A 144,179-nucleotide genomic window follows, 5' to 3' on the forward strand; every position below is an offset into this window, starting at 1 on the left:
TGTTTGGTGCATTTAAAAGACACTTTCTGAAGTGTGTAAATATATGTGGCTCATTCCTTCAGTTGAAAAAACAATACTGCATATTTTAGCTGCATAAAATGTTAATTAATTTTCATGCCACATGGTTTTCCATCAATAGACCATGTTAACTAACAAACAAATAGATTATAATGATTAGTACTTAATGATAACACTATTTAAAACAGACTTTGATTATCAGTTTCCCTTGTCCTCAGTCATGTTTCCTCAGCTTCACTTTAAAATAAAGGTTATAGGCTATATAATATACAACATATAAATCAGATCTTGAGTGTTTGTCTGTGGAGGTTTGGAGCGGTCACAATTCTATGACTGTGATAAATTATTATAACCCCTGTCATCCTTTGGTATTGTCATATCTTGATGAGATAATGGAGAAGGTAAGATGGTGGTAGTGGGGTATGGCGTTATTTTCCTGTCAAATGTCGAGAGCGCATTATTGTAGCTCGAAAGTACATGAATATAATGCGCGAGCGCGAATCTCTCTGCTCGCGCGCGGAATATAATGTGCCGAGTGTGAATCTCTCTGCTCGCACGCGGGAACTGGGCACGCGCTCTCAGATACACGCTGCTCTTGTAAGAATTTTCTCTGGGCTCGCTGAGAGAATATGTCTGCACTTAAAACGTGTTCAGTGCAATCGCGAATCTCTCCTCTTCGCTTGAAGTAAGCGTGTATGTGCTTAGACTGTGTCCCGCGTTCACGCATGCCTAGTACTCTTCTCTTCTCTTCTCTTCAATTTCTTTTTCTTTTTTTATTAATGCCAAGGTATCAAAAATATAACTTGTATAGCAAAAATGTACAAATTACATACAACGGAATAAAGAAAGCAAAGCATCATATACATACATAGATATAGCCTGTACATATGCTCATAAAAAATAAAATAAAATAAAAAACAGAACAGAAAGCTTTAATGAAATAAATTAAAAAGTTGAAACAAGTTTATTGTTTTAAGAGCTTTAAGATTCTTAGATAACAAAATGCTTTGGATGTATTGTTGGACCTCTCTTCTAAAAACAATGAATAAGGGATTCTGCTGAGTGAATTTACTACGGTGAATGTGAAATTTTGCAAGGAACAATAAAAGATTAATAATAAAAAACTCATTAAATGTAGCTTTTGAAAAGGTTTAAATCATAAACACAAGTTGTTCTTGTTGTGGGGCCCCTGATGAAACTGCTCTTCATATCTTCTGGGATTGTCCTCACACACAGTTATTTTGGGTTGAATTTTCTGCTTCCGGATTTCTCTTTGCTTTTTAAGGATGTACTGTTTGGTTTCTTTAATATACAAAAAGTATTTTATTATTAATCTTGCAAAATGTCACATTCACCGTAGTAAATTTACTCAGCAGAATCCTTTATTCATTGTTTTTAGAAGAGAGGTCCAACAATACATCCAAAGCATTTCGTTATCTAAGAATCTTAAAGCTCTTAAGACAATAAACTTGTTTCAACTTTTTAATTTATTTCATTACAGCTTTCTGTTCTGTTTTTTATTTTTATTTTTTATGAGCATATGTAGGCTACAGGCTATATATATATATATATGCTGCTTTGCTTTCTTTATTCCGTTGTATGTAATTTGTACGAGTACTTATGCATGCGTGAACGCACGGGACACAGTCTAAGCACATACACGCTTACTTTAAGCAAAGAGGAGAGATTCGCGATTGCACTGAACACGTTTTAAATGCAGACATATTCTCTGAGCGAGCCCGTGTATCTGAGAGCGCGCGCTCAGTTCTCGCGCGCGAGCAGAGAGATTCGCGCATTATATTAATGTACTTTCGAGCTACAATAATGCGCTCTCGACATTTGACAGGAAAATAACGCCATAGTCGATTTCTCTACTGCAAATGTTATCAAGAATAATCTTGCATAGCCTGTTCCACAGACAGAAATAATAAAGTTTGTGGTGTTTTATGTGCATGCGCAAATGTGTTTGTTATCGTGGGTGTAATAGTCTTGTATATACCTATTAATACCCTACACTCCGGATTTTACGCGAGACAGCCTACTGCGCTCCCAATGTGTGTGTGTGTGTGTGTCTCTCCCATAGACTGTCTCCCGTTCTTTCTGAACACGGTGTAAATATCCGTATGACACGCAGCACGCTGGCAGGCGCCCGCGCCTCTTTATTATGTCTATTGGCGCCACTATTTAAAATAACATGATCATACAGTATTTTTTATTTTTTTGCATTTTGGGAAGGAGCGCAGAAGAAGGCATTTGAACCTGCAACGAACACGGAGATCCATGTCGGAAGATCGCAGTGGAGATATCGACCAAAATCACAATAATCCGGTGAGATTAAAGAGTTTCTTGAAAGTCATGCATAGTTTTAACATCTATCAGTGATGTTTATACTAAACGCCACGGACTTACACCACATGAAATGAAGTAACTTAGCTAGCTAGCTGCTAATGAGCCAAGGTGATTCAAGCTAGTAACATTTAGATAGTTTGTCCATTCATTTTAGAAACAATGCGCTTATTTTATTGTCCATTTATGTATACGATCTAAATCTATAAACAATAGGCTAACGTTAGGCCTATAACGTTTAAGTAGCATTCCCGTGGTCAAGTTTGTGTGGCATTCTTGCCATGTGCACGTCTGGTTAAAGCAGATTCATCCAGAAAATCAAATGGCTAACATAAATCTATTTACTGATAGCTGTTTATGATGCTAGATAGTTGGTTATGGAATGATATTCCGGACATTATTCAAAAGGAATTGCAAATTGTATTTACAATTGCGTTTTCAAATTGTGGACGCATAAAATGTGACATAATCCAAACGCAAATGCAAATCGCGCATTACCGTTTGCATTTTCGTTTAAGCGAACGCACAGTGACTGCCAAATTTAAAATGCAAATGCAAAGTCCGTTTGCAACTGTGTTTCCGATATCTAACGAGTCTTGACCCTGTCATATTTAAATAGCAATATCAATGACCACGTCTGCTTTTTCACTTTCTCAGCGTCGCGTATGTAGCCAGCCAAAACTCAAATGAAATCGCAATTCCTAGTATTTCCATTTCCGATGCCTCACACGGAAACCTGTCAATCAGTGTCAAGGGTGGGATTATGCTATGGGGCGTGTTCGTGTTGGGACGTGACGTCACTCTCAGTCGACGGTCAAGAGGTGATGCCCTGGCCTGAACAGACGCCGATTTATTTTAAACAATGGAGGTAGTTGGTAAAATTGTGGATGACCTTTTGATGCGCGCGCAGCAAGTTGACTCTTACTCAGAAGCCATTTCGTTTTGGATAAGTTAAATGAGTTCGTGGCCTTGACCAACAGCAACATCAGTAATGGTGTCAATTTAAAGTAAATTTGCCAACCTCAGTGAAGTAACGTTAGCTAACAGGCTTTTTGTGAAGGGCAGGACAACTAAAGGACCTGGACGTCCTTTACTGGACATACCACAAGAGATGAGTGTCGGTGCTGGCTCTCACCCCTTCAAATAAGTGCTCTCAATTTGTGAAATTCAATAAAAATGCTGTCATTGCTGTGTGTGTGAGAATGTTTGTTCCACTTTACATTTCATTAATTTATATGAAATAAACTAAACCCAATACAAAATATTGTGGACAGGCGAAGGAGGGGTGGAAAGAATCTGCTGTACCTGCACCCCTCCTTAAAAAAAGTGATTTTTATTATTTTTGTTGTTTATATTGTTATTGTGTATTTAATTCATTGGGCCTACATTTGAATAACAATTTAATGTGTTTGACGTGTCCCAGTTTGCCAATAAAGGTGTCCCAGTTTGACAGTAGCACCTGGAAAAATGAGGTTTGGGGTCCATGTGTGTTTGAGTCATCCATCCTGTGTTTAATGTTTCTTTCTTTTTTATTCTGTATAGTAGAGTAGAGCACTTAAGCTATTTAGAATAGTATCATATGAGGGGCTAAGACATTTGGATCATAATAAAACATTATGCAGAAGGTAAATTATCAGAAAGTGTCCCACTTTACCAGTATTCACCCTACATAGGCTACTTTCAGAACAATTAAATCAAACCCAGGTTTTTTTGTGTTTAGACAAATAATGTAACAAAAGTCACAAAATTCCATGACACTGAGATAAAGGGAGCAATGTTTTTTTTTTTAATGGGAGGAAAATATCAAATGAGGTCCAAATAGAACTAAAATACAATGACTGTAATGCAGTGGGATTTTAAGTGCATTACAGTCATTATGAAGAATTCAGCGCTGATCTAAATGCAGCTGTGTCCAGCAACAGCTTTTGTTTTTGTTTAGTTTAAAATGAATATTTCTTAAACCATCATGTTGTCTTTGGGTTCTGTTTGGACCTCATTTGATATTTTCCCCCCATTCAAAAAAAACATTGCTCCCTTATCTCAGTGTAATGGAATTTTGTGACTTTTGTTACAATATTTGTCTAAACACACAAAAAAAACCTGGGTTTGATTTAATTGTTCTGAAAGTAGCCTATGTATAATTATGTTTTTGTCCATTTCACAGTTGAGATTAATTTTTCAATAAAATGATTAAATCCCACATAAATCTAAACAAATTGACAAATGAAAGCCTGATACTACACCACAAATGTAAAGTGGAACAAACATTCTCTCACACACACACACACACACACACACACACACACACACAGCAACAGACAGCAATTCAATTTTTATTGAATTTCACAAATTGAGAGCACTTATTTGAAGGGGTGAGAGCCAGCACCGACACTCATCTCTTGTGGTATGTCCAGTAAAGGACGTCCAGGTCCTTTAGTTGTCCTGCCCTTCACAAAAAGCCTGTTAGCTAACGTTACTTCACTGAGGTTGGCAAATTTACTTTAAATTGACACCATTACTGATGTTGCTGTTGGTCAAGGCCACGAACTCATTTAACATCCAAAACGAAATGGCTTCTGAGTAAGAGTCAACTTGCTGATCGCGCATCAAAAGGTCCTCCACAATTTTACCAACTACCTCCATTGTTTAAAATAAATCGGCGTCTGTTCAGGCCAGGGCATCACCTCTTGACCGTCGACTGAGAGTGACGTCACGTCCCAACACGAACACGCCCCATAGCATAATCCCACCCTTGACACTAGCTGCGTTTACATGGACACTTATAATCGGATTGACGGCTCAATCGGACTAAAAAACCTTCATGTAAACACCTTAATCGATCCGATTGAGCTCGATCCGAATGAAATTTCGATCGGATTGAAAGGGGTGGTTTATCCCTTTTGTAATCCGATCGAGAGAACATGTAAACACTTGATCGGATTGAAAACCGAAACTGAAAGGACTGCGCATGTGCGATGACGTTAAATAGCGTAATGACGTATGACGCGCGGAACGAGCTGTTCTTCCTGTTGAATAAAGTGTCATTTTAATAAGTTTCCCGTCATTCTAAAATTCTCATTTCACTCGCGCGTCTGTGAAGTGAAGCAGGACAACGTCCCACCAGTCCTTGTTTTGGATTCTCATCCACAGACGACTGGTTTTGGCCGTGGGGAGGGGCATTTTTACTGCGTGATCAATAAGCAGCACGGCAAAACGGTTAATATGCTCTAAATTATGACCAGAGACGAATTAATATTACGTCTGCTGTTTAAAACAAATAAAGAACCAATAGATGAGAATATTTATGCGCGAACAGCGGTAAACTCTGTATATTCGTGCAGTGTGCGCATGTCAAAACATCAGATCCGATTTGAAACTTGTGACATATAAACGCGCACATCAACTCGATTACTTTATTTATCATTCATGTAAACACCTTGTTCGGATTCATCAATCGGATTGATTTCATTCCGATTGTGTCCATGTAAACGTAGCTACTGATTGACAGGTTTCCGTGTGAGGCATCGGAAATGGAAATACTAAGGGAATTGTGATTTCATTTGAGTTTTGGCTGGCTACATACGCGACGCTGAGAAAGTGAAAAAGCAGACGTGGTCATTGATATTGCTATTTAAATATGACAGGGTCAAGACTCGTTAGATATCGGAAACACAGTTGCAAACGGACTTTGCATTTGCATTTTAAATTTGGCAGTCACTGTGCGTTCGCTTAAACGAAAATGCAAACGGTAATGCGCGATTTGCATTTGCGTTTGGATTATGTCACATTTTATGCGTCCACAATTTGAAAACGCAATTGTAAATACAATTTGCAATTCCTTTTGAAAAATGTCCGGAATATCATTCCATAGTTGGTCGTCTTTGATGGATTAGGCCTAGCTGTTTGGGCATGCTGGAGTGACTATTTTATGTGCAGGTTTTAGCCTATCAATGAGGTAAATCCAGCAAAAACAGCTACTACTGATCGGGCTAGTGCAATATCTAGCTATGTGAACAGCTATTCTCTTTTAATTGCATTGGCATAGTGCACCCTATTTTGTGGGGGTTTTTTTTTTTTTGCTGTTTTGAATATCGAGTTGTAGATCAATGTTTACATTTGTTTTTTAATTTATTTTATTATTACAGATGCAGATGCAGGGTACCATGACAGCACAGAACCAGGTGGAATGAATGGTTTTGAATGAATTTGAATGGTTTCTTTACTTGCTTTAATCTAGCAATTTACTGCTAATCTATCAATAAGTCTAATTGGCTTGCATAATGTTTTCTTGCCAAACTTGTGGACAACAGATGATGCCGAGCTGTCCTATCAGGTCATCCATCTTCTTCTGTCTCACTTTTCTGAAGATGTCTCAGGGCTCATTATTCTTGCAGATGTAAGTTCCCCTACACACAAACACACACACCTCTCCCTGCCTCTCTTTCTCACACACACACTCCTCTCTGACCATCTATCTCTCCCTCACTTTGCCTCTATCTCTATCTATTCCTCTATCTCTTTTATCTATCTCACTTTATCTATCTATCCATCACTATCTCTCTCTGTATCTTTCTCTATCTCTCTATCTATATCCCCCATCTCTCTTTATCTATCTCTTCCTGTCTCTCCATCTTTCATTATATCTATATGTCTATCTCACTCAGTGGTAGTCTTATGTCATTAATATTGTGTTTAATTTGTTCTGTGTTCTGGGATATGCCACTGCAGCTGACCTTGAGAGTTCACTCTCTATACCTGCAGCTCCTCGTCTGATGCTTCTTGGTAAGTTGGCTTTAGTGTTGTATGTAGTGAATTCAATGGTATCAAACTAAACTGTATTCAAAATGAAAACTAAAACAGAAATTTGACAGTTAAAACATTTCTGTTTCAGGAGAAACGGGAAGCCGCTTCCAGCGCTGGATGCTCAGCCTTGAGGGCCAAATCGTTTGCGAATGGATCCAGTCCACCTTTGTGACAGGGCTGGCGTCTTTTTTTTTCTGTTTTTACATCTTCAACCTACAGTACCAAGCCTATGTGTAACATTTTTATGTGACCAGGAGTCACAGTGTATATCCTTGGTTTGAGTCTTTTTAGCTGAATTTTAGCAGTTCAGGGAACATTAAATGTTGAGGTTTCGGGCCCTATCTTGCACCGACGCAGCGCAAAGCCAAACGCAAGTGTCTTTGCTAGTTTAAGACAGACGCAGTTGTTATTTTCCATCCAGCGACCACAGATGTCAGCAATGAACATGATATACAGTATATTTCTGTGATTGGTCCGATCCATGTGTATTTGTATTACAATAAGAAAAAGTTTATTTCAACACGGAACTATTAGTTTTCTTTCACTTAAGTGTTATCTGATGGATTATGCCTATTCTTGTATTAACTCAAGCTAGAATATGTCTATCACAATTCAATTAACATTTAATGGAAACAAAATAAATGGTGATTTAACAGGAAAATAATGGTAACACTGCTGCCAGTTGTTTCCTGTTTTTCTGTGATTCACAGTAAATTCCTGTTAAAAAACATTACGGGGAGTGCACTGTAAAAAAACATTAACAGGAATAAACTGTTAAAATAACAGGAAAATAATGGTAACCCTGCTGCCAGTAATTTCCAGTTATTTAACAGGGAAATAATTAACAGTGTACCATAAGACCTGATGAGACAGTAATAAGAGGGGGGAGGAGAGTTGACTGGTCCAAATGTGTGTATGACTCCTCTCTATATTTACACTGGGGGTCTCAAAGCAGGCATAAAAGGTGTTTAAGTCATCCGGCAGGCTGTGTGAGGAGGTGGAGGTGCTCGTGATGGTCCTGAAGTCTGTGATGTGCTGCAGGCCTTGCCACATCCGCCCGGTGTCAGCAGTAGAGTAGAAACTGGCCAGCTTCTCTCTATACTGTTTCTTAGCCGCTGTTATGGCTCTTCTCAGTCTATACTTTGCAGCTTTGTATTCTCTGTCATTGCCAGATGTAAATGCAAAAGATCCAGCATGTGGTGTACATGACTGTTTACCCAGGGCTTCTGATTGGGGAACTTCCTGACTTGTATGGTGGGTAGGATGTTATCAACACAAGTGCTAAGATACCTAGTCAGATACACATCCCACTGGGATACACATCCCAGTCTGTCAGAGCAAAACAGTCTTGCAAAATAACCTCAGTCTGGGGGGTCTAATGCTTAACCTGTTTGATGACAGGGTTTGTTTGAGTCTTTGTCTGTATGCCGGGTACAGAAACAAAGAGATGTGGTCTGAGAGTCCAAAATAGGGGTGGGGTGCAGCCCTGTATGCATCACGTATGTTGCTGTAAACATTGTCTAGTGTGTTTTTATCGCGGGTGGGAATGTTCACATATTGGTAGTATTTGGTAAGCACAGTCCGTAAATTGCACTGATTAAAGTCGCCAGCGGCAATAATAACAGCATCGGGGGTGAGCCGTCTCTAGTGCGCTAAAAACGTCATGAAGCTTGCCGAGTGCTACCGCGGAATTGGCTCGCGGAGGGTCGCCTTACTGATATGTTGTTACAGCATGTCATTTAGCATAATTTATAGTTATTACTTTAGTAACTACATGTAAAAAATGTGAAAACTCACATGTGGTGACGTTTCGAGCACCCAATTTGAGCAACATATTGCTTTGGATGTGCATGCTTTTGATTTGATAACAGGGACACTGTAAAATAAAGTGTTACCATACCTAGAATGTCAGGGGTATATAAAAGAAGATCGATACCAGTGTTACAGAAGGGTGTAATAGGGTAGCAGTTTCCAATTAGGAAAAAGCAGACATCTGTGTGGAGAGTTTTCAAGCAGTGCATAGATCAGAGAGAATGGGGGTTGAGAGGTGTAGGAAGAGGGCTGAACTGATGAAAGTTAATCAGTGGAAGCTGGAGAGGTGTTTAGAAAATGCAAATCCTATTAATCTGTTTTTTACTATACAAGAGTTGAATGATGCGATTGTGTCTGGGGCAAATACTACCCCGGGGAGAGAGAGGCTGTCCTATGAGTTATTTAAACATCTGGATGATATTGTACTTGAATAAATATTAGCTTTGTTTAATACTGTGTGGGCAGAGGGTTATTTGCCCAAGGAGTGCAAACATGCAGTTGTGGTCCCTGTCTTAAAGCCAGGCATCTGACCCAAGCTTATACTGTGCTATAGCACTCGAGAGGATGGTAACTAACAGACTAGTATATATTTTAGAAACCAGAGAGGACTCTTTGCTGATGTCCAGAATGGCTTTAGGAATAGAAGGTCTACAATGGAGTCAGTTGCAGTTTAGGATCATAATATTAAAAGGGCATTTAGCAATAAGGAAATAGTAGTGAGTGTATATTGCCTGTATTTTGAGAAGGCTTATGATTCTTTGTGAAAGGATGGATTAATGATTCAGATGTTTGACTTGGGAGTTGTTGGGAGGACGAATGTTTAGTTGGATTAAAGATTTTTGACTGAAAAGAACAATTCAAGTAAAGGTTGGTAGTGTCAGTTCAAAGACTGTGGAAGTAGATACATCCCCACAGGGAAGTTTTATCAGTCCATTTATTCAATATAATGACTAACAATATCTTTGGTAAGAGAGAGGATTTGGCTATCTTTATTTGCAGATGGTAGGGGCCATTTGGAAAAGAGGGTGTAATGTAGAGTTTGTTTTAAAACAGATTGAAAGAGTGTTAGTGTCTAAAGAGGAATGGGGGAATACATGGTGCTTCAAAATCTCTGCCTCAAAGACTAAATATTTGGTTTTTGATTTGAAGATAAAGTTACGTAATCTAGGGCTACATATGTATGGGTCTCCGCTGGAGAAGATAAAGATTTTTAAGTGTTTGGGTGTTTGGTTTGAAGAGCGTATGACTTGGGCTGTGCATGTAGGTAAAGCTCTGTTGAAGTGTGAAAAAGTTGTGAATGTTATGAGAAGTCTGGCTGGGTGGAGTGGGGGGCACTGTTGCCAGTAATTTACTGTTAATTGTACAGTTCTTTACTGTAATCTACTGTATGTTACTGTAAAAATGCCCTAAATTGAAACTCAAGTTAACTCATTTCACTTGCAGAAACTGACTGTCTTAAATGGACCAACTATCGTTTAAATGTATTAACTAAAATTGATAATGCACTAATAATGTGAGCAAAGTATTACTGTGAACTTAAAAACAATGCAATGAAAATATGTTTCTTAACCTTTTGTCCAGTAGGGACCAAGCTAAACTGAGTAGATTGAGGTTGTGGCACTGTGGGTTAAATTACTCTGTGCATTTGTGGCAAAGTGGGGAGGGACCAAACTCTAATGGAGACGCCAATAATGGCAAAACGATCGACTACACCACCGTGGAATACCAGGGAATAACAGCCCAAAGGGCGCAGGTTCTTATCAAAGAATGGGTGAGGAGACATGGGTCTTATATAGAATTTTTTTTTTTTATTATTTTAGCAGTATTCTCAAGTTGGCTATGCAATAATGTGCACCAATCTGCATCAGACACATACACAAAACAAACAAAACTATATTAAAATAAGTTAACAGTAGCAGAGGTACCTGGAGGTACGGGCTAGCTGCCAAATTAGAAAACACACACACACACACACGATAGCAGCTATCCTTCCCTCTCCAGAAAACCCTAGCTCCTGCAACGATACTCAAAGAAAAAACACAATAATATTATCAACAAACTTGTAAAACAAAATATGGGTATGACACAGAGAAAAGACAATCTCAAAGAAAACTAAATATAAAGAAACCTATATACACACATATATACACATGTTTTTGCCCCCATTTTTTCATGAGCTGAACTCAAAGATCTAAGACTTTTTCTATGTACACAAAAGGCCTATTTCTCTCAAATATTGTTCACAAATCTGTCTAAATCTGTGTTAGTGAGCACTTCTCCAGACGGCATCGAATATGAGGGACGCAGGTGGCGGCCAGTGGAGAAGGACCGGCCAACAACGCTGCACAAGCGCACACCCCCAATAGAGGCGCGAGACGATATCACAACAAACGCTTGCTATAGTGATAGACGTAGAGGCAAAACTGCGACAAAGTCAGTGAGACCCTCAGATATGCAGGTAAACCTGCCGAGCATGGAAGAAAAATGCATTAAAGAAAGAAACAAATTACCGAAACAACAGAGCTATGATCCTACATTCTGTGGGATGGTCACTGTAAACAAAACATTTATTGTGGTGCACCATACAGCAGCTCAATCAGGAGCATACAGGTGTAGGTGACATGCTATGAATGCCACTAAGAATAGAACAGATTGTGAGTAGCTAAACACGGTCAACAATCTTTTAATCGTTTTATGAAAACAACATACCTGTGAGGAGTAGGCAGCCAGCACACAGCGGACGGGAAGACAAGAACTTAAAGTCTAAACCTGGCAGTAATAGGTAAACTCAAGTTAGACAACGCCTGCACAACACAAGGAGCACGGAGTTATCCCAGCAACATGTGACGTCACTCAAGGGCGATACCAAGACGCATCCCCAGGTAGCCAAAACCATCGCTTTTATAGTTGGAGGGGCAGTTAATAGGCTAAGAGCATTCATATGATCAACCAATTGGTGGATTTAACCCATTCTGCTACACATTGTAGGAAAGCATGTTTCTGGCTTGTGTGAATGTGGGAGTCTTGAGACAGTAGGGCATGTTTTCCAGGAATGGAGAAAGTTGAGGCAGAAATAAATATGTTCTTTGTTAAACTGGCAGGAGTTAAGGCTTCTTCAGTTTTTTCTTTGTTTGGACACAGTGACGAGCATAAACTGATCTCCAAGGCAGTTCTTCAGTTCTTGCATGACACAGAATTGTATGTAAGAATTTAGTGCAAACTTTGACCTGTGGAGGGCAGTAATATGTATCTCTGCAAGAAAACGGAAAGCAAATATATGCATTAATTTATGCATGTACCCATATGTGTGTGTATAAGTAGAATGAAGCAAAAATGCTCATGCCAGCCACCACAATATCAGCAGTTAGACAAATTCCACGAATTGCATGAGCACGGGATGGCACATGTACTGGCTAAAGCTAACCAAGAAATGATAAACTTGAGATACCTAGAGACAGGATCCAAACCATAGTTGAAGGGCTCTCAAGGGAAATGTGTTGAAGATGTACAAGGTCAGATCAAACTCGGAAGACTTTTTAAGAGGAATTTCTTTCATGTTGAGCCTACTCAGATTTATCTAGCCATTAATGCCGTGTCAGAGATACACTTAAAGCCTTTTTAAGTCACCCATCAGTTAGACAACAGTACAGCACCACTAAAATGCAGCAAGCTGTAGAATCAGATATATTGAAGATGTCCAGGATGGTAAGAATTGGAGAAAAACACTCTTGTTCAGCAGTTTCCATCTTCTTTCTCCATAATTCTGTACCAGGATGCATTAGAGGTTGCAAATCCCCTTGGATCATAAACTTCTGTCTGCATACCTTACCTTGGCTGACATTCTGCCATATAATAGGTCCTCTATAGATCCGATGCAGTTAGTGATGCTTTGCAGGGAACAGTTGTTTTTGGCCAAGACTTGGCATTATCTGGCCTTGTGAATGATTTAAGGGATATTGAGGAATCTGGAATTATTTTGGATGATGGTGAGAAACTGCAAGGGGCTGTCATAGCAATTGTAGGTGACAACTTGTGATCCCATTTTGTGGGAGGATTTACTGAAAGCTTCAGCAAAAGGAAGAACTTCTCTCGGTACTGTATGACATAGAGACGACTTTGAAAGGGAGCCTACAATAATTGGTCCTCTGAAGACTCAAGAAGCCTATCAGAACAGCGTGAGAAGGTTGTCACTGGGTCAGAGTGTTATAGATGGTGTTAAATTTGATTTATTTTGAGGGGATTGTGTCGAACAGTCTTGCTTTGTATTTGTAAAGCTCAGGGAAATTGTAGAGCTTGTTTGTGCACCCAAGATTCACACCAATCGGGAAGCCTATCTCGAGGTTCTCGTATCTTCAGATGGAAGTGGATATTTTCCCAGATACCCCTGTCAAACCAAAACACCACTTCTCTCTCCACTATCCAGACCTGATTCTTAGATTCGGTCCTCTCATTCATCTGTGGACAATGCGGTTTGAGAGTAAGCACACATATTTAAAGATATTTTAACACAACTTCAAAAACCTCTCCAGTACTCCGGCAGAAAGGCACCAGTTCAATCGGCCAGCATTTAACACCAACTCGTGCTTTTCAAAGCGTTCTTCTACTGTAACACCCTTTGTCTCCCTGTGATCACTCCACTATATTGGATGATGTGCATTAAAATCTCCAACAGGACATCTTACCTTCTCCATTATCTCATCAAGATATGACAATACCAAAGGATGACAGGGGTTATAATAATTTATCACAAAGAATTGTGACCGCTCCAAACCTCCACAGCCAAACACTCAAGATCTGATTTATATGTTGTATATTATATAGCCTATGCAACCTTTATTTTAAAGTGAAGCTGAGGAAACATGACTGAGGACAAGGGAAACTGATAATCAAAGTCTGTTTTAAATAGTGTTATCATTAAGTACTAATCATTATAATCTATTTGTTTGTTAGTTAACATGGTCTATTGATGGAAAACCATGTGGCATGAAAATTAATTAACATTTTATGCAGCTAAAATATGCAGTATTGTTTTTTCAACTGAAGGAATGAGCCACATATATTTACACACTTCAGAAAGTGTCTTTTAAATGCACCAAACATGATGAAAAGCATAGAAATGTATTTACTGGGAAAAGGCCAGGGAGGTTTTTCACTGAAATGAGAGTAATTTCATTAAATTGAAATGAAAGTTATGACACAATGGCACATATGAGCAATTACTGTACAATATTCTGCTAATCTAAAGCAGTTCTAATGATTGGATTAGAAAACAGACATCAGTGTCCTCAGTAAAATATTTAATAAATATTGAACAAATACAGAGCATATTCATATTTCTATTTGTTTTCAGTTCAGTAATCTAGGCAGGTAGAAATTAAACTTTAATGATATACATAGTCTATGTTTATATTTCTGCACAAATTAATTATTATTGTCTGTTTAATAACCAGTTGTATAATGGAAGTAAACCACACCTGATTATGAGAAGTTAATGCATCAAACTCTCAGAGAATCTCAGGAAGCTGCAATATTATTTTTCTGGTTTCATTTACTTTTCTCTGGAAATTTAGAACAGCGCTTCTCATCAGTGCCGACAAACCCAAATAAACAGATTAACGCGAGTCTTGTCATAACCCAAAGGCTCTTTGTAGATCCGCCATTTTATCTGACAGAGAACGCTTCTCTCACGAACACCATAAACGCAGTTGGAGAAAGCGACCGTTACATGTAAGGCGCGCGCGCGCGTGTGTGTGTGATGAACACATGATGAAACCCAAAAGTTCCGCAATCGTATGTGACGGTCACTACAATTGAGCGTTTTTAGTTTATTTTAGTATTTACAAATACCATAGCTTCTTCATCTAGCATAATCAGCTCTTTTCCAGGAGTGTGTGTGTGGCTCTTAAAAGAGCCTTTGTGTGTGTGAGCGCCTCCTCGGCTCTACTTGGAGCTGGTGTACTTGGTGACGGCCTTGGTGCCCTCAGACACGGCGTGCTTGGCCAGCTCTCCGGGCAGCAGCAGACGCACGGCGGTCTGGATCTCTCTCGACGTGATGGTGGAGCGCTTGTTGTAGTGAGCGAGACGAGACGCCTCACCGGCGATGCGCTCGAAGATGTCGTTGACGAAAGAGTTCATGATGCCCATCGCCTTAGAGGAGATGCCGGTGTCAGGGTGAACCTGCTTCAGCACTTTGTAGACGTAGATGGCGTAGCTCTCCTTCCTGGACTTTCTGCGCTTCTTTCCGCCCTTCCCGGCGGTCTTAGCGACGGCCTTCTTGGAGCCCTTCTTAGGCGCGGACTTGGCTGGTTCAGGCATGATGAGGAATGATCTCAGAGCTGACGAGTCAGTGTGAACTCAGGAGCGACTCTGAGGCTTTTATCCGCGGCACTATGCTAATTTACAAGGAGACACTCAAACCTTCGGATTGCCTGTTGTCATTGGCCGAACCCATAAACTCGTGTTTCGTTGGACAACTCAAAGCGGAACGAGGGCCAATCACAGGCGCTTAAATAATAGCCCCGCCCACCGCCCCATATTTGAACGACACCGTTTCCTTTGTTTCATTTCCCGCACTTTTAATTTATTCATAGATTTTAGTGATATTTTGAAAAAATAAGCGGTTCTAGACACACATTCTGCACAATCGTGTAATTAAAACCACAATGAAGGAGTTTTGGAGGAAAGAGAGCAATAACAGTCAGACCTTTAAAAACAGATTTTCCTCATAACTTCATTGATTCAGTCCACTGTTTAAACCAGTAGCAAATAGTTTATAAATAGTAGCAAATAAAAGCCCAATTGAGTTAAAAATAATAATCTAGTTTTATTTTCAGCATTTTCATTTCTGCATACTTTGGTACCATTTCTGATCTAATTGTCTTTGTCCATTTTGTAAAACATTTTAGCATCAGTAAGTGGATAAACATTGTTTTATTATAATATTTGTGATATTAACTGTAGAGAAAATGGAAATATACTGTTAGTATCAATACATTAGTGTATCATTTTTATTAACTTCAGTGATAGAACACAAAGTCTTTTATGATGACTTGTATGGCCTGCCATTGCTAAATCATCTTTAAGCGCGGGAGTGTGGCTCTTTAAGCGCGGGAGTGTGTGGCTCTGAAAAGAACCGTTGGGTTCGTCGGTTTCTCGTGTTTCAGGCGTTTATCCCCCGAAGCCGTACAAGGTGCGCCCCTGCCGCTTCAGCGCGTACACGACATCCATGGCGGTGACGGTCTTCCTCTTGGCGTGCTCGGTGTAGGTGACGGCATCGCGGATCACGTTCTCCAGGAACACCTTCAACACTCCGCGGGTCTCCTCGTAGATCAGCCCAGAGATGCGCTTGACGCCGCCGCGGCGCGCCAGACGCCGAATGGCGGGTTTGGTGATTCCCTGGATGTTATCGCGCAGAACTTTACGGTGCCGCTTCGCGCCTCCTTTCCCGAGCCCTTTCCCGCCTTTGCCTCTTCCAGACATGACGCTTTACAGGATTGATGCGATATTCAAACGATGACGAAGAATAGATGCGAGCGTTGCAGGGAGGCCTTTTATACTCGCTAACAGGACCTGAGAGAAACCAGCGCAGCGTCACATGGTCACGTGGAATGTAACCGCCACCCCGATCTGATGGAGCCTCTCCTTTGTTTTATATGAAGTATTAATAATGTTTCAGATCATGTAATTTACAGTAGTACTGGTTGATAATGAACAGTGATGTTCTACAAGCACAGCAAAGTAAACAAATAGGGACACAAGACATCATATCACAATATTGATTAAAATTAAGAATAGTGGCATCTGTTATATTATTCTGTTTATGCGCGCGCGCGCGTGTGTGTGTGTGTGTGTGTGTGTGTGTGTGTCCTGGTAAACCCTACATATGGGGAATATCTGAAATCCAGTTCCGATGCACTCTCACATGTTCAGGCATTTACTGGTTTAGTTGAAGTGATGAATGTGGTTAAAGCGCTCTATAATCTGCTGAATAACAGGCGCTCATCATTCATCATGTTCATCACCGGCTGTCGGATCCATATAAACTCTGATCATATATAAAACAGAAATTGGCAGTTGTGGGCCATTCCTTTATTTTTTTTAGAAATCAAATGAAACTAGTTTGGCCCCTTCCCTTGCGATGACCGTGAGTGTTTCTGCTCCTGCTAGTGAGAGTTCTCTCTTTCTTCTGCAATATAAGACACAGATAAAGCGTTTAAGTCTCTTTGTGGTGGACTGTGGTGGTGGACGTCACAACTTTTGAATAAGAAACAATATCAAGACCATAAAACTCGTCAAAAAACGCGCACACACTCAAACCACCTGACTGCACATCACATTTTTGACTTTATTGATTCTGCTTTTATTTGTAATGCAATTATGGACCGGTCAACGGGACATAAATTAATCCTTAAAGGATGAGACTTCATGGGACATTTGCACAAAAAGAATAAATAACTTACCGTAGCCTATGTTAAGTCGCTCCAGAGTCGCATATCGGTCAAAAAATGCGCCACGAGGAAGGAAAAAACCTATATATAGCCTAAGTCGCACTGGACTAAGTGGCTTTTTTCTTTCTTTTTTTTAAATTTGTTTCACAAAAAAAAAGTTACAGACAGTTCTCCACTACAGACATGAGCGCTCTAAAGCGGCACTAAAAGAATGTTTTAAAACTTTCACAGAGACTGAAAGCACAAAGCCTGTCTTTAAATTTAATTTCGTTTTGTATTAATTGTATCTTAATTTTAATCGATGTTTCATCAACCAATTGTCTGGATTTAATAAATAAGAAGTAAATAGGCTAATAGAAAATAGATAATCAGGACACGGAGGCGCTGGCGAAGCTGGAGCTCGTCTCATAAATGAACCGAAACTCAGCGTAGGCCTATAAGGTAGCCTATTGCCTCACAGACCTGAGACATATAGATAGCTTGAAATGTCTACTTTTAAGCAGAACAATTCAAAACGAAAGAAAACAGACTGTGCTGCTTATGCAATTCGTATGAAATGTGCATTTCTCTCTGATGGCGCTGCGAAGATCGCGAGTCGTCAACTTCATCTGTCTAGCTGACACTGACATAAAAATAACTGTTTTATTAGTAAACAATTAAAATGTCTCCTGCTATATTTTACATATTTGCCTGTTCCTTAAAAACACTGACAGTGGGGGTTTTGACTGGGTTTTTTTTTTTTTTTTTTTTTGAGCAGCTGCGGACAAATTCTTTCGACACAATATTAGGCTACATAACACTCTGCGCTTATGTTTTTAAAAAGATAGTTTAACATATAAATAACAATTTTTAAATAGCCCACTTAAAGTGTTTATTACAAATAAATGACTAAATGCTAAAAATTAATACATTTTAATGAACAAACATATGCGTTGCATTTACAATTCTGTGAAAGCATGGGGTGCTGCAGCCCCACTTCCCGCGGCCCTGGGATATAGAGTGATACAACACTGCCAAAAGAAGAAAATAAATTATATATATATATATATATATATATATATATATATATATCACTACTGGTCAAAAGTTTTAGATCGGTAAGATTTTTGTGTTTTTAAAAGAAGTCTCTTCTGCTCACCAAGGCTGCATTTATTTGATAAAAAAACAGGAATATTGTGAAATATTATGACAATTTAAAATGACTGTTTTCTATTTTAATATATTTTAAACTGTAATTTATTCCTGTGATCAAAGCTGAATTTTCAGCATCATTACTCCAGTCTTCAGTGTCACATGATCCTTCAGAAATCACTCTAATATGAGGATTTGATGCTCAAAAAACATTCATTATTATCAATGTTGAAAACAGTTGTGTACAATTTTTTTTCTTCAGAATTCTTTGATGAATAGAAAGTTCAAAAGAACAGCATTTATTTAAAATAGAATATTTTCTTACATTATAAATGTCTTTACTGTAACTTTTGATCAGTTTAACTCATCCTTGATGAAGAAAAGTATTGATTGATAAAATTCTTACTGACCCCAAACTTTTGATGTTACAAAAGCTTTAGATTTCAGATAAATGCTGTTCTTTTGAACTTTCTTTTCATCATAGCATCATGAAATAAAAATTTTAAAAACTGTTTTCAACATTGATAATAATCATAAATGTTTCTTGATAATCAAATCATCATATTAGAGTGATTTCTGAAGGATCATGTGACACTGAAGAGATGGAGTAATGATGCTGAAAATTCAGCTTTGATCACAGGAATAAATTACACTTTACTGTATATTCACATAGAAAACAGATGTTTTAAATTGTAATAATATTTCACAATATTACTGAGTTTGTTTGTATTTTTAATCAAATAAATGTAGCCTTGGTGAGCAGAAGAGACTTCTTTTAAAAACATTAAAAATCTTACCGATCTAAAACTTTTGACCGGTAGTGTATATACAATACATATATGTATACAGTCGTGGTCAAAATTGATGGCACCCCTGATAAATATGATAAAAAATGGCTGTAAAAAATAAATCTGCATTGTTTATCCTTTTGATCTTTCCTTCAAAAAATTCGCAAAAATCAAAGCTTTCATTGAAGTAAAAGAAATGAAAGTGGGGGGTAAATCACATTATGAAATAAATGTTTTTCTCCAAAACACGTCGGCCATAATTGTTGGCACCCCTAGAATTTTTTATGAGAAAAATATCTCTGAAGTATATTCCCATTAATATTTACCTTTATTAGCACAGCAGGGTGACTAGGAACATGAAATTGTCCAGCCATGACTTCTTGTTTCACAGGAGTTTAAATATGAGGAAACACAAAGGCCAAATTCCCTGAATCATCACAAGAGTAAAACCAAATAATACAGTTCTGATGTGCAGCAAAAGATTGTTGAGCTTCACAAAATATCTAAAGAATTGAAAATCCCCATTTTGACCATCAGGGCAATAATTAAGAAGTTATAATCAACTAAAGATGTTACGAATCTGCCAGGAAGAGGACGTGTGTCTGTATTGCCTTAATGGACGGTGAGGAGAATGGTTTGAGTGGCCAAAGACTCTTCAAGGATCACAGATGGAGAATTGCAGAGATTAGTGAGTCTTGGGGTCAGAAAGCCTAAAAAACTAAATCAAACAAACCCTACATCACCACATGTTGTTTGGGAGGGTTTCAAGAAAAATGCTCCTCGCTCCTCCAAGACCAAACTCCAGCATATTCAGTGGTCAGACACGACTGGATCTTCAAAAGGGACCGGATTCTGTGGTCAGATGAAACTAAAAAAAGAGATTTTTTGGCAGCAAACCCAGCAGATGTGTTTGGGTCACACAGGGATGAAGAGTCCCCCATGCCTTCGGTTAAATACACTGCTGGATCTTATATGTTGTGGGCCTATTTATTTGCTGGAGGTCCTGGACATCTTGTTCAGATACACTAGATTCTAGCAAATACCAACAGATAAAAAATCAAAACCGGCGCCTTCTGCTAGAAATCTTATAATGGGCCGTGGCTGGATCTTCCATCAGGACAACGGTCCAAAACAACCATCAGAATCAACACAAAAATGGGTGACTGAGCACAAAATGAAGCTTCTGCCATGACCGTCCCAGTTCCCTGACCTGATGAGTGGGGTGAACTGTAAGGAGGAATGGTCTCTGATCTCTTGTCAGGTGTTCTCCAAACTCATCAGGCATTATAGGAGAAGACTCAGATCTGTTATCTTGGCAAAAGGAGATTGCAAAAAAGTATTTAATAACAGGGTGCCAATAATTATGGCCAGCGTGTTTTGGAGAAAAACATTTATTTCATAATGTGATTTCCCCCCCCCCACTTTCAATTCTTTTACTTCAATGAAAGGTTAGATTTTTGTCAAAAGGATAGACAATGCAGATTTATTTTTTACAGCCATTTTTTATCATATTTATCAGGGGTGCCATCAATTTTGACCACCACTGTGTATATATATATATAGATAGAAATAGAGTGGGGACATGCAACAAATGTTTAGTTTTGCTTTCTATGTAGTTATTTATCTATATACCAGTTTTAATGTATAGTTTGCTTAATGTGAGTGACACTGCTTAATAATAAAATGTATTTTAGAGTTAATTTTGATTCGGTGGAATGACTCTTGTATATTTTAGGAAACAGTGTAAGGCTTTCCCCCTCATAGCTGCTCAGATCTGGCATTACCGAGACCGAACCCTGCACTGCTGTCCGACCCGGTTACTTTATACTCGGCGCTACACTGGAAAGAAGACTCGTTTACAGGAAGTGATGTGGCTCTTAAAAGAGCCGTTGGGTTTGGCGCGCGTGCACAGCAGCGGCGGGTTTAAGCGCGCTCTCCGCGGATGCGGCGCGCCAGCTGGATGTCCTTGGGCATGATGGTGACTCTCTTGGCGTGGATGGCGCACAGGTTGGTGTCCTCGAACAGACCCACCAGATAAGCCTCGCTGGCCTCCTGCAGGGCCATGACAGCGGAGCTCTGGAAGCGCAGGTCCGTCTTGAAGTCCTGGGCGATTTCTCTCACCAGCCGCTGGAAAGGCAGTTTGCGGATCAGCAGCTCGGTGGACTTCTGATAGCGGCGGATCTCCCGCAGAGCCACGGTCCCGGGCCGGTACCGATGGGGCTTCTTGACGCCGCCGGTGGCGGGCGCGCTCTTCCGCGCTGCTTTAGTCGCGAGCTGCTTCCTCGGGGCTTTGCCACCGGTGGATTTACGAGCGGTCTGCTTGGTTCTTGCCATCGCTGCAGCTTCTTCTCTCTCTCGCTCCTGCTGGCGCGGGAATAAATGCTGCTTTCTGCTACACGCCTGCTTTTATAGCGTTGGACCGTCGCGAGCTCATAGTGTCACAGCGATGATGCAGAGGCTTGTGATTGGCTAGTATGTGACGTGTGCTATGACTGCTAGCCAATGACTGCGCGTTTCCTCTTTTCAAACAAGAGGAGGGTTTCCCGCTCAACACGCTTTTGTTCAGTTACTACTTCCCTCATTCATTCCTACATTTCCTTCCTCAAATTCAAATATTGTAGCATTTATGGATACATTTGACACACATAGTTGACATCTGCAGAGAAAAGTATCCGGATGTAATACAGCACACCTGGAGTAACAAAGACCGTTCAAGACAATCCAGAATAGATTATTGGTTGATTTGTAAAACATGAATCATATAATATTAGCAACAGCCTAATATTAGGGACTGACCATAATGACATTTATATTTCAGTTATTTTGTCGCAAAATATGGCAATTACTGCCTCTAAACCGTCGCTCTGGAAATGAAACCGCTCCTTAAATATGGAAAGGCCAAGCAACAGATTATTGAGCTAATCCACATTTACTGGGAAAGGGCTGAATCACAGAAAGCTTATGGACGGAACGGGGAGCTTTTAAAATATGAATTAGGGAAGTTCTTCAGAAAATGTGGATGTAATATAGCAAAATAGATTAATAGAGGATGAATCTGCTATATCATTTAAGGAACCATTGACAGATATAAGCACTGAATATCCCAAACTACAAACTACATGAGATGAGCTGCAGATCCACAGCTGGAGAAGCCGGTGTTAGAGCCAGAGCAAATGCTGGAAGAAGGAGAGCAATTCAGCCTAGTTTTGTTTTTAAATAGATTTTATATTTATATTTATTTTATTTTTCTGAATGGATCCACAGCCAAAGATGGTTGGACAAGATCCAATGCTGAATATTTCTATTGCTCCTGTCCACAAATTATAAAGTTCTCAATAATCCTAGGGAAATAGCTTATTTTTATTTATTATTAATAATAATAGTGATATTTATACATCAAGATATTGTGATAATTGTTTTGTTTTTCTCCCATTGCCCTGGCAACTTATTTGTGTCTGTGTATCTTTTCTTATTTGTTTCGTTGCTTTCATGTTTATCTGTATTGCTTTAAAGCTCTGTAATGTTTAATAAAAATATAATGAAAACAAAACAATAATCAGTGTAACGGCTTTATTCTCACTGCTGGATTCATTTGTTCTGAAATACTCACCTTAATTCCCAGTGTCCCTCATAACAATTTAATAACTACCCATCAAATATGATAATTCGCACATTTTTATGAGGCAGAAGTTTAAAATAGACTATTTGTTTGTCTGGTCTTTATTTAACCCTTTCATGCATGAATTATGATAACCTCAGTCAGGATTTTTTTCCTATGTGTTTTTATTGCTCTTAGGGCATGAAAAACAAGAATTTATTTTTATTTTATTTTTTTACAAATTTTTCAAAGAGATCTTCAGATGTCCACTTGAGTGGACAGCATGCGGTTGGTTTAAACTTAAGATATAATATATTAAATATAAGACAATAATCAAACACATAAAGTATGTGAATTTAACAAACTAATCAATACAATTATATCAAATCATGTGAAAACTAAAAAAAATATATACAAAAAATATAAATGCAAAATATTGCAAAGGCTTCATACAACTTCATACAAGTTGCACTTCGCGTATCTTTGATATCAGAACATGAGGACGTGATTCCATCAGAATTTTCTCAGATGCTCCCTCCAGTGCACCAGAGTATGGAGATTTACCCTTATTAGCTGATTATTCTGATTATGTTCAAGATGGACATGCACATTTCTATCATAGCCCTCCTCTGAGAAAATCTAGCGATACGTTTTTTCAATCTCATCTGAAATGATCAGTGTTGGGGGTAAAGCATTACAAGTAACATGCATAACACATTCAGATGACTTTTTTGATGTTACAAGTAAAGTAATGTGTTACAAGTAACATGCATTACCTAATCAGATTACTTTTTGATCTAACAAATAATTAACTACAAGTAATGTGCATTACCTAATCAGATTACTTTTTGATGTAACGAGTAAAGAAACGCATTACAAGTGTCATACATTATGTAATCACATGACTTTTTTCGATGTCAATGAAAATTACATTCTAATAATACAAATACATTTATTTACAGTAGAAAAAGTCAATGCATATTAAGTTTTTAAGTTTTAAATTTCAAAAACAATATTCATATTATAATTATGAATTGTAGCTGAAATATAGCAATTGCATGCATGACGTCCACTACAGTGGACATGTGATTAATCAGAGTTTTCTCTCAATCTAAAATCAAAACTTGGAAATTTTTACTGTGATATGACTCATTAGATATTGCTTGATGCTGCAATATTTTTTTTACCTACAAGAGTCTCATAGGATAGAAGGAATGGGTGGATATTTCAGAGCAACTTGGCATGTCTGACTGACCCTTGGTCATCTTGGTTTGGAGGGGGAAAAAATCGAAACACAAAGGCTTGACACTTGATTGCAATTTATAGGATGATGCACCAGGGTCCAATGAAGAGGCTGATGTGCAACTTTGCCATTAAAACGTGCAAATTCAAGAAAATGCTTTTTTAATAGCTGTCCACTGTAGTGACCACTATGCGTGAAAGGGCTAATATTTTAAAATTAATGTTTTTAATTTAGATGTTATGATAAAACATGAGGCGTCTATAAGCATGAACACAGAAGAGCTCTCTCTGAGATGAAGTGAGTGGCTCTTAAAAGAGCCTTTGGGGGTCAGAGAGCCAGGCTGGAGCCTCACTTGGCCTTGGCGGGCTTCTCGGTCTTCTTGGGCAGCAGCACGGCCTGGATGTTGGGCAACACGCCGCCCTGAGCGATGGTCACTCCGCCCAGAAGCTTGTTCAGCTCCTCGTCGTTGCGCACCGCCAGCTGCAGGTGCCGGGGGATGATGCGGGTCTTCTTGTTGTCCCGAGCGGCGTTTCCAGCCAACTCCAGGATCTCCGCGGTCAGATACTCGAGCACAGCCGCCAGATACACAGGAGCTCCGGCGCCGACGCGCTCGGCGTAGTTGCCTTTGCGGAGGAGCCTGTGGACACGGCCGACGGGGAACTGCAGCCCTGCCCTGGACGAGCGAGTCTTGGCCTTCGCTCGAGCTTTGCCGCCGGTTTTGCCTCTGCCGCTCATTTTAACAGTGACTTTCCAGAACCTTCAGTCGAAGAGAACAGAATGAAGAGCAGCACCTCCACACACTGCCTTTAACCGAGAGAGCCAGTCGCCCATTGGCTGAGAGGCTGAGAAGATTTCAACCAATCACTGAACTTCCCTCCGAAGCCCAACCTCCCTAATTACGCTGACAGAAGAGATGAAACTGATTTAATATTTGTACAACATTGTAAAAGTACAAAAATGTATATTATTCGCTGTTCCCAACAAAAGTGCTTCACCTTTCACACACACTGTATTCTGCGCACATTAACCGTCTGATACTCTACAGAATTATGTTCCTAGTGTAATATTGGAGTTAAATCACTGCCTTTTGTTGTTTGTATTGTCATAATTCTGTTGTGTATATAAATAAATATATTATAAATAAATACCCTCATAACCTTTTTGGCCATTTTTAACTGTAATCAATTTCTTTTGGATTATTTTGACTCGTTTTAGATATAAAGTGTTTTATAGTAACACTGTACAATAAGTTTCGTTAGTTAGCATTAGTTAATGTATTAACTAACACAATCTAACAACGAGCAATACATATTTATTAATCCTTGTTAATGTTAATGTTAATGTTTATCAAAGTGCATTAACTAATGTTAACAAATACAACCTTTAATTTTAATCAAGTATTAGTAAATGTTGAAATTAATATTAACTAAGATTAATAAATGCAGTATTTCTGCCATCTCTCTCTCTGATCGGATGATGATCCGCAGGCTTTCACACACGGTTTCGGCGATCAATGACCAGCGCTCGCTGTCTGTGCGCGTCCACGAGCCGCGGACTCGTGTGTTTTCTTCTCGTACATTTGGGCCGAAACTGGAGCGATACAATAGTTTGTCGCGGTCAAAACAAAGTGAACAGCAAGCAGAGGTTCTGGGCTTTCATTAGAGACTAAAATACGCGAAGAGGAAATGTTTCTGTTTTCAGATCAAACCCAAGGCGAGCATCAGCCGCGGGGAAAAGCTGCGGGGAAATGTGACGGATAGTTTTACTGTAAAAGAGTGTAAAGTGTGAAGGCGTCCTCTGTGTGTTCAGCAAATAGTCTGAAAGAGACTTTAATGAGATCAGCCTCAGTGAGGGTCGAGGGGAGGCTTTGACACAGATGCTGTTTTGGGCCGCTTGAAGCACAAGAACATCATCCAGAGTCTGTCTGTGACTCTCATCTCTGGCCTTATAATCATCATCATCATCATCATCATCAATACTGATCACACATAATTAATGTTTTACTTGTGTTCATAAGCGGATGTACATCATATCACCTATATGTAAAGAAATGTAAATCATCATTTGTTTCTCAGGTTTCGGCTTGTGAATGATGATTGTGTTAAAGCTCTGAATGAGTTTCTCATATAAAGCAAGTGACTTAAAAACAACTTATTGTTCCTCCTTGTTCTAGCTTGCACTTCTCTAATCTCTAGCTTCTGGACAATGTTTCGTATTGTATTTCTTCTATCATTGCCTCCTTAAGACTGTATTCCTCCATAAGTCTCTGGATAAAATCATCTGCTAAATGAGTGAATGTAAATAATAAAGCGCAGGTCACTCATTGTAATTTTGGTATATTTTGATTTAACCACTATTAAAAACTGATTAATGAAATATTCATATATTTACAGTATGTTGGATATATCTGCATGGATGTTGGGGTTTTAGTCAGGCTATATTTAGTTTTCTGACCCAGGAATATATTTGTCTTACTCTTGTTCTTGTGGAAAGAAATGGGTCTCATGACACACAGTAATTATATTAATGATAATTTTCCTAATGTTTCCTCATTAGTGAGGATATTTTGTGATTCACATGTAAAACCAAACAAACTCCATATCTCTTTAACTCTGAACCAAAACTGAGAAACTTCTCCACCTAAAACATTTTAATATAATGTTTAATATAATGTTGCTCTTGGAGTATCAGTGTTTCCAGCTTTGTTCGGCTGGTTGGACTGAGATTCTGACAACATCAATGACACAAGGTTTTAAAGGAGTAGTTCACTTTAAAATGAAAATTGGCCCATGCTTTACTCACCCTCAAGCTGTCCTACATATATATATATATATATATATGACATTCTTCTTGCAGACGAATACAATCGGAGTTATATAATATATTTATATACACTCACCTAAAGGATTATTAGGAACACCATACTAATACTGTGTTTGAACCCCTTTCGCCTTCAGAACTGCCTTAATTCTACGTGGCATTGATTCAACAAGGTGCTGAAAGCATTCTTTAGAAATGTTGGCCCATATTGATAGGATAGCATCTTGCAGTTGATGGAGATTTGTGGGATGCACATCCAGGGCACGAAGCTCCCGTTCCACCACATCCCAAAGATGCTCTATTGGGTTGAGATCTGGTGACTGTGGCCATGTCCACACTAATACGTTTTCGTTTGAAAACGCATCTTTTTCTCTCCGTTTTGGCCTTCCGTCCACACTGAGACGGCGTTTTTATTAAGGAAAACAAAGCTTTTTGAAAACGCACTCCAAAGCGTATACATTTGAAAACGCCGTTTTTGCGTTGTAGTGTGGACTGTGAAGCCGGAGGGATTTAAAAACGATGACGTAAATTTAGTCATGTGACGCATATTGTACCAATAGATATTCATGTTTATACCAGTATTGTGCCTGTTATGTGCTATTCACTTTCACACAGTTGCTAAAAATATTCTACATTGCACACTCTTCATATCACAGTCCTGCAAAGATGACAGAATTTACTCACATTTGCTGTCCTGCGGTAATACATGAGAGCAGTCGCGTTTTAGACCAAACATATGGTGTCTGCGTGCGACCTGGACGCATCAGTGAATGGTGAGATATTTTACTAAATAAAATTATCCTGTCAGAAGAATTGCGCGATAACTTCATTATTTATTTTTCCATCTGAATCATATCAGTGAGCTTTTGTGGGGTTTTACACATGCGCAGTAAAGGTGAATTTAGCGTTTTTCAGGCGTTTTTCAAAAGTTTCACACTGAAACGTCCGAAAACGCTTGAAAACGCTAGTGTGGACGGAGAGCGTTTATAAACGAAAACGCCGTTTTCAAATGTATCCGGATTAATGTAGACGTAGCCTGTGGGGGCCATTTTAGTACAGTGAACTCATTGTCATGTTCAAGAAACCAATTTGAAATGATTCGAGCTTTGTGACATGGTGCATTATCCTGCTGGAAGTAGCCATCAGAGGATGGGTACATGGTGGTCATAAAGGGATGGACATGGTCAGAAACAATGCTCAGGTAGGCCGTGGCATTTAAACGATGCCCAATTGGCACTAAGGGGCCTAAAGTGTGCCAAGAAAACATCCCCCACACCATTACACCACCACCACCAGCCTGCACAGTGGTAACAAGGCATGATGGATCCATGTTCTCATTCTGTTTACGCCAAATTCTGACTCTACCATCTGAATGTCTCAACAGAAATCGAGACTCATCAGACCAGGCAACATTTTTCCAGTCTTCAACTGTCCAATTTTGGTGAGCTCGTGCAAATTGTAGCCTCTTTTTCCTATTTGTAGTGGAGATGAGTGGTACCCGGTGGGGTCTTCTGCTGTTGTAGCCCATCCGCCTCAAGGTTGTGTGTGTTGTGGCTTCACAAATGCTTTGCTGCATACCTCGGTTGTAACGAGTGGTTATTTCAGTCAAAGTTGCTCTTCTATCAGCTTGAATCAGTCGGCCCATTCTCCTCTGACCTCTAGCATCAACAAGGCATGTTCGCCCACAGGACTGCCGCATACTGGATGTTTTTCCCTTTTCACACCATTCTTTGTAAACCCTAGAAATGGTTGTGCGTGAAAACGTAACTCAGTAACTGAGTAACCCAGTAATATATAATGTAATATATATATATATAATGGCAGTGGATTTCATCCAACAGACTGAAGCCCAAAAAAGTGCATCATGAAGTGCTCCAAGGGGTCCAGACTGTGTAAATAAAGGCTTTCTGAAGCGAATCCATGCGTTTGTGCATGTTCCTTATTGTAACCCATGGTAAAAGAGATGCTGAAACACTTTCCCTTTTAGTTTTTATTTAAACCACATTTGAATTCTTGTTCACAAAAATACCACACTCCAGTGTAAAAAACAGGCTAAAATCAGTAAAACAGCTGCAGTTAAGCAGACGTCAGCTTTCAACGATCTCTAGGCTTCACTCTATTCTGATGGTCCCTGTAACTCCTTCTGCTGACTGTAGTAGCGCGTACACTAGCGCTCACTAGTGTGTGTCAGTGCACTGGTCCAGGATGAGCTGGCGTGTAGTCGCTGCGCTAGCTTGCTCAGTCAGCAGAAGGCTCACAACGGACCATCAAAACAGTGTTACCGATCTCTTTCCTTATTTCAAAATTCAAGTGTTGTAGGCATTTATACTCTGAAATTATCCAAGCGTGACACATTCAATGAATCATGGAAACAAAAATATGTAAAAAATTTAATTATATTAAACTCTTTCACGCAGCCGTCACCAAACACACACTCTTTCAATCGAGCAACCATCCAATCTTATATGGAATAACTGTTTCGAATACGGCAGAGACTCGCTCACTTTATCAGGCACTCGTATACGGTAACAAGAACACATCAGCAAATAAATCAAAATAAGGCAACTCAATATAGAGCGTTTGCTCACATGCTCAAACAAAAGCAAAGTGCAACCTGGAAGTCCGAACAGAAGAAGTGGAGACTGGGAGACAGAAGAGATGGAGACTGGGAGACAGAAGAGATGGAGACTGGGAGACAGAAGAGATGGAGACTGGGAGACAGAAGAGATGGAGACTGGGAGACAGAAGAGATGGAGACTGGGAGACAGAAGAGATGGAGACTGGGAGACAGAAGAGATGGAGACTGGGAGACTGGGAGACAGAAGAGATGTAGACTGGGAGACAGAAGAGATGGAGACTGGGAGACAGAAGAGATGGAGACTGGGAGACTGGGAGACAGAAGAGATGTAGACTGGGAGACAGAAGAGATGTAGACTGGGAGACAGAAGAGATGGAGACTGGGAGACAGAAGAGATGTAGACTGGGAGACAGAAGAGATGTAGACTGGGAGACAGAAGAGATGGAGACTGGGAGACAGAAGAGATGGAGACTGGGAGACAGAAGAGATGGAGACTGGGAGACAGAAGAGATGGAGACTGGGAGACAGAAGAGATGGAGACTGGGAGACAGAAGAGATGTAGACTGGGAGACAGAAGAGATGGAGACTGGGAGACAGAAGAGATGGAGACTGGGAGACAGAAGAGATGGAGACTGGGAGACAGAAGAGATGGAGACTGGGAGACAGAAGAGATGGAGACTGGGAGGCAGAAGAGATGTAGATGGAGACTGGGAGACAGAAGAGATGGAGACTGGGAGACAGAAGAGATGGAGACTGGGAGACTGGGAGACAGAAGAGATGTAGACTGGGAGACAGAAGAGATGGAGACTGGGAGACAGAAGAGATGGAGACTGGGAGACTGGGAGACAGAAGAGATGTAGACTGGGAGACAGAAGAGATGGAGACTGGGAGACAGAAGAGATGGAGACTGGGAGACAGAAGAGATGGAGACTGGGAGACTGGGAGACAGAAGAGATGTAGACTGGGAGACAGAAGAGATGTAGACTGGGAGACAGAAGAGATGGAGACTGGGAGACAGAAGAGATGTAGACTGGGAGACAGAAGAGATGGAGACTGGGAGACAGAAGAGATGGAGACTGGGAGACAGAAGAGATGGAGACTGGGAGACAGAAGAGATGGAGACTGGGAGACAGAAGAGATGTAGACTGGGAGACAGAAGAGATGGAGACTGGGAGACAGAAGAGATGTAGACTGGGAGACAGAAGAGATGGAGACTGGGAGACAGAAGAGATGGAGACTGGGAGACAGAAGAGATGGAGACTGGGAGACAGAAGAGATGGAGACTGGTAGACTGGGAGACAGAAAGAGATGTAGACTGGTAGACTGGGAGACAGAAGAGATGGAGACTGGGAGACAGAAGAGATGGAGACTGGTAGACTGGGAGACAGAAGAGATGGAGACTGGGAGACAGAAGAGATGGAGACTGGTAGACTGGGAGACAGAAGAGATGTAGACTGGGAGACAGAAGAGATGTAGACTGGGAGACAGAAGAGATGGAGACTGGGAGACAGAAGCGAGGTGTGGGTTTCCTGAGTGCTACGTGTTCTCCTCCGCAGAGATGAGCGGGACCTTGGCCTCGCCGTCCGCCTCGGGCTGGATCTCCACCACCTGACTGTCCTCCAGGCCTATGGAGCCGCCGTCTCTCGCCCTCACGCCGCACCCGCGCCAGTCCCAGTGCGTGAGGGTCACCTCCAGGGTGTAGTACAGCGACCAGAAGAGGGCGAAGCAGCCCAGCAGCAGCAGAGACTGCAGAACACACAACACTGCTCATGCTCATGTACACACAGAGGGTATAGCATGTGCTCTTGCCTGTGTAGCTCCACACACACACCTTCAGGCTGCTGGAGGTGAAGGGGCTCACGACCTCAGGAGGGACATCTATCCCCGGCGGGCAGGGCAGGGCGAAGCTGCTGTGGAGGTACTGGCCCCCCATCGCGTCCTCAACCACTCTGCACATGCAAACACACTTTCATGCAAATGCATCGCCTACATACACATGCGCTAATACTGAAACTGTAAACCGTAAAATCAGAGGTTGGTCATCTCTAGTGTTGTCCCTCTCACCTCTGCCTCTCCTTCACCTGCTGCGGAGACAGAGACGAGCCGTACAGCGTGAGCTTCCAGTACTTCAGGACGCCCAGAGCCAGAGTCGAGTCTCCTGAAGACAGAGATCTGTGCTGTGAAGGGCTGTTTAGATGAACGATACACACATCTACACAGCGCTGTGATCAGAGGCTTTCTTAACCGCTGTTTTCTGCCCGCCGCCACTTCTGCTGTTGTGTTTATTTGTTATTAAGAGGAAAGAAGGCGATGTCTTACTGTGGTCGGTGACCTGTAGACTGTACTGCCCCTCCGCGCTCTCTCCCCAGCACCGCACCGTGGAGAACGTCCAGTCTGTCAATCCAGTCGTGTCTCTGTAACACACAAACAGGGTCACGTCACACACTCGCACGGGCGGCCTACAGAACACACACATGAGCAGTGAGGAGTGTGTGGACACTCACACATCCAGCGCTCGCCGGGCTCCGATCAGCGAGGTCATGCCGCTGGGACACACGAGCGAGACCTCCACGTCCCCGCGCCGGGGGTGGACGATGGTCAGGGTGACGGACACGTGCTCCAGCGTCCACATGCCCGAGCGCCGCAGGTCAGACCGCGACACTACAGGGAGAGACAGAGCTCTTTAGCTTTATTGTTCTGCATTATAGACATTATAGATTGATATGAAGCAATTACAAAGAGAGAAGAAATCCTTGACGCATTCACAACGTCCATCTCGTGACGCAGATTATAGCGTTCACACAGCGCAAGTACGCAGCAGGGTTTACATACGAAGAGTACTTCATGCAGACTCAGAAGTGAGGCATTAAATTGATTAAATAATCAGGTTTTAGTCAGACATGCTTTGTGTGTGTGTGTGTGTGTGTGTGTGTGTGTGTGTGTGTGTGTGTGTGTGTGTGTGTGTGTGCGCCTGTCACTCGCATCGGGCCAAACAAATGTCGTCGCAATTCAGCTCGATTATTTAGTGTTGGCGGGACGTCTAATTCCAGAAGGCTAATCCATCACGGCTCCCTCCGGATGTTCCTATGACTTTCATAATGGGGGTTTCTCTATTTATATATAAGGTCTGTGGTCCACATGACTTGATGATCCTCGGATGTTTTCTCTACACACACACACACACACACACACACACACACCCCCCGAACAGGCTCATCTAGTAACTTATTAGAAACATTAGTTTAAAAAAAATAAATAATAATAAACATAACAGCGTACATGTACAGGTAAATGTGACATTATAACGGGTTTATGTGAAGATCGTTTTAAGTTCACTTAAATGAAAAGTTGTTATATTATGTAAAGCCTGATAAATGTTCAAATTGATAGCTTTTAATTATACTGTAATTCCCAATGCTTATAATGGCTAAAATTGACAAAAATTAATTTCATAGAGACATCAGTAGCGGTATTGGTATAAAAAGATGCCATTAAACAAGTATTTAAAATGTAGGCTACTGTCTTTATATCGTTTCTACATTAATTTGGAGATTAAATGTCAAATTATTACAAAATGAAAATATATTTTATTAATGACGATTAACCGCGATTAATCACAGAACAAAAATGTGTGATTGATTAGTTATTTTTTTAATTGATTAACAGCACTACATGTTTTTTTTTTTTTACGTTAAATCTCCAAAATAATGTAAAGCAACATGAAGACAGTATATTTTAAATATGTGTTTAATGTCATCTTTTAAGCGCTATGAATGAAGGCCAGCATCACTGATACTGATGGCTCTCGATTTCCCCTTGATTTTAACCATTAATTATATCAACATCACAGTCAGGGGCGTCAGACAGGGGGTAATAGTGGAACTGAGTAGGGGCCCTTGGCGAAGAGGGGGCCCACAAAGATATATTGATATATATATTGGTGTTGTGAGGGGCCCACCCCTTGGTTCTGTGACCGGGGCCCAACATTTGGTGCTACGCCCCTGATTACAGTATAATGGAAAGCTATCAATTTGAACGTTTAATAGGCTTTAAAAATATATAACTCCTTTTAATTTAATGAACTTAAAACAATCTTCACATAAACCCACTGTAATAAATGTCAGATTTAGCCGTTTCTATCATCAGCGCTAGTGTTCTCTACAGGCCCGGGTGTGCCGGCCCAGACTGTTCTCCTGCCCTGCTGAAGTGAACTAAACACCAGGTACTTGTAAGGTATTGTGTAACCTTGTAAACAGTGCTCTTCACTGCATAAATTATACACTGAATATAGTTTAATCGTTATTAAAGCTAAAGCAGTTATTCAGTCAAGAGCGAGCGATCTCCTCTGTTATTCTGTGATTAACGATGACAGACATCAGCAGGAATATTAGGCTGCGGTCACTTTAGCCCTTACACACACAGATTCAGGAGAATACTCTGGTAATGTGTCCCAGGATCGCCTGATTTTGGTTCATTCACACTGCCAGAGATTTTCTGCGTTCACACACATCCCGTAAACACACATGTCAAATCCATGGTCTTTCCATGTCAAATCCACCATATCTCATGTTGTAGAGGGGGTCAAAATGACCATTTCCACCTGAGATTTGAAGCTAATTTACAGGGGGGGGGGGGGGGGGGGGGGTATTGGAAATATGGCAGCATCATTATTTTATTTTATTAGGTGGTTTGTAGGTCTTTTAGTCAAATCTATTGACTTAAGCAATCTTTGTTGCATATTTATGCCAACAGTGACTGTTGGAAGTGAAGAAGAAAAAACACATTTGCCCCAAGTTTGCATGCCTGTAACTCAAGTATTAAAGATATTTTAATATCCTTTTAGACTTTGGTTCTCAATAAACATTTATTTTGGCATCTTCATTTTAAAGGCACTATATGGGGTCCAATGCCAGAGATATGAGGATCTCAATCTAGAGCATCTAGTCTGTCATTTTAATAGAGTAAGACTAATAATAAAAGCCTGAATGTAAAAATAGCACATTAGTGTCACAGGAAGAAAATAAAAGCATAAATCAGGCCTGCAGGCCTCCTCCGCTTTCTGTGCGTTGCTCCATTAGTGCTGTCTAGTGATGCTCAGCTGCAGAAGTCACTTCTAAATACTGTGTAAGCGGACACATGATATTCTCCATCAGCAAATGCTGCTGAATTGTGTCAGAAGATTCAGTTCAAAAGACACACAGTTTTTCAGAGAGGGAAGAGCTGTCAAACAGAGCAAGAAATGCAGCGGTTCTCCACCAACTGACTAAAGACAGAGAGACCAGATGAAAACAGAGAGAAAGGTGTGAGCGAAACTGAAGAGGGAAGCAACATTTCACTTTCACTTGTACACTTAAACACACAAACACTGACAAACATGTCCAAGTAAGGGCAGAAACTGCTGTGTGCGGGACGGGTCCGTTTAACAGAGCCTTGCTCAGCACACACTGCGTCACAAGAGCCCTGTTTATGGCCAACTACTGATCGCAGAACAGCAAATCATCAGATCTCAGTTAATATACATTTAAATACTGAAATAAAGAAAATGTACTCATTCATTCCATTCTTTTATCTATGCAGAATCTAATATCTTTATTTTTCATTCTGATTTCAGCTGTTTTTAAGAGCTCTACCCACAATTCATCCCGAGTTCTGTTGTTTATCCAAAGAATATCCTCCATATAAATCTCTTACCATTCCAAGTGTGAGTGAGTGTTTTGGGATGGGCTGGGATGATCTCATTGGCCGTTAGAACTGGGCTCTGGTAGGACACCAGGAAGGGGACGGACTCCCAAACCTGCCAGACACACAGACACAGACTCTCAGCTTGTTTATGCGAACTGTGTTTGTCTGAACGCAGCAGTGCTGTGATGAGCATACACACACACACACACACACACACACACACACTCGACCTTGGCAGCGTTGACCAGCCTCCAGGCGTTGAGCAACCCGAAGCCGTACATGTGGCTGTGATGGAAACCTGCTCCATTCCTTCTCCAGTCCGCCTGTGCGTCATGCTGGACACACATCAGTAACACATTAAGATTAATGGTAGAAATAATAAATAATAATAATAATAATAATAATAATAATAATATAACAGCAGCAACATTTTTCTAATTTTATTACTGATTGGTAATTTGTCTTCTATAATTGCGCGATAACTTTTTTCTAAATCAAAACTGGATAACCGTTTTCTGCCCTTGCGAGCACAACCTCCTCGTCGGGGCCTGTGGAAGAAACCGGCCTCCTATTAAAACATACATCACACTATTCTCTATAGTTGGCCATAAAGGGCACGGTGGCCTATGGTGACGGAGACGCGTGCCAGCTCTCTCTCCCCTCAGTCTGCGCCTGGAGGCCCCGATGCTGAGCGGGAGCGGCCCCAAACCACTACAGCCAGTTCCTCGTACCGTGCGGTACAAAAGCAGAGCTTCTTTACCCGTAATAAAGAAGGGGGTCCAGGACGGCCCTCTCATCCGCAGCCTTCGAGGAGTAAGGCGGATCTGAGGACCGTTCCTATTGGCAAGAAGGCTTCGGAAAAGAGGTCCTGACGTCTATGGCGTCAGGCCTCTGAGGGTAGTCCCCTCCGAAGAGAAATGGTCAACAACGCAGAACACGGCGCCCAAATCCCTTCTGTGCCCTCAGGGGGCCGTTCACCCAACCCTGCCACCTCGTGTGCTTCAGTGCGCAGCGGTCTCCCACGGGCACACATCTCAGCAACAGCCCGAACACGTAGCAGTCGCCCCCTCTGAGGAGGGTCTTAGAGAGGACATCGAACCGGTCGCTCGGAAAACACCAGAGGCCAGACTCCAGAGGCTGGTTCCCTTAGTAGATTTTCTGGCAGCATAGAAGCTACTGCCAAATATATCTCAATGGGTCCTGCGAACAATCAAGCAGGGTTACACTATTCAGGTTCATGGGGGTCGTGCCCACAGTGGTGGCCCCCGAGCAGGCTCTGGTCATGGAACAGGAGGTAAAACTCTGGTGGCGAAAGAGGCCATAGAATGGGCACCTATTCCCGACACAGAAACTACAGTATCTACAGCCGGTATCTTATCGTTCCAAAGGAGGATAGGGGGTTGTGTCCCATTTTGGATCTGCGCCTTCTGAATAAGTCTGTCATGCAGCTTAAATTCAAAATGCTAACCTTAAGACAGATCATACCACATATGAGATCCAAGGACTGGTTTAATACAATAGATCTCAAGCATAGGGGTGATTGGCAAAGGACAAAGAAGCAGGAAAATATACAGCGCACCTGCCATGATCATCCACACAGACAACTCATCGGTGGTCCCCTATATAAATCACCAGAGGCATGTGTACTCGCGTCCACTCTGCAAACCAAATCCTCCTGTGGTCCCAGGTGAAGATACTATCATACTGGCTTACATCCCTGGGGCCCAGAATATAGGAGCAGACACCCTGTGGAGACAGGGGCTGAGGCCCGGGGAATGGAGGATCGCTCTGCTCCCAAGGGGTTCTGGAGAGAGTTCACCAGGACAAAGTTTGGCTCACCCTGATTGCAACGAGGTAGAGTGTGGCTCTCAGATCAAGTGTCTCTCCTCGACGGCTCCTCTCTGGAGATGCCGACCAGGAGGGACCTGTTGTCCAAGGCCTCTGAGGGGGCTCAGCTCATAGGCACCGGTCTCTTAACCAAGGTTGTGGAGACCATTCTACACTGCAGAGCTCCCTCCACGAGGAAACTGTCTGCCTTGAAGTGACGAGTTTTCACCTCTTGGTGCACTGGTCGTCGTCAGCTGGACCCAGTTTATTGCCCTGTTGGTACAGTGCTGGAGTTCCTGAAAGGGCGGTTCACTACATTAAAGGTCTATATGGTGGCCATTGCTGGTTCCTTTGGGTGGTATGTCTTTAGGGAGAGAGTCCTAAGTAACATGTTTCCTCCGTGGCACTTTGAGGCTGAGGCCTGCAGTACGCACTAGGGAACCAGCATGGGCTTTGGCCGTGGTGCTCCAAGGCCTATCCCTGGCTCACTTTGAGCCTATTGATGAGGTTCCAGTCAAGTTTCTGACTCTCAAGAATGTTGTTCCCCCTGGATATTACTATTCTTAAAAGGATAGGAGATTTCCAAGCTTTGTTGGTTTCCCCTTCGTGCTTGGACTTTGCGCCCGCCATGGTAAAGGCCCTAATGTGGCCAGATCCATCATTCTGCAGGCCTTCTGTCCTCCTCCACTCCGGGATGCCGACCAGGAAAGAAATAATCCGCTGTGTCCAGTTAGGGCATTGGATGCCTGCGTCCATGTCTGCGTTCTGTAGATCAGAACAACTGTTCGTGTGTTTTGGACCTCCTAATAAAGGGTCCCCTGTATCTAAGCAGAGAATGAGCAAATGGATAGTCGAGGCTCTCTCTCTTGCTTATGAACCGACCGGACTGCCTTTAGCAGTACAGGCCCACTCTACTAGCAGTACAGCTGCCTCTAGGCCTTAGTGTCAGGAGTTTCACTCCAAGATGTTTGTGATGTGTATGCGCAGGCCACATATGAATGTAGCTTGAAACGGATTTGTAAAAATAACAGATTTCATGTGGGGTTTTTTTTGCCATTCACACTTGCTAACTGTGACAGTCCTCCAATCGGATCAGCACTGACAGACTGAGCAAGGCTTTGGACATGTGGACAATATCTGTGAAATCTGGACCATGTGTAGGTAAACGAGGAAAACAAACTAAATTAAACAAAGCATGCGTTCATTGAATAAATTAAATGATAACTGTGTTTTACAAACATGCTAATTCTAAGTTTGTGTTACCTGTGTGGCGGTGTAGGTGATGATGTGCTGCACGTCCCGCCAGCTCAGACAGGGCCGCACCTGCAGCATGAGGGCCACCATCCCTGCGGCCAGAGGAGCCGCTGCAGACGTGCCCGTGTGCCCGTCAGTGCAGCCCGTGCCACTCTGCAGAGACCAGTCCGACGTCACCTGGGCACGGGACGCACACGTCAGGAGAGCGCGCACACACACTCACACTCTCTCCTCTCTAACTAGATCTGGGTGAACTCCAGTGTCAAATACCTGACACTTCAATATACTGAAGTTTTACATTGTAATAGTGCGTTTGATTAAAGCCGGCGTGAAATTAAAATGCAATGCTATTTTCTAAATGCATGTTATAGATCGAATTCATCCATGAGCTGCACGATTCTGGATAAACTGGGATGAATTGATTCTACCATGATATTCTGAATAGAGAACTAAATAACATGTAATTTACTAAAGGTTCTGGCAACATGTTAATTGCTGCGTCTATTTAAAAAAAAATTAAAAATAATAATTGGTTTGAATGAACGATTCATTGACTCACTCATAAAGACTTCACTTGTTTCATATATTGGATGAATGAAGGTTTTTGAACGAATCTCTTGAATGATTCAATAAATTCTTTAACACTTCTGTCGCCACCTACTGGTGGACCATTGTAACTGATACAATCTTTTCAAGTTACTTTCAGACGTCGATTTGCTCTATAATGTGAATGACTAAGACAAAATTAATGAAACTATGTGTTGAAACACTGTTTGTGAAGCGGTTTCATCTCGATTAATGACAACGGCTCTCTCTGGATCAGAACACACATCTGAATGTTCACCCAACACCTACGGGATAGAGCAGACTTTAGCTGGATGCTAATGCTTACAATGCTGCGCAGTTGTCTGCTTCCACTGCTGAAGGTCACTGCTAGCATAGAGGCGCACTCCTCAGCGTAAAACGGCTTTCTGCCATTCTCATCCACCGCTCCTGCAAGCACACATCACTGACACTGATACACATCTGAAGCAGACAGGGCTACACACTCGAGACGGAGCAGAGAGAACTGTACCAATGGTCACGGTGTAGATGGAGTTAGCATAGCCGTCGTAGTTGCAGTTGTCGTCATACTGTCCTCCGTTGCCACTGGCCACAACGAAGATGCTGCCGAAACCTTTCCTGCCCGCGATCACGCCGTGCTGTAGCGCCGCCTGTGGGAGAGAGCAGGGACTGCATTACTCCTCAAAATCACACTAAAACACACTATAACGATCACGCCGTGCTGTAGCGCCGCCTGTGGGAGAGAGCAGGGACTGCATTACTCCTCAAAATCACACTAAAACACACTATAACGATCACGCCGTGCTGTAGCGCCGCCTGTGGGAGAGAGCAGGGACTGCATTACTCCTCAAAATCACACTAAAACACACTATAACGATCACGCCGTGCTGTAGCGCCGCCTGTGGGAGAGAGCAGGGACTGCATTACTCCTCAAAATCACACTAAAACACACTATAACGATCACGCCGTGCTGTAGCGCCGCCTGTGGGAGAGAGGACTAATGAGTGATTATTAGTAGTTTTGGGTGAACTACTTTAAAGGGATAGTTCACCCAAAAATTAAAATTCTGTCAGTAATTACTCACCCTCATGTTGTTCCAACCCCGTAAGACCTTCGTTCATCTTCGGAACACAAATGAAGATATTTTTGATTAAATCTGAGAGCTGGATCACTCCTCCATAGGCTTTTAAGACATTATAACTTGCTGGCCCAGAAAAGTTATTAAAGACATCGTTAAAATAGTCCAAGTGACTACAGTGGCTCAATCTTAAGTTTATAAAGCGATGAGAATACTTTTTGTGCGCAAAAAGTAAATGTACAACAAAGAAACGCTATGCTGTTACACTACGTGAACTCACTCGAGGCCCACAGAGAAGGAAATGAATAGTTGAATAAAGTCGTTTTTTGTTGTTTTTTTTGCACACAAAAACTATTCTCGTTGCTTGATAAACTTAAGATTGAGCCATTTTAACGATGTCTTTAATAACTTTTCTGGGCCGGCAAGTTCCAATCACTTAGAAGCCTATGGAGGAGTGATCCAGCTCTCAGATTTAATCAAAAATATCTTAATTTGTGTTCCGAAGATGAACGAAGGTCTTACGGGGTTGGAACAACATGAGGGTGAGTAATTACTGACAGAATTTTCATTTTTGGGTGAACTATCCCTTTAATTGTGTTTCTATACCATCGCTGGCTGAACTCTGGTTGCTTTATTGATCTGTTAAAGCTATGGCCGAAGCGCCACCGCTGTGTGTTGGTGAAAGTACAGAGAACCGCTCATATGGTGAAGGCTTCATGAATCTCCTTCATAAACTGCATTACACTGATGAGATGCATATTCAGACTGACCTTGCCTAAGGGATGAGGTCCATCAACCGTACGACCATCATCATCCGGTCCCCAGCTACAAGACAAACAATACATGTCAGGTGACCATTCTCAGTGGAAACGTTGCATACGTTCATGGTTTATGAACTAACATATTCATGAATCAATATTAACTAAGATTAATGAATTCTGTGAAAAAAGTACAGTTAATTATTAGTTGAATAAAGACGTAAAACGTCTCAGGTTACGACTGTAACCTATATCTCCTTTCGAATGGGAACTCGCACTACGTCGATTAACTCTTTTAGGGAACTCCTCCCCGTGAACCGGTGTCTGTAACGCTTATCCAATCACGGCAATCGTATTGGCCGGCAACAACCTATGACATCACTACTAGTGTGCCTAGAGAACATGTCATCCACTTTTCGTCTGAAGGGACTGTTCAGTAGGCATCCCGAGGCATGGCGAAAGACGCAGTGTCTCGTTCCCTGTTCTCAGGGAACAGAGGTTACAGTCGTAACTTGAGATGTTCCCTTTTGAAAGGGAACTCGCACAGCGTCGATGACGCTTCGGGGAACGATATACCAACGGCACCATGCTGAGGGAACTGCATGCCAATTTACGGCTGTGACAGAAACGTCAGAAATGGCCGTTTCACTGAAATGCAAATAAACACTCCCCCTTCAGGTCACATACAGGCTGTCGTGACAGTATTCCCTACGGCCACTGCCCAAGATATAAGACTCAAAGTGGCATTTGAACAACGAAGGTCTACCAAGGCCGCTCAAAGGCTTGGAACCAACAGCTTCCGTGGAAAGGGTTCCTTTAAGGGAATATGGACAGTGGGTCCAAAAGAAGTCCCGTCCAGTCACTTTCTGAGAGGGACATGAAGTCAACCCCACATGCCACCAGGGAGGCTGTCCGGGTCTAATTTACTGACTTGCCAACAACCTGTCAGTTTCCTATACAGAGTCTTTAACATTATTTGCCTCACTTGTGGAGGCATCCAATAGGGAGAACTGCAGATAATGGCAGTGATCGCTCACAGACCGGATCGTAGACACGGGTATCCTAGAGAGTAGAACTCAGCATAGTGCTTTCTAACCCTCTAAAACGAGGGGAGTAACTCTACTCCATCCTGGGCACTCTAAAGGGACCCCAACAGGGGAGCGCCTCCAGCTCTAGGGCTGACCTAGCAGGGAGGGCTTGTGAGAGTCCTTCGACCTTCCGACCAGACTTAGGGAGTTAAGTATTCTTACAGAGCGATCCTCAGATGGATTCTGGAACACTATGCTCAACCTGATAAGTACTGACCAGGCTCTGGGCTAAAATCAGGGAGGCTCCATGGGGCTTGCAACATGATACTTAATGCCTTTGCCATGCTAAGCATCCAACTCGTTGGGGAGCCGCTTTCAAGGAGGCCTGTTGAGGCCTAACTACTTGATAGCGGGACTGTTAGCAGAGCTAGCCTCAGACGTCTTAGGTACTCTCACAGACATTTCTGTGGGCCTGGTTATACTTATTTAACATTGCCAACAGGCAGTGTACTCAGCAGAAGTGCTATCGACCCTTTAAAGCAAGGGGAGTACAATCTTACGCTACCGGACTATCGAGGAGGCCTACTGTGAGGCCTACAGCTTCGACGGTCATAAATAATGACCCTACTGGATAAATAATGGAGTACTATCAACTGACCCTGAGGAATGTATCAGGGTCAAGTCCTATTATCTTGTATTTTTTACAAGACAGGTTTTATATTCTCTTCTAAACCCAAGGGAATGGAGGCCTCAGTAAGAGGCCAAGGACATTCAACCTCAAGACTTGAATTCTTATCTTCAAGGGGCTCAGAGGAAAAACCCTATCTCAACTTAAGGCCTTGCTGGATAAACTAGCAACTATACTCAGCTCGGAGGGCTGAGCACACTGCTTCTTCCTTTCTAGAGAGAAAGGCCTGACAACACCCATGAGATATCGGCATGGGAGGCTTTTTGAAGGTAGCCTGCTACCTGTGCTGCTATCTACCCTGTAACACCACTAGCATTTACACCGAATGCAAAAGGCGGGCCTCTCGAGAGAAGAGAGGAGAGAAGATAGGAGAGGTTGTTATTCACCCTCAGAGGAAGGGGTCCTTCAGAGCGTTTAAGCTGGATCACCTCTCTCAGAGCCTTCTTCCGCGAGTCTCGCCTTCTCTGAGACCTGCTCCTAGGAGAAGCGACTCTGGACCTCTGGCCCTGTCTCCGATCTCTGAACTTTCCCATCACCGTCTTGACGGAGGTGCCGAACAGAGGCGACACTGGTGCAACGAGAAGAAAGGCTTTTTCTTTCTCCCAGATGTCAGCCAAGTTAAACCAGCCTCTCCGCAACACAGCCGCTTATATACGCACAATGTAAATATTAGTAGCTCAGAAGGCAGGGCCGGAGCACTCAGTGCCGGTGCCTCTCCAGCCGTGAGATAGTTCATCTCATCAATCGGGGCATCGACACATACCCATGTTCGCGTATCCCCTCAGCATCAGCGTAGTTCTCTCGCTGATGCCGATGAATGCACGCTGAACACGGGTTCTTCCATGCCTTTTCGATCTCATTGTATAGATTGAGCAGCGTTATGGCTGGAAAGAAACCGTTTGTCAAGTCTGCCACGAGCTGAAGCCTCGCTGAAGTGCGTTACATTAACACTCACAACTCATCATACGCGGGGCAGGGTGGCTGTGAGGAAATCCTCGTCGCCCCCATCAGCATCTCCTGCTCTCTTGAGCTGTCCAGCAGATCACTCGCTGTCAGATCAGAGGACATTAGTGACAACACATCCTCATCTGGCAGCTTAAACTCGCGAGATAAACAACTCTCTCACACTCCTCGGCGAACTCCCTCTGAAAGCCCTGAATCACCTGGCACAGATATCTGTCCCCGAAGAAGAGGGCCAGACGAGAGCAAAGTTTTCTCAAGGAAAAATCTCACAGTTGGCACAAGCAGTTCCCTCAAGAACTAATCGTGCTTGCTCTGAGCCCAAACAGTCAACGCACAAGCTGTGTGACATCAGGTGTCAAATACCTTAAGACACGGATCCACACACTTCCTGAAGCGTTTTCCACAAGCCATGATTACCTTTCTGAAGTTTCAGGTTGAAGCGTACAAACAGAACAGTCCCTGAAGTCGAAAAGGTGGATGACATGTTCTCTAGGCGCCCCTTATATACTTCTGGATCGCATTAGTAGTGGCGTCATAGGCTGTCTCCGGCCAATAACGATTGCCGTGACTGGATAAGCGGTTCACGCGGAGCACTTCCCCAAAAGCAGTGCGAGTTCCCATTCGAAAGGGAACAGAAGACTTATGTACTTCAAATAGTTACAACATTAGTTTGCTAAAGAGCTGATGTCACTCGAGTCAGTCTCAGGGGCCTAACAGGCAAACTGGCTGGACATCATCTCAAAAGACACGTTCATTAATGCTGACATGACAAATAAAGTGTTGAAATTGACATTAAGATGAATAAATCCTTTAGAAATATTGCTCACTGTAAGTTAATGTTAACTAATGTACCTTACTAACAAATGGAAGCTAGTTTTAAAGCTTTATCTTGTTTATTGTTTATCTTCCTAGAAAAATGAACATTATAGCCAGTGTAGGACTGACAGTATTGACCATCAAGAGCTCTCAACTACAGCAAATGAGTAGCGTAACAGTGTTTAGAAGTGTGTCATTGCCTGATTGATCTGGGCACAAAAACACACCTGCAGCTGTAGATGTGGTTGACCTGGTAGTGCTTGTTAAAAGCCACCGCCTCCATGCTGTCAGTGAGGGGTCCGTCCAGAACCCGGATGCCTGAGACACACACACACACACACACACACACACACCTGTAGTCAAGCATGACAGCAGGGCTGGGCAATGGAGAGAATATCACTGACGTACTACTAAAATTAAGCAACATCGTGAACATTGCAATTTTAATGTGGCCATCAAGTTTCCTAAAGAGTGTACTAGGCTACAATGGATCGGGAATAAAGCGATCTCTGTAACTCAGTGTAATGGGGAATAAAGCGATCTGTGTAACTCAGTGTAATGGGGAATAAATCTCTATATTGACTCTTGGATTAAGGTGCGTGAGCCACACCTGCCACTCGCCCGCCGTACGCCACTCCCACAGCGCAGTAGCTGTTGTTGGACACCGCGGCGATCTCTCCGGCACAGCGCGTGCCGTGATGGTTGTCACTGTGTCCGTCGGGATGAGGCATGGGGTCGGGGTCGTCCGAGTTCAGGTCGTAACTTCCCTCGGGACTCTGAAACACATTAAACAAATCTCACATTCAGGGTCAATACATCTCATGTTCTGTCGGCAACATCTGGGCCAATTATCACAGAAAACCCTTCTTGCTTTTTTATTAAATATCAATCTCCAACAGGTGCTCTTGTGAACACCATTCCCAATCCCCAATTCATATTTTGTAAATAAAGTGGTAATTTTTTTTTTTTTTTTGCACAAACAAAGTACTCGTCACTTCATAAAACTGAGGTTAAAACACTGAAGTCACATCAGTTCAGATTACTTCTTAAGCACATTTAATGACAGCAACAAGGCTGACTAAAGTGCTGTACAATACAAAATAAAAGACCATAAAGATGACAAATAAAAGGAAACAGAAGAGAACAAGACATTGCAATGCATTAAAACCCAATGAAAAGAGAGATGTTTTGAGACTACATGTGAGTGCAGATAAAGCAGAAGCAGCTGTAATGCAGTGAGGAGGAAAGATCTCGATCACCCCGACACTGAGACAGCTCTTGGAAACTGTAGTAAGTTTTGATCTTCAGACCTTAGTCTTCATGAGGGATTATAGTGGTGGAGTGAATCAGACAGATAGATCAGCGTTGAGCTAGAGATTTATAGACAAGTAATAGGATTTTAAACTCAACTCTATATTTAACGGGCAACCAGTGTAGATCTTTCAGAAGGGGAGTGACATATTTCATAAAAAATATCTTAATTTGTGTTTTTAAAGATAAAGGAAGGTCTACGGGTTTGGAAGGACATGAGGGAGAGTAATTAATGATCTCTGGGTGAACTATCCCTTCGTAAACCCTTGGTGAACTGCTGCTTCACGAGCTAGAAGCTGACTGAGACACAACCTTTGTTGTCTTCTGCTGAAGGACGCCGAATCGCAGGAGAACAGGACAGGATCAGGACAGGATCAGGACAGGATCAGGACAGGACAGGATCTTTACATCCGATGAGCCGTGATTACGCAGATTCCCCACAGCACAGAGACGGACTGTATCAGCAGGGGATCTTCTGTCCACTTCATCAGCCAGCGCACCTGCTCTCCATGCCATCAAGCTTTTAACAGTCTCAGAGCCTCTGGTCATTGGCTGGAGTCTTCTCTTTGAAAAGGCTTGGAAGAAGGTCTACAGGTGTAAGAGCAAACCCCGATCAGCAGCTCCGGCCTGACTGTCCTGCTCCTGTGCTTTATTAGGCTGCTGTAGTTTCTAATCATCTGCCATTCAGTTCACCTCTGGCTTATTACATATCCCATTTCCTCTGTCTAAGCCTGTGTTTTCATCCCAGTTAGGGGTGTTTGTTTATAGTTTAACACTGGATATATATGGCGAGAAAGAGTTTAAAAAATAACCATTAAAATAGGTTTTTATATTTTATCTATAACTAGATCTGGTCTTACTTCATCAAAGACCTTTTCATAAGAGTCAGCAGAAAAATACTGAATCCTAACAGAGTTGAATCACAGTGATAGTGGCGTCTGGCTTGGTAGGAGGATCTTCGTCTGGAGTGTGTGTGTGTGTGTGTGTGTGTGTGTGTGTGTGTGTGTGTGTGTGTCATTTAGTCCCACACACACACACACATTCATGTGTGAAGCAGTCACCTGTTTCTCAGTGTTTGGATTACGTTCTGTTTGTGCGTTTTATAAATAAAAAGAAGAAAACACTCACAAGAAAAGAGATGGCGATTGACTTACGTAGTTGGGCTGGATATCCTCCAAGGTGTGCTGAACCCCGTCGTCCACCACGACCACTGTGACCCCGGCGCCGGTGATGTTGCGCTCCCAGACGCCCGTCACGTTGATGTCCATCCCGTCCTTCACATCGTTGTGCTGCAGAGAATCAGACACCATTAGGGCTGAGCATCTCCTGGATTAAAGCGGTGGGTGAGTATGAGTTCACTCTTCTAACTGTAGTTAGTGTGTAATGTTGCTGTTTTAGCATAAACAACATCTGCAAAGTCACAACGCTCAAAGTTCAAAGCAAAGGGAGATATTTGGTTTTACAGAAATCACTGTTTAAGGACTACAGCAAACGGCTGGTAGAGACTACACAACATTCCTCCCGGGATAGTGACATCACCAACCCTAGAATTTACATAAACCCCGCCCCCTGAGCACGATTTATAGATTATCATGACAGATTATGTTAATCAATGACTAGAAGATAACTATAATAAACGTTTCATTGATGTCGAGTCTCTGAGGCTCTTGACTTGTGGTGAGAGTACGATGTGCGCGAGATGGCTGCCGCTTCTCATCGTTCATCGCTTGATACGTTTCGTCATCAATTGTTCATGTCAAGGTGTTGTTTTCTTCTGGGCGACACTGCTGGAACAGGGCTTCTGGATGTGCCTTCTCGGGACAGCGCTGGATGTTTGAGTGAAGCTTCTTGAACTGCTCTGTGATGTTGGGACTCAAGCATCACATCTTCTGAAGTCCCTCTGACATTCCTTGGACAATTTGTGCAAACTTCTGTTCAGCGTCTCACTTTGTGAAATCCCCGCGAGCCCTCTGATCCCACTGTCCCGGCTTTACCTGCACTCTCGTGGGTACGCTTCCTCTGTTCATTGAGTAGCGTTTCTGTGTGGTTCTGGCTAACGTGGAGAGCTGTGGCCTCACTTTACTGTTCCCGCTTGTTTGGCGAGCGGTTTAGTGGATCACACCTAGCATCAGCTGGGTCTGGCTAACGATAACCTAAACCGTCCCTCCTGACTGGAAACCTCTACATCTGATTGGTGGACTACCCTCGCAACACGTTATATCCATCGGTCTGCTAAACGCTGATGGTTTTATGACTGCAACTCCTACTGTTTCTGACTGAAAGCTGGCAAACACCTGATGACTTCACTGAACTGAACCGTCTAACCCCTGCTGGATATAGTTATCTGACAAACCTCGACTCAGTGGCAGAGGTGGTGATCTGGCGGTGATCTTTAAGAACAATTATAAAGTGACTAAATATGACGTTCTTGATGCTCCTAGTTGTGAATGTCTATCACTTAAGCGTGCTGGCCCCGCTCCGCTTCTGATTGTGCTGATTTATAGACCCCTAGATGTAATACACACCCTTTCTCTGACCTGACTGAGCTTCTCACTCTCGCCTGTGCCGGCGTGACAGAGTCCTGATGCTGGGTGACTTTACCATGTGGCCGTCAAACACTGTGCGGGATCTGGGAGTCCTGTTTGACTCCTCGTCAATCACTGTGGGATCTGGGAGTCCTGCTCGACTCCTCGTCAAACACTGCGGGATCTGGGAGTCCTGCTCGACTCCTCGTCAAACACTGCGGGATCTGGGAGTCCTGCTCGACCCCTCGTCAAACACTGCGGGATCTGGGAGTCCTGCTCGACCCCTCGTCAAACACTGCGGGATCTGGGAGTCCTGCTCGACCCCTCGTCAAACACTGCGGGATCTGGGAGTCCTGCTCGACCCCTCGTCAAACACTGCGGGATCTGGGAGTCCTGCTCGACCCCTCGTCAAACACTGCGGGATCTGGGAGTCCTGTTCGACTCCTCGTCAAACACTGCGGGATCTGGGAGTCCTGCTCGACTCCTCGTCAAACACTGCGGGATCTGGGAGTCCTGCTCGACCCCTCGTCAAACACTGCGGGATCTGGGAGTCCTGCTCGACCCCTCGTCAAACACTGCGGGATCTGGGAGTCCTGCTCGACCCCTCGTCAAACACTGCGGGATCTGGGAGTCCTGCTCGACCCCTCGTCAAACACTGCGGGATCTGGGAGTCCTGCTCGACCCCTCGTCAAACACTGTGCGGGATCTGGGAGTCCTGCTCGACCCCTCGTCAAACACTGTGGGATCTGGGAGTCCTGCTCGACCCCTCGTCAAACACTGCGGGATCTGGGAGTCCTGCTCGACCCCTCGTCAAACACTGCGGGATCTGGGAGTCCTGCTCGACCCCTCGTCAAACACTGCGGGATCTGGGAGTCCTGCTCGACTCCTCGTCAAACACTGCGGGATCTGGGAGTCCTGCTCGACTCCTCGTCAAACACTGCGGGATCTGGGAGTCCTGCTCGACTCCTCGTCAAACACTGCGGGATCTGGGAGTCCTGCTCGACTCCTCGTCAAACACTGCGGGATCTGGGAGTCCTGCTCGACCCCTCGTCAAACACTGTGCGGGATCTGGGAGTCCTGTTCGACTCCTCGTCAAACACTGCGGGATCTGGGAGTCCTGCTCGACCCCTCGTCAAACACTGTGCGGGATCTGGGAGTCCTGCTCGACCCCTCGTCAAACACTGTGGGATCTGGGAGTCCTGCTCGACCCCTCGTCAAACACTGCGGGATCTGGGAGTCCTGCTCGACTCCTCGTCAAACACTGCGGGATCTGGGAGTCCTGCTCGACTCCTCGTCAAACACTGCGGGATCTGGGAGTCCTGCTCGACTCCTCGTCAAACACTGCGGGATCTGGGAGTCCTGCTCGACCCCTCGTCAAACACTGCGGGATCTGGGAGTCCTGCTCGACTCCTCGTCAAACACTGCGGGATCTGGGAGTCCTGCTCGACCCCTCGTCAAACACTGCGGGATCTGGGAGTCCTGCTCGACCCCTCGTCAAACACTGCGGGATCTGGGAGTCCTGTTCGACCCCTCGTCAAACACTGCGGGATCTGGGAGTCCTGCTCGACCCCTCGTCAAACACTGCGGGATCTGGGAGTCCTGTTCGACTCCTCGTCAAACACTGCGGGATCTGGGAGTCCTGTTCGACCCCTCGTCAAACACTGCGGGATCTGGGAGTCCTGCTCGACCCCTCGTCAAACACTGCGGGATCTGGGAGTCCTGTTCGACTCCTCGTCAAACACTGCGGGATCTGGGAGTCCTGTTCGACTCCTCGTCAAACACTGCGGGATCTGGGAGTCCTGTTCGACCCCTCGTCAAACACTGCGGGATCTGGGAGTCCTGCTCGACCCCTCGTCAAACACTGCGGGATCTGGGAGTCCTGCTCGACCCCTCGTCAAACACTGCGGGATCTGGGAGTCCTGTTCGACTCCTCGTCAAACACTGCGGGATCTGGGAGTCCTGCTCGACTCCTCGTCAAACACTGTGCGGGATCTGGGAGTCCTGTTCCTGACCACACTCAGTAAATTATTATTTTCCTCTCTATTTCTCTGTCTTCCACTTTTTCATTTTTTATGTTGCGTGCTTACTTTATCGAAATTGATGTTTTCTTTGATTATATAACTTCTCATGTTAATTATTTGCAGTTATTGGTTGTCTCCATCTGCTTTTCTGCTTGTTTGATTGTTATAATAAGCAGATTGCTTGTCTCTTTGTCTGTCAACTGTTTGTATTATTTTGTGAAGCGACCTTGGGTTCTTGAAAGGCGCTACAAAAAATAAACATATTATTATTATTATTACAGATAAGCTACATAAACTCATCAACTAACCATTCAGAAGTGTTGTCTACATGTGGTCACTTCTTCTTGAGTCTCTCCATCATTGTCTGACTCCAGTTTGAACATAAAAGCCTTAAAGTTTTTGAAATTTTTAGTGTGTGTGTGTGTGAGAGGTAAAAGGACAAGAGCTCTTGAAGCTCCGCCCTCTGTGCCGGGAGCAGCAGCTCATTTGCATTTAAAGGGACAGACTCAAAAACGGTGTGTTTTTGCTCACCCTCAAAAAGTGACAATTTTAACATGCTGTATAAACATATCTGTGGGGTATTTAGAGCTAAAACACACACACACTCTGGGGACATCAGAGACTTATTCTACATCTTGTGAAAGGGCATTATACCACCCTTTAAGTTGAGTACTTCTTTTAAAAAATCCTCGATTTTAATTTACCTGTGTCGACTAACCGGTAAAACACCAGAAGTGGCGTGTTCCTAGACGCTGTAACCCGTGATGTGTGTGTGTTGTGTGTTCCAGCACTCACCAGGTGCCACTGGCTGGGGTATCTGGGGTCGTTGAAGGCCAGGCTCCTCTTGGAGCGGCGCAGCAGCTGTTCCTGCGAGTGCCAGAGCACATGAGGGTTCTGGTCCAGAGCCGCCGCGGTCGCCCCGGGGTCCACCCGGTCCTCAGGCCCCTGGCACAGCAGGTAGTGCCCCTCCAGCTGCCCGATCTGCCCCCGGTTCTGCAGACCCGCCTCCTGGGCCACGCTCTGGGCCAGCCGGTGCAGGGAGTCTCCCACCGGAGCCGAGCCGGACCGGAGCCGCACCGCCCAGGAGAGACCCGGCCCACAGGAGGAGGAGCAGCGGCTGAGCAGCGGGGCGAGCGAGAGGAGCAGCAGAGGAGAGAGGAGGAGGAGGACACGCTTCTGACAGGGCGGAGCCATGACACACACGCATCAGAGGAGCTGCGGACACACACACACACACACACACACACACACACATCAGATCACATCAGCAGAGTATAGAGGAGGACACGCTTCTGACCGGGCGGAGCCATGACACACACACGTCAGAGGAGCTGCGGACACACACACACACACACACAAACACACATCAGATCACATCAGCAGAGTATAGAGGAGGACACGCTTCTGACCGGGCGGAGCCATGACACACACACATCAGAGGAGCTGTGGACACACACACACACACATCAGAGGAGCTGCGGACACACACACACACACACATCAGATCACATCAGCAGAGTATAGAGGAGGACACGCTTCTGACCGGGCGGAGCCATGACACACACACATCAGAGGAGCTGCGGACACACACACACACACACACATCAGAGGAGCTGCGGACACACACACACACACATCAGAGGAGCTGCGGACACACACACACACACACACATCAGAGGAGGGAGTATAGAGGAGGACACGCTTCTGACCGGGCGGAGCCATGACACACACGCATCAGAGGAGCTGCGGACACACACACACACACACACACACACACACACACATCAGATCACATCAGCAGAGTATAGAGGAGGACACGCTTCTGACCGGGCGGAGCCATGACACACACACGTCAGAGGAGCTGCGGACACACACACACACACACACACACACACACACATCAGATCACATCAGCAGAGTATAGAGGAGGACACGCTTCTGACGGGGCGGAGCCATGACACACACACGTCAGAGGAGCTGCGGACACACACACACACACACACACACAAACACACATCAGATCACATCAGCAGAGTATAGAGGAGGACACGCTTCTGACGGGGCGGAGCCATGACACACACACATCAGAGGAGCTGCGGACACACACACACACACACACACACAAACACACATCAGATCACATCAGCAGAGTATAGAGGAGGACACGCTTCTGACGGGGCGGAGCCATGACACACACACGTCAGAGGAGCTGCGGACACACACACACACACACACACACAAACACACATCAGATCACATCAGCAGAGTATAGAGGAGGACACGCTTCTGACCGGGCGGAGCCATGACACACACACATCAGAGGAGCTGTGGACACACACACACACACATCAGAGGAGCTGCGGACACACACACACACACACATCAGAGGAGCTGTGGACACACACACACACACATCAGAGGAGCTGCGGACACACACACACACACACATCAGATCACATCAGCAGAGTATAGAGGAGGACACGCTTCTGACCGGGCGGAGCCATGACACACACACATCAGAGGAGCTGTGGACACACACACACACACATCAGAGGAGCTGCGGACACACACACACACACACACACACACACATCAGAGGAGCTGTGGACACACACACACACACATCAGAGGAGCTGCGGACACACACACACACACACACACATCAGATCACATCAGCAGAGTATAGAGGAGGACACGCTTCTGACCGGGCGGAGCCATGACACACACACATCAGAGGAGCTGTGGACACACACACACACACATCAGAGGAGCTGCGGACACACACACACACACACACACACACACATCAGAGGAGCTGTGGACACACACACACACACATCAGAGGAGCTGCGGACACACACACACACACACACACATCAGATCACATCAGCAGAGTATAGAGGAGGACACGCTTCTGACCGGGCGGAGCCATGACACACACACATCAGAGGAGCTGCGGACACACACACACACACACACATCAGAGGAGCTGCGGACACACACACACACACACACATCAGAGGAGGGAGTATAGAGGAGGACACGCCTGCATCATCACTATCAGACGCGTGAGATGTGAGTGTGAGTGTGTGTGTGTGTGTGTGTGTGTGTGTGAGTGTGTGAGACAGCTGGGGTCCTCAGTGCTTCTGCCGTCTCCAGTCTCTCGCAGAGCTTTACATGCGACTCCTTCGTCCGCACACACACATGTACTTGTGCTTTTAACAAACAAAATAATACAGTAAAGAAATGGACAAATCTAGTTTAAAACGCATGTGCAGGTGTTGCTGATCTCATATGTGTGCTAAAACTTTTTTGACTTACATTTTAAAGAAGAGTAACATTGAATGACTCTAATCCATCTAATAAAAAGTGATAGCATATATTTCTTTATAAAAATACTACTAATCTAATGTAAATAAGGATAAAGGGGCTCTTTTACATTGATAAATCATGATTATTGGGCACTACTCTGACACAGCTCCCACTTCCTGTTTTATTTATTCCTGTTTAATTGTTACACTTACAGTGTATTCATATTTCCTCTCTACACCTGTCGTGTTTAATCTGTGATTTATGTGTCTGACAGGGCGATATACTGATATACTTCATGCCCTACAGTAGCTTACAGCTGAGAGAGAGACAGAGAGACAGAGAGAGAGAGAGATGAGAGAGAGAGAGAGAGAGAGAGAGAGAGGAGAGAAGAGAGAGAGAGAGAGACAGAGAGAGAGAGAGAGACAGAGAGAGAGAGAGAGAGAGAGAGAGAGACAGAGAGAGAGAGAGAGAGAGAGAGAGAGAGAGAGAGAGAGACAGAGAGAGAGAGAGAGAGAGAGAGAGAGAGAGAGAGAGACAGAGAGAGAGAGAGAGAGAGAGAGAGAGAGACCGGAAGTTCTCAAAAACATGTCGCTCTGTTTATTAATAATAATAATAATAATAATAATAATAATATAACACATCAGCTCGTTTTCTACTGTAACTAATTACTTCCACACACACTAAGGAAACACACTGGCCTGATTAAACACAGCCGGTCTGGGACAGTGATGCCCACACCTGTCAGGACACAGATACACAGAGCTCTTCTTACCTCGCAGTAACAGTGGTGTGTTTCGCTATCGCTTGTGTGTTTTATTTCCGAGATGTTTAAAGTCATTCTTTATCAACTCGAGCAGCGACATAACTCAACCCGCGTCACGTGCTCGTGCCGAGACAAACATCCGCATGCGTCATCTGCTCGTCACATCCGGTGTCCGACACTGTCACCGGCGACAATCTCAAATATACTTATATAGCTATATGTTACCGGCAAAGTGTGTAATCCGGCATTCTATAGAATGCCTAGGTAATGTATAGAATTAGGTAAGGTGTGATTGGATCATTTAGTCTGAAATTCAAACGGAAATCTGTCTCATCTACTATAAAATAAATAAATATAAATGCCTGTCAGTTAAATCCACTGCGAATGGCTGAGAAAAGTATCATATATCACGTGACGGCAAGAGATCTGAACATGATCGATAAAATATTGCATAAATAAATAATAGGTTTTGAAAACGCTTTTTAAATAAAAAAAAGTGTGCATCTTTGGTAAGAGACAGAGAGTAAAGATTAATTTTTTAGAAAAAAAATCTTGCTGAAAGACTAACGTGGATCTTGTCCGTTTATCTGTTTGTCCACTAGATGGCGCTGCAGTTCTTCAGTTCCCTTTCAAAAGCTATAATCGATGCTGCGCTGCTTATCGCATTGGGAACGTGTTTAATCGTGACCGGCTGCGAATCCAGTGTGTAACCCGGGGTAATCCAGTGTGTAACCCGGGGGTAATACAGTGTGTAACCCAGGGGATAATACAGTGTGTAACCCGGGGGGTAATCCAGTGTGTAACCCGGGGGTAATACAGTGTGTAACCCGGGGGGTAATCCAGTGTGTAACCCGGGGGTAATACAGTGTGTAACCCGGGGGGTAATCCAGCAGCCGGAAACTGAAGCTTCCCCGCGCCGCCATTGGCTAGCGGACCCTCACCTGCTGTTAGCATCCATTGACTCCCATTCACTTTGGCGTCACTTTGACAGCGAATAACTTTACATCTGAGGCGTTTAAAGACTCTATTTATCCGTTGTTTATTTCTAAAGAAACACGACAATGTATAAAAGGCTCCATTATCTTGTATCTCACGTTATTGCCCCGTAGAAGAATTTTTTTTTTTTATTATTGCTTTAAACAACAAAACAATACAACATACAATTTTAGAGCCAGGGGAGCAAACAAAACACATATAAAATAAAATAAAAGTAAACAATAATAAATCACAAGAATACAAGACCTTAGTATCAATCAAAGATTTTGAAGACAGTACACACATTAACATAATAGCTTCTTAATAGATTTTGCATTAGTACTAGAATGAATAGTAGAAAAGTAATATTCGAATTCTTTAAGGAATACTGAGAAAAGGGTCTTTTTATTAGAAAACTTACACTTATGGATGTGAAATTTGACTAATAAAATTAACAGATTAATTACAAAAGCCTCCTTAATCACACTGTTATCATACTTTGAATATCCAAAAATTACATTTTCAAAATGCAAAACTAAGAGAGTACCTTTCCCTTAATAACCATAGACAGCTCATACCATAACTTTTTCACATGACGACGATGCCAGAAGATGTGTGGCACTGTTTCCAAGAGCAAAGAGCAAAACGAGCAGCTTACATCAGTGTCTTTCTTAAACTCACTAAGGAAATGTGTGACAGGGTAAATATGTGCAATATCTTGAGATTTATTTCCAGTGGCGGAGCCAGAGGGGGGTCCGGGGTGGCACTGGACACCCCTGACATGCGATTGGCCACCCCGGGTGCCACCCCAACATTTTATTTGCTACTGCAGTTGCTGATGCTGATTTAAAAAAAAAAAAAAAAAAACGTTCGCCGGCAGCGCGTCGCGCGCGCAGTTTTCAAACGGACGAGCAGAGGACGAGAGATGGTGGCAAGATACCGAACTTCACCGAATAAGAAAACATCATATTTGAAGTAAGTTTTTAAGGTTTAGCATCAGGGTGGTTTGCTCCGAATAGCCTACATTAGGCCTAATACACGCATATGCAGTACCTTGCCGTGTGTACGTAGTATACAAATGTTCTAGCTAATGTGAGGATAGGAGATCAAAACGCAGGCAAAGAAGAGCAGAAACAAGTGATATCATAATGCGATCACTATAGGACTATGAAGCTTTATGGGTGTAGGGTGTTGATGGACTCGATCTACTGTGTTTTGATCATCATTATGAATCTGATCTAGATGTAGTCTTTGATAAAAATGCGATTTTCTCAGCTTTTTGCTCATGTTGCTTTTTATGAAACTTGCCAACATTCAAGTGTTGATAAAAAAAGACGCACAAAGCTAGAATAAAACAATTTTTTGTCTGTTCATTCTTTTGGTATGTTCAGATATTCATACAACAAAATATTCTGGGGTGCCATGAAATTGTGAAAATGACCAAAAACACCCATTTTTTTTTTATAGGCTACTGCGAGAAAGAGTTAAGATAAAAATGTTGGTAATTGGATGATGATTAGAATATAAATATGATTGGAATCATATTTTAAATTTGTCATATTTTTGAACAGGGTCAATTAAACATGAAAAGAAAGGGAGAGATATCAGAGTACTTTTTAAATAAGCACAAACATAGTCCAGTCATTTTATGAAAAAAGGCTGAACAAATTGCAACAGAAGCAAACTCAAATAATTTTGTATCCTCAATATGTCCTGAGTAAGGAAAAAAAGTCTAGAAGAATCCCATTAGGGGAAAGTTTCGAAAACTGTTTCTGGGGATTCACTTTTTATTTTACCTTTTGTCCTTTGCATTCTCCTTACCATTGTCTCCTGTTCTTCCCTCAGACTCGTCCCCCAGAAACAGTCCCACAGACCCAGCCCCAAACCCAATCTCTTGCTTCTGTTGAGTTTGCTTCTGTTGCAATTTGTTCAAGGTTGACCCCCATTTTGGCTTAAAATGACTAACAGGCAGATCAGGTGCAAACAGACCCCAGCCTTTGCATCACCACTGGCTAGTCAGAGTCAGTGTGGTCAGACTTCAGGACCAGCAGCAGGTCAGAGCATCTACCAGACACAGGCAGTCAATCACATACCCAATTCAGGAATTTAAGTTGAGATGATTTTGCCAGATTAAAAGGATAGTTCACCCAAAAATGAACACAAAAAAATAATTATATTTAGAAAGAATAATTATAAATTATTATAAAGAAAGAATTATGTTGTATTAAATCTTCCTAGGATAAGATTTTATATTGATGGGCAATACAATTGTTTACATTTTTCAAGTACAATTAAAAAAACAGTTTTTTTTTTGTAAATGTGAGTTTTTTTGTAAATAAACGCAGCAGTACATAACAGACAGCTTTGTTTTCTGCAAATATTTTGGATGTTCAACACTTATAGACAGGGTTCGAATTATGATTTCATCTTTGTGGGGGTCTCTTTAAAAAAAGGAAAAAAAAGTAGCTTATGAGCAGGCGCGGTAGCTTAATAATGTAATATAAAAATATAAAAATTTGTAAATATAATACAACTTTAATTAAAAAAAAGCGTTGGTAACACAATTCAATTTAAATAGTCTACATTTGGTTTAATTTGTCGTTTAATGAGGTCTAATATATGCTGTTAGTTGTGAGAATTTAATCCGACATATTTGACCCGTGTGCTTAAGTGGTCCAGTGGTAGAACGCTTGCCAAACGCGTCAGAGGTTCTGGGTTCGAATCCGCACTCTCATAAGTTTTTTTTTTTTTTTTCATCAAATCCGATTATGTTTATAAGTGATTCTATATCAGGCAGAGACACGTTTGTGTGCATTTTGTTTTGTAATTTTACTGGAACGAATAGAGAGTCTCCACAACGGATTGAAGCGCGCCCGAGTGAAGACTGTGCGCGAGCCACAAACAAACACAGTATCCGCGCCAATGATCGCAGCGGCACTTTTATCACTTGATTTAAGCATAAGGATGTACCGTAGTGTGATGACGATCCGAGATCCCGCGAGATCCATGTGTTTGGCATCTTGTCCTATCTTTTAAGTTATGCTACAGTAGTCTGAAGGAAAAAGTGCTTTATTTTTAATTTAAAATAATGGTGCTGATGATTTTTAGAGACCCCCACAGGTGTATGATTTACTGCTTTCATGGGAGCTCATCCTCTCTCTATGGGAGCTCAGCTCCCACTGGCTCCCACGTAATTCGAACCATGCTTATAGACACAAACAGAGTGACCCAATTCCTTTTCCACTGTGTGTGTGTGTGTGTGTACTGTGTACCCCCGAAAGTAGCAGTGGCCACCCCCTGGCCACCCCATGTATAAAACTCTAGTTCCGCCACTGTTTATTTCACCTTGTTTGTAACAAAAAACTGATGAGGTAATAACCAGACACTTTCCCAATCAAGGTCATTAACACATTTAGTCCAATAGAGCAAGATTTGGTGACAACCTCCTTTAAAAATAGAGAACGAATAGATTTGTTATTGTTTTTGTACTGTAAAACACTAATTTTCCCCCACACTGTGTGAGCTGGGTTATGGGCGTATCAGCTGATGCCAGCACGCCTCTACCCGAGCACATCATGCCAGAGCTGACTGCGGAAACACAGCGAATCCCTCGGGAGGCAGGGAAACTACAGTGCAGAAGAAACTCGGCATACGTCATAAGGAATCCTCGAGTGTTAAACAAATGACAAACTAAAACAATACCCTGGTTTTCAAACCAGCTTTAAAAAAAAAATCCTTTTGTGTTTATACAAAATACATCGGTTATTCCAAATAAAAACCGTTGTGCTCGTAGATCAGTTCCCAAGCCAATAAAGCTTGAGCATGAAAGGCAGAAATCACACATTAGTAATAAAGAAAGGCCCTCAAGTCGATCAAAAATAAAATTAGGAATAAAATTCCACAAAGAAGGTTTTTTCAAACAAAATTTTAACCAATTAATTTTGAGGGTATTATTTAAAGTAGCGAAATCTAGAAAATCAAGGCCACCACTTTTGAACAAACTTAAAACAACATTTACGAATGTAGTGCACACGATTCTTCCATAGAAAATTAAATAAAATCTGATCAAGTTTTGATAGTTTTATTGTCTAAATGAATAGATGAAGCAACATTAGTCTAGACATTCCTTCAGCCTTTGAGAGATGGACTCTACCAGAAGTCCCTTAATAACCAGAGATTAAATCTGCTTTAACCTTTTCAAAAGCAGGATTGAAATTCAGAGAAACTCTATCTTGCTCACTTTTCGAGACAACAACTCACACATAATTAGCAGCTTCTTTAGCAGGGATGCCATCCACAGACACAAGGGAGCTTTTCAAGGCTAATATTGCACACGTTTTAATATTAAGGTACAGACCTGAGGCGTTTGAAAAGAGCTGAATACTTTTAATAGCCTGATGAACCTGGCTAGAGTTTTTTAAGTAAGGCTGTGTCGTCCGCTAGCTGACTAATTACAATACTTCTACCAGCAATATGAATTCCTTCAAGCTAACTATCCTTAATAACATGACAGAAGGCCTGTGATACAATAAGGAAAAGATATAGCGAAACTGGACAGCCCTGCCGAATCCCTCTTTCTGGAAGACACCTCTGGGTTGTGCATGTCCTGATTTCACTGAGCTGTTTCCTAAAAGTGTTCATGGCATCACAAAAGTAGGAACCGAAACCAAAACTCTCTAAACAGAAGAAAATAAAAGGATGCTCAATAGTGTCAAAGGCCTTGAAAAAGTCCAACTGTCATCCTCAATAAGATCAGAGTAATCAATCAGGTCGAAGACAAGCCTAATATCATTAAAAACATGGCATTTCATAAAACCTGATTGATTTTCATCAATAATGGAGTTCAAAATCGACTTGAAACGGCTTGAGAAAATGAGGGCAAACAATTTATAATCATTATTAAGTGGGCTGATGGGTCTCCAGTTTCCTAAGAAAAGCGTGTCCTTTTTAGGCTTAGGTATTACGCAAATGACACCCTGCTGCTTCACACTTGCTGTAAGCTCAAGCTCTCTATACACACTTCCAGGAGGAACGGGGATAACCCCGTCGTTACCAGGCCACTTGAGAAATTGCTTCCTTAACCTCATCAACAGTGATTGGAGAATCACAAACAACTTTTTCATCCTGATTAATAGAATTAACATAACCAAGGTGCTTACAGAAAGCAACTAAATCAGCAACATTATAGGGTGGAGGGAGAGCTGCGGGTCAGGTGGAGGGAGAGCTGCGGGTCAGGTGGAGGGAGAGCTGCGGGTCAGGTGGAGGGAGAGCTGCGGGTCAGGTGGAGGGAGAGCTGCGGGTCAGGTGGAGAGAGAGCTGCGGGTCCAGGTGGAGGGAGAGCTGCGGGTCAGGTGGAGGGAGAGCTGCGGGTCAGGTGGAGGGAGAGCTGCGGGTCAGGGTCCAGGTGGAGGGAGAGCTGCGGGTCAGGTGGAGGGAGAGCTGCGGGTCAGGTGGAGGGAGAGCTGCGGGTCCAGGTGGAGGGAGAGCTGCGGGTCCAGGTGGAGGGAGAGCTGCGGGTCAGGTGGAGGGAGAGCTGCGGGTCAGGTGGAGGGAGAGCTGCGGGTCCAGGTGGAGGGAGAGCTGCGGGTCAGGTGGAGGGAGAGCTGCGGGTCCAGGTGGAGGGAGAGCTGCGGGTCAGGTGGAGGGAGAGCTGCGGGTCAGGTGGAGGGAGAGCTGCGGGTCCAGGTGGAGGGAGAGCTGCGGGTCCAGGTGGAGGGAGAGCTGCGGGTCCAGGTGGAGGGAGAGCTGCGGGTCAGGTGGAGGGAGAGCTGCGGGTCCAGGTGGAGGGAGAGCTGCGGGTCAGGTGGAGGGAGAGCTGCGGGTCAGGTGGAGGGAGAGCTGCGGGTCCAGGTGGAGGGAGAGCTGCGGGTCCAGGTGGAGGGAGAGCTGCGGGTCCAGGTGGAGGGAGAGCTGCGGGTCAGGTGGAGGGAGAGCTGCGGGTCCAGGTGGAGGGAGAGCTGCGGGTCAGGTGGAGGGAGAGCTGCGGGTCCAGGTGGAGGGAGAGCTGCGGGTCCAGGTGGAGGGAGAGCTGCGGGTCCAGGTGGAGGGAGAGCTGCGGGTCCAGGTGGAGGGAGAGCTGCGGGTCCAGGTGGAGGGAGAGCTGCGGGTCCAGGTGGAGGGAGAGCTGCGGGTCCAGGTGGAGGGAGAGCTGCGGGTGGAGGTGAAAAGCTCCCAGGTGGAGGGAGAGCTGCGGGAGGGAGAGCTGCGGGTCCAGGTGGAGGGAGAGCTGCGGGTCCAGGTGGAGGGTCCAGGTGGAGGGAGAGCTGCGGGTCAGGTGGAGAGAGAGCTGCGGGTCCAGGTGGAGAGAGAGCTGCGGGTCAGGTGGAGGGAGAGCTGCGGGTCCAGGTGGAGGGAGAGCTGCGGGTCAGGTGGAGGGAGAGCTGCGGGTCCAGGTGGAGGGAGAGCTGCGGGTCAGGTGGAGGGAGAGCTGCGGGTCAGGTGGAGGGAGAGCTGCGGGTCCAGGTGGAGGGAGAGCTGCGGGTCAGGTGGAGGGAGAGCTGCGGGTCCAGGTGGAGGGAGAGCTGCGGGTCCAGGTGGAGGGAGAGCTGCGGGTCAGGTGGAGGGAGAGCTGCGGGTCAGGTGGAGGGAGAGCTGCGGGTCAGGTGGAGGGAGAGCTGCGGGTCAGGTGGAGGGAGAGCTGCGGGTCAGGTGGAGGGAGAGCTGCGGGTCAGGTGGAGGGAGAGCTGCGGGTCCAGGTGGAGGGAGAGCTGCGGGTCAGGTGGAGGGAGAGCTGCGGGTCCAGGTGGAGGGAGAGCTGCGGGTCAGGTGGAGGGAGAGCTGCGGGTCAGGTGGAGGGAGAGCTGCGGGTCCAGGTGGAGGGAGAGCTGCGGGTCAGGTGGAGGGAGAGCTGCGGGTCCAGGTGGAGGGAGAGCTGCGGGTCAGGTGGAGGGAGAGCTGCGGGTCAGGTGGAGGGAGAGCTGCGGGTCAGGTGGAGGGAGAGCTGCGGGTCAGGTGGAGGGAGAGCTGCGGGTCCAGGTGGAGGGAGAGCTGCGGGTCAGGTGGAGGGAGAGCTGCGGGTCCAGGTGGAGGGAGAGCTGCGGGTCAGGTGGAGGGAGAGCTGCGGGTCAGGTGGAGGGAGAGCTGCGGGTCCAGGTGGAGGGAGAGCTGCGGGTCAGGTGGAGGGAGAGCTGCGGGTCCAGGTGGAGGGAGAGCTGCGGGTCAGGTGGAGGGAGAGCTGCGGGTCAGGTGGAGGGAGAGCTGCGGGTCCAGGTGGAGGGAGAGCTGCGGGTCCAGGTGGAGGGAGAGCTGCGGGTCAGGTGGAGGGAGAGCTGCGGGTCCAGGTGGAGGGAGAGCTGCGGGTCAGGTGGAGGGAGAGCTGCGGGTCAGGTGGAGGGAGAGCTGCGGGTCCAGGTGGAGGGAGAGCTGCGGGTCCAGGTGGAGGGAGAGCTGCGCGTCCAGGTGGAGGGAGAGCTGCGGGTCAGGTGGAGGGAGAGCTGCGGGTCCAGGTGGAGGGAGAGCTGCGGGTCAGGTGGAGGGAGAGCTGCGGGTCCAGGTGGAGGGAGAGCTGCGGGTCCAGGTGGAGGGAGAGCTGCGGGTCAGGTGGAGGGAGAGCTGCGGGTCCAGGTGGAGGGAGAGCTGCGGGTCCAGGTGGAGGGAGAGCTGCGGGTCCAGGTGGAGGGAGAGCTGCGGGTCCAGGTGGAGGGAGAGCTGCGGGTCCAGGTGGAGGGAGAGCTGCGGGTCCAGGTGGAGGGAGAGCTGCGGGTCAGGTGGAGGGAGAGCTGCGGGTCAGGTGGAGGGAGAGCTGCGGGTCCAGGTGGAGGGAGAGCTGCGGGTCCAGGTGGAGGGAGAGCTGCGGGTCGGATGGAGATCTCATTAGGGCTAGTAGAGCAGCTATGCCAGCTGAAGCAAAGCATCCAGTTATACTGGCTAAAGATCAACACATCTCCAATCGTATTCTGTGTCATGTACACCCAGAACTGGGTCATGGTGGACGAAACCACATGCGTTCTCCTCTGCGTCAGAAGCATTGGAGTCCTGGTGCCTGTGCTGCCATCAGAAAGGTTGTGCCTAAGTGTGTCGTCTGTCGTAGACTGTCTGCTCCACCTGGACATCAGGAAATGTCTGACCTTCCTCACAGCAGAATAGCTCCTGATGAGCCTTTGGACCGTTTGAGGTTAAATGTGGAAGAGCTGTGGTCAAGAGATATGGGCTCATTCTTACATGCTTGGCGATGCGAGCCATACACCTCGAAGTTCTTTCATCTTTAGACACAGACTCCTTCATCAATGGCTTCAGAAGGTTTGTGGCGAGACGTGGAAATCCGTTCGGATAATGGTACTAACTTCGTGGGCGCTGAACGTGAATTGAGGGAGGCCACTGAGAATCTGAACCACAACCTCATAAATGACGTGCTGTTACAAAAGAGTGAAATGGGTTTTCAATCCCCCAGCAGCGTCACACCATGGAGGCGCTTGGGAAAGGGTGATTCGGTCAGTCCGTAAAGTGCTAAACTCCATTTTGAAGACTCAGACTCAGACTGGACGAAGAAAGCTTGGTGAGGCTGAAGCGATTGTTAATAGCCGTCCAATAACAAAAGCGTCAACAGATCCTCAAGACTCAGAGGCGTTGACCCCTAACCATCTACTTCTGCTTAAGTCACGGCCGTTGTTGCCACCAGGGTTGTTCGAGGAGGAGGATGTTTATGCTCGTCGTTGCTGGAAGTGCTGGGTGAAGGAGTCCTGGACTTCAGGAGCGCCAGAAGTGGAATACTGCCAGAAGAAACTCTGTTCCAGGAGATCTCGTGGTGCTAGTGGATGATAAGGCACCTCACAATACTTGGATTACAGGAAGAATTGTGGATACTGTTCCGGACAAAAATGGCCTGGTGCGAAGTGTGTGGATTAAAACTAAACCAGCTATCTGAACCGGCCAATAACCACAGTCTGCCTTCTGCAGGAAGCTTCAGTGAAGAGCTTTGGAGACGGCGGACATGAACTTTGACATTATTGGACTTTAAAGGACCTTTAAAAGACAAACAGTTCACTTTGCGTTTTGATTGGGGTCTCCCACAAGGTGAGGGTGGTGGTCAATTATTACTATGAAATAATTTTGGGCCGGAATGTAGGAGCCATATATTGTGTTTGACTTGTCTTCTATGATGTTTCCTCTTTTGTCTATACTGTTGAGCATAGTGCCGTCATTGGTCACTGTGGGTGTCACCGGGGTGTGGTGTCTGTACTAGTGTGTGTGCGCACCTGTGTGACGGTATGGATCACGGCTGTCTGTTGACCGTCACCATCGCCATCATCTTCTGTTACGGCACTGTCTGAGGTATCTCTGCACGGCTGATGAAATGCATCTATTAAAGTAAGTGTTTGCTCTTTCTAAGCTTGTGAAACGGAGCAATAAAGACATCCCGTCATGTGCAATGGTTCAGCGTGACGCGTCTGCGGTGTAAACCCACATGTCTTAGCCTTAGTCCTTAGTGGTTACAGATCAGTGTTAACTTGTAGAGTACAGATAATTGAGCTTAATGATCAGATCTGCTCTTATTTGAATCCAAGTTAGACAAATTCATCATATAATCACAAAACCTTTTGATGCATTAGTATTAGCTTTTATTTTCATAGTCCAGTAGTGATAAGAAAAAGATATAGAAAGGCATAAATGCATATGTTTAACAGCTGATATTCTTCATCTTCTTTGTCTCTAAAGATGAGCTTCTCTTCAGCTGAGACTGATAGAGGAGAGTGATGGAGGAGTTCTCCGTCAGTAAACCTGTTCTCCTCCTAGCTGAGCTCACAGATGGAGACGGAGGAGCCGACTCCAGACCAGAAGCGGAAGCTGGCGAACAGCGGCCCGTGGAAGTGTGTGTGAACGCAGCAGATCTCCTGGGCCTGAGTGTGTGAGACGCGGTAGAAAGCCAGCTCTCCGGCCTGCTGGTCCACATACACTCCCACACGCCTGGCTTTCGGACCCGCCAGAGCCGTCTCTCTCCCAGCATGCCACAGGGAGAAGGCCTTGCCGGACCAGTACAGGCTCCAGGAGTGTGTGTTGTGGCCCAGTCTGGCACTGTCCTCGGCTGAGGAGCGATCCATGTCTTTATACGCCACGCCGACCGTCACCTGCACACAGCAATGATCCGCGTCAACAACATTAATCTGCCTCACACACACACACACACACACGGAAGGAGGAAGAGAAATCTCACGACTAGACAAGAAGATTTGTTTATTGTCCGTTTGATAGGATTCTCTTTATCTAGTTAGATGACGATCTGATTATAATGTAGTCTAATTTAGGGTTCACAAACATGTTCACTTCTCAGGTGTAGCTTTAATGATTCTTACCAAATTTGGCTTCATTACAACAAAGTGCTGAATATGCAAAATATAAATATGTGAATAGTCAGTTCTGTCCGGACTACTATCGTCAAACACGATTGGCAATTAGCTGAGAGTCACTGATGCGAGCTCGACTAACGTGATCTGCCAGAACTGACGCTACGCCTGATCTGAAGTGTGCTGTGTTTACCCTCGGCCCGGTCCACTCCAGCTCCCAGTAGCTCGGGCCCCCCGCCAGCGGCTCCGCACACATCACCTGCCTCCAGAACATGAAGCGGGCCGCGTGGGCCGGGTAGTTCTGGCTCTCCGCACACAGCGTCGCCTTGCGATAGCCATCAGACAAGCGGATCTGACGGAAAGCACTATTGGGATCAAGAGTGAGCTCGGTGCGGACTGAAAGAAAACACAACATTAAACATTACTGAAAGAAAGAGAAAGGACGTATTTGTACAGAATCAGTAACAGTGTATCTCACATTTAAGCATTTCCTCTCGGGTTTTAGGTGCTGGTTTAGCCAGACAGCACGCCGCTGACCCCTCCGCTGTAGAGACACAATGAAGATGTGTAATGGGGCAGATCTCAGGAAAACACGTCTAGCTCACATTTCACGCCTACAAAAATTGTGTGTACTAGACATAATATCTGCATATTTTAGGTAGCGATGGGTGAACCAAAGCTTTTCTAAACTTTGAATCAACTTCAGAAATTGCTTTGCAAAATTATTCAGTGTTTCGAAGCGCTCAAAGCGCCACATGCTGGTCAGAGCGTGTAAATGCAGCAAAAACTACATAAATAATAAATATGAATTATGAATAAAAATATGAATAAAAACACCTTTTACAAACCAACTGCAACTTTCTTATTGAAGGTGTAATCTATTAAATGCCATGAACAAATTATTAAATATGAAGTGTCTTTATGTGTTATTTTATTAAACTGTAAACTGGATCCAAACAAATGATTCACAAAGGTTTCGAAGCTTCACACGTTTCAAAATCACACACACTACTTTTAGTACCATTAAGATTTTTGCATTGTAACATTTATTTACACAAGCCTCTGCCCCATAATGCAAATCTTTTACTTTTGAGTTTGGTTTTGTATTTCTCATTATTAGTAAAAGTAACTTTATTCTTGTGATTAGTCAAAAGTACTGTGTAATCTAATACTCTTGATTATTTACCAGGATTGGCAGAGCCTTGGCTCGTGTGGTGATCTTGTGTTGCGGGAGGAGAAGCTTTGACTTTGGGTTCAACATCCGGCTTTGCAGAGTCAGACTTTACTCCTGTAATCTGAGAAGCTGAGAAGAAGCCGGTTTCAAAAATAACAATCTAGCAAGATGAGTTCATTGTCCACTGAGGATAGTGTGTGTTTACCTGGGTTTAGTGAGGGCGGCTGTGATTGGCTGGAGACAGCGCCAGGGTCACATGACTGACTGGATGATTGTGCCAGAGCGGCCGCATCATTCACTGCAGGGGAACATGGGATATATCACTATATCACTAATACACTATAGCACTAATACACTAGATCACTATATCACTATATCATTAATACACTAGATCACTATATCACTAGATCATTAATACACTATATCACTAGATCATTAATACACGAATACACTTATACACTAGATCACTATTTCACTATATCATTAATACACTAGATCACTATATCACTAGATCATTAATACACTAGATCACTATATCACTAGATCATTAATACACTAATACACTAGATCACTATTTCACTGATACATCTGCTTTACATTTATGGTAAAAGTCAAATTCACAAGCACATGAATCAGAGTCCTGGTTGTGGTGTCAGAATGAGGCATTACTCTCGGTGTCAGGGCACTGCAGCACACGAGAGACGGCGGACTTCAGCTGCATCTGTGCTTAATTAATTACATGATTAAATATATATAAACTTGAGGTTTGGGTCTCCTTCAAAATGAAAAATGGCTTTGCTGTTTGTTTGTTTTTTTAAATACACCTTGTGTGCATATACAGTGATTTTTAGTGATAAATATCATTCAAACATGCAACCAACCATTGATTTCAAATAAACACTTCTGTGAGAGGAAAACAAATAAATTAGTTGACATGCTTTTAAACAGACACACGAGTTTCGGTAACAGGACTGAGAAAAATCTCCCACTTTGAAACCTTGTAAAAAATGAAATAAAGTTACCTGATATTGACCAATATACATTTTCAACAGTGAAATATGTGTGTTATTAGATTCAGTATTGAAAATAAGATTTAAAAAAAAAATAGTTTAATTTTTATAACTTACAACAGGCAAATGTCACCCATTCGGTGGAATGGCTCATAGATTATTATATAGATTATTATAGAAAGCAATGCTTCTATAGTAAAACACAGATACATATAAATGTGTTTGAAGCATTTCTGTAATCTACAAAATTTATATGTTGCTTGGCAACCATACACTTTATTCTAGTTCAAATCAATGCACTTATTGCAACTGACTAATTTCTGTCAAATGAATTGAACTATGAAAGACCATGTGACTTTACCACAGTTATGTGAACGCAGAGAGTTTGTCGCTTCTCAAATGATTAGCGCCTGAACAGAACTGGTCTGAAGCAGCAGAGAGTGGGCAGAGCTGATGGCAGGAGGACCAGAGGATACTGCAGATGAAGCTGTTCCCCAACTCACCGACTCTGAAGACACGGGCCAGGCTGGTTTTGGTGAGGTCCTCCAGCGCCTCTCTGAAAGCGTCCAGAGCCGTCCTGACCCCGGATATCAGCGCCTGCGGGGTCCAGGTCTCCATCGCTGCGATGCTCACAGGCGGATCCGCACTGTCCACGCCCGCGAACGCCTGAGGAATCATCACAAGCTTAATCTCATACCTAAGGTGACATTAACACAATCACTCATGATAAATCATAAATCCTTCAAGTATAAGAAACATAATCAGACAATACGTAATTTTTGCCCCCATTTGCGTGTGTGTGTGTGTGTGTGATAGGTGAATAGACCTCACTGATTAATAATTGTGTCCTTTGTGGCCTTGCTAAGGAGATGTTGTAGCTCACACACATCTCCTTCACACACACACACACACACTCCTCCTGGGAGAGAGTTCAGCTGGACTCAGTCATGGTTTGGGACACATATGTCCATCTGTTGGCTCTTTAAGAACATCAGTTTTGCCATTGGGTTAATGACTCTTCTGCAGACAGACTTCATAAAACACTTTATGCTATTTCTACATTAGGTCGTCACCTTTACAAGGAAAGTGACCAAAATGATATAAAAGTTATAATAGATAAATAAAAAGTGCACTGTTTTTTGTTTGTTTTGTTTTTTACATGATTTCTAGTATTTGCTTTACATTTTTATTTTGTTGAATTAGCAATTCATTTAATTGTATCTTTGAAGCAGATTTGTTATGTGACAGCAGTAATTAAAGTTTATTAAGGGTCAAGATGAAGTTATCGAGCCACACACACACAATATCTGTCCCCACACGGCTCAGATTTACTGTACAGCATGTGTGTAAATCAAATCAAATCAAGTATATTTGTATAGCGCTTTTCACAATACAGATTGTATCAAAGCAGCTTCACAGTATTAAATTAAAATAATACAACAAGGTTTGTTTCTAGTGGAATTTATTGATTGATAGAATAAAATTAAATATCCCCAAAATATCCCCAACTGAGCAAGCCAAAGGCAACAGTGGCAAGGAACCGAAAAAACTCCATCAGGTGACCTAATGGTGTCCTAAAACTCCATCAGGTGACCTAATGGAGAAAAAAAAAACCTTGGGAGAACCCAGGCTCAGTCGGGGGCCAGTTCTCCTCTGGCATTTATGAACTAGAGGCCGGATTGTAGTTTGAACTGTAAGATTAACAATATTATATGAATGCCTGGCCGAAAAGATGCGTCTTTAATCTAGTTTTAAACTGGGAGAGCGAGTCCGAGCAACGAACAGTATCAGGAAGACTATTCCAGAGTTTTGGAGCCAAATGTGAAAATGCTCTCCCTCCTTTGGTGGATCTGGATATCCTAGGAATGACCAAAAGCCTCGAATTTATTGATCTTAAAGAGCGCAATGGATTATAGGGTGATAGAAGATCCGTTAAATAGACTGGAGCTAAGCCGTTTAGGGCTTTATAAGTCAGTAGCAATACCTTATAATTAATACGGAACTTTATAGGTAGCCAATGTAGTGATGATAAAATCGGTGTTATATGATCATATTTTCTTGATCTAGTAAGAACTGTAGCGGCTGCATTTTGGACTAACTGTAGCTTGTTTATTGAGGATGCAGGACAACCGGCTAATAAAGCATTACAGTAATCTAGTCTCGAGGTCATGAATGCATGAACTAACTTTTCTGCATCAGAAACTGATAGCATGTTACGTAGCTTAGCAATGTTTCTAAGGTGGAAAAAGGCTGTTTTTGTAACATATGAAATATGATTTTCGAAAGACAGGTTGCAGTCTAGTATAACACCCAGGTCTTTTACTGTAGAGGATAAAGTAACAGGACATCCTACGATGTCAAAGTTGTATTGTTAGAGGTTCTGTGGGCGTTTTTTTGAACCGATAAGTATTACCTCTGTCTTGTCTGGATTTAATAAAAGAAAATTGCGCGTCATCCAATCTTTTATATCTTTAACACACTCTGTCAATTTGGATAATTTAGCGTTTTCATCCGGCCGTGATGAAATATATATTTGAGTGTCATCAGCATAACAATGGAAACTAATTCCATGTTTCCTTATAATATTTCCAAGTGGCATCATATATATTGAGAATAATAGAGGGACCAACACAGATCCCTGCGGCACTCCATAGTTTACTGGAATTATGATCGATTTTTCTCCATTTAAATAGACAAAATGGTAGCGGTCAGACAAGTATGATCTAAACCAGCTTAATGCTTGTCCTTGAACACCAGTATAATTTTGTAGTCTATCTAAGAGTATTGTGTGATCTATAGTATCGAACGCAGCACTAAGATCAAGTAAAACTAGTATTGAGATACAGCCTTGGTCAGAAGCTAAAAGTAAATCAAATACTTTAAGATTGTATTGTAAGACTCCAATACAATCTTAAAGTAATTATGCCATCACAAATACGTCTCTCAATCAGTAAAACTGGCTGTGTCTATAGTATTATAGACTACACAACATTATTATCTTCAAATTAATTTTATATTATTTTTTTAAATTATGTGTGCCTCTAGTTAAGTAAGGAACTCTTGTAGATTTTGAGCATCAACGCTGCTTAGAAAGAGGCAATCTAATCTTGAAATGATAATTCAACCTTCACACTCGACTCTGATGAATGTAAAGTCAGTGAACAAGCGTATAGGCATGAGACCTCCAACACTATATACTGGCCACTGTTTCTGTTTCAAACATTTACATTACATTTTACATTGAAATAATATTTCACTGGTTTTAGTGTATTGTTGACCATAATAGCAGCCTTGGTGAGCAGAAGAGACTTAACTGCAACCACACTTTTAAACAGTACTGTACTGATATATATATATATACAGTGGTGTGAAAAAGTGTTTGCCCCCTTGGTAAATATGATCAAATATGGCTGTAAAAATAAATCTGCATTTTTAATCCTTTTGATATTTTATTTAAAAAGTGTGCAAAAATCTAACCTTTCATTGGAGTAAAATAATTGAAAGTGGGGGGAAAAGCACATTATGAAATAAATGTTTTTCTCCAAAACACGTTGGGAACAATTGTTTGCCCCCTTTTATTAAAGGACAAATCCAGTGAAAAATGAACCTGGGCTTAATTAACACATGGTTACCGAGTCGATCGTTCCCTGCGATGCGTTTTCATGAAAATCAGATCTAAATCAGTTTTAAAATTATCTTTAAAAACAGATTAGCTCATAACACTAGTATATGGGGCACAGAGTAAAACTAATCGAGTCACGAACGCCGTGCTAAGTGAGCTTGTTGATAGGAATTACGTTTGTGAAATCTAACGTAGCACGGCGTTCGTGACTCGATTAGTCGAGACTGTTTTCCAAGATGGCTCCTGCATGTAAATGCGTAATGTACTGTCTTTATAAAGTATCTTCTTATTAAACTGTCTGTACACTTACAAAGTTCTCAATGCTTCGGTTGGCATGTAAGGACCCTCATTATGCTACCGTGTTAGTGTGAGGCTATTTTGAGCCTTGTTAGTGGCATTAACTAGCGATTTACTTTTACTTACTCTGTGCCCCATATACTAGTGTTATGAGCTAATCTGTTTTTAAAGATAAAACTCTTTACATTCGATTTTCATGAAAACGCATCGCAGGGAACGATCGACTCGGTAACCATGTGTTAATTACCCCTAGGTTCATTTTTCACTGGATTTGTCCTTTAAATACTTTTTGCAATTATTAGGCCCACAGCATTAAAGATACAGCAGAGTATTTCATTTTACACATGGGGTACTTTATCCCTGTGTGCACCAAACCCATCTAAAGTTTCAAAGAACATTTGAAAAGCAGCTGACATGACTGGAACTTCAAACGGGACGGTTTCTATGGTCAGATGAAACAAAAACATCAGCTTTTTTGGCAGCAAACACTTAAGATGGGTTTGGTGCACACAGGGATAAAGTACCCCATGTGTAAAATGAAATACTCTGCTGTATCTTTAATGCTGTGGGCCTAATTTTCTGCCAGAGGTCCTGGACATCTTGTTCATCATGGCATCACGGATTCGATCAAATACCAACAGATAAAAAATCTAAACCTGACAGCCTGTGCTAGAAATCTTATAACGGAGAACAGGATGGAGAGATTCTGTAAGGAGGAATGGTCTCTGATCTCTTGTCAGGTGTTCTCCAAACTCATCAGGCATTATAGGAGAAGACTCAGAGCTGTTATCTTGGCAAAAGGAGGTTGCAAAAAGTATTTAATAAAAGGGGGCAAACAATTGTTCCCAGCGTGTTTTGGAGAAAAACATTTATTTCATAATGTCCTTTTCCCCCCACTTTCAATTATTTTACTCCAATGAAAGGTTAGATTTTTGCACACTTTTTAAATAAAATATCAAAAGGATTAAAAATGCAGATTTATTTTCTTACAGCCATATTTGATCATATTTACCAAGGGGGCAAACACTTTTTCACACCACTGTATATATATATATATTGCTTCAGATGTAGCAATTTTAAACAAAACAAAAACAGAGCAATCTTTTCATACGCTAGCATCTGTTTGCATAGAGCAATGTTATATGCCTGCTCTATTAATGTCTGCCATTACTGGAGGTGATTTACGCACTTACATTGAGGAAAGTGACTGGGTCCTCAATGCGCTCCAGTCTCCGGAGCTGCTCTTGCTTCTGGCGTAGCCGGAGGATCTCCTGCTGTATCTGGTGTGTGTGGGCCTGGACGCGTGTAGAGGACGAGCTCTCGTGTGTGTGCAGCAGCTCCAGCACCTGCGATCGACTGAGCTCAACGCTCCTCAACACATCCACGAACACGGCCTGGCTGTCCTCGATCAGCTGCTGCAGGGAGACCTGGGGGACACACAGACCATCACGGGTTCAACACACAGACCATCACGGGTTCAACACACAGACGGGTTCAACACACACACACAGCCCATCACGGGGTCAACACACACACACAGCCCATCACGGGTTCAACACACAGACGGGTTCAACACACACACACAGCCCATCACGGGGTCAACACACACACACAGCTCATCACGGGGTCAACACACACACACAGCTCATCACGGGGTCAACACACACACACAGCCCATCACGGGGTCAACACACAGACGGGTTCAACACACACACACAGCCCATCACGGGGTCAACACACACACACAGCCCATCACGGGTTCAACACACAGACGGGTTCAACACACACACACAGCCCATCACGGGGTCAACACACACACACAGCCCATCACGGGTTCAACACACAGACGGGTTCAACACACACACACAGCTCATCACGGGGTCAACACACACACACAGCTCATCACGGGGTCAACACACACACACAGCCCATCACGGGGTCAACACACAGACGGGTTCAACACACACACACAGCCCATCACGGGGTCAACACACACACACAGCCCATCACGGGGTCAACACACAGACGGGTTCAACACACACACACAGCCCATCACGGGGTCAACACACACACACAGCCCATCACGGGTTCAACACACACACACAGCTCATCACGGGGTCAACACACACACACAGCTCATCACGGGGTCAACACACACACACAGCTCATCACGGGTTCAACACACAGACGGGTTCAACACACACACACAGCCCATCACGGGGTCAACACACACACACAGCTCATCACGGGGTCAACACACACACACAGCTCATCACGGGGTCAACACACACACACAGCTCATCACGGGTTCAACACACAGACGGGTTCAACACACACACACAGCCCATCACGGGTTCAACACACACACACAGCCCATCACGGGTTCAACACACACACACAGCCCATCACGGGGTCAACACACACACACAGCTCATCACGGGTTCAACACACAGACGGGTTCAACACACACACACAGCCCATCACGGGTTCAACACACACACACAGCCCATCACGGGTTCAACACACACACACAGCTCATCACGGGGTCAACACACACACACAGCTCATCACGGGTTCAACACACAGACGGGTTCAACACACACACACAGCCCATCACGGGGTCAACACACACACACAGCTCATCACGGGGTCAACACACACACACAGCTCATCACGGGGTCAACACACACACACAGCCCATCACGGGGTCAACACACACACACAGCTCATCACGGGTTCAACACACAGACGGGTTCAACACACACACACAGCTCATCACGGGTTCAACACACACACACAGCTCATCACGGGTTCAACACACAGACGGGGTCAACACACACACACAGCTCATCACGGGTTCAACACACACACACAGCTCATCACGGGGTCAACACACACACACAGCTCATCACGGGGTCAACACACACACACAGCTCATCACGGGGTCAACACACACACACAGCCCATCACGGGTTCAACACACACACACAGCCCATCACGGGGTCAACACACACACACAGCCCATCACGGGTTCAACACACACACACAGCTCATCACGGGGTCAACACACACACACAGCTCATCACGGGGTCAACACACACACACAGCTCATCACGGGTTCAACACACAGACGGGTTCAACACACACACACAGCCCATCACGGGGTCAACACACACACACAGCTCATCACGGGGTCAACACACACACACAGCTCATCACGGGGTCAACACACACACACAGCTCATCACGGGTTCAACACACAGACGGGTTCAACACACACACACAGCCCATCACGGGGTCAACACACACACACAGCTCATCACGGGGTCAACACACACACACAGCTCATCACGGGGTCAACACACACACACAGCTCATCACGGGTTCAACACACAGACGGGTTCAACACACACACACAGCCCATCACGGGTTCAACACACACACACAGCCCATCACGGGTTCAACACACACACACAGCCCATCACGGGGTCAACACACACACACAGCTCATCACGGGTTCAACACACAGACGGGTTCAACACACACACACAGCCCATCACGGGTTCAACACACACACACAGCCCATCACGGGTTCAACACACACACACAGCTCATCACGGGGTCAACACACACACACAGCTCATCACGGGTTCAACACACAGACGGGTTCAACACACACACACAGCCCATCACGGGGTCAACACACACACACAGCTCATCACGGGGTCAACACACACACACAGCTCATCACGGGGTCAACACACACACACAGCCCATCACGGGGTCAACACACACACACAGCTCATCACGGGTTCAACACACAGACGGGTTCAACACACACACACAGCCCATCACGGGTTCAACACACACACACAGCCCATCACGGGTTCAACACACACACACAGCCCATCACGGGGTCAACACACACACACAGCTCATCACGGGTTCAACACACAGACGGGTTCAACACACACACACAGCCCATCACGGGTTCAACACACACACACAGCCCATCACGGGTTCAACACACACACACAGCTCATCACGGGGTCAACACACACACACAGCTCATCACGGGTTCAACACACAGACGGGTTCAACACACACACACAGCCCATCACGGGGTCAACACACACACACAGCTCATCACGGGGTCAACACACACACACAGCTCATCACGGGGTCAACACACACACACAGCCCATCACGGGGTCAACACACACACACAGCTCATCACGGGTTCAACACACAGACGGGTTCAACACACACACACAGCTCATCACGGGGTCAACACACACACACAGCTCATCACGGGTTCAACACACAGACGGGTTCAACACACACACACAGCTCATCACGGGTTCAACACACAGACGGGTTCAACACACACACACAGCCCATCACGGGGTCAACACACACACACAGCTCATCACGGGGTCAACACACACACACAGCTCATCACGGGTTCAACACACAGACGGGTTCAACACACACACACAGCCCATCACGGGTTCAACACACACACACAGCCCATCACGGGGTCAACACACACACACAGCTCATCACGGGGTCAACACACACACACACAGCCCATCACGGGGTCAACACACACACACAGCTCATCACGGGGTCAACACACACACACAGCTCATCACGGGGTCAACACACACACACAGCTCATCACGGGGTCAACACACACACACAGCTCATCACGGGGTCAACACACACACACAGCCCATCACGGGTTCAACACACACACACACAGCCCATCACGGGGTCAACACACACACACAGCTCATCACGGGGTCAACACACACACACACAGCCCATCACGGGGTCAACACACACACACAGCTCATCACGGGTTCAACACACAGACGGGTTCAACACACACACACAGCTCATCACGGGGTCAACACACACACACAGCTCATCACGGGTTCAACACACAGACGGGTTCAACACACACACACAGCTCATCACGGGTTCAACACACAGACGGGTTCAACACACACACACAGCCCATCACGGGGTCAACACACACACACAGCTCATCACGGGGTCAACACACACACACAGCTCATCACGGGTTCAACACACAGACGGGTTCAACACACACACACAGCCCATCACGGGTTCAACACACACACACAGCCCATCACGGGGTCAACACACACACACAGCTCATCACGGGGTCAACACACACACACAGCTCATCACGGGGTCAACACACACACACAGCTCATCACGGGGTCAACACACACACACAGCTCATCACGGGGTCAACACACACACACAGCTCATCACGGGGTCAACACACACACACAGCCCATCACGGGTTCAACACACACACACACAGCCCATCACGGGGTCAACACACACACACAGCTCATCACGGGGTCAACACACACACACACAGCCCATCACGGGGTCAACACACACACACAGACCATCACGGGTTCAACACACAGACGGGTTCAACACACACACACACAGCCCATCACGGGGTCAACACACACACACAGCCCATCACGGGGTCAACACACACACACAGCTCATCACGGGGTCAACACACACACACAGCTCATCACGGGGTCAACACACACACACAGCTCATCACGGGGTCAACACACACACACAGCTCATCACGGGGTCAACACACACACACAGCCCATCACGGGTTCAACACACACACACAGCCCATCACGGGGTCAACACACACACACAGCTCATCACGGGGTCAACACACACACACAGCTCATCACGGGGTCAACACACACACACAGCCCATCACGGGTTCAACACACACACACAGCCCATCACGGGGTCAACACACACACACAGCCCATCACGGGGTCAACACACACACACAGCTCATCACGGGGTCAACACACACACACAGCTCATCACGGGGTCAACACACACACACAGCTCATCACGGGGTCAACACACACACACAGCTCATCACGGGGTCAACACACACACACAGCCCATCACGGGGTCAACACACACACACAGCTCATCACGGGGTCAACACACACACACAGCCCATCACGGGGTCAACACACACACACAGCCCATCACGGGGTCAACACACACACACAGCTCATCACGGGGTCAACACACACACACAGCTCATCACGGGGTCAACACACACACACAGCTCATCACGGGGTCAACACACACACACAGCTCATCACGGGGTCAACACACACACACAGCTCACACACACACACAGCTCATCACGGGGTCAACACACACACACAGCCCATCACGGGTTCAACACACACACACAGCTCATCACGGGGTTCAACACACACACACAGCTCACACACACACAGCTCATCACGGGGTCAACACACACACACAGCCCATCACGGGTTCAACACACACACACAGCTCATCACGGGGTCAACACACACACACAGCTCACACACACACAGCTCATCACGGGGTCAACACACACACACAGCCCATCACGGGTTCAACACACACACACAGCTCATCACGGGGTTCAACACACACACACAGCCCATCACGGGGTCAACACACACACACAGCTCATCACGGGGTCAACACACACACACAGCTCACACACACACAGCCCATCACGGGTTCAACACACACACACAGCCCATCACGGGGTCAACACACACACACAGCTCACACACACACAGCTCATCACGGGTTCAACACACACACACAGCCCATCACGGGGTCAACACACACACACAGCCCATCACGGGGTCAACACACACACACAGCCCATCACGGGGTCAACACACACACACAGCCCATCACGGGGTCAACACACACACACAGCTCATCACGGGGTCAACACACACACACAGCCCATCACGGGGTCAACACACACACACAGCCCATCACGGGGTCAACACACACACACAGCCCATCACGGGGTCAACACACACACACAGCCCATCACGGGGTCAACACACACACACAGCCCATCACGGGGTCAACACACACACACAGCTCATCACGGGGTCAACACACACACACAGCTCATCACGGGGTCAACACACACACACAGCTCATCACGGGGTCAACACACACACACAGCTCATCACGGGGTCAACACACACACACAGCTCACACACACACACAGCTCATCACGGGGTCAACACACACACACAGCCCATCACGGGTTCAACACACACACACAGCTCATCACGGGGTTCAACACACACACACAGCTCACACACACACAGCTCATCACGGGGTCAACACACACACACAGCTCACACACACACAGCTCATCACGGGGTCAACACACACACACAGCCCATCACGGGTTCAACACACACACACAGCTCATCACGGGGTCAACACACACACACAGCCCATCACGGGTTCAACACACACACACAGCTCATCACGGGTTCAACACACACACACAGCTCATCACGGGGTTCAACACACACACACAGCTCACACACACACAGCTCATCACGGGGTCAACACACACACACAGCTCACACACACACAGCTCATCACGGGGTCAACACACACACACAGCCCATCACGGGTTCAACACACACACACAGCTCATCACGGGGTCAACACACACACACAGCCCATCACGGGGTCAACACACACACACAGCCCATCACGGGTTCAACACACACACACAGCCCATCACGGGTTCAACACACACACACAGCCCATCACGGGGTCAACACACACACACAGCTCACACACACACAGCTCATCACGGGGTCAACACACACACACAGCCCATCACGGGTTCAACACACACACACAGCTCATCACGGGGTCAACACACACACACAGCCCATCACGGGTTCAACACACACACACAGCTCATCACGGGTTCAACACACACACACAGCTCATCACGGGGTTCAACACACACACACAGCTCACACACACACAGCTCATCACGGGGTCAACACACACACACAGCTCACACACACACAGCTCATCACGGGGTCAACACACACACACAGCCCATCACGGGTTCAACACACACACACAGCTCATCACGGGGTCAACACACACACACACAGCTCATCACGGGGTCAACACACACACACAGCCCATCACGGGGTCAACACACACACACAGCCCATCACGGGGTCAACACACACACACGGCTGCTATACTTCTGACACGGTTACTGAGAGATGTTTTTACCTTGTGTGCTTGAGAAACTTGGGGAAGGCTCTGAATAACCCTCTCTCTGTCTTCAATGCTCCCTTGAATCCGGGCGTTCAACCCTATCAGCTCTTGCTGAATAATCACAAAGATATACAGTATAATGTCAATGTACCAAAGTCCAAGACACACATACACACAACAAAAAAACAAAATGTATATTATAAGAGTCAAGCAGCAGTAAATGGTTTTGAAATTCTAAACACATATAGTCAGTCAATCTAAATCTCTACTTCCACTCAAACATTTCATTCGGATTAAAACAAAACGTGTCCCTGGAAGCGTAGCTTGTGATCAGTAATGTTCACTCATTGAATTCAGATGATTCCCTGTTAAGAAGTTGTTTGTGGACACAGCAATATGGCAGTGCAGTTTTCAGTGAGTAGTGCAGGTTTTGTTGATTTTCTCTTGACACTTCTGAAGACACGTTTGCTTCTTCTGAAAGTCCTCACATTCATACAGAAGTATTATATTGATTTCATCAGATGGGGTCACTCCTGTTAGAGAGAAGCTCTTCTGGCGCACCTCACTGTCATTTACACCGCTAAACCATAAGCTGACCGCATACTGCTCATTTCATAAAGAATAATTACTTTTTAATTCACTGATGATACATAAACTCAAAATATTGATACAAAGACCTAAAGTGTTGATACAATATAGCGAGGAAACAAAAAGAATCACAATATATGATCGTTCAGCCCTAATCTGTGGAGCGTTCTTAGAAAGATCTTAGTATATGATGTTTACAGTCGTTTGGTGAATAGTTAGATAGAAACGTAGACTGGTCTGAATCTGTGAAGTAAGATTTCCTCTTGTCTGACTGCTATTTGGTCAGACTAGTTCTTAAGACGCGTTTATGTGACCCGGTCCAGGCCTTTTAGTGAGAATACACATAATCCCTTACATAATTACTTCTTTTTTAAAAGTCTGGGGTAAATTAAGGCGTGTATGATTCACACTCAAATGTAATAAAGGTTAAAATGCAGTCGCGCACCTGAATCTTGTGTTGTTGTTCATCCGGACGCACCACCTCATGGCCTTTGTGTCCCAGAAGGCCACACTCGTCACAGATGCGCTGCTGGTCGTGGCAGCAGTACAGCTCCAGCAGCTGCTGATGAAGCGGACAGAGATCCGGTGATCCCGTGGGAAGAGCGGGATACAGGCCGGACGGGGGGGACGCTTCCACACACACGGGGACAGGGTGCTCAGACGCGCTCAGCCTCAGCTTCTCCAGCGCCTCCATCAGCACGTTGCTTCTGGCCAGGACGGGCCTCGGGGTGAAGCGCTGTCTGCACTGAGGACACTCACAGGAGCCCTTGGCCGAGGGCTGGTCCCAGTGCTTCCGGATGCACAGCAGGCAGTACGAGTGTCCACAGGGAAGGGTGGCCGGGTCGCTCAGTGTTTCCAAGCATATCGGGCACGCAAACGCCTCCGGAGCCCACGCAGCTGAAGCCATGGCACTGGAAATACACTGGAGAGGGACAATCCAAGGCTGGAGACACTGGAGAGGGACAATCCAAGGCTGGAGACACTGGAGACACTGGAGAAGGACAATCCAAGGCTGGAGACACTGGAGACACTGGAGAGGGACAATCCAAGGCTGGAGACACTGGAGAAGGACAATCCAAGGCTGGAGACACTGGAGACACTGGAGAGGGACAATCCAAGGCTGGAGACACTGGAGAAGGACAATCCAAGGCTGGAGACACTGGAGACACTGGAGAGGGACAATCCAAGGCTGGAGACACTGGAGAGGGACAATCCAAGGTATAGTACAGATGCTGGCTGAGGTACATTTCCTTTTAAACCTGAAGGGTGTGGTTTAAACTAGTATTACAGGTTCTTTGGATGGTTCTAGCTAAGCACAGCACACATTTGCCATGGCCAAAATGACATAGTGGGAGAGAAATGAGAGGAAGGCTGACAAACCTGTCTATCTGGTCAGGGACTGGAGGGTTTGGAAAGTCCAACTGGGAGATGACATAATAAAGATGTTATGTGTGAAGTCATGAAACTGTTCTAATAATGCGTCACATTGTGTCTGCTAGTCAGTTCCTGTTTCTGTATATAATATGGCAGAACCTCCTTACTACATCCAACTCAATACTATATACGCATGTAATCGCCAAAACTATTGGCAAAGAGGGTGTAAAACTAGACTTGACAGCCTGGATGAGGAGGAACACACTACATGGGCAATTCCCTCGTCCTGTAAAACATTTCACACAGAAATGCCCAAATGAAAAATAAATACATTTGACATATATTTATTTTATGCTAAGTTAGGCAAGGCAAGTTTATTTATACAGCACATTTCGTACACTATGGCAATTCAAAGTGCTTTACACAAAAAAGGAATTAAAATAATCACAAAATAAAAGCAAGGAAAATTAAAACAGCTATAAAATGATTTAAAAGAGTAAAAAGATTATACATAGATTTTCCCATGGTGATTACACTGTGTCTGTGGGGTTCTCTCGGCGCGCCTCAGAAATCTATCGGACGTCTCCGATGATTTCCCCCTAAACTGGACAGGAGGAGCTCTAGGACTGACTCACTAAGTATCACAAAGACGGACTAAGTATTCCACAAATACATTTACTAAACTGGTATACTTAAAGTCTGCTAAATCGGAACAACTAATTCTGTATTTAATGCATTTTAGGTATCCAGAAATAGAGCTAAAGTTCAATTAAAGCTATACCTCAGTATATTTGATTGTGCTAAAATTGAACTATTGCCAGTATACTTTAGGTACACTTTAAATATCTTGCATTTAAAAACTGATATTATACAAATATCATACTATCCTTAATAGTAGTGAGGTTAAAACACGTTAGGCTTAATATTAAGAAATGTGCTTTGTGCAGTAAAGAAGTACTCCAATAAAGTTTAATTATAATATTTATATCAATAAGTCTCAAGCAATATGTAAGTAAATATGTTAATGTGTATCGTCTACGATAATATCGCAACTGTTCATTTAATGATGTGTGAGCTGACATTAGGAAGTAAAAACTGACTGCTAGTTGAATGCAGTTAGAATGACCTTGAAATTCAATATATGGAGCAAAAATGCCTTTTTCTTACATTTCTATATGATATAGTCAAGCAATATCACACAAACAAGCGTATTGTTTTTCCCAAATATCACCACGTGAAACTGATTTTATATAACAGTTCAATAAAAAAGTGAATATAGTGTGATACGGTTTCGCTGCTTGGTCTGTTCTGCAGATGAAAATAGTTCCAGACAGAGCCTTAACAGAACCGTTGAGCATCTCTGAGCAACATACAGCGGTTTTAGCTCCTCAGCCAGCCATGTCAGCGAATCAGATGAAAGAACGACTCGCCTACTGGCGGTTTTAGCATCAGCGCTCGAATCGCTAAGAACATGAAGAGCATGGCAGGTGACGTGACCTTTATAGCGGCCAGTGAGCTTCCACTACATGGGGACCGGGAAACATTTACACTGAGGAGGATAGCGTAAATGCAGGGTTTTTTTGGGAAAAAGGTAAATACTTGCATACAAAGTACACTTCCAAAACCATCCAGAATGAAGTGATTGCCATTTTGGCATTCTGTTTAAAAAGTGATGGCACAAGGGATGGGTGCAACATTAAACATGTGTCTGCTGTAATCCACTTAGTGTGCAATGATGTGCCAGAGGAACATCTCTGTGTCTGCTGTAATCCACTTAGTGTGCAATGATGTGCCAGAGGAACATCTCTTTGGCTTGATGCAGATTACGTCACCACTGAAAAATGACAGCGCTTGATCCAGAGCTGCCAGTGTTATGATGGAGCATCAGGGAAGAGTGTTCAGGCTTTACTGCAACAAAGGTTGGGCAGGCGTCTTCCCTTCATCCACTGCTGTAACCAACAGCTTCACATCATAGCCTACTGTTACGAACTGCTCTGAGACACGAAGGTTGAGGATCCAAGCACAGTATTTATTGAACAGGGTAACCTAAAGACGTAATCTAAATCCATACACAAACAAGCAATCCAAACAATAACAGAAAAGGGCCGAGGCAAGGAGATCAATCCAAGGGAACAGGCAGAGAATCAAGGTGACCAGGACACAGGAGAAACAGGACACAGGAGAAACAGGACACAGGAGAAACAGGACACAGACACGCTCAGAAGTAGGCCTGTCGCGATAGTCAATAAATCAATTAATCGCACGATAAAAAAAAAAAAGAGCTCGATAATTTTTACGGCCGCGATAATGTTTGTGTTGCATGCTTGTTTGTTTTCCTCGTCTCTCTCTCTCTCTCTCTCTCTACCAAAGAGAATGGATGACCACTCGGTTCTTTAGCCAAGTTTAGCGTATAGGAGGAGTGAACTCTCTTGTCAGTCACATGGTCTTCGTGTGGGGAAGCGGGACTGCTTGTGGCGAGCCCGATCTCATGAAAATGCATATCTATACCACGAACGTTATTTCTCGTACCATTTATATGCCAAAAACAGTTTTTGCGTGCATATGATACGCACTTTATGGCGTTTAAAGGGGGTCGCACACCGGACACGCAGCTCAGCGCCGCGCCGCGCAGCGCCATATGTCTTTTAAATTCGAACACATTATTCTCTATGAGAGTACACACACTCAAGCCTAAATGTTTAATATTTTTTGAAGTGCAGTTTTGTTTACATCCATTTCATTTATTGTTTTTGGTATTTATTCAAGCTAATTTTTTTGTTAACAGACACTGAGAGTCCATTGCTTTTATTGTTTTTGGTTGTTTTGTTAATTTTTTGTGGATATTTAAAATGTTTTCCGTTTTCAATGTTTAATATTCTTAAGAAATAAAAGTTTATAGATCTTTGAAAAGGTGTACCTGCATTATTATGCCATTATCATTATATTAGATGAAAATGGTCTCAGAACGACAATATTATCGTTTATCGCAATAATTTCTTGGACAATTTATCGTCCAGCAAAATTTGTTATCGTGACAGGCCTACTCAGAAGTGCAGTACAAACACTAAACAAGACTTCACAGGGAATGAATGTGAAAACCAGGCTATTATAGGGTGAGTTAAAGTAATGAGGCACAGGTGAAAGTGATAATGGATGATGGTCTGGGAAAAGGATTATGGGGAATGGAGTCAGTGGATGTGTTGTGATTGTCCAAGTTGAAGTGCCCTCTGGTGGTAATCCCGGGCACTCTCACTGGTGATCGTTACACATGCATGCAATTCAAAGTAAACCTTGAGCCAGAAGAGTCTTTGACTTGTCAGGCTCCCTACTCTGATCTGCCCGTATGTCAAGAGACTGTTAGAAATCCCCTGGACAAGTCATGTTGAAGTCAGCAAAGGTGTTGTGGAGAATGAGGAAGTCATTTGAGGCAAAACTGGTTCAAACTATGTTCCCTGATTCTATGTCATTTCAGCACCAAATGATGCAGTGCTACACATTCCTCTCTGGTTCTGTGTTTGCTCTAAACACTGAAGTGGGACCGGGTCATGTGCTTTTCTCGCTACTTTGGATGGTTTCGGGGACATTCAAAGTGGTCTCGGATGTGTTCCACCTCAAACTGAAGTGTTTTTACCAGCCTGGGTTAAGGTCAGAGGCACTGGATATAGACCGGGAATGACAGTCTTTTTGTCCTATAGCCTGAGCCTGAGTTTGGACTTGTACGAACCATCATGGCTATTAACACTGTGGTCAAGCTTATTATTCAGAGGTGGGACACAGTTGGGTTTGAGCGCAGAGTTCAGCCTACACATTGTGTTGAAGCAGTAGACGTCAATGATCTTCTGCATTACCATCCCCTCCATGCAGTAAATTCATTTGAAGAAAATGATGGCGACTTGTATATTTCCTTACGATACAGAGTGTTTTAAACACTAGGACAGTTTATGTTGTACATATTTGTAAATAGTATTTTTACTACTTTATTTTTGCTCAAGATATTATTTTGGATCAGTTCCTTTTTATTTTTACACAAATTTAAGCCCCTTTGTCCGATACACAATGGAAGAATGCAGCTTCTTCTGAGGTATTTGACTGTTAGGCTAGAGTCAAGTAAGTACTCTTAAGTGATTTAATGGCGCTTTTCCATTACCAGTACCGGCTCGACTCGACTCGCCTCGCCTCGACTCAGCTCGGCTCGGCTCGCTTTTCGCTCCGTTTTCCATTGCAGATAGTACCTCCACAATAGTACCGGGTCGTCATAGCGACGCCGCAGGAAACTGCCGTGACTTAATCTTTTACGCGAGACACACCCGCTACCCACACACACAGGACAATGGAGGAAATCGAGTGTATGCTGTTTTTGGATGTTTTTGTTTTTGTTTTTGCTGTTTTTTATTCAGGATACTGCGTCTGGCGCCAGTGGCGGAGCCAGAGGGGGGTCCGGGGTGGCACTGGACACCCCTGACATGCGATTGGCCACCCCGGGTGCCACCCCAACATTTTATTTGCTACTGGCAGTTGCTGATGCTGATTTAAAAAAAAAAAAAAAAAAAAACGTTCGCCGGCAGCGCGGCGCGCGCGCAGTTTTCAAACGGACGAGCAGAGGACGAGAGATGGTGGCAAGATACCGAACTTCACCGAATAAAAAAACATCATATTTGAAGTAAGTTTTTAAGGTTTAGCATCAGGGTGGTTTGCTCTGAATAGCCTACATTAGGCCTAATACACGCATATGCAGTACCTTGCCGTGTGTACGTAGTATACAAATGTTCTAGCTAATGTGAGGATAGGAGATCAAAACGCAGGCAAAGAAGAGCAGAAACAAGTGATATCATAATGCGATCACTATAGGACTATGAAGCTTTATGGGTGTAGGGTGTTGATGGACTCGATCTACTGTGTTTTGATCATCATTATGAATCTGATCTAGATGTAGTCTTTGATAAAAATGCGATTTTCTCAGCTTTTTGCTCATGTTGCTTTTTATGAAACTTGCCAACATTCAAGTGTTGATAAAAAAAGACGCACAAAGCTAGAATAAAACAATTTTTTGTCTGTTCATTCTTTTGGTATGTTCAGATATTCATACAACAAAATATTCTGGGGTGCCATGAAATTGTGAAAATGACCAAAAACACCCATTTTTTTTTATAGGCTACTGCGAGAAAGAGTTAAGATAAAAATGTTGGTAATTGGATGATGATTAGAATATAAATATGATTGGAATCATATTTTAAATTTGTCATATTTTTGAACAGGGTCAATTAAACATGAAAAGAAAGGGAGAGATATCAGAGTACTTTTTAAATAAGCACAAACATAGTCCAGTCATTTTATGAAAAAAGGCTGAACAAATTGCAACAGAAGCAAACTCAAATAATTTTGTATCCTCAATATGTCCTGAGTAAGGAAAAAAAGTCTAGAAGAATCCCATTAGGGGAAAGTTTCGAAAACTGTTTCTGGGGATTCACTTTTTATTTTACCTTTTGTCCTTTGCATTCTCCTTACCATTGTCTCCTGTTCTTCCCTCAGACTCGTCCCCCAGAAACAGTCCCACAGACCCAGCCCCAAACCCAATCTCTTGCTTCTGTTGAGTTTGCTTCTGTTGCAATTTGTTCAAGGTTGACCCCCATTTTGGCTTAAAATGACTAACAGGCAGATCAGGTGCAAACAGACCCCAGCCTTTGCATCACCACTGGCTAGTCAGAGTCAGTGTGGTCAGACTTCAGGACCAGCAGCAGGTCAGAGCATCTACCAGACACAGGCAGTCAATCACATACCCAATTCAGGAATTTAAGTTGAGATGATTTTGCCAGATTAAAAGGATAGTTCACCCAAAAATGAACACAAAAAAATAATTATATTTAGAAAGAATAATTATAAATTATTATAAAGAAAGAATTATGTTGTATTAAATCTTCCTAGGATAAGATTTTATATTGATGGGCAATACAATTGTTTACATTTTTCAAGTACAATTAAAAAAACAGTTTTTTTTTTGTAAATGTGAGTTTTTTTGTAAATAAACGCAGCAGTACATAACAGACAGCTTTGTTTTCTGCAAATATTTTGGATGTTCAACACTTATAGACAGGGTTCGAATTATGATTTCATCTTTGTGGGGGTCTCTTTAAAAAAAGGAAAAAAAAGTAGCTTATGAGCAGGCGCGGTAGCTTAATAATGTAATATAAAAATATAAAAATTTGTAAATATAATACAACTTTAATTAAAAAAAAGCGTTGGTAACACAATTCAATTTAAATAGTCTACATTTGGTTTAATTTGTCGTTTAATGAGGTCTAATATATGCTGTTAGTTGTGAGAATTTAATCCGACATATTTGACCCGTGTGCTTAAGTGGTCCAGTGGTAGAACGCTTGCCAAACGCGTCAGAGGTTCTGGGTTCGAATCCGCACTCTCATAAGTTTTTTTTTTTTTTTTCATCAAATCCGATTATGTTTATAAGTGGTTCTATATCAGGCAGAGACACGTTTGTGTGCATTTTGTTTTGTAATTTTACTGGAACGAATAGAGAGTCTCCACAACGGATTGAAGCGCGCCCGAGTGAAGACTGTGCGCGAGCCACAAACAAACACAGTATCCGCGCCAATGATCGCAGCGGCACTTTTATCACTTGATTTAAGCATAAGGATGTACCGTAGTGTGATGACGATCCGAGATCCCGCGAGATCCATGTGTTTGGCATCTTGTCCTATCTTTTAAGTCATGCTACAGTAGTCTGAAGGAAAAAGTGCTTTATTTGTAATTTAAAATAATGGTGCTGATGATTTTTAGAGACCCCCACAGGTGTATGATTTACTGCTTTCATGGGAGCTCATCCTCTCTCTATGGGAGCTCAGCTCCCACTGGCTCCCACGTAATTCGAACCATGCTTATAGACACAAACAGAGTGACCCAATTCCTTTTCCACTGTGTGTGTGTGTGTGTGTGTACTGTGTACCCCCGAAAGTAGCAGTGGCCACCCCCTGGCCACCCCATGTATAAAACTCTAGTTCCGCCACTGTTGATGAGTAAAACGTTAACAGCATTTATTCATAAAAACAGCATTTATTCAAAATAAAAACATTTCTAACAATATAAATCGTTACCATCACCTTTTATCAATTTAACGCATCCTTGTTGAATTAAAGTACTAATTTCTTTTTAAAAAAATAGTTATTGTTCCCATACTTTTGAACGGTAGTGTATATTGTTACAAAATATTTCTATTCTAAATAAATACAGTTCTTTTTAACTTTTTATTCATCAAATAATCCTGAAAAAAGTATCTCAGGTTATAAAAAAAATATTAAGCAGCACAACTGTTTCCAACATTGATCATAAATCATCATATTAGAATGATTTCTGAAGGATCATAAGACACCAAAGACTGGAGTACTTGCTGATGAAAATTCAGTTTTGCATCACAAAAATAAATTACATTTTAAAGTATATTAAAAAAGAGAACCATTATTTTAAATTGTAATAATATTTCATAATATTACTGTTTTTTTTTTGTTTTTGTTTTTTTTAACTGCAGGCTTGATGAGCATAAGAGACTTATTTCAAAAACATTAAAAATAGTAGTGTTTCCAAACTTTTGACTGGTACTGTACCTAACTATGCAGCAGAACGTCCAGGTTGGTCTCCTCCGTACACTTTGTCACATGCAAGGGTGAGTTGATTATGGCAGAACTGGTATTTTTGTAAACGTATTCCTGTCTAATGTGTTTATTTTTATTGTGATTTTTCAGATGAGGAAATTGATGAGGACAGTTTCATGCTGCTTGATGAGCCTGCAATTGTAAACCTCATACCAAAAATTGGTCTTCGTCTGAAGTTTCTAAGCACCCCAAAGAGCTCATTAACCAACATGGGGTACACATGTTTTAAATGTGATTTACTCATGCATGGTGATTTAAAAAGTCTTTTTACACATCTGACATAGCATAACGTCAGCATGCACACATTTTAAATGTTGTGAGCATGGGTGCAGAAGGACATTTTATTACTTGAGATCATATAAACGACATCTTTTGAAACATGAGCCGTGTAGTGAGAAAGATGGGCCTAGTGCTCCTGAAAACGAACAGCCCAGAACTACAGCTGATCATGCTGTTTTGGACTCAAATGCGGATGGTCCAAATGATGACTGGGATGACCTTGGCCCTGAGGGGGTCATGAGGGGTCATGAGGGGGTCATGAGGGGGTCATGAACAGGGCTGCTACTGTACATTCTTGGCCTGTTTGAGGTCCAGATCATCTCAGACCTATAGTTCTGTCAATTATGTGGTTCAGGAAACTTCGTCTTTGATTCACGACATTGTCACAGATCTACAAAACAAAACTATGTAGATTTTTCAGAGATTAGGCCAGGAACATTTTCCAGAGGTAAAAGTCCTCAGAGAGGAATTTAATATTGCCTCTGAACCATTTAAAGGCCTTGAGACTCACGTAAAGCAAATGGCATACTTCACTCAGTCGGGCAACTTCCCTGCACCACCTGAAGAAGTGTTTCCTGGTGTATGCCACAAAGGGCCTCAGACACAGGCATAGCTAGACACTCAGGCCCCTTTTGACAAAAAACTCTTGATTCTCGGTGTACTCCAGTGGCAGCAAAGGGACAATGCAGATATCCTACAGGATTTTTGTGATGGGGAGATTTGGCATGAACAGTGTTGGGAACGTTACTTTAAAAAAGTAATTAGTTATAGTTACTCACTACTTGTTCCAAAAAGTAACTGAGTTAGTAACTGAATTACTATAAAATAAAAGTAACTCGTTACCAGGGAAAGTAACTATTTGCGTTACTGTTAAAAAAAAAGTTGCTATATGTCAAAGAATTTGGATTTTTTTTTTAGCAGTTTTCACAAGTCAGTTGAAATGAGTAGAACAGACAGGTGTTTGTGCATAACTTTCGATATTTATTGCATGTCGACAGACAGCAAGAGGTTTATCCTGCACTTCAAGCATTATCTTTGTAAGAAAAGTAAACAGTTACACCATATAAAGTGCATTTAACTCTAGCAAATTAAATCAACCGCTCTCAACTTTTTATTAAAAGTTTTATTAATAAAGTAAAGGCATAGAACCAGTTTATTTGTAGTGCACTGACAATAGTTTTATATAATTAGTTCATTAATTAAATTAATAAAAAGACAAAAGGACCTTGAGATATGTTTGGTAATTGTACCTGAATGAATTGAAAATTAATTTGCTACATTTCAGATTAATAACGTTATATTTGTTTTCCTTAACATTTTAATTAGCAGTAACTTAAACACTTTGCAGTTTGAATATCCATAAACAAAATTACGGAGTATGTTTTTATGTTTCCACTGTTCGATCCATAGGGTTCGATCGCGTCCGCACCTCACACACACGCACGCACGCACGCACGCACACACACACACATACACACACACACAAATGTAAACACTTTGCGCCTTTTCGATCGCGCCCGCGCCTCTCTCTCTCTCTCTCTCTCTCTCTCTCTCTGTGGCGCGTGTGCTGGCATGTGTGTAAAAACACTGGCTCTGATTGGCTACCATGAAACGCATGACTCTGCCTTAGCCAATCATAATCGCTTAACTCGTTATTAACCCACTAGCTGTGCGAGCCAGGGGTGCGTTCGGATTGCACAGTTTATTCAATCAATGCATAGTAACGCAACGACTTTAAAGTCCAGTAAGGTTAACGGCGTTGTAACGACGGGAAAAGTAATTAGTTAGATTACCCCGTTACTAAAAAAATAACGTCGTTACCTAACGCCGTTCTTTTAAACGGCGTTATTCCAAACACTGGGCATGAACATGCACTTTTCTCTAAAGAGTTTACCATTCCCTTGGTTTTATACAATGATGACTGTGAGACCGTAAATCCTTTAGGATCCAAAACTGTTGTGCACAAACTTGGCTTCCTTTACTTCACTACCAAGAGCTTGCCTCCAGAGTTGTTGTCAAGTCTGAACTCACATTTTCTGTTGGCCGTTTATAAAACCGATGATGCCAAGACTTATGGTCTTAGTGCAGTCCTGAATCCCATCATTGATGAGCTGAAGTCTCTGGCATCTCCATAGATATGCCTAATTTCCAAGGCACAGTAAAGTTTGGAGTTGTTCAGGTGTGTGGAGACAACTTGGGATTGAATGGCATTCTTGGCTATACACAGAGCTTTACGGGTACAGACAAGTGAGGATCAGTCTTTACCTCGTGATGCAGACAATCACCAAGCTGATCTCTGTGAAATAACCCTTCAGGTACAGGTGTGAGAGAGGAAAGTATGTTAAATGGTTTACACTTCTTTCATGTGGCTGATAATGTTGTCCCTGACATTATGCATGACGTTTTGGAAGGAGTAGGGTCAGTTGAGGTTAAGCTAGTTATAAATTCTCTAATTGAGGAAAAACATCTCTCCCTTGATACCCTAAACTACAGGATCACTAGCTTTGATTACGGCTTTTGCGATAAGTGGAATCAATCAGCAGAAGTGATCTGTGTAAACCTGATGGGGGTGTGCGCCAGTCTGCCTCCCAGATGTGGTGCTTATTAAGACTGCTACCGATAATGATTGGGGATCTTATTCCACGCTGAAACAGGTACTGGAATCTGCTGCTCCTACTTTTACAGTGTATGGAGCTCATCTTTTCTCCATCTATTACACCAGGAGCCACAATCTTTCTAGCCTACATTATCCAAGAGCATCATAGCCTCTTTTTGGAGCTGTACCCACATCTCCACCTACGCCCCAACTACACTACCCCAGGGCAATCACAAAGCTGGGACCACTGCTTCACTTTTGGGCAATGCGTTTTGAATCGAAACATGGATTTTTCAAGCGTGTTAGCCAAGTCACTTGCAACTTTAAGAACATATGCAAGACTATGGCATTTCAGCACCAAATGATGCAGTGCTACACATTCCTCTCTGGTTCTGTGTTTGCTCTAAACACTGAAGTGGGACCGGGTCATGTGCTTTTCTCGCTACTTTGGATGGTTTCGGGGACATTCAAAGTGGTCTCGGGGGTGTTCCACCTCAAACTGAAGTGTTTTTACCAGCCTGGGTTAAGGTCAGAGGCACTGGATATAGACCGGGAATGACAGTCTTTTTGTCCTATAGCCTGAGCCTGAGTTTGGACTTGTACGAACCATCATGGCTATTGGTTTGAGCGCGGAGTTCAGCCTACACATTGTGTTGAAGCAGTAGACGTCATTGATCTTCTGCGTTACCATCCCCTCCGACTGTTAGGCTAGAGTCAAGCAAGTACTCTTAAGTGATTTTAGTGAGCCAACATACAATGCCATGAAAAAAGATTTGCCCAATTCATGATATTCTGCATAATTGCTCATTTATAGAAATGGGTGCAAAATTTTAAATCATGTAATGGTACACTTTAAGAAGAACCCAAGTAAGGATGCAATGCAGTATTTCAATGTGAATATTATTTTTCATGTAAAAATGGTTGGAAAATGCATAGAAAACAAACAGCAACTGAACAACTTATAATTAAATATTATCTTAGAACTCTGATAGACAGAGTGTTGAAACCTTGAACTACTCTTTTCTGGCCCTGCTCTATTGGATTCAAGTCAGAACTTTGAATAAGCCTTTCCACGAGGACCACAAAAAAATAAATAAAAAAAAATAATTTTTTATTACAAAAAAATTACTTTACAGTATAGCCAAATTAGATGACAGTACTATGCACGTCATGCATCTAAACAAACTTTGCTATGTTGTCGGCAGGTTGGAAATGCCTCTCTTCCAGCCATGCACATTACTGATGCTGAAGAAGATATCGCAGAAGAGCCGGCAATCACTGCCATTCACTCAAATAATACCAATCTTTGTAATTTTTCCATTCATTATTCATGACAATTTTTCTGCTTTTAAAATCAAATACTGTCTTTGAAATAGTTAATAAATAGTCAAAATCAAGAGATGTTTTTTATGCTTCACTTACTTAATGTTTGCAGGATATCAGAGAAGTTCTCTTGGCTTCCCATGAGGGGATTGCAGAGGGTTCAGAGAGGGAACAAAGCATCACAATTAAACAGAGACGTGCAATGGTGCGAATCCTGGTGGCCTTTTTAAAGGAGAACTCCGGTCAATTTTAACATTGAGCTAATTTTTTTGTAAATTTGGAGTGCTGTCAATACAGAGAACAACGACAAAAATCGGTGTTGCCTACACCATGTTATCCTCTTTTTAAAATTTGCACCCTGTTGACTTCAGGCAACATTAGGAAGAGAATGAGAAAACTTTCCAGACCCCAAAGACGTGAAGAGGGCAGATCACAAAGGATGGTAATTCCCGGTGAGTCGTGAAATAATTAAATCCTTTTCAAAACATAATCATAACTTCTGATTATACAACATTTAGTTCGTGAATGAGACCCATTAACAGTCACAGTCACAAGCACAGTCATTCACTACCAAAACAATGGAAGTGTGGATGAACAGATTGTTTGGTTACTTGGTAACAGACAATATTAACCCTCTGATGGTCTTTATTTATGTCTACACTTGAGTTTTTTGGGGTCTCTAGAGACCCCAGACAATAACATTTAATTTTGTAACAAGATAATAGTTTTTTTTTTTTACAAATGTAATTTTATTCTGTTTGTTAATGTTTTTACTCAACATTTGTGCAGTTTTTGGAGAATTTATGATATTTTTTAAATTTCTATAAATAAATAAATATTTAAATAGCCTTTTTACAAAAAAACAGCATTTGATGTAAAATTCACTTTATAAAAGACCCAGATTTCTAACTTTCATTCATGGGGATAACATGGATAATTTTAAATGGTTTAATGTAACATTTTTGCCCATTTTTTGGAAAATGCAGTTTTAAAATAAAAAATAATAATTTTAACCACTAGATGGCTATAGAGCTCCAGTATATGCTATTTGCTATTAGACTACCTGAAAGATATCTTTTCACAAGTTGGATTCAGTTGGATTCATATCTAAATATTATAAAATCACAATTATAACAAAAATAAAATATTTTTGTCAAAGTTTAGCATTTTTTTGTACCAAAAAAACCCAGTTTTTCAATAATGTTACATTATGATTAGAACCAAACCTGAACAAAATGTTACAAAGAGAAATGTTGGAGTCTTAAGATTTTATCATTTATTTCAATCATTTATTTTTAATCTAATTCTAGATTCTAGACACACACAATTGTGTGTGTGTGTGTGTGTGTGTCTGAGAGATAAAGAGAGAGAGAGTGTGTGAGTACACATTGTCGATGTGCCAGTGTCACCACACCACTTTATATTTGTAGTGGTTCTGCATTTTGGATGATTTTATTTGACAAATTATAGCCTTACAAATGTTCCTGTGTGTGTGTGTGTGTGTGTGTGTGTGTGTGTGTGTGTGTGTGTGTGTGTGTGTGTGTGTGTGTGAGAGAGAGAGTGTGTGAGTACACATTGTCGGTGTCAGTGTCACCACTTTATATTTGTGTTGGTTCTGCATTTTGGATGATTTTATTTGACAAATTATAGCCTTACAAATGTGTGTGTGTGTGTGTGTGTGTGTGTGTGTGTGCACATTTTCAATGTTTCAGTGTCACCAATTTATTTTTGTGGTGGTACTGCATTTTGGATGATTTTATTTTACAAATGATAAGAGAACAGTTTTTATAGTCTCAAAAATGTATTCCTCTATATGTGTGTGTGTGTGTGTGTGTGTGTACACGCGTGTTGTGAGCAATATAATTTAGCATTGTGGATGTTTTTTGCATTGGTGGAAGTGTGCCACTTTATTTGTGCCATTTCTGTCGATGTGTTCTGCGTTGTTTCTGATTTTGATGATGAATTTTGTCTATTTTGATTGCGACCACGAGTGTCACAATTTTTGTCACGCTAACATAAAAACAGATATCATTCCAATTATTTTTTTTTTTTGTAGATCTAGAAAGTGTTGAGAGCCGTAGAAGGTTTCATACCATTTGGACAAAGGGAACATTTTTTTTAATTTGAGTAAAAGTCATTTGGGGTCCCAAAAGACCCCGTAAACCATCAGAGGGTTAATATGACAGACAGTTGATTTAATAGTTGATTAGTTCAAAGTTGATAGAGAGGTTTAAAGGTTGTATCAGTGATTTCAGGCCCAAACATAAATTATCACATTCATCTAATCTTTTCTAACGATCCGCTAGCTGCCCGCCCCATAAGCATGCCGTCAAAAAAACAAAAACAAATAGTGTTCTAACCAATCACCAACAGGGGGAGGGTGTTGTGAGGTTTTGTGCTCGTGCACGGCTGCACGTGAAGTCGGAGCTGAAGAAGAAGCTGGCTCAAAACCTCACAACACCCTCCCCCTGTCGGTGATTGGTTGGAACACTATTTGTTTTGGTTTTGAGTGGTTGGTGAAACCAATTGTTTTTGTGTGCAGATCTCAGAGCCTAGGCTGCCTACAGAGACGCGTTTTTTTGACGGCCTGCTTATGGGGCGGCAGCTAGCGGCTCGTTAGGAAAGATTAGATGAATGTGATCATGTTTTTGGGGGGGCCTGAAATCACTGATACCACCTTTAAGATTTCTAACTAAAGGTTTTGTAAGATAAGAATCCTAAAACAAGCTCAGAGAAGAGAATGCACTCAAGAAATGCCATTATGGATAAATTGGATTCTGCCTGAAATCACAGTGCTAACTAAGCAGAAGAGATAGGATTCTTGAGTTAGTAAGTGTCTGTAATATGGCCCCTGTTGCGTAAACATGGCCTAATGTCTACTATATGACTGAGTTACATGTGGTAAAGTATTAAGAACAGCTCTATTGCTTCTGTGATACTTTTTAAATGTCATATCATGCCTGCAAAAACAGAACCTACTATTCCAACGGAGAGAGCCCAAAGTCTTGTGAGCTGGCTGAAAAATAATCACGCACCCATTAACCAAGTTGTAACGAATATGAAGGAGGCAGCCTTGTACCGGGCTAAGCGGATCCGGCAGAATGAGGCAGAGGTGGTCCGTGCGTTCCCGCATCTCTTGAACACGCCTGGCATGGTATGGGTCTAATTTAATGTATTGCAGATTTGATATAATCATTTAAAACACCCTATACCCCACTGTATTAGATTTCCCAAGCCTTTGAACAGATTCATGGAGAAACTGGGCTGAAGTTGTGTGAATCACATTCTTTGCTGCCAGAATTTTAAGGATTGCAATTAAGGAAGAAAAGTTGAACCAGTCTTTGGAAAACATTCCACAAGGTGATGTTTTAGACCTTCAAAATGATACAACATTGGTATCATTATTGCATATTTATTTTTATGTCCGTCGCTAATTGCACTAACTTTAGTATATATTTGTTGTAGCTGGTCCTGTTTCTGAGATGTTATGTTATGGAACTGTGCATTAAGCAAGGGATACTGTACAGCCAGTTATTGCAGAATACACTTCAAGAGGGTAATCAACACAAAGTGGAGCGATCTCCTATCACCCTGAAGGAGTTTATTGTGTGATGAAAACTGGCTGGATGTACATTATCTGAATTAACTTTATTACCTCAAAACAGTTCCTACTAAGCAGCTTTGATCCTAGGCAAAAAAACAAGATCAAACAAGACATTTAAGGAATATTGTAAAACGTACCACTTATTATACAGCTTTTCGCCAAATAAAAATATTGATTGTTGAAATCATGATGAACACAATTTTTGAACTGAACTGAATCAACACTGAACTGACTTCAGCTGAATAACGACACTGCTGCCACTGAGACAATCTGCATTCACCTTTTTTACAGGTTGGGACGAACATGGTGGAATTTCTAGACCGGGCAGAGTCCGCTAAACCCATCCCTGTGTCATGGCCATGGGGAACGCCCCGCAGACATCGCAGTCCTCGGTCATCATCAGTGGACAAGCTTGCAGCTGTTGATGTACTGTACGCTTCAGAGCACTCTCTGTGTTGGACATGAACTACCCCGAGCAGTGGGTTAGGGTTAGGGTTAGGTTAGGGTTAGGGTTAGGGTTAGGGTTAGGTTAGGGTTAAGGTTAGGGTTAGGGTTAGGGGTTCTAGCTTCTACTGGGAGCTCTTGCAGCATGCTATCCTCCAAATGGAGGGCAATGAATCTTCTGCGATTCGGTTTCTTCGCACGTCCTTGTTTGCTGAAGAGTAACTTTAACCAATAATGTCAATTTCACTGTGTACTGTAAAATACAATTTTGCTCATCTGTGAATTTCACTTTAATTTCCTGAGAATTAAATGGTATAAATTTCATTGTTCAGATTTCAGAACTAATTTTCTTTCTTTCTTAACTGTTTTTGTCTATTTAACTATACTTATGTAAATGTTAGCATATTTAAAAAAAATGCTTTTGCATTTGCTGACTTTAAAATATAATTGTCAGTGTCACTGTATTTAAATCATTAAACGTAATAGTTTTAGAACTAATCTTTATTTATTTAAAACAATATGAATGACAATATTTAACTTTGATGTGCTGTTTGTTGTCTTTGCTTCCAATTTTATGTCAGTTGACAAACATTAAAAATGATTTAAACAGTCTAAACATGTTCTTCATTATTTCTTAATTCATGGTTTTACAGTAAAGCACGGGTGAAATTATAAGAACAACCCAGCAAAAATAACCCAGAATAGCAAATCCATTAATGGTAAAACTTTTTTTTTTTTTTTTTTTTTACTACATCTTGGATTTTCTCAACAACCCAGCCTGTGTTCTGTCCAATATTTACCCAGCGCTGGTTTGCCAGTTGGGTTGTTTTTAACCCAGCCTGTGTTCTGTCCAATATTTACCCAGCGCTGGTTTGCCAGTTGGGTTGTTTTTAACCCAGCCTGTGTTCTGTCCAATATTTACCCAGCGCTGGTTTGCCAGTTGGGTTGTTTTTAACCCAGCCTGTGTTCTGTCCAATATTTACCCAGCGCTGGTTTGCCAGTTGGGTTGTTTTTAACCCAGCCTGTGTTCGGTCCAATATTTACCCAGCGCTGGTTTGCCAGTTGGGTTGTTTTTAACCCAGCCTGTGTTCTGTCCAATATTTACCCAGCGCTGGTTTGCCAGTTGGGTTGTTTTTAACCCAGCCTGTGTTCTGTCCAATATTTACCCAGCGCTGGTTTGCCAGTTGGGTTGTTTTTAACCCAGCCTGTGTTCGGTCCAATATTTACCCAGCGCTGGTTTGCCAGTTGGGTTGTTTTTAACCCAGCCTGTGTTCTGTCCAATATTTACCCAGCGCTGGTTTGCCAGTTGGGTTGTTTTTAACCCAGCCTGTGTTCTGTCCAATATTTACCCAGCGCTGGTTTGCCAGTTGGGTTGTTTTTAACCCAGCCTGTGTTCGGTCCAATATTTACCCAGCGCTGGTTTGCCAGTTGGGTTGTTTTTAACCCAGCCATTTTCAGAGTGCAAACGCTCTAAAGTGAAGCTCGAATGAAAAGTTTGCTGAGCTTAAGAACATGCATCTGAAATTGTGTACTTCACTACTATATTTCCGGCAGGGAGAGAGTGAGGGTGAGGAAGAGGAGTCGTGATGAGGAAGTGATGGGTTATTTCCAATTAAGCAGGAAAAACATCACAAATAATTGTTCTCCATTGATGTCATATTGCGTATGATGAGGGCGGTCAGGGAATAATAAATAAATAAATAAAACAAACACCACCAGCAATGTCTGACCCACACTGATGTCATACCTGGAGCCAGGCCTGACGCAAACCTTTCTTCACAAAACCTGAATGTGTGTGAATGAATGTGTACATGTGGCTGCTAGCACACTGTACAGATATTCAACATGACCCCGAAACCAGCTGTGATTGACCTGGTGTTTACACGTGTACAGCTGTTAACTTAACTATTACAATATCAACAGATATTAACTGATGTGCAACCCTCTAATGTACTTACCCTGGCAGTTATGAAGCAGAATTCAGTCAGTCTGAGTGTAAATTCAGGATATTAGCGATCAAAACACTGCATTTCTACACGAGGCGGTGATTAGTCACTGAATCATTCTTTGAAAGCGATTCTTTCTGATGAGTCGATCGAACCGAATGAAGAATCGACTCGCCACAGAGACTCGTTCAGATAAACCGCGTCTCCTGTGAATCTCCTGTTCGCACTCACTCACTTCAGGACCGAGCGGGCTACACACTTCACAACACATCACAGCCGATTCCATTACATCTGCAAGCTTTGTTACATTAGATGTTTATTAGATATTCCGAGATTTCGTCTTTAAATGATGCGCATTTGCGATATATCGGTCGACGACTAGTAAAAACTCATCAATCTCGGATGTCTCCAACAACAACAAATAATGCACACTAATTTATAATAAAAATGTATTTTATTTAATTTTTATATAATATATTAAATATCTTGTTTTATACATTTTAACCAGTGCTAATTTAAATAAAATGAATGAATATAAATGGATGAATAACATGTTGCCCAATTGTTATTTTCTTTATTTGTCTTTATTTATTATATTTGCAATGAACGGTTAGTTACCTTTACATCATTAAAAATGGGTGTCTGAACTGTACCACATATATAGAGTTGAGACAATGTTGATACAAAAAAACACCTTATTTTTATGAGCTAATTGTGGAAAATATAAACTACTTATGGGTATTATTGATTGATAATATCTTAGTCTACTAGCTAATGTAATGTCATGTGGAAATTCGCTTATTTTCAGTGTTTGTGTGAAAAACCAAAACGCAAAAAGTGTCTCAACTGTACTCAGTCTTGCCTATGGTCAAATACACACGAGCATATTGTCACAGCGTTCTTCTTGCAGTATATTCACATAAACACTTCGGTTATGTCAGTAACGCATGCGATTAATGTGTTTCAGTTCAAAATATTTAACGCAATTAACGCAGCATCCGTTTGTTTTTCTTTTTTTTTTTCTGTCATAGCCTTGTATTATATGACCACGTTCTTCTTCATGTAAATGCTTAAACCATTTAAGCTGACATGACAAAAGAGAACGCGCTTATGAATGACCTAACACACACACACACACACGCACACACACACACACACACTCAGGACGCACAGAACGACGCGCGCCAGAATCGACTCTTTGCTTGAACGAATAATAACACGTAATCAGGGGCGGATTGGCAATCGGGAATACCGGGAACAATCCCGAACGGCCGGTCCATTTCAGGCCGAACCGGCCGGTGGGCAAAACATTTTTTTCAAATGATTAGCTACCGTACCGGCCTGGCCGGCCGCTCAGCGGGAGCGGAACGCTGTGTGTCTGTGTGTGTGTTTCAGACCGGGCCAGACCAATACTTCCAATCTTGAGGGGGGATATGAGCGGCCCCTCCCAACTTGGACTGATCCTCGTTTTTCCTGACATCCGATTGGCTCAAAGGCGCGGGCGCCGATCAAAGGAGTTTACTTTTGGTTAGGTTTGGGCAGAGCCATAGAGAGAAATCTTTCTCTCTATGGCTCTGGGTTTGGGTTTGTGTGAATACAACAGAGAGACAGACGGTAAGAATGGCGAAAAGAAGGAAAGAAGAGAAAGAAATGGGTGGGGCCGAAAAAATACGAATGGAAAAAGAAAAAATTACTGTCATTGGATTAATATTAGGCTATAACTATTATTATGTAGTAGCCTAGGTGTAATGTAAATAGACACTGTAACTAAAAGAGGTTTGAATTTTTCTTTGTTTAATTTGCACACTGAATATGGTTTGGAGCTTTTAATTTTGAACTTTCAAAGTGCACCAGATTGATGAATTTAACATTAAAATGCACAAAATTTTCTCACGGGGGGGCATGCCCCCGAACCCCCCTAGAAGGACCAAGGTACACCCATCACAGTTTTACCAAAAATCCTGTAAGAAACACTTGTATTGCTATGCCAATGCAGATTACAGCTTGTTTTAGTATTCAACACTGTGAAGTATAGTTGGACCGTATTAATAAATATCACATTTTTACTTATTTCATCTGTTAACTCTCACTCGTTCCTATACTCACTCATTACATGGCATTAGTGGTTTTAATGAATAGGAGTTGGTATGCATATAATTAAGGGCGTGCAAAGAAGGGTGGTGTTTATGATCATATAGTGGGCCGGTCTGGGCCAAAATGCCCGGGGCGATTTTTTGTCCCAGTCCAGCCCTGCACGTAATTATGCCAAAATGTTCGTTTTGTTGAGTATCCTCATAAGAGTAATCTTAAATGAGTTAAATAAAGTCTTAAATGAAAGAGTGAGAGAATGAGACAGCAGAACATCACTCACTGCTCTCGACTAAAGGACGCTTAGCTTATGAGGATTAATTTAACTCATTTATGCAGTGAAGACTGTAAAGTGCTCCATAACTCTTCAGTTGCTGTGTTCCTGTTAGACAGGGCATATATGACATTTATTATGGGCTTATGTGGAGATTGTTTTAAGTTCACTGAAATTAAAAGTTGTCATATTTTGTGGAGCGTAATAAATGTTAAAATTGACAGCTTTCAATTACACAATGTTGAATGGTGATAATTAATGTCTAAAATTGAAAAAATAAATAAATAATAATAATCATGAAGACATCAGTAGCTTTCTACTTCATTCATGAAAAGATGCCATTAAACAATTATTTAAAATATACTGTCTTTGTTATGTCTACATTAATTTGGAGATTAACTGTGAAATTATTACATTATTAAAAACTTATATTAAAAACAAGCTATATTGTGCAATTACAACAAACTGATCTCAATATAAAAACACAAATACACTGAGTGAGCAAACATTTAGGTGAGATCTGCCATGGCAATTGAGCAATGTTTAAATATGAATAAAAGCCTTAATTAAATATGTCATCATATAAAGTGATCTCTTCAGAAGAAATGACTGATTCCTAGACTTTCAGTGGATGAAAAAAGTGATACTAAAAATATCTATATTTTTTATTTATTTAATTAATTAATTTATTTAGAGAAACAGGGTCAGCGTACAATAAACATTAACCTCAAGGGGAGAGATGCATGTACCAGGTTTTAGCTCAAGAGCTAATTTCCACCCCTAGTCCCTGATACATAATACATAATACATACATGAATAATGGAATTTACATTGACCGAATAAATAAGCATAAAAAATCAAGTCTTCACATGCACAACATCGGTCACATGTGGCTGCAAGTTTGATTTGACAAAAGCCATTTCTTTGCCAGACGTGAGAAAGTGTAAGAGTTTGTGCTTCTTATCATTAAGGTATATCAGGTATACAAGTTTTTAAATTGTAAAAAGAATGAAAATGTATAAGAATAGGGTTAGAATTGAAGGAACTTGTAGCGTTTTTTTGCGTCTTCAACTAAACACAGTGCGTTTTGTAATGTAACTACACATTACATGTAACACACGAAGTAAGTAAGTTAAAAATTATTCGACTAGAAGCTGTAGATATCACACAAAGAATATAGTGTACTAAAAGCAGCCCTAAATAGTCTCACTACATCTTGTTACGTGTTCAAAGTAAACACAGTCTCTGTCTCTATCTTTGACGATAATAGTGTTAGCTTTCTATCCCCTGTAGTTTAGCCGGCTAGCCTACACAGCACAGGACTACACAACGACTAAACTATCACACAACACACTCACAGTCGAGATAACCGAGTTGGTTGGCAATGCTACGCCACACGTCTTTCAAATCGTTGTCCTTGTAGTGTGTGATTGGCTGAAGCCTTTTCTGTCGCCGCAAAAGTAAAAAAAAAAAAAAAAAAAAACGACATCGAAGCGGAAAAAATAAAAGCCGCGTTTCCGCCGCAGCACATTCGCGTTCGGAGTGTAAGCGCTCATTACACACACAGCTGATCAAAAAATAAACCCATCGCGCGAATTATTCGTGCGTCAAAATCGCGTCCAGTGTGAAAGGGCCTTTACTCCCACAAACTAAATGCTGCCGAAAGGAATTACGATGTGGGAGATCCCTGTCACAAGATCCCTGTCAATTCTGTCTCCAGACATCATTGTCGCTCCCATTCAGTGGGACATTGAAACCGAGATGAGCAAATCAACTCCCGGTCTGAGATTCCCTCAGCCTGTCCACCCACCCGGGTTTATGTTCCCGATGCCCTCAGGGACCAGGTCCTGGAGCACGTTCATGCTTTTCCCAGCTCTGGACATCTGGAAGTACCACCACCATCCAGCTGCTACAACATCGCTGTTGGTGGCCCTCTTTAGCTCAAGACGCCACTACCTTCGTCCGACACTGCCGAATCTGCAATACCCAGAAGTCATCACGCCAACTACCAGCCGGTCTGTTACGAACCGCTCCGAGACACGAGGGTAGAGGATCCAAATGCAGTTTATTAAAGGGGTTATCCAGAACCGTAATCCAACATAAGCAGAGGGTCAAGCACAGGAAGACAGGCCAAACAAACAGCCAAACAAACAAACAAACAAACAAACAAACAAACAAACAAACAAACAAAACAGGCAGGGGTCAGAGGCACAAGAGTAATCCACAGGCAACAAATCCAAAAAACCAAGAGACATGAAACCAGGGAAAACACTCAGAAGTGCCGTGCAACAAAATACAAGACTTCGCAGTGAGTGATGGGGTGAACCAGGCTATATGGGGTGAACCAGGCTATATGGGGTGAACCAGGCTATATGGGGTGAACCAGGCTATATGGGGTGAACTAAACAAGAAGAGGAGACAGGTGAGTGCTGATGAGTGCAGATGAGTCCAGGCAGAGAATGATGGTAGTCTGAGCGTGAGAGTCTGGTGTGGAGTGCCCTCTGGTGGCTCTCAAGGGCACAGCTGTGACCGCTACACTACTCATACTGGCAGAGTTCATGAGATAACATTTGTAGGTGTTATTTTGGATGATAAATTGAATTGGAAAGATCATATAGTTTATATTAAGAGTAAAGTTTGTAAAAGTATTGGGGTCTTGTATAAAGTTAAAGATGTTTTATACTATTCTTTGTTGCATATGTTGTACAATTCCCTAATACTCCCATATTTTGGATTCTGCACAGAAGTCTGGGTAATACATACCCTAGTAACACAAGATCTCTGTTTGTGTTACAGAAAAGGGCATTAAGGATTATCAACAAGACAGGCTACAGAGAACACACTAACAGTTTATTTGTAAATTCTGGACTTCTAAAATTCAAAGATTTAGTTGATTTGAAGATTTGGTTTGTATGTGGAAAGCTAAGCAGAGAGTTCTGCCTGTGGTCTTACAGCATGTACTCTCAGAGGAAGATGGCCATAGAAGGCAATATCATTTTAAAACTCTTTTCGCACGTACTCCACAGATGTGTGTGTCTATCTACGGCGATAAACTGTGGAACACCTTGGACTATGGACTGAAGTGCTGCAAAAGTGTTTGTAAATTTAAGAATTTGTATAAGGAAAAAATACAGGAATGTTACAAGAAAAATGATGACTAACACGCTTAAAATGATGGTAATTAAGTGTAAAGATAGGTATTACTGAAAATGTTTGGTGTTTGGGGTGAGGATTGGGGTTGATCCATTCATAAAGCAGCTGTTTTTTATTATTTTTCTGATGTGCACAAATAAGCCACAGGTACATAAGATTTTCTTCTTCCTGTTCCTTTTTTTTTTTTTTTTTTTTTTTTCATGCACGTTATGAATGAATGAATAAACATGTATGTATGTATGACTTGTTCAATAAATAAATAAATAAATAAATAAATATCAAAGTATAACTTGAGTGTAGGGTGCCACACATTTCTGTCATGTTATTTCCGTCATGAAAGCTTTAGCCTTACACAAGTCTTGCTTTATGTGGACGTTTGCTGTGAGTCGGGATGGACTAAACATCACAAACATGCTCTTTTGAATAATTTACCGTAATATAATTAATGAATGTGTTTGTTTATTCGCTGCGTGTGTGTGTGTGTGTGTCCACTAGGTGGCGAAATGCGCCTGTTCAGCGACATGTTAAACACACACCGAAGAAGAAGCAGTCTCTGTCTCAACACCCGGTCAGCGTCACAGTGCTGATTTAGGGCTATTTTGAGGTGAGTTTTTAAATGTGTTTTATTATCATTTATTCCAGTTAAAACAGATGTTAGGTTATATCGCTGTGGATTATAATGATTCAGTTCCCACGCATATTTAAACGCATATAAATGACTGATGTTCAACACTTATCCGAGAACTGGCTTGGTGGTGTTTTTGCCCCTTTATGTTCTCAACTAACGCCTTATTATAAAGGGTGTTAATCTGTGCCAATACATAAATCATTCTGGAGTATTTGGATCACATGCCACAAGGTCTCAGTTAGGTTTTTAAAGAGTTTTAGTCTAATATAATAATGCAGAATGGTGAATAACTTAAACACATGAGCACAGTACTGCACTGCTTCTCCTCATCAGCATTAGTGCTCCAGTGATTTACTGCACATCTGATGGGTTAGTTCTGGCTCTACACAGCTCGATGAAGATGAACCGGCTCATTTAGGCTCTTCATCGGTTCAGACACACTAATAATGACCACACTAATAGAGGCCTTAATGCCTCACATCAGCTACCGTGAGGAGATATCCCTGTTATCCCTGTTATCCCTGTTATCTCTGTTATCCCTGTTATATGGCATGAGTCACGGTCACTTATTCAGCTTATTCAGTCAGAAAGATCATTAGTTGACTTCACTTAGATATGCGTAAAGCCAATCAAACATCAAACTTACTGTCGGTTTCTACTTTTTCTGAACTAAATGGTGTATACTATAGACATTTTAAATACAGATATTGTTTCAGAAGATTATTGACATTTTCAAATAAACCCAAAACACACTGTTGAACTACAGAAGAGTATTTCATATACAAATGAACAAGTTTCACTCGCATTAATATAGTGTTTTCTTTTAATAGTCCCCTGTTGAGGACAACTCTTATGTGTTTGCTGTTTAAATGTGTTTAAATGTGTTAATCTGACGAGAGCAGTGACTCTCTCGTGTGATTGGCTGTTCGCCGCTGACGTCACACACTCCTGCACACGCCGGGTCTGAGGAGACGGAGAGAGTTGATGATCAGCATCATTGGATTGGATTGAGTTTGTTAAAGGGGACGTATCATGAATATCTGACTTGTCCCGTGTGTAAGTGCTATAATCGGGTCCCGGAGCTTCTACCAACACAGGAAACATGTCAAGTGAAACCCAGTAACTTTGTTTTGTTAAGCCTTTCTCTGCAAGCATGTGTAGCACCGGTGTTGTGCCGGATTTCGACCCTCCTGCCAAATTATTACCCCCTCGTTGAAGTCAGTACATGATTGCCTAATCCTAACATCACCCCTAATCCTAACATCACCCCTAATCCAAACATCACCCCTAATCCTAACATCACCCCTAATCCTAACATCACCCCTAATCCTAACATCACCCCTAATCCAAACATCACCCCTAATCCTAACATCACCCCTAATCCTAACATCACCCCTAATCCAAACATCACCCCTAATCCTAACATCACCCCTAATCCTAACATCACCCCTAATCCTAACATCACCCCTAATCCTAACATCACCCCTAATCCTAACATCACCCCTAATCCTAACATCACCCCTAATCCTAACATCACCCCTAATCCTAACATCACCCCTAATCCTAACATCACCCCTAATCCTAACATCACCCCTAATCCTAACATCACCCCTAATCCAAACATCACCCCTAATCCTAACATCACCCCTAATCCAAACATCACCCCTAATCCTAACATCACCCCTAATCCTAACATCACCCCTAATCCTAACATCACCCCTAATCCAAACATCACCCCTAATCCTAACATCACCCCTAATCCTAACATCACCCCTAATCCTAACATCACCCCTAATCCAAACATCACCCCTAATCCTAACATCACCCCTAATCCTAACATCACCCCTAATCCTAACATCACCCCTAATCCTAATCCTGTTTTGTTATTGCTGGAGTTTCTGAAGCTCCTGTAAAGACTCCGCCCTCTTCTGGACGGAGGCGGGGCTAAAGCTCATCTGCATTTAAAGGGACACACACAAAACGGGGCGTTTTTGCTCACACCCAAAAAGGGGCAAATTTGACAAGCTATAATAAATGATCTGGGGGGAATTTAGAGCTGCAATTTCACAGACACATTCTGGAGACACCATAGATTTATATCACATCTTCTGAAAAGGGGCATGCTATGTCACTAAGCTAGCTTCATGGTACGGGCCTCCACCGTTAGGCTTCAGATAAAACCAGAGGAATCTGCTCTGTTGTTAAAGGGATAGTTCACCCTAAAATGAAAATTACCCCATGAGTTGGCCTACTCATTTACATCTATGCATTTGGCAGACTCACCCTCAAGCAATCCTAGGTGTACATGACATTCTTCTTTCAGACGAATGCAATCGGAGTTACATTAAAAAATGTCCTAGCTAATCCTAACTTTATAATAGGAGTGAATGGCAGGTGAAAATTTGAAGCCCAAAACAGTGCATCTGTCCATCATAAACGTGCATCTGTCCATCATAATAATACTCCACACTGCTCCGGGGGGTTAATAAAGGCCTTCTGAAGAGAAGCCATGCGTTTGTGTAAGACAAATACCCATATTTATAACTTTATAATCTAAAATAACTAGCTTCCACCAGACGACCGTACGCATACTACGCAAGTCGACTTGCGTCACAAGAGTAACCCGTGGCGTGTGTATGATGTAGGAGTATCGTAAGCTTAGACATAACTCATGGTTTAAACAAAAAGGTCTGTGCAACAAACTGAAGCTCCTCTTCTATTATAGATATCCTCCAACATTTCTCTACAGAATTTCTAATTTACGACCAGTGTTGTTTTGACCAGTTTCCTCGATCGCCATTGCGCTGTGCGTCGGGTCAGGGGTTAGTCTTCCACCGTAAATCAACACAGCCGTCTGTTGGAAGCTAGTGTTTATAGTTTATGAAGTTTTAAATATGGATTTGTTCCTTACACAAGCGCATGGCCTCACTTCAGAAGGCCTTTATTAACCGTATGGATTACTTTTATAATGGATGGATGCACTTTTATGGACTTCAAAACAGAAATGGCCATTCACTGCCATTATAAAGCTTGGAAGAGCCAGGACATTTGTTTAATATAACTCAGATTTTATTTGTCTGAAAAAAGAATTTACACCTAGGATGGCTTCAGGGTGAGTAAATCATGGGCTAATTTTCATTTTTGGATGAGCTATCCCTTTAATGTTGTGTTATCACAGGATGTTCCGGAGCCCACACATGAAGACGTGTGTAAATCAGCTGAGGTTTCCCAGACTGCAGTTGATGCTCAGAGATGCTCGTGTCCAACATGAACACGTCTGCGCTTCACATGTCCTGCGGGAAAAACACTCCCGCTGCTCCGTTTCTAGAGGATTCTCTGTCGGTCCGGACTCTTCCGAACACATGTGTCCACGGATGTGCATCAGCTCTCATGTTCTGTTACCGCACAGGGACTTTAGCAGGATTAACTGGGTACACACACCACAGACTCTTGCCCTGTGTTCACACGCCTCTCTGAGTGGATCTCCATCCCAGTGCTTCACTAACCGGAGCAAGTGCCTTCTGCCCTACAGCAAACTGGAGAAATGCCATATTAAAAGACCAGCATGCAGCACACACAGCACAGGCAGCTCCCGGGGGTCGGCCGACAGTGGCTCAGGCCTGTGGACGAGGCGTTGTAAACCCGCGGGTCGCCCTGCAGTGCGAACGGGTCAGACCCGCGGGCTACACAGAGACGGCCAGCAGCGCAGTGTTACGGGCCGGTGTCTGTCTTCGGGGAACGAGGCCCGCTGCCGGCACTCCCTGCAGGCCAGCGCTGCTCTGTACGAGCGGGAGGGGAAGAGCTGGGCGGCAGTGCTGGTGTGTCTGTGTGCCGTGAGCGGGGATCCCGCACTGCTGTTCACCCTCAGATCGGCCCAGCTGAAGGGGCGGCACAAAGGGGATGTCAGGTAAAAGGTCACCGAAAGCTTGTGTCTAATGCTGAAAGCTGTATAGTGTGGCTCACGTGTCGACCCTCTGCTGAATGTCCTCCTCATCCCTGTTGTGTCAGCTTTGCCGGGGGAAAGAAAGACCCGTCGGACAGATCTGTGGTAGAGACGGCTCTCAGAGAAGCTGGCGAGGAGCTGGGGATCCACGTCACAGAAGATAAAGTGTGGGGTGTGATGAAACCTCTGCGGGATATGGTGAGTTCACAAATGTGCTGTTCAGTATAAGGTTAGATAGGACCCTATTATGCTAATGTAAAGATTCCTAATGTTGTTTTGGAGTCTCCTACAATAGCATCCATGCATCCAAGATCAAAAAACACTGTAATTTTCTCATAATATCCACTGCAGCATCAGCTCTTTCCTCGGTTTGTTCAAGGATTCAGTCTCTCTAAACCCCTCCTTCCCGAGAACTGCTCTGCTCTGCTCTGATTGGTCAGATGGCCCAGTCTGCTGGGATTGGTCAGAAACCAAACGCTCATTGTCATATCTCAATCTCAGCACTTGATACACAGTGATACGAACAGTAACGATGGCGTGGGTTTTACCGTATCGATCTCATCAGTGGATTTGCTTTGAAATTTGCTGAATTTTTGCAGGATTTGCAGAAAACGGCGTCTCCTCGACATGAACAACACGAACCAAACTCTTCCTGTCTCAGATAAACTACAGTGTTTGAGGGCGGGGCTAAGAGACACTGCTCAGCCAATCAAGACCAGAGGCTGCTAGTATGCAAATGTGTTAAAAATCTACATAGCTTTGTGCAGGAAGTGAGACTGGAATTACTGACGACTTGTTTCAGGCAGTCCATAATCTATTCTTTCTTTTAGGAGACAATAACATTCACAAACTGCTATATTACACACTACATGAAAGGTCATATCCGAAAAAGCATAATAGGGACGCTTTGAATGTATAAGGTATTGGGCTAGAAACATACTTTGCTCAGATATGTGAATGCAGCACAAGTTTGGCCAGTGCGCTGCCACCCTGTGGTCCGATTGAACATGCACTATATTGTCAATAGTTTTGGGATGTCTGCCTTTATATGCACATGAACATTATTGACATCCCATTCCTGATCTTTAGGGTTTAATATGGAGTTGGTCCACCCTTTGCAGCTATAACAGATTCAACTCTTCTGGGAAGGCTTTCCACAAGGGTTAGAGTGTTTATGTGAATTTTTTACCATTCTTCTAGAAGCGCATTTGTGAGGTCAGGCATTGATGTTGGACGAGAAGCTCTGGCTCTCAGTCTCCGCTCTAATTCTTCCCAGTAAAAATTCCCATAAACACACTAAACCTTGTGGAAAGCCTTCCCAGAAGAGTGGGATGCAGTGGAGTAAAGCGCGCCGCCACTGGACTCTAGAGTTCTCTGGAGTGACGAATCACATTTCTCTGTCTGGCAATGATGGACGAGTCTGGGTTTGGCGGTTGCCAGGAGAACGGTGCTTGCCTGACTGCATTGTGCCCAGTGTAAAGTTTGGTGGAGGGGGGATTATGGTGTGGGGTGTTTTCAGGGGTTGGCCCCTTAGTTCCAGTCAAAGGAACTCTTAATGCTTCAGCATACCAAGACATTTTGGACAATTCTCCAAATGCTCCCAACATTGTGGGAAGAGTTTGGGGATGTTCCTGTTCCAACATGACTGCGCACCAGTGCACAAAGCAGGTCCATAAAGACATGGATGAGGAGTTTGGTGTGGAGGAACTGGACTGGCCACTGCATCCGAGGCTTTGCATTGCACTTGGTGATGTAAGGCTTGGATGCAGCAGCTCGGCCATTGAAACCCACTCCATGAGGGTCTCTACGCACTGTTCTTGAGCTAATCTGAAGGCCTCATGAAGTTTGGAGGTCTGTAGCTATTGACTCTGCAGAAAGTTGGCGACTTCTGCGCACTGTGCGCCTCAGCATCTGCTGACTGTGATTTTACATGGCCTACCACTTCCTGACTGAGTTGCTGTTGCTCCCAATCACTTCCAGTTTGTTATAATAGGTTCAAGGTTCTTTATTATGTCACATACGATGCAATGTAGTGAAATAGTTTTCCCCTAGTTTCTCGTCCCACAATGCAGAAATAGTGTCCTCATTTAATAGCCGGATTGCCTGACGATAAAAACTGACTAGAGAAAGTCTCTCTGTATTAGTTCTCAGGATCCAGTAATGCTTCCCTAATGGGAGCAATGGCAATAAGTTATGTCCAGCAGGATGAACGTCTTTAATAACTGTTTTGGCTCTTGTCCTGCATCCCTGAAGGTAAATGTTTTTGATGCCAGGAAGACCTGATGGCTTTCTGTGCTGACCTTACCACTCTGGACAACGTTTTCTGGTCTTGGTCCGTTGTATTTCCAAACCAGAAAATAATACTTCCAGTGAGTAGGCTCTCCACAGCTCCAGTATAGAAAGTCCTCAGCACTTTTTGAGAAAACCTTAAACCTGACCAGCCTTCGTAAATGATAGATGCGTTGATTTGCCCTCATTACGAGGTGATGTGAATGCATTTTTCCAGGAAAGATCTTCTGTAAGATATACCCCAAGATATTTAAAACTGCTCCCCCTTTCAGCTGTGGCCTCATCGATCATCAAAGGGCAATAATTCCTCACTTCTTTCCTCCCATAGTTAATGATCATCTCCTTAGTCTTAATGACATTCAAAGAGAGATTATTAGTATGATACCATGTGGAAAGAGCATCCACTTCCTCAAGGTAGGCCTTCTCATCGTTTTTACTAAGACCACTGTGTCATCGTCTAACATCGCCAGTTTGTTAGAACTGTGTCTAGCCTTACAGTTGCTGGTTTAGAGGGAGTAAAGCAGGGGACTGAGGATACAGCCCTGAGGGCCTCCAGTGTTGAGGATGAGTGTAGAGGAGGTGTAGTTTCCCAGTTTAACCACCTGGGGGCGTCCCGTCAAAAAATCCACTAACAGTTGACCGTGGAGTATTTAGCAGTGAGGAAATTTCACGACTGGACTTATTGCACAGGTGGCAACCGATCACGGTACTACGCTTTTCACTACGCTTAAGTTCACTGAGCTCCTGAGAGCGACCCATTCTTCAGCGACTCAAATCCACTCCAAAGGGAGTTATTTTAGTTAACAGAATCCACTTTCCAAGAACTACAACAAACAGCTCGTTTGGACTGCAACACAATTTTTCTCGGCTTTATGAAGTCACAATGTTACTCATTTGAATAATCCCAGCCCACTGAATACGCGGAAAAGCTGACGAGGCCTGGATAAGCTGCTGCTATGTCAAAGAGACACTGTTAAAATTCGTTGTAAAAAGGAATGGTTCACTTAAAAATTTAAATTCTGTCATCATTTACTCACCTTCAAGTTGTTTAGTCAATGGGGTACATCAACTGTCTGGTTACCTACACTCTTCGCTTGTGTTCAGCAGAACAAAGTAATTCATACAGGGAGGGTGAGTAAACTATGACCAAATTTTCATTTTTAAGTGAACTATTCCTTCAACTCATTTGTCTGACATTCCTAAAGCTGACAGACTTAGAATCGGTAAAATTTATTTAAAATACTGTTCATGAACATTATAATCCCAACGTTTATCTGTGCTCTGCACATTTGAGGGAAAACAGCTTCCAGAACCTAAGATGAGTCCAATGCAGGCTTCTCCTGAAAAGGAGCAGTTCCCACTTTGTCGGGACAATCTGTTATTGGATCACAACTTGTCTTGTTGAATCACAACAAGAGCGATTACTGTTTGTATAACCATAGTTTTCCGAAAAATATCATTATTAAATGGTGGATAACATTGTACCTGTAATGTATAAGAAAAACATACCACTCTGAAACGTCCTGTGAAGTCCGTGCTTGCAAAGTCCACGCATGAAATCCGTTCTGGATGATCCTTTTGTTTGTTAACAACAACACTGTCAGGGTCTGAATCGGGCTTGAATTGGTTTGAAATTGCCGCCATCCTTTATTTACACTAGAGCAGAACTCACGATTATGAAGGGGCGGGACATTTCCCGAACACACACTAAGCGCTGCCAATCACAACACATTGGGCCAGCTGACCAATCACAGAACATTATGTGTTTCGGAACCAGACTGGGGAGAGAGGAGCTGTAATAATATAAAATATGTGGAAAATAATGCGTTAATCAAGCATGAAAACATATTCTAGTACACCCCAAAAATAAATCAAGGCTTAAAAGAGCACAGTAGGAACCCTTTAATTTACTAATGCATAAAATAATTAATAAAGGGTTCTTAGCTTGTTTTGTATAGAAGCACATGGGTAGCAATATTCAATTTGAAATGTAATATGCAAACTGACAGTGCAATATGTAAAATGGCAATGCATTTCTGTATTTAAATTGACATTTTCCATTACATTTGTGTAACGTTTAGTGCAAAATGAAAATTCACTCGTTACTTCATGGATCCAGGATACTATGCATCCTGATAAAGTTCCCTTGGCCTTTGGAATTAAAATAGCCCCACATCATCACATAGCCTTCACCATACCTAGAGATTGGCATGGAGTACTTTCCATAAGATCATCTCTCAATGCAAATCAAACCAGCTATTAGGCTAACTGAAATAAAACCATGCCAATCTCTAGGTATGGTGAAGGCTATGTGATGATGTGGGGCTATTTTAATTCCAAAGGCCAAGGGAACTTTATCAGGATGCATAGTATCCTGGATCCATGAAGTAACTGGCCTTTAAAAATAAAAATCTGCCTGCCTCTATGGGAATTTAACATAGGGGTGTCCAGACTTATGCACCCTGTATTTTAAGGAAGAACATTTATTTATTTACGATACATTATTCATTCACAAAGAAAATTGGTGTCCTTAAAGGTTGGATTTTTCCTATTTTTTTTAATTTAGGCATTAAGTTAAATTTCCAAAAGATGATTTTTTATTCCTCTTTTTATTCAACTTTAGCATGGGTGTCTGAACTTATGCATAGCACTGTATATGATCCAGTACAAAAAGCTAAACTGTAATGTTGTTGGTTTACATAATCAAAATTGTGTAATTATTGTCTCAGAAACATACTGACTTACAAAAACTTCCTTTATGAGTCTGTTAGCTGCTATATCTAGAGTGTTGTAGCCCAGAAGAAAAAAGTCTTTAATCCCTGAGCTGGTACTGATGATACTGATGTAACGAGATGGAAATGGATAGATGTTGTAGTGTTCAGTTCACACAGCAAACTCGTGTTTGAAATAGGGTTTTTCGAATATTCCCTTTCATGCCGTGTGTAATAAAGCTGTTTGTGTAAAAGTTCTGCAAAGTTGTAAAGTCGACAGTGCACGATAAATAAAGTTATTGTCTCCCAAAAGATAGAGCCGACTCCAGATATACTGGGTACTGACCCATCTTTCAAGAGAAAGTGTTTTGCATATCCTGCGTTAAACTCCAAGATTTGAAAGGCATTAGGTATCTTCTAGTGACGTAGACTGTAAAGCAGTAGGATTTGAAACACAAACGACTCGTAAAGGTGCTTCGGACTAAATTGCTCCTCAGAATCACAACCTGTAATTATTGATGTATATATTTTCTACCAACCAGCAAATAGGCGCTGTCCGCGGTAGACCAATCACAACAGACTAGGGCTGTGCGATATAACGATATATATCGGATGGATGAAATAAAAATTCATATTATGCTCTATCATTTATTTTGTGGTTTCGCAAAATAAGCAACATTGTTTACGGCAAAACTTTTTCATCATTTGGATGACTGCAATCTTACAAGCCACCTTGTTGTAATGGTGATAATGAACAGGCTGCGATATTAGCAATGCTAGAATAAGTTGTGAGGCGCCGGCGCGATCAGGGGAGTTTTCTTGTCCTTCTGAGGAACCTGTTCCTCCATAGTTTATGGTCATACGGATAGAAGCAAAACTGTAAAGCTTTTTTAAAGTACAGAAAACAAGCAGGATGCCGTTTCCTGCCGTCTGTTTCCTTTCTGTGAACTTTGGACCCCGTCACAATGAACCGAAACTCAGCAAAAAAATTCCTTTCATTTTGTTAATCTGTAATTATTTAAGTTAAATAGCCTATATTCCACGTATAGGCCTATATATTAGTTTTATATATTTAGTTTTATTCTGTTTTCTCTGTTCACAGATGCGCTTTAAGTGTGTGATATATGATGTTGTGTGTATCCATGTTCTACACTATCCTGCAAGTTTTGCTGGTTTCAAAACACACAACAAGCTGCATATTACCCACTATTAATTTCCACTGAAATGTAAGCCTAATTGTTTGCCAGTTGGTGACATATCCAGTATATCCTCGGAAAAACTAATGCCAGCACATTGCCATTGCGACTCACCTATGATGACTGGACAGCTGAGCACTGGCATATTTCACTCTCGTTGGATAGGCAATGCTTCAATATCACATTTGTACAGTCTGTACTCTTTGAATTTGTGATTGGTTGACTGCCAAATTAAAATATTTAACAGAACGATAAAATAACGATATTAATGTAATGTTTACATTTGCTCATTTCGCCCAACCCTACAACCGACTGGGCCATCTGACCAATCAGAGCAGAGTAGACCAATCACAGCAGACTGGGTCATCTGACCAATCAGAGCAGAGTAGACCAATCACAACAGACTGGGTCATCTGACCAATCAGAGCAGAGTAGACCAATCACAACAGACAGGGCCATCTGACCAACCAGAGCAGAGTAGACCAATCACAGCAGACTGGGCCATCTGACCAACCAGAGCAGAGTAGACCAGTCACAGCAGACTGAGCCATCTGACCAACCAGAGCAGAGTAGACCAATCACAACAGACTGAGCCATCTGACCAACCAGAGCAGAGTAGACCAATCACAACAGACTGGGTCATCTGACCAATCAGAGCAGAGTAGACCAATCACAGCAGACTGGGTCATCTGACCAATCAGAGCAGAGTAGACCAATCACAGCAGACTGAGCCATCTGACCAACCAGAGCAGAGTAGACCAATCACAACAGACTGGGTCATCTGACCAATCAGAGCAGAGTAGACCAATCACAGCAGACTGAGCCATCTGACCAATCAGAGCAGAGTAGACCAATCACAGCAGACTGAGCCATCTGACCAATCAGAGCAGAGTAGACCAATCACAGCAGACTGGGTCATCTGACCAATCAGAGCAGAGTAGACCAATCACAGCAGACTGAGCCATCTGACCAATCAGAGCAGAGTAGAAACACGGAAAGGAGGGATTTAGAGAGACTGATTCATCCTTCGAGTTGTTTGAGAATCATTGAACAATGTGGTGATGTGCAAATGTATATTATGAGAAAATGAAAGTGCTTTTTACCTTCGCTGTATGTAAACCTGTTGTAGGAGACTCCAAAACAAAATGAAGAAACTTTAAAATGGCACAATAGGGGCACTTTACGGGTATGAATGCACAGTTGAGTGTCAGAAAGCTTTGAACTATTTCTGAAGTAAAGATCAGTGCAATTCTTCATCTAATTTTGTGTTTTCTAATTTGCAGTCTGGAATGATGATTGCGCCTGTAATAGCCAATCTTGGACCACTGGAGACACTCTCTTTCCGACCCAATCCAGGCGAGGTACAGGCAGACCACTGCACACTTCCCAGACCATTTACATCATCACAGTCTACCAGTCTGACCACATCACTGCAGAGTGTGTGTCCTCGGGAAAGGGTTGAGTAACACTGCACTTCTTTGATTGACAGGTGGAAGAGATTTTTACCCTGACACTTGAGCATTTATGTCAAGCGCAAAACAGAGGCTACACACACTTCCGTACCGGTGACCGTTATGGGTACACACTCCCTGTGTTTCACAGTCCGAAGTACCGCATCTGGGGTCTGACGGCAGTGGCCTTAGATCAAGCACTCAAGCTCATTGTGCCGCCAGAGCATCTGTCGGACCGCAGCACCGTCACCACAGAGGCTTCCTGCTAAACACCATCACATTACAGACCTGGGTTTAGGAAGAGTCCCATGGAAAACTATCAAGAAAAGTCTGGGTCTTATTTCATATTTTAGTCTTTAAAATGGGTTTTATTTCCGGCATCCAAAAGGTCTTTGAGGGTCAATATGTCCTGGCCATTTGCTGTGTTTGGGCTTCAGGGTTCATGCCTACCGAAACTAAAGGAGTGTCGAGTTTGTTTATATCATGCCTTCAGTGAAATGAAGAGTGTTAATTTACACAACACACATTGAATGTATTTTTGGGATTTAGCATTATGAGATTTGTTTTCATCATCTTAACCTGGATGGTTGTTTTAAATGTGAGTGTCCATTTATTTAACCAATGATTATAATAAAAGTGTTAAAATGCTTTAAAGATTCAAGGTATCTGTAGTGAATTTTTATTTTTTGACAGCATGGACCACCATTTTCCTGAAGTTGAACTTTCCTGAACCTGTTCGTCCAGCAAACACTCAGTGTTGATCGTCTATCAACTCTCAGAAAGGATATTTCTCATGGCCACAGATAAATAACTCTTTTAACTCTGTACAGTTCTCACCTTTAACTGACATTTGCCTCAATAAACTCTTAATTACGGCTTATTAATAGTTAGTAATTAGGGGTGGAACGGTACACAGAAGTCACGGTTCGGTACGAGTTCGGTAATGGAGGGAAAAGCAGAACAGAAATGCAGAAGGCTTGTGCGTGTCTCAGGCTGTTCCACCAAAGGAAAATACATTACTTAAGCCTTGTATTTTTTAAAAACGTTTTATTGATAAAGTAAAGGCTTAGAACAAGTTTATTTGTAGAGTACTGACAATAGTTTTATATAATTAGTTTATTAATTAAATTAATAAAAAGACCTTGAGATATGTTTGGTAACTGTACCTGAATGAATTGAAATTAATTTGCTACATTTCATATTAATATATTTGTTTTCCTTAAAATGGTAATTAACAGTAACTTTTTTTTTTTAACACTTTGCAGTTTGAATGATGTCCTGTATAAGCAAAATGACGGAGTATGTTTTTATGTTTACACTATTCGATCGCGCCCGCAAATTTTTCTGCGGTAAATCAGACATAATATCATGTCGTTCAGTTGATGTTTTAGTATTTTAACACAATAAATGGAAAAAAGAATCAAATATTTCTTTCAAAATTAACAGAAACCTTCCCCTGATGGTGTTAAATACTGAGGGAATCGACAAAGGTCCAACTGAGGTTAATAACTAATTTTTAAACTAATATTTAATTTAATTAAACAATTCTTCCAGTGGTTTGTTTTTTTCTTTTTTCAGCGGTACAGCGCGTCTCATTCTGGGTCTCCAGCAGCTCACAGAACACAAGAAGCGCATGCTAGGTTGAGTGTAATGGTGAGCATTATTATGTGTATCAGCAACAGAAATATTCCCAGTGTGAATCCAAAGGATCTGTAGCCTGTCTTTAAACTGCATCAGTTACGTACATTTATGTGTGTCGACCTGCATGACTTAAGCAGTGGGAAACTGTCATGACAGATCTCTGCCTTTACATTTAAATGCATATTTTTGAATTTGTTGCATTTTAAACACATTATTTGGCAGTTTTACATTGTGACCTCATGCTGAGGACAGGTTAAATTACATGTATTTTCCAAGAATAAAGCATGTTTTTAAAATAAAATTTAAATAATTATTTAAAAAGCAATGAATGTCCCGAGTATCCAGATTTCCTTTAGATGTAACTTTTTAAGTATTTTTATTTTGATGAATTTCTTTATTTTTAACATAAAGAGGGCTTTTGTGTGTAGGACATGTTTTGTCCCTTATCTCAAGAATCAGTGAGAAGTGAAGCAGCACAGAAACGGGTGTGCCTCGCTACCCGGAAACATATTTCCTAACAGTTTCAGTTGCACAAAGACATTGTGGTCAGTTCAGCAAAAGTCCACTGTCCCCGGGGTGGAGAACTACACCTGAATGAAAGTCATTTATACCGTTGCAGTTTGTAAGAATATTGTTTGTACCATGGATCGAAAAAGATGCAAAGCATCAAACACATTCTTATGAAAAGTAGAAGCATGTACAAATCAAACCTGCCATAGGGTCATTATGCAAAACGGGATGCAATAAAAAGCACTGAGGTCGAGTAGTACCAGCACTGATAATTTGCCTGAATCAGTATTTAAGCGTATATCGTTTATTATCTTTATGAGCGCTGTCTCTGTGCTGTGGTGCGGTCGGAAACCAGATTGAAAATTGTCAAAGGATCCATTCGAGCTTAAGAATTTGTCCAGCTGATTGAAGACAACTTTTTCAATGATCTTGCCTATGAAAGGAAGATTTGAGATCGGCCTATAGTTGCTTAATATGGTCTTATCCAGATTGTTCTTTTTCAGGAGGGGCTTGACAACTGCAGTTTTCAGAGAGTTTGGAAAACTCCCAGAGAGAAGTGAGGCATTTACCACTTCTAGAAGATCTGCTTCTAAACTATTTAACACACTTTTGAAAAAAGATGTGGGAAGTGTGTCAAGAGCCTGGTTGATGTTTTAAGGTGCTGTACGGTTTCTTCCAAAATTTTGCCATCAATTTCTTTGAAATCAGACATAGTGACTACTTTCTCAGGTGGTCTGATCTGTCTGACCTCAGTGCAACTCAAGGATGTGCTGATCACCTTTCTGATATTATTGATTTTCTCAGAGAAGAAAGAAGCAAACTCACTGCACTTGCTGTCTGTAACTTGTAACTTGTAACTTGATTCATTATTGTCTGTAATCTTATAGCGTCGACATGGCAGAACTAATGAAAAAAATGTACTATGATCCAGCGAATTCTGGAGCGTTGGGGGGTAAAAACTGATCAAAACAGGCTGTGTTACAGGAATACGGTGTAAGATTAACTGGTAAAGAAGTGAGTGATTGGGTGCCTAGTTTTACTACGTTATCAGAAATAAGTTAGAGAAGGTTATTCCTTCAGATACATAGGCTTTCACATAGGCTTTTAAATATATCAGAAAAAGGGGTAAAGTCCGGTTCTAAACCTTTTCAAGCCTGACCATTAAAACACATCAAATAAAAGAGGTTAAAAATACATTACGCGAACATACAAAGTTTTTCCTTCACATACAACTTTAATAAAATTTAAAAATAATGCAGACCTTCAAAATACAAAGGTGTAGTTTAGTATTTAAAACGTTATTTAGTTATTTAGTTTGCAATTTGCATTTGCATTTGCCAATCACGACCGCCGCTGGAGGGCAAAAGCTAATTCCCTGACCGGGAATCAAACCCGGGCCGCGGCGGTGAGAGCGCCGAATCCTAACCACTAGACCACCAGGGAAGGTCTGTTGACTCCTTCCCCTCAAGCCCGGCTGTGGGCCTCTACCAGATTTTCCAGCGAGACCACTAAGGTTTTATTAGCCCATAGTTTTTGTTATTATTATTATTGGATTGGTTGATTAATATAAAAAAATGACAGTTCAACAATAGGCTGCTTTGTCAGTGGGATAACGGTTACCATACAATACCATGCGTCTTTTCAAATGCATTGCATGAGTACTGTCACAAGGACCTTGCTTTTTGCGACCAGTTTATAGAGTCTGTTATGGCGATGGTCTAAAAATCCTTTGGGGTCGCCCCGCATAGGTTCAAATCCTGCCGACTAAGTTTGACAGCATGCGCCTGCTTTAGGTTGTAACCTTCTGGAGGCCTTGCTAAAACTTTATAAATTTTGTTTTAAAAAGTCATTGTTACAATATTACCCTTGAAAAGAGTTAGGTTGGTAAGAAACGGTTTTGTCCTCAGTGACACGGTGGGGAGACCGGTAGCTCGCCGTGATCGTATAGTGGTTAGTACTCTGCGTTGTGGCCGCAGCAACCCCGGTTCGAATCCGGGTCACGGCAAGATTTCCTAGACTTTTGAAATTGAGCTCCACGTTACCACCTCTCCTCACCCCGTCCTTCAGACCAGTTTCTTTTTCTTTTCTTTTTTTGCACGGTGCGCCCTTGACGTGCTCTTGATGTTTGAGTGAATTGCCACTGGGACCTTCTTTGAGAGCACGAGCTCTCAGGTTTGAACCCTTACAGAAAAGACTGAAAACGAAACGCTCCCGTTTAGTTTGGAAGAATCTTGCTTCAGAGAGAATATGGTGCTGGTATATTTTCTAATCGCTAGGTGTCAGTACACTCGCTGGCTGTTACCTAGAGTGCAGTGGACTTGCTATTTTCTCCAAACAACTGCGCCTTTGAAGCAAGTTTACAATAACGATAAGAGCGCGGCAAGTCCACAGCATTAAAGCGTGTAAAGATGCTTTCCAGACAAGAAGCTGTGAGTTTTTGTTCTTTTTCCTAGCATTATTGTCTGTTGATTATTATTATCTGTCTAATAGGCTGCATTCCCACTAATTCGCAAATATATTTTGACATAGCAGACGTTTGGACGGCCGTTCTTAATCATCGAAGAAGGGAATGCATGGGAGAAACGTCTGTTTTTTTCAGCCGATACGAATCATTTTGCTGCCCGTTCCCATGCAACATGCACGCATCGCGAGTAAGAGCCCGGATAGCTCAGTCGGTAGAGCATCAGACTTTTAATCTGAGGGTCCAGGGTTCAAGTCCCTGTTCGGGCGATCGAGCCTCTTTTTTTTGTGGAGCGCTACGTTTTGCTGTCGAGTTCTTGCTGACCTGCGCTGGCCTTGGGCAGCGACGCTGCAGGCCACCAAGCAAAATGACATGCCCCCCTGGGCCAGCTTGTAGTCGTGGCCGAGTGGTTAAGGCGATGGACTAGAAATCCATTGGGGTCTCCCCGCGCAGGTTCGAATCCTGCCGACTACGTTTGACAGCAACCTGCTTTAGGTTGTGACCTTCTGGAGGCCTTGCTAAAACCTGGTTTGGGTTGTCTTTGCTTCACTTATCGAGACAGCCAGCACGTCTGTCTGTGCCAGTAGCTTCAGCAACCTGATGGGTTGAGGTTCTGTCCCTGACCAGTGTGCCTTCGATGGCGGACAGGGGAGAACACATTACCTTTCAGTTAGTGCGAGGATATAAGAGAGCGATGTGTTTGTTTGCAGGCGTGCGTGTATAAAAACAGGCTCGTTTACTGCAATAGTAATATTTCCAGCCGTCTGAACTTAAGAGGGGACTGAGAAATGTGTGAGAATTGGCGGTTTGTCCGGCCACAGCGGGGCTAAAACACTCTCTCACCGGTGAGTGAGGCGCACGCACTGAACGTTGCTCGTGACCGTCCGCTCTGTTATCCCTTGTGAACGGCGCAATCTGCGCGGCCCAACAAGGGGGAGAGCGGGTTTGCTTTCTGTATGTAAGAAAAGCTGGCCGCGAGCTCGGAGAAGCGAACAGCATAAATTTTTAACTGCCACAAGAGCCGGGATCGATCACGGGTCTCTGGCGCGAAAGCCTAAGATTCCACCACTGAGCCACAGGGGAGAATACAATAGGTTTCGGTTAGAGCGAGGATATAAGAGAGCGTCATCTTGTCTTGTGACGGCGTTTGCTTGCAGGCGTGCGTGTATTTATAACAGGCTCGTATACTGCAATATGAACAATTCCAGTCGCCTGAACTTGAGAAATGTGTGAGAAATGGAGGTCCGGCCACAGCGGGACGAAAACACTCTGTTCTCCTTTTCGCCGGTGAGTGACGCGCGAGGACGGAGTAGCTTTCTTGTAACGTAAAGAGAGCTCCAAGACCGTCCGCTTCTGCCATCCCTTGTGAGCGGCGCAGTAGCGCGGCTCGAACAGAGGGAGGGTGTCTATCTCATTCGCCTCATCCCCTGACGCGCCGTCGGCGCGGGCGAGAGAGAAGCTCGAGGGAGAGGTTCCGACGAGCTCCTCAGTCACATCAGTCTCCGGTGGTCTCTGCGAGCGGCGCTTCTTCTTGCGCGGCCCGGCAGGGACAGGCAGAGCGACAGCTCGGTCGAAAACTTTAAGTCGAGCCTGCAGGGTCGACATTGAAAGTTCTTCGCACTCGGGGCAGCCGCCCGTAGAGAGTGCGGTGGCGGCGTGCTCGCGGCCCAGGCAGAGAGCGCAGATGAGGTGGCGGTCTCCGTTGCTGAGCGGGGCGCGGCACGAGCCGCAGGAAAAACGAGGCATTTTGACAAAAACGCCTCGTGCTCTTTTAGAACAGTGAGAGAAAGTGTGTGTCGCAGGGCGCAGTAATAAAAGGATATGTCGCCGGATAGCGTAGCAGGCACGGAAGGCTGAAGGCGGCGAAGGTGGCCGGCTTCCTCAGGCGCTGTCCTAGGCTTGCTGGTCGCTGGTTTCAACGGCGGCGGCTCTCAAGATCCAGCGATGCGTAGAGCTTCGCTGAAGACTAGAAAATCAGATATTCAGCCTGTGAGCCCTCGTTATATACACACTGGCCACACCCATCTTGACGGTTAGAAGGGTGTGGAGGGCGCGAAGCGCCCTCATTGGAGGCCATGTTTCACGAGGCTCACTGATAGGCTTAAGCAGTTGCCGCCGAGCAGCCAATGAGCACGCTTATACAGCCTGCCTTGGTCTGCCGGCTGCCGCACTGCGTTGACAATGAATACAAAATTAAGGATAATTTTTGGCTTCAGATCTCGAAGAAAGAAGACTTTCCCGTAGCGTAAGCAACTTACGCAATACGAGAGAACCTCTCGTAAGAGAACTCCAGATATACAGTCAATGGGAACCCAGGCTACTTAAACTACGCCTACGCGCATAAATACTGATTCGAGGATTTTAGCGGGAGGCCTTGGCGGGAATCGATTATTATGACATCACCCGTCTGGACCAGAGTGCATTCTCGCCCATCGTGACTGCAGACGATCGCGAAAACAATCGATCAACCGAACACATTAAGAAGTAAGTACAATAGTTCTACATTTCGACACCCTGCTTTACTGATATTGGGGTCCGAAAGGTCGGGGCATTTTTTTATTTGTTTTTATTAAAAGCTATGTGTATTTATCCAGGTATGCCGGGAGGTAAGAAGAACCAACGTCAGTGTGGTATATGTTGCATGCAAAAAATGCCCTCACTGCAAAGCACAGCAGCCTTACAAGAAAAGACTGATTGAGGCCAGAACCAAGTTTGCAGCTCAGAAGTCTGAATATTTCAAACACATAAAGAAGAACTGTAACCAAACCCATGTGCTAGAGTCAAGCTTCAAAGTGGTAAGTGGTGCATACTAATAAGAATGCAATTTACTGTAAAGTTTGACTTTTTGAATTAAGATTATTCTGAACATTTTTAATCTGCATTGTATGTAAGTATACTTACACTGAAAAAAAAGGAAAGCTGGGTTGTGAGATTGACATAAAAGTATTATGTTTGATTTACATAACTATATTGTGTTAAACACCAAAATACAATAACTGTTAAACACAATATAGTTATGTTAATCAAACATAATATTTTTATGTAAATCTGCAACCGCAACCGTCCATTTTTTCAGTGTACCCACATTTATTTTTTACCCAAATACTCTTAGTAGGTGAACTCACATGTTGTGAAATATCAGTATTACTGTTAATTTTTATTAAACATTTAGCTACTCTAAACCTGTGATATGTATATTTAAATCACTGTACTCGACTTTATTAGGTGCATTCAGTTTCAACAAAATAATGAACTCTTGGGGTTTACATTGTATAGGCTAGCTGTATCATAGCCTGATCTCACCCCAAGGTGTACATCTAACATAATGTTGTGTTTATTTTTCTATAGAGACACCAAATTAAAATTAAGTGTGCCAAGGTGGCGTGTAATAGGTACGCCTAACTTTTTTGTGTTTGATATCAACTAAAATCATAACTTTGTATTTATTTATTTTTGTATAGAATTTCCTCTCTTCTCAATTCCATGTTCCAAATCCTGCCTTGTCTGCCGCTTCGCTACTACTTGTATAGGTCTGTGGGATGACAAGGGTTGTCTGTGCCAGTTCATCCAACCATATGTCGCTTGAACCAACAACTTTTTCTCACTGTTCACCTTTATTCGGATCATGCACAGAATGTTTACGTCAGAGATCTCAAACCGGTTCCACGGAGGGCCTAGTGTATGCTGGTTTTTAGTCTTTAGCTTCAATTAGTGACCAATTAAGACCTAGACTGCCAGATGATGGGAGATCCTAACCAATTACTGACCAACTCAATCAGTTTTGTACAAGGTAAAAGAGTAAAACCAGCATACACTAGGCCCTCCGTGGAACTGGTTTGAGACCTATGGTTAACGTTAACTGAATATACTTCAATAAAGGAGTCGCTGGAGAGCGACATGACAGGATAGAGAATCTGATTTAAGTAAACAAAACCCTGGGCAGCGCAATGCCAATTCTGCACTGGTTCGTGCAGGCGGCCCAAGGAAAGTCAGACAGTACATGTTAGACTCGAACTTACGACCATCGTGACGCAGACTGTCCGGCAATGCAGCGACTTAGCCCACTATGCCACGCAGACCCCTGTACTTACAGTACACTATTATACATTATGTAAACTTTCACCTAATCTTAACCCTAACCTCTGTAAGTTCTTGCCTAACCTTAACCGTTCCCAATATAAAACTATGTCATTTCTATAGCACACAAAAATGTAATTTGGTGTATGAATAACACATAAATGTACAGTGTAATCCCGTGTTAGCAAGGGGTGAAATCGGGTTGCAGAGCCATATGTCCATTATGGAGATCATATTGCAGCTTTTCATATTCAACGAAGAAATAAGTAATACAATTACTAATTTGTTACTAGTTTACTAGTGTACTTGCAATGTAATTTACACATATCTTGGTGTGATCACATTTTAGCTGGATCGCCTTGAAGCTGTTGGATACTACCCCATATTACTTTTGGGGAGTAAAAAAAAATCAACATTTACTGCAGATGTCATCAGCAGCATTGGGCTGAATCTTCATGAGGAGCTTGTGGGAAAGCTGAAGGAGGTCTTTGGGTCAATCCTGAAGTGTGAGTGAATGTTCAAAATCGAAACATGTATTTGGTGGTAATTACTGTACATTTATGGTTAATAATTTAATTTAGAATTATTTCATATTTGTGATTTCTAAATGTTCATAATTATTGTCTAAAGTGTTTGTAAAATTGTTTCTGTTTCTTAAGTACACTCCCGAAATCTGAAATATAGACATTGATGGGTACCATAACAGTAATTTTTAGCTGTAATGCAGTGGATTTTTCATAATGACAATTAACATACACTGAACACATTTTTTTACGCAAAACTTTTGTTTTTGCCCTCATTTTTCATGAGCTGAACTAAAAAATGTAAGACTTTCTGTACATAAAAGGCCTATGTCTGTCAAATATTGTTCACAAATCTGTCTGAATCTGTTAGTGAGCACTTCTCCTTTGCCAAGATAATCCATCCACCTCACAGGTGTGGCATGCCAAGATGTGGATTATACAGCATGATTATTGCACGGGTGTGCCTTATGCTGGCCACAATAAAAGGCCACTCTAAAATGTGCAGTTTTGTCAAACAGCACAATGCCACAGATGTCGCAAGTTTTGAGGGAGGGTGCAATTGGCATGCTGACTGTAGGAATGTCCACCAGAGCTGTTGCCCGTGAATTGAATGTTAATTTCTCTACCATAAGCTGTCTCCAAAGAAGTTTCAGAGAATTTGGCAGTATATTTGGCAGTATATATGTCCACATCCAGCATCTTCACATCCAAGGTCATCTGAGACCAGCCACCCAGACAGCTGCAGCAACATTCGGTTTGCATAATTAACAAATTCAACCATCTCAGGGAAGCTCATCTGCATGCTTGTCGTCCTCATCGGGTTGTCGACCTGTCTGCAGGAAAAAAAATTAGGAAACCTGGATTTTATTTGAATTTATTACACTTGGAACTATGAAATACACTAGTAACTCAAGGCCACACGAAAGAACTACAGTATTAACTCTAGAACTAGAACATGTAGAGGATGAATATTTTCCTGGAAAAGGTCTTGTTCAAAAATGTAGGCCACGGTGAAAAAGTATTTGTCTCATCTCAACACAGGACAATCACAGCTGGTCAGGAACAGTCAGGTACAAATTCAAAATATTCCTGAAGATTCCCACGTCAGGACTTCTCGGGGCCTCTGGCCCAGGAACTGCTCTTTACTCTGACTTCTCTCAGTATTTATCTATTTGGAACTGAACATCTTAGCCAATCCCAGGTCTAACAGAAGACCGTTGCCTCATCTTGATGACCTTGAATCCATTGCTTTTCAACAGATTCAAGATGATCTGTAGTAACCTTATCTTGGTCACATTTGTGTCTCCTGTCCTGTTGGTAACCCATCCTGTTAGTATAAAAGAGATAGTCATAGAATATAATAGAGTTGTAAGCTATAAGTTTGTCTATCTGCGCCTCATTCTGATTTTAAGAATAAGTTTAGCCATTGATGGCCTCTCTGTGCCCTTTTTGTAAATCCTGCACACTGCACAGTCATCCTGTCAGTCATCGAGTGGCCTTGAATTGAGAAGAGAAAGCCCCTCCTCTTTACAATAACAAGATCAACAGGCTTGTGTGTGTGATGTCCACACTTGACACTACCCTATGACCTAGTTTATAAGCTACAGGCCTCAGGGCCAGATGTACTAACGCTTTTGCGCCCACTTCAGGCGTATTTGTTTCGCAAACTGCGCATAAAAGCATGGCGAGGTATGTACTAACAGGCCGCATCGAGGTGGAAACGCAAACTGCCTGGCGCTGAAACTGAAAATGGCTAATAGCGCCTTCCGTGTAATGCATATGCATTCAGGGGAGGATCACATAAAGAAATGGGATGGGAAGCGTTAACTGCGCCTAATTATGTATTCGACGTTATGTAGCCTACTAAAACCGCCACTGACAGCGCGTCTCTATTTTGCGGTGAAAATTCTCCGCCTCGGAAAAGCAGGTGCAAACCAGGATATGCGCCCAGACGTAGTACTATTTCTAATAGGCTAATATACCAAATGCAAATCACAATTATGCTTTATGACCTTTATGAAATTACCAAAATGAAATGACCAAACACAAAATCGATTTAGTAAGCTTACACTTAAAGATGGCCAATAGCCTAACCAAAACTCCAAACGTAGCCTTAATGTCCAAATTAAAGATGGCATATATTATAGTTATGTTTCATTAGCATGTTAGACATTTTAATTGGAAAATACAAAACCATGTGTGGACGAGTATAAATGAACATTTTAAGTGTTGCAATAATCCCGGTCACTTTTTTTAATATCAGCAATGGCCGGGTGGGTGAATATTATTTGTACAGTAGGATATAGACATCATTATTAAAAAATATAAATAGGCCTAAACGGGACCTATACAAAGTCCATTTACAATCACGATTAATTATCTTATTCAGACTTACCTTCATTTTCTAATGTGATTAAGCAGCTATCGATTCATTCCATGCATTCCACAGCAACCAGCGTTAATGCACAACCTCTTAAATTGTGGTACATTGAATTTGTGTACTGCGGGACCTGCATCGTCTGTTAAAGCCAACTTTTTCTTCATAAAGTTTAAGGTCCTGCCACCTTTTTTCACCTTTTCCACCTGTTTGTGGGTCGAGGATATTACAACATCCTTTGTAATTTCGGTCCAGATGGCATTCATTTGTGTCGGTGTGGAATTCCGGCCATGTATAATATTTAAATTCGATGCCTACTCATAAACAAGCAGATCATATCGCTAAATCTTTTTTTCACCGTTTTGACTGACCAATAGAGAGAGAAAGAGGCCCATTCAATTGCACGTTTAAAGGGCGCAGTGTACGATGTAGTGGGCGGAGAAAGGCGCAGACTACACAAACACCTGCAACCTACGTAAATATGAAGCAAGGTGCGGTCTCAATCAAAGTGCTTTCTGCATCTTCTTCAAGGCGCTAATAACGTTGCGCTCGCAAATGTACGTACATCTGGCCCTCAGTGTCTTAAATGACCCTGCAGAAAATCAAATAGGCCTCAAGATCCTAAATGCATAACACTCTCATCTAGTTATACCATTCTAAACTGTTTGAACATTTGAACTGAATTCCATTTCTCAACAAGCATCACAGTAGTTCTTGAGATTTACAAAACAAACATTAACCCTCTGAGGTCTGAGCTGTTTTCTGGGCCCTGGAGGTGTTCTGACATGCTCTGACATTTCTGGTTATATCTGTTACTTGTGACATTTTCATGGCTAAAGTCTAATTACACTGTATTCAGCACAAACTCTGCTACAATAATATATCAACAGCATGTATGTAAAAGTTTGTAGTTTTGAGATAATGACATTTATGCGTGGTTTTTGAAAATACAAAAAAAAAATTCTCACTGAAATAAGGCCATGAAACCCATACTGATTATTTCTTCACAAGACTTTTGAAAATTGTATGACGTAGCCTAGAATATTTGCTGCAAAACTATGTGAAAATCACCCTGACTGCTCATTCAGATAAGACAATATATTGATTTAAAATTTTTACGACGTGTTTTGCGTGAAAAAGCCTTATGCGAGAGCTCATTAATATGTAAGCTTTTCTCACCTGAGAAAGACAAAGAACCTCCCCTAACGGCCCTATTAGGAGCTATCAGGCACCTATCATTCTGAGCAACCTTGCACAATACTGTAAATGAGGAGATTTAAAAAAGAATGGCTTTTAAATTGTTTGGATTTATTTACAACACAACATAATCCAAAGATACACAACAAATGCCAAAAAAGCACTTCAAAGACAGAGACCTTTGTGCCATTCCTAAAAACACTGTACATACCTTTCATTTCCAAGATTTTCACTTTACCATGTTCACGTACTGAGACTCATGTGAATGTTGAAGTCCTCAGTGGCATCTGGGACCTGAAAAAAAAAAGTGAACATACTGATATCAAGAGAAAGGCCTGCACGATTTTGGAAATAAATATTAGATTTTTCTGGTTAAAATTGCTTTTTAAAATTCCTTTTTAAAATTCACAGAATACACACACACACACGTTTCAACTAAGCTAAAGAAAAATATATTGATTATCATGTTACTTCAAATGTTTCCATCCGTTATGATGATATGAAATGAGATAATAATAAAAACATGAAGCCGTTTGGTGCGTTTTGCTTTCATCCAAAATATGATACATTCAAACGCGATCGCTTGCAAAATATGATACATTCAAACGCGATCACGCTCAAATATAAAACATTATGGTTACCATAAACATATCTATGTTTGAGCAGATATCCACAAACACAGTAAACACGGGTCTAAATATTATAATATTCCCCATATATCTAGCAACAGTTCAACTGCAACGTGACATTTATGCAACAATAACAAACTAGGCTATGTAAGAATTTCTTACCTTATCTTTCTTGTCTTCAGATCGCGTTCTTCTTCTTCTGAGGTAGCCTAAATCCAATGTAAGCTCAGGCACGTCTTTCAAACTCGACGAAAAGTGAAGTGAAGTGTTTTGTTGTTGAGGTAACGAGCGCGTTCGCGTTCCATGTGGAGATTTGCATGTGAATATCTTTTGCGCGAGTAGGCGTGGCCAAATTAACTGTAATGAGCAAGCGTTTGAGAAGCTGGACATCTTGTTGGTTTTATACAAATTACGTAAACAGAGAATATTTGTTTTCGTTTTGAATCCGATTATTTAAAAGTACACACTTAAATGTTTATAAAGGTATATGGCTCATAAATGTGTGACAAGTATTCGCTGAGTTTTGTTTCAGTTTATAGACGTGCTCAAGAAAAAAAAGTTCACCGCGACAGAGAGGCAGAACGCACACCCTGTTTATTTTCTTTATTTTACAAAAGCACAATGTTTTGATTTGATTGTAAGTGGACACATACAAAAGGAGAAATATCACAGATTCTTTTTTTATATTTCTTTTTTCTGTATGACCATAAATGATGGAGTAATTTAAGTTTATAGTGCTACAATGTGGAGAAAATCCGGCAAAACGCGTCCGCGCGTTTGCCGACCTCAGAGGGTTAAAAGTGAAATAAAATAATATAATACTGGTAAATGAAAATGTCTCGGGTCACGACTGTAACCCTCTTTCCCCGAGAAGGGAACGAGACACTGCGTCGTCGTCGTGACGACACTTTGGGGAATGCCCCCAGCGTAGCGCATCTGAAGTATGAATGAAATCTGTCCAATCCTGATTGGTGCTGCGTCATGACGTAGTAGATGACGGCATAACCGGAAGATACAAAGGGACGCCGGCACAAACACACGTTAGCTCCTTTGCGATGAAGCAAGCGCTCTGCCCGTGATAGGTGTGGCGACGAGACGCAGTGTCTCGTTCCCTTCTCGGGGAACAAGGGTTACAGTCGTAACCCGAGACGTTCCCCTTCGAGGGAACTCGCACTGCGTCGTCGTCGTGACGACACTTTGGGGAACGTAATGCCCACTATGCCACACCGTAATCACACCCGCCCTAGTGTGAAGCTGGGAGACCAGGCACACTTAGGACGCGAGCACTCTGGCGCCAGGCGTCACAGGGAGTTGCAGACTGTAGAAGCGTATGAAGGTGTGCGGCGTGGCCCACCCGGCCGCCTCGCAGATCTCCTGAAGCGAGACGCCAGAAAGGAGGGCCACCGAGGAGGCCATGCCCCTGGTGGAATGAGCCCTCACGGCCATAGGTGAAGGCAAATTGCGCACCTGATAAGCCGTGGCTATAGCCTGAACAATCCAATTGCTGATTGTCTGTTTAGATGCAGGCAGCCCTTTCTTGGGTGAACCAAAGCACACCAACAACTGGTCTGACTTCCTCCACTGAGAAGACCTCTCCAAGTACACTCTCAGGGCTCTGACTGGGCAGAGCAGGTGAAGTCTCCCCTCTTCCGCCATCACGTGAGGTGGAGGATGGAAGGCCTGAAGAACCACTGACCGTGCCACATTAGACGGCACCTTGGGCACATAGCCCGGTCTAGGATGTAAGATGGCCTTAACTCCGCCGGGGGCAAACTCCAGGCAAGTTGGCATTATAGCCAAGGCCTGGAGATCCCCCACTCTCCTCAGAGAGGTGATAGCAAGGAGAAAGGCCACCTTAAGGGTCAGGTTCTTCGCCTCAGCCGACTCCAGTGGCTCGAAGGGGGCCTCAGCCAACCCTTCAAGTACCACCGCCAGGTCCCAAGTTGGGACTCTGGAGTGAGCCGCAGGCCTCATCCTCCGAGCCCCACGGAGGAAACGTACAACCAGATGGTGCTTCCCCAAGGGCCCATCACCTACAGGCGAGTGGAAAGCCCCAATGGCAGCCACATACACCTTAAGTGTGGACGGGGTAAGACCGGCGGAGAAACGATCTTGGAGGAACTCCAGCACTGAAGCCACTGGGCAGTTAACTGGGTCCACCTCACGCTCTCTACACCAAGTGGAAAACACATTCCACTTCAGGCTGTACAGTCTCCTGGTGGAAGGATCCCTGGAGCTGAGTAGGGTCTCGACAACACCTGCTGACAGGCCAGCCTCTAGGTACCGAGCCCCCTCAGGGGCCAGACCCAGAGGTTCCACAGCTCTGGCCGGGGGTGAAATATTGTGCCCCCTGCCTGCAACAGCAGATCCCTCCTCAGAGGGACCTGCCACGGGAGGCCGTTCAGCAGTGCTACAATGTCCGAGAACCATACCCGGGTCGGCCAGCGAGGTGCTACTAAGAGTAGGCTGATCCCCTCCTGGCGGACCCGCTCCAAGACTCCCGGGAGCAGAGCGATCGGGGGAAATGTGTACAGACGCAGCCTCGGCCACGTCTGCATCATAGCGTCCAGCCCCAGCGGAGCTGGATGCCTGAGAGAGAACCACAGTGGACAGTGGGACGTCTCTTGAGACGCGAACAGATCCACTTCCACTGGGCCGAATCTCACGCACATGGCCTCCACCACCTCGGGGTGGAGTCGCCACTCCCCGGGCCTCAGCCCCTGCCTCGACAGGACGTCTGCTCCCTAATTTTGGTCCCCGGGGACGTACATCGCTCTGAGAGATGACAGTTTCCCCTGGGACCACAGAAGGATCTGGTGTGCCAGTCTGCATAGAGGGCGCGACCTCAGACCCCCCTGATGATTCAGATACGCGACTACAGATGTGTTGTCCGAGTGTATCAGGACATGGTGGCCGCGGAGGTCCGGGAAAAAGCTCCTCAGAGCTTTGTAGACCGCCAGCATTTCCAGGCAGTGGATGTGCCAGGAAGAATGCCGGGTCTCCCACAGACCTCTCGCAAAGCGGCCGTCCATGACCGCGCCCCAACCAGTGAGGGAGGCATCTGTTGAAATGGTTTTCCAGCAACATGATGCTCCCAGCACCGGTCCCTGGGACAGGAACCAAGGTTTCCTCCATATGACAAGAGAACGAAGGCATTTGCGCGTTACCCTGATCATACGGAACGGATTTCCCCTCGGGGAAAACCCCTTGGCTCTCAACCACCACTGTAGGGGTCTCATGTGTAGCAGGCCAAAAGGTATGACGTTGGACGCTGCTGCCATGAGCCCCAGCAGTCTCTGAAACTGCTTCACAGTGAGGTTGTGGCCTAGCTTTGCTATGGATACCATCGCCCATATGGATTCGACGCGCGGGAGACATTTGTGCCCGCATCGTCGTGGAGTCCCATACAACTCCCAGGAACGTAGTCCTCTGGGAGGGCGTCAACACACTCTTTTTTGTGTTGAGTCTCAGCCCCAAGCACCTGATATGGGCCAGAACAACATCTCGATGCCGAACTGCCATCTCGCGCGACTTGGCCAATATTAGCCAGTCGTCTATATAGTTGAGAACACGGATGCCCTGGAGTCTCAATGGAGCCAGCACTGCATCCATGCACTTGGTGAAGGTGCGAGGGGAGAGAGCTAGGCCAAAGGGAAGAACCCGATATTGGTACGCTTCTCCCCCGAAAGCTAACCTCAGGAACTTCCTGTGACATGGAAGGATGGATATATGGAAGTATGCGTCCTTCAGATCTATCGTGACGAACCAGTCCTCAAACTGGATCTGACTCACGATGGCTGGAATTGTGAGCATCTTGAACCTGAATCTCCTCAGAGAACGATTCAAGTGCCTGAGATCTATTATTGGACGCAACCCCCCATCCTTCTTGGGAACTATGAAGTACCGGCTGTAGAACCCGGACTCCCTGTCTGGCAGAGGAACACGTTCTATGGCCTCCTTGACCAACAGGGATTGAACTTCCTGTTCCATAACCCGAACCTGCTCTGGGCCGACCACAGTCCAGACCACCCCGTTGAACTTCGGAGGAGGGGAACTGAACTGCAGTCTGTAAACCAGCTCTACAGTACGCAGGGCCCACGCAGATATATTACTAAGATAATCTACTAAGGGAACCAGCCTCTCAAGGCTGGCCTCGGGTGTTACCCGAGACTCGTTCACGACCCCCTGAAGCGGCTGGCCGGCAGGGAGCAGTCGAGAACGATTTTCGGTGGGCGGACGCGTTCGCTGCCCAGCCGCAGGTCTTTCTAGAGGCGGCTGGAGCGGCGTGCGTACGCAGGAAATCAGTGTGGCCCGAAGCATACTGGACGGCGGGAACACAGCACTGATTTCCCGAGAGCTCCGGGAGGGAGGCGACCTCGATCGCTCCACCCCGGGGGGGACAGCTCTCAGCGGTCCGGCCGCAACTAGGACCGCTTGGAGGAAGTCTTCTTTGCCTGAAGGATGGTCCTCAGATCGACCTTAGGCTCAGAAGGCTTGCCTCGAGAGCGCCGCCTCCTTTGCCAGGCTCCCTCGGGAGGGGCGCGGGAAGCAACACTCTCTTTTTGCACCTGTCGGTGCGAGGAGCTGGTAGACGGCCGAGGCTGCCCCTTTGAGGCAGCCTTCCCCGAGGAGCCAGGGCGGCGAGGGAGGTACTGTTGGAAAGCCGCCGACTGCTTTTTCACCTCCTGAAACCTCTCGACGACGGTACTAACCACGCCGCCGAAGAGGCCAGAAGGTGAAATCGGGGAGTCTAGGAGAAAATGTTTCTCTCTCTCCTTCATCCCCGATAAATTCAACCAGAGATGTCTCTCCACACACACCAGACCAGCCATGGAGCGGCCGATGGCACGGGCCGTCTCCTTGGTGATGCGGAGAGACAATTCGGTGGCTTTCCTCAACTCCAAGATGTCACTAGGAGAGGGACCCTCGCCCTCATCAAGCTCCTTGAGGAGGTCGGCCTGATAGGCCTGCAATACCGCCATCGTATGCAGGCAGCTACCAGCCCGCCCAGCCGCCATATAAGCTCTGCCCACCAGCAAAGATGTATCGCGGCATGGCTTGGTGGGCAGTACCGGGGCCTTAAGGGACGATGCAGCCTCGGTAGAAAGATAGCTCGCGAGAGCTTCCTCCACCCGAGGCATTTTCCCATAGCCACGCTCAGCCGCCCCCAGCACATTAGAAAAATCAAGCACTGGGTGTCACGAACTGAGCCGTGACGTGCTCACGAAGCGGGCAGCCAGCCAAACGCCGGCACTAACATTCAAGCTGTCTTGCCGCTATTCTCTGTGTCAAATCGCTGTCATTGCCGTTTGCTGTTCTATTACTGGTGCACTATTTACAATGTCATTTACCACAGTTTGCCATAATTGCCAGCTAGCATGCAATGTTGTTTAAGCTGCAGGGAAAGGCCTACCGGCATTCTTAAATAGCAAATGTCTGTGCATGATCTCAAGCATATATTACACAAACTATACATTGTCATTTTATCGCCCATCTGTATTAACGTCTTTTGGTATCAAGTAATGAAAATATACACACTGGCTGTCAAACTTCTTATTTATTTAGTTAAAGCTTTGTAATTACAACACTGTACACACAACACTGTACACACTGTTTCCCGATCTCCGGTTCAACTTCCTGTTTCGCGTGGGGAAGCCGAGGGGATGTGCCACTGGGTTGAAATAGAGGGGTTTCGCGGGTGAGGGGTGGGAGAAACCATTATTGCAGGGGTGTTTTTGTGTTTATTTCTTGTATAGGTTTTTCTCTACAAATGTGATTTTGGTGGGGGAGAAACGTTTGGTATGTGTTTGTTTATTTGTTGTTTGCTTGTTTGATTTATTATTTAATTTTTTTCATGTGATTACATGGATGATTGTTTTGTTAGCAATGGGGCAATCTAGTGGGTGGGGCTACGGCTAGTTTAAGGCTGTATTAGGCCCCGTGGCAGAAGGGCTGTGCAGAGAGAGAACTGTGGCATAGTAATGCTGGTTGGTAAAGTGTGCAGGGTCTTGAGAGACGTAGCCTTGCAACTTAATGCCTATTTATTTTCTTTATGAACAGTTTTTGTTTTGCTTTTTTTTTTGACTATCCTGACACTGTAAATATTTGCACGTTTTGAAAAGATAAAGAAAAAATAAACAAGAGGCTTTCTAGAAAACTTGCATCTTCCCTGACTCCGCCATTGGTCATCTTGCCACACTGGGGGGTTGGAGAGCCTGGCTGAATATGGTTTTTCCCACGACTTGCACAATTCATTGTGCAAGTCAGGGAAAAACAGAAGGCCCCGGCGTGGAGGTTGAGACCGACGCCTATAAAACCTTTCATCCAGCCTACTGGGTGGCTGGATTTCTGGTTCTTCTTGTGGCCAATCAATTCTTAATTTGGCCACAGCGCGGGTCAAAACCTCCACCAGCTCCTCTTGAGCGGGTGCGTGGAGAGGTTGATTAAGCTCCACATCACCCGCCTCGATGCTTAAAGCATCTGACTCCTCAGAGCCAGATAACTGAAGCATCGGTTCCACCTCGCGGGCTTCCGCGCGAGGCGGGTGAGCATCCGAATCTTCAGACGAGGACCGGGAAGATGCCAAAGCAGTCCTGTGTCCCGCTGAAAGATCCATCTGTGAGCCCCACGATCTGCGGCGCCGCGCTGCCTCGGCAACGGCAGGCCCAGAACCGCGGGGCTCGCGAGCTTGGCCGCTTTCATCAAACGCAGCCAGCCGCGAGTGCAACACTCTGAGCGGCAGCTTATCACACTCACTACAGGCGGCTCCCTCGAGAGCCGCCCTAGCATGCTGCACACCCAGGCAATGCACACACAGCTGGTGTGTGTCCGTGCCCGTTAAATAGTGCGGACACGGGTGCACACACCTTCTAAATTGCTCGCTTGCCATTGTATCTGCTTGTGCAACTGTTTTATAAAGACAGACAACACTAAATAAGACAGACAATTCACACAGAGCGCTTTAGTTGAAGAGCAAAAAGCTAACGTGTGTTTGTGCCGGCGTCCCTTTGTATCTTCCGGTTATGCCATCATCTACTACTACGCAGCACCAATCAGGATTGGACAGATTTCATTCATACTTCAGATGCGCTACGCTGGGGGCATTCCCCAAAGTGTCGTCACGACGACGACGCAGTGCGAGTTCCCTCGAAGGGGAACTGGCCATTTACATTATCCTAAATCTTGAAGTTGAATTGGAGGAGCACACAACATGTACAGTAACAGCCTTTGACAGAAACAATGACTGACAAAGAATCAAAGAACGGGGCAGACTAAATATAAATACCGATAATGTAAACCAGGTGTGAGTAATGGAACTGAACTGAAGAAGCATAGGAAGTCCATAAACGCTGTGTGATAATCATGTCCAGAAAAAACTAAAAACCAGGAATGCAATATACTAAACTAAACACAGAGACAAAGGAAAAACCATAACCGGATTACACTAGACACAAGACAGGGAAACACTAGGAAAACCATTAATGGAATTCCATAGAAACAAGATACAGACATACAGGGAAACCATGACATGAACACTGCAACATCATCAGTATCCCTGGTTTTACTATTGATAGGTATGAGTTTGGTTGAAATTAACAATTTTGGTTTTATTCCATAAACTATTGACAACATTTATCTAAAATTAAAAAAATATATTTATATTGTCATTCAAATCACGTATTTGCAGAAAATATCATCTGGTCAAAATAACAAAAACATGAAGTGTTTGTCAGACCTCAAACTATGCAAAGAAAATTAGTTAATATTCGTTATTAAACCACACAATTCTAATATGTTAACTTAGGAAGAGTTCAGAAATCAATATTTGGTGCAATAATCATAATTGTATAATAATAATTGTCTCAAAATAATTGGCTATCATGCATCTTGGCATGCTCTCCACCAGTGTTTGACATTGATATTGGGTGATTTTATGCCATTCCTGGTGCAAATATTCAACCAGCTCAGCATTGTTTGATGGCTTGTGACCATCCATTTACTCTTGAAAGAAAATGCAGGTCTCAATATTTTCCAGAGCTCTAGGGTAATTATTCTGAGAGTTTATGTAGAGATCCATTTTCTGCAACTATGCTCTTATGAAACATGATCACATTGCCTGTATCTGTGAACTCTCTTTGTAATGTCCACCTTTGAAAAATGTTGTTTTTATGTAATGGGTAGAACATTATATGACACTCTTCTTTTGTTATAAGGTCCTTTAGAATCTGACACTGTGGTGCTCACCCTTACCCCATGTGCAGAGGAAAATGAATCTGACACTGTGGTGCTCACCCTTACCCCATGTGCGGAGGAAAATGAATCTGACACTGTGGTGCTCACCCTTACCCCATGTGCGGAGGAAAATGAATCTGACACTGTGGTGCTCACCCTTACCCCATGTGCGGAGGAAAATGAATCTGACACTGTGGTGCTCACCCTTACCCCATGTGCGGAGGAAAATGAATCTGACACTGTGGTGCTCACCCTTACCCCATGTGCGGAGGAAAATTAATCTGACACTGTGGTGCTCACCCTTACCCCATGTGCGGAGGAAAATGAATCTGACACTGTGGTGCTCACCCTTACCCCATGTGCGGAGGAAAATGAATCTGACACTGTGGTGCTCACCCTTACCCCATGTGTGGAGGAAAATGAATCTGACACTGTGGTGCTCACCCTTACCCCATGTGCGGAGGAAAATGAATCTGACACTGTGGTGCTCACCCTTACCCCATGTGTGGAGGAAAATGAAACTGTGTGTGAGGATTCTGCTGGACCAGATGCTGCAGTGACAGAATCCACGATGGATGTTGCTGAGTGTGAAGACATGGCACAAACAACATTCTGTGGTGATTTGGTTCAGCCTGCAGAGCACGGTAGGCATTCATTCACATTGGGTTTAGGCCCACTTTAGAACCATGAAAAACAAATGTAGAAAATAACCTATAAATACTGTTGTCCATCATAACTTATTGCAGTCAAGGACACCAAAAACACGTAAGTTGACCCAAAAAAGAAAGGGAGAAAAAGTTGTCAAAAGACACGTAAGTATTTGGAACGTCTTGGCCCTTTACTGTGCTTGTCTTGCCAAAACGCGAGACAGAGATCTGAGATCAAGGTGATCATAGTGTTTTAATTGCCTGTACATGTAAAAGTGAGGTATCTGTATAATATCTTGTTTCCTTTTCCTTATCATCTTATTGATATACTGCATTCTGAAGTGATCCAATAATGTTGATTACAAAACATCAATGCTTCCGTAATGCTTATGTCAGTTGTGATCATATAGGTCTGCCATGCGAGGAATGTGCAGAGCGGACATCGTCCGGAAACTTTCTTTATTCAAAGATTCTAAAAACAAGAGGGGATCTGGTAAGTTATTGATTCTTCTATTTCATAAAGATTTTTTTTTGTGGGGGGTGGTATTTTTTTATGACAGGACAGTGGTAAACACAGGCTAGGTAGACAGAGAGCAGAGCAGGGCTTAAACAAATTCTTAAAAGTGAATACAATAAAATCCTATACATTGTCTGTTCCTAAATCGTTAGAAGTACTTATTTAACGGCCTGATCCATCAGTCAACTCTCATACTCAGGGAGAAAAGGGTAGAGCTAGCACAAGTGTTACAGTACATCACCTGGAGAGAAAGGGTCTGTGCAGATTAATGCTTTTGATATAACTTTGCAAAATAACAATTAGTATATGTTCTTTTTTAAATAAAATCCCCAAATCTGGAAGCCCAATTGCTTTTGGTTCATAAAATATACATTTTGCATAATAAATGTCAGTAAGACATTTAAAGTGATGGTTCGGAGTTAGTTAACCCCTGGGTTTTTTTGCAACTTGACATCGTTCCAAACAACCCCTCATCAGCTTATATCCCTTGTTAAAACATTGGTCGAGAAAGCGCTATCAGCTGATTGACTAAATGCATGCGCTAATGGATCCAAACATGCTTCGTACATTACCCCACTAATAATGCCCAGAATCGTACCAAACTTCGACAGTAGTACAAATAGTTTTTGTACTTATAAAACGAGGCATAGAAAAGTTTGTAAGAACACCAGAAGTATATAAATAAATCTTGCCTGATGGCTCCTAACGCACGACATCCCGCGAGATCACGCACAGAGCACAACATCAATTGCCGGAAGACACAAACAAGCAAGAAACGAGCGAATAGCAGCATAGCTGAGTTTGAGGTGAGCATCGAATGCGACAATGAGTGGATCAATTTCAAAGGTCGACCGTACATATTCGAACCTGAATACACGGACGAGGAGCTATAACTAATGGAGGAGATGTGCTCTGTGTGTGATGTCACGGGATCTGGTGCGGTAGCATCTGAGATTAGCAGCCACCCATCAGGTAAGTGTTATTTAAATATACTTCTGCTGTACTTACAAACTTTGCAATGCCTCATTTTATAAGTGCAGAACCTATTTGTACTACTGTCAAAGTTTGGTATGATTCTGGGCATTATTAGTGGGGTAAATGTACGAAGCACGTTTGGATCCATTAGCGCATGCGTTTAGTCAATCAGCTGATAGCGCTAACTCGACCAATGTTATAACAAGGGATATAAGCTGATGAGGGGTTGTTTGGCTCGATGTCAAGGTGCCAAAAAACCCTAGGGTTAACTGACTCCGAACCATCACTTTAAGATTTTGTCATATATTGATTACAAAACACAACTATTTTTGTACAACCTTGTTATGCATATTTTGTCTTGTTTTAAGTCTTCTGTGAAACCAAGTCACTTTACAAGCCAATCGTTCATCATAACACAACAGTGTCAATTCACATTACATTTGGTTTGGAACAAAAACCTCAATGTTAATTTGGCAGCCAGTAATTGGATGGTTGATCCAACGTAAACATCTTTGCTGAAGTGTTTATAAGTAAGGTGTCACACTGAAACCCTCAAATATCTTGTGGTTAAGTGCAAAGTCATACCAAAGACTCCAGTTGAACACTGCTTGGCCTCCAGCCTCAAAATAGAGTGGTTTGGATTTAAGAACTTGCTTACAGACTACTCTACCGCTCAAGTTGCAACACGCTACAGAAATATCAGATTGGCACCCACCTACAGCTTACCATGCTAAAATGTTGACTTAATCTCTTTTCAAAACAAAGAAAAGCATTGTGTCTGTGTACAGTAGATGACACTGGATTCATATAGCGCTCAGACAAATATATTGTCCATTTAAAACAGTTGAGAATGGATCCATGTATTAAAAGATTTTACTGAGGACATAATGGTCCATGTGATAGGATGTTTGTGCAGGAAATAACTCAAATAGCTAGTTACAATGGCAAGAAGCTGCTATGTTTAGAGTTGTAGGGGTCTCGTTTCAGCTCATTTCATTTTGCTGTTGGTACTGTCTTGTCTTATTTTGGGGTGTTTTTTGGAGATATCTACAAACATATATACACATCTAAATTGTAAGTAGACAAGCATAAGTTTATAACCATGCCTTTGTTTACCAGAAATGTGTTCATTAAATGGGCCTTGAAATATAAATGCGACTTATAAACCAAAGCAAGTTATACAGTATATGTTTTTTCCTTGCAACAATGTGTTTTTTTGCTGAGTGCAACTTAAACTTTTGTGCGACATATAGTCCGGAAAATATGGTAGTCTCTATGTTCAGCTCTAGGGATTGGTACCAGCAACTTTGGGAATGTGGTCTGTTTCTACATTGTAAAGATAAAAAAGCCTGCTGAGTTTCTGTTCTATGTCTTTAATTGCACTGACCTGGTGAGCCAGGTCTAAACATGTACCAGACCAGACGGTAGCAATGAAATATTGTGGAACTGGTTTTGTGGTCCAGAATTGGTGATGAGGGTCATTTTGATGATGTTGGTAAATGGTAGGCAGGAGGGAGATGCATAATGTTGATTAAATGTAATACACAGGCACAAAATAGAACATATTTTGGGCGAGACCAACAACCTGATGCTGGAATGTTAACAAAGGCTTAAACTGAAGACTTAACTTTATACTGAATCCACTAGCAGCAGCAAAGAAGGCATGTAACATGACACATGATGTCACAATGACAGGAAACAATGATGGACAAGGGAATTATTAAACAGGGGGTACTACTAATAGGGGAATAGAAACCTGGTGTGGAGGATGAAGACAAACAAGACAATCCATTTGCACAGTTGATTAAATGCAACAAGTCTAATGTAAATGGTGAATGATTAAAAAAAACATATGCATCTTTTTCAGGGATTTATTCGATGGCGTCCGTGTGCGACCTGGTATGTATGAATTTTAGGCAACATTACAACACACTCTATGTCCTGGAACAGTGATTCTCAAAACTCTCCAAGGGGACCCCTGATCACCACACAGTTTTGTTCTAGCCCTGAACAAGCTCTCCAAGTAGATTCAGGTTTGCTACTGTAGCTCTGGAATACATCTAATACAGGGGTGGGGCAACCTGTTCCATGGAGGGCCTTAGTGTATGCTGGTTTTTGGTCTTTCCCTTCAATTAGAGCATAATTAGGACCTAGACTGCCAGGTGAGGGGAGATCCTAACCAATTAGTGAGCTTCTCCATCAGTTTGGTACAAGGGAAAAGAGAAAACCTGCATAAACTTGGCCTTCCTAGGACCGGTTTGACACCCCTGGTCTAATATATTGCATGGATGGGGGTTCCTTCGAGAGGTTTTGAGAACCATTGGTTTTGATGTTTTCAAGACCAGTTTTTGGTTGCTCTGTATAGTTTTAACCCAAGGCTACAGTAAAGTGTACAAATTCACTTATAAGTGAATGAAATCAGTAGAGAATGAGTAGGTAGAAAGTGTAGTTTTTAGTTTAGTGTCTTGTCTTGCCATAATATTGGCACACATTTAAACATGTATGATCAGTACTGTGGACCACCCGTTTGTGGTGCAGCACTTTAAGTCGCTGCCTGGCAGCACAACCTCATCAATATGGCCAGTGTTTGAATCCTGGTCAGCTCATTACAATTACGCCAGGTGGGTCTGCTTGGGGTGGCATTAATCGGTACAACACTGCCCAGGCTAGACAAGTAGACAGACACAATCAGGCTGTCAGTCTTGTGGGATTTCTTATGTGCAAGTCTACCACCTGTAAATTCCATAATGGTTGTATACTGTTGAATATGTAGAACCTCGCATAACCCCTAGATTTTAAAGCAGAACTTGGTAACAATTTTAAGTTAATAAAACTGTCTAGAAATCATTTGGATGGTTCAACAACCTGTTCTGGTGAAGTTGGTGACTTTCCCTGCTCCCCCCAGCGTTCCCAGGCGGAAAAGCAACCTTGCAACTTGGGCTCTACCGTCCCGGCAAAATAAAAATTGGAAGTCTCGTGAGAAGCGAGAACGAGCGAGAGACACGAACTGCTTTACGGGCTCGATAATAACAAACGCACATGAGCAGCGGTAGAGAACTACAGAGAAGGGGAGGAGGGTGCCGTAAGTGAGCTGTTTTTACTACAGTGTTGAGAAATATACGGCCCACAGCTGTAGGGGGAGCTCATGG

At 43.3% G+C, this 144,179-nt stretch overlaps 7 protein-coding genes and 1 long non-coding RNA gene across 8 annotated transcripts; 2 read left to right on the forward strand and 6 right to left on the reverse strand.

Annotated features, from left to right (window-relative positions):
* Window positions 1-2,255: 2,255 nt before the first annotated feature.
* Window positions 2,256-6,855, forward strand: LOC311091075. The gene is made up of 3 exons (XR_014607990.1): window positions 2,256-2,346; window positions 6,510-6,545; window positions 6,675-6,855. It is a non-coding gene; the product is annotated as an uncharacterized lncRNA (long non-coding RNA).
* A 7,393-nt stretch (window positions 6,856-14,248) lies between these two features.
* Window positions 14,249-15,380, reverse strand: LOC311091073 (histone H2B-like). Its single transcript, XM_084126813.1, has one exon. It carries the CDS (start codon window positions 15,292-15,294, stop codon window positions 14,920-14,922), a length of 375 nt encoding a protein of 124 aa, XP_083982939.1. The 5' UTR covers window positions 15,295-15,380; the 3' UTR covers window positions 14,249-14,919.
* Window positions 15,381-15,710: 330 nt separating this feature from the next.
* Window positions 15,711-16,508, reverse strand: LOC311090155 (histone H4). Its single transcript, XM_084125298.1, has one exon. It carries the CDS (start codon window positions 16,456-16,458, stop codon window positions 16,147-16,149), a length of 312 nt encoding a protein of 103 aa, XP_083981424.1. The 5' UTR covers window positions 16,459-16,508; the 3' UTR covers window positions 15,711-16,146.
* Window positions 16,509-20,849: 4,341 nt separating this feature from the next.
* Window positions 20,850-21,680, reverse strand: LOC311090932 (histone H3.2). The gene has a single exon (XM_084126567.1). It carries the CDS (start codon window positions 21,677-21,679, stop codon window positions 21,269-21,271), a length of 411 nt encoding a protein of 136 aa, XP_083982693.1. The 5' UTR covers window position 21,680; the 3' UTR covers window positions 20,850-21,268.
* Window positions 21,681-24,435: 2,755 nt separating this feature from the next.
* On the reverse strand, window positions 24,436-24,937 carry LOC311091214 (histone H2A). Its single transcript, XM_084127035.1, has one exon. It carries the CDS (start codon window positions 24,919-24,921, stop codon window positions 24,535-24,537), a length of 387 nt encoding a protein of 128 aa, XP_083983161.1. The 5' UTR covers window positions 24,922-24,937; the 3' UTR covers window positions 24,436-24,534.
* Window positions 24,938-30,094: 5,157 nt separating this feature from the next.
* Window positions 30,095-54,319, reverse strand: pcsk7 (proprotein convertase subtilisin/kexin type 7). The gene is made up of 16 exons (XM_084126531.1): window positions 54,184-54,319; window positions 50,895-51,314; window positions 46,708-46,842; window positions 44,853-45,018; window positions 44,470-44,560; window positions 40,760-40,814; window positions 39,423-39,561; window positions 39,240-39,340; window positions 38,357-38,524; window positions 35,497-35,601; window positions 35,276-35,378; window positions 32,089-32,245; window positions 31,904-31,998; window positions 31,649-31,742; window positions 31,416-31,533; window positions 30,095-31,330 (listed from the first exon to the last, which is right to left on the reverse strand). Exons 2-16 carry the CDS (start codon window positions 51,291-51,293, stop codon window positions 31,121-31,123), a joined length of 2,136 nt encoding a protein of 711 aa, XP_083982657.1. The 5' UTR covers window positions 51,294-51,314; window positions 54,184-54,319; the 3' UTR covers window positions 30,095-31,120.
* Window positions 54,320-64,687: 10,368 nt separating this feature from the next.
* On the reverse strand, window positions 64,688-81,504 carry ftr86 (finTRIM family, member 86). The gene is made up of 9 exons (XM_084127642.1): window positions 80,729-81,504; window positions 79,711-79,806; window positions 72,726-72,959; window positions 68,117-68,279; window positions 66,809-66,901; window positions 66,616-66,732; window positions 65,908-65,973; window positions 65,623-65,825; window positions 64,688-65,213 (listed from the first exon to the last, which is right to left on the reverse strand). Exons 1-9 carry the CDS (start codon window positions 81,188-81,190, stop codon window positions 64,878-64,880), a joined length of 1,770 nt encoding a protein of 589 aa, XP_083983768.1. The 5' UTR covers window positions 81,191-81,504; the 3' UTR covers window positions 64,688-64,877.
* A 24,051-nt stretch (window positions 81,505-105,555) lies between these two features.
* nudt8 (nudix hydrolase 8) lies at window positions 105,556-117,899 on the forward strand. Its single transcript, XM_084127469.1, has 5 exons — window positions 105,556-105,629; window positions 108,832-109,560; window positions 109,662-109,794; window positions 117,076-117,153; window positions 117,282-117,899. Exons 2-5 carry the CDS (start codon window positions 108,833-108,835, stop codon window positions 117,510-117,512), a joined length of 1,170 nt encoding a protein of 389 aa, XP_083983595.1. The 5' UTR covers window positions 105,556-105,629; window position 108,832; the 3' UTR covers window positions 117,513-117,899.
* Window positions 117,900-144,179: the final 26,280 nt, after the last annotated feature.

The sequence above is a fragment of the Abramis brama genome (genome assembly GCF_963993115.1).
Source record: "Abramis brama genome assembly, chromosome: 10".
In the NCBI taxonomy this organism is placed as follows: domain Eukaryota; kingdom Metazoa; phylum Chordata; class Actinopteri; order Cypriniformes; family Leuciscidae; genus Abramis; species Abramis brama.

Coding starts and splice junctions, on each gene's coding strand:
- LOC311090155 (XM_084125298.1), bottom strand. CDS start 16,458: ATGTCTGGAAGAGGCAAAGGCGGGAAAGGGCTCGGGAAAGGAGGCGCG.
- LOC311091214 (XM_084127035.1), bottom strand. CDS start 24,921: ATGAGCGGCAGAGGCAAAACCGGCGGCAAAGCTCGAGCGAAGGCCAAG.
- LOC311090932 (XM_084126567.1), bottom strand. CDS start 21,679: ATGGCAAGAACCAAGCAGACCGCTCGTAAATCCACCGGTGGCAAAGCC.
- nudt8 (XM_084127469.1), top strand. CDS start 108,833: ATGTTCCGGAGCCCACACATGAAGACGTGTGTAAATCAGCTGAGGTTT. Junction 109,561..109,661: donor CGGCACAAAGGGGATGTCAG/GTAAAAGGTCAC, acceptor CTGTTGTGTCAG/CTTTGCCGGGGGAAAGAAAG. Junction 109,795..117,075: donor TGAAACCTCTGCGGGATATG/GTGAGTTCACAA, acceptor TCTAATTTGCAG/TCTGGAATGATGATTGCGCC.
- ftr86 (XM_084127642.1), bottom strand. CDS start 81,190: ATGGCTTCAGCTGCGTGGGCTCCGGAGGCGTTTGCGTGCCCGATATGC. Junction 68,280..72,725: donor ACCCAGTCACTTTCCTCAAT/GTAAGTGCGTAA, acceptor ATGATTCCTCAG/GCGTTCGCGGGCGTGGACAG. Junction 66,733..66,808: donor GCCGCCCTCACTAAACCCAG/GTAAACACACAC, acceptor GCTTCTTCTCAG/CTTCTCAGATTACAGGAGTA.
- LOC311091073 (XM_084126813.1), bottom strand. CDS start 15,294: ATGCCTGAACCAGCCAAGTCCGCGCCTAAGAAGGGCTCCAAGAAGGCC.
- pcsk7 (XM_084126531.1), bottom strand. CDS start 51,293: ATGGCTCCGCCCTGTCAGAAGCGTGTCCTCCTCCTCCTCTCTCCTCTG. Junction 35,602..38,356: donor TCACCTACACCGCCACACAG/GTAACACAAACT, acceptor ATGTGTGTCCAG/CATGACGCACAGGCGGACTG. Junction 35,379..35,496: donor GGCTGGTCAACGCTGCCAAG/GTCGAGTGTGTG, acceptor TGTGTCTGGCAG/GTTTGGGAGTCCGTCCCCTT.